Source organism: Varanus komodoensis, unplaced genomic scaffold (genome assembly GCF_004798865.1).
Source record: "Varanus komodoensis strain SLA01 unplaced genomic scaffold, ASM479886v1 scaffold37, whole genome shotgun sequence".
NCBI lineage: Eukaryota > Metazoa > Chordata > Lepidosauria > Squamata > Varanidae > Varanus > Varanus komodoensis.
In genome coordinates this window covers 4,819,528-4,950,623 of record NW_025335889.1, presented here as the reverse complement: position 1 = coordinate 4,950,623, position 131,096 = coordinate 4,819,528, and the positions used below count along the sequence as shown (strand labels likewise).

The window sequence follows — 131,096 nt, the reverse complement described above, 5'->3', positions numbered from 1 at the left end:
AAGGGCATTTACTTTTAAATACAGTATAAAAGAAATCTCAGCAAAGGCAACATTTCATACACTGCATAAAATTAAATCCACCAAAGTTTCCTGCTAAGAATGACATATCCCACTGGAGCAGACCAAAGATCCCTCTAATCCAGCATTCTCTTGGTGCTTGTCATCTGAATAGCCATAAGAAAGCACTGGAATGGGTCTGGTGCCTACACTTTGACCTACAACTTTCCCCATTTTTCCTCTTAAAGATAGAACTACTTCCCATCAACACAGCATCATCTCCATCTTGTCTTCCTCCTGCCTTTCTCTTCTACTTCCCTCAAAATGCAGCTGCCCAGAAGAACCAAACGCTTTCCCAAGTGCAAGTGACCATTGGTAAAGTGGGAGATGCCCCTCTGCTTCAGTTTTATCCATGCTTAGGTCAGCAATTGATCATTATGCCGTTGTCTTGTCAACAGTGGGCAATGGCTAGAGCAGGTCAGTTCACCTTTTCATACCTCAACACGGAGCCCTGGTGCTGCAGAAACAATTATATTTCCATATTGTAAATTAAAGTCTTTGCAATATATGAGAAAGACTTGATTTGGTGTCCTGCAACAGCACCTGATGGCCTTCATGGCCCCATCCAACTCTAGTATTCTATGATTTTAGGACTACTGAACACTCTGAGATCACAGGCAGCTCCTTCTCCAACCACAGCTCAAGCACAGTGACTGCTCCTCTGGGGTGGCCCATTCCTTTCTTCTCTGTTTCTCCCATCCAGAAACCCTCTCATATGGCCCCGCCCCCCTGGGCCCTCCTTCCTTCTTGGCCCTTCCTGAGCCTCGGGGGTTGGGGGGACTGAGCAGCAAGAGGGCTGCAGAACAAGGCCTCAGGGAGCCGTGTGTTGGACCACCCCAAGCTAGGTGGCAACCATAATGATCAAGGGCTCGGGTGATCGGTGCCTTGGATTGCACTCTACGTCTGGGGACCCTGTTTTGTACCATACCTTGTTTGTTTGTTTGTTTATTTATTTCAAACATTTATATTCCATCTTTACCTGAACAGGTCTCAAGATGGCTCACAAGTGCTCAATAAATAGTTGCTACAAGTGCTCAATAAATAATAAACAGAATTGGGATGTGGCTATATTACAAGCACCTGAAACAGATGGAGAACTGAATAAATGACACGCTAAACTGATGAGTCCAAGGATACAGAGCTTTTCTAAGCATTTATTGTGCACTCATTATTTCTTCCTGTCATTTTATGGGCTCTTTTGATGTTGTCACGATTCCTCTGGATTCATTTCTTTTTCAGAGCTCTTTTTTTAAAAAGAAAATTGAATATTTAATTGGAACAGGATAATAATGATATTTTTTCTTGTTCGAGCTATTGTGCAGTAGCACTGCACCACCTACAGGTTATGTCTTTATTAATGATTTAGATGAGGAAGTAAAGGAAAGATAATCAGATTTACAGATGATACAAAACTGGGTGGAATAGCAAACACCCTGGAAGACAGAATGATGATCAAGGGTGATCTTAATAAACTTGAAAGCGGGGCTTAAAGCAACAGAATGAGATTCAACAGGGACAAGTGCCAAGCTCTCCACCTAGGGAAAAGAACCCAAATGCATTGATACAATATGAGGAATACATGGCTCAACGGAATTGAAAAAGAGCTTGAAGTTACTGTGGACAACAGGTTAAATACGGCCCAACAATGTGATGCAGCTGCAAAAAGGGCAAATGCTATTTTGGGAGGCATTCCTAGAAGTATTACTTCCAAATCATGAGAAGTAATAGTTCCCCTACACACCTCACTAGTCAGCCCTCATCTGGAATATTGTATCCAGTTGTGGGCACTAGGATTTAAGAAAGATGCAGAAAAACTGGAAAGGATCCAGAGGACAACAATGATCCAGGCTTTGGAAACACCGCCTTATGAAGAGAGATTGAGAGATATTCAGCCTTGAGAAGACTAAGGAGTGTGGGGGACTGATACCACCTCAGAAGTACCTCAACGGCTATCACAAAGAGGACGGTCAAGATCTCTTCTCACTGATACCAGAGTGTAGGACATGGAATAATCAGCTCAAGTTGTGACAACCCAGGTTCAGGCTAGATATTGGGAAAAGCTCCCTCACTGTCTGAGCAATACGACAGTGGCCCCAGCTGCCCAGTGAGGTGGAGGGCTCTCCCACACTAGAGACATTTGGAGAGATACTGGACAGCCATCTGAGTGGGATGGTGTAAATTGGTGACCTACAACAGCAGGGGTTGGACCCGATGGCCTTTGTGCCCCCCTACAATTCTACTATTCTATGATTCTGTGTAGTGGGAAAGCAGAAAAATTGCTCCTTGTGTAGAGCTTGCATTTCAGTGCTGCAACAGGACTGAAAGCAGATACGGCCGTTTAAAGCCCGCTGGCAGAGATACACTTTCCAGAACTGTGGCGGTGGCACTGTGGAGCCACTGCTGCCTGTCTTGACTTCTGGTTCTATCCATTTTGCAGGTTGCAATTCTTACTGCTATCCTGGAAGATCCAGAACATGCTCCCGGGGGTTGCCAGAGTTTCACCAGGAAAGTATCCCTATGTTTCAGCTGAGCTACGCAAGGCTGTAATGTACTTAGGTGACAGGAGGCTGCACAATCATGCATGCCTCCGTGCAGCTCTTTACAAAGTAAAAACATGACAAGATGCTGTCCCAGGCTCGCTTACTCTGAGTCAGATCCACCCATTCCAGACCATGTTCATTCTTTCTTTCGCTGTTTCCCCTTAGAAGTGAAACTGGCCAGACCGGGAAGTTCTTATAAACCTGGCCTAGTCAATTTCACAATCTATTGACTTACATGTGCCATATTTGTATATCAAGCTACCACAGCTGTGCCACAGTAGTGGGAAGCCACTTCTCTTGCACCTCCCACACTATTTCTGAGTCACATTTCTAAAAAAACATCAGGTTGAGAAAAAGCTGTACTTGCTCACTTTGCGATCCTTGATTTCTTCACTGCAGCCCACTAGGCTCTTATTTATTTATTTATTTATTTATTAAAATATTTCTATGCCGCCCCATTCGCCGAAGCCTCGGGGCGGCTCACAACATAAAATTAAAATACAAGAAATAACAATATAAAATAAGTTGCCCTGGCCAGATAAAATAAGCAAATAATATTAACAATTAAAATGATGCTTAAATAAAAAGGTCTTCGCCTGGCGCCGAAAAACAAATAACGACGGTGCCAGGCGGACCTCTCTGGGGAGCACATTCCATAGATTGGGCGCCACCGCAGAGAAAGCCCTCCTCCGAGTACCTACCCTCCTAATTTCTTTCACGGAGGGTTCCCGGAGAAGGGCCTCTCCCGCAGATCTCAGGGGGCAGGCGGGTGTATATGGATGTAAGCGCTCCTTCAGGTAACCTTTCTGGCTCCTCTTATCTACCAGGCTGGAACAGGAACCACACTCATCTTTTCAGCGCTTAGTTTTGCACCACGCACCCCTCTTTAAAGCAGCACCAGCTCCCCTGCAACTCTCTGCCATGTGGGCTGCTCGCTGAATTGGTACATCCATCTCTACTGCAGAAAAGGGACAGAGTATTTCTGGCAGCAGTTACTCCCTTGAATTTTAAAAATCACTGAGACAGCATGATGCCAGCAACAAAGTGGGGCACAAAGCTTAGCACAACTGTTTCTTAGTAGAAATGGCATAAAGGGGGCTTTCCTTGCGGATCATGGCACTGTTGCCAAATCACAGGACTGTTCCAAGGCTCGCTCTGCATTCTCGGTCTTTGCAAAAAATATGCATGTGCAAGCATTCAGCTTCTTGGTCCAAGCATCCCCCTGCTGTGCAACCTCTGTGCTAGCAGGACTCACCCAGGCACCCAGCACAGGATCCTTTTAAAGCAAAGGCTCAAAGAGCATCGCCTTCCCCACATGCCTCTCCGCCACTTGAGGAACCATGTTAAGATTCAGTCTTCATTATTGGCATTTCCGTGGTGGCTGTGTAATTGCAGTCCTGGCGCTGAACGGGCGGGGGCTACTCAATTCTCATTTTAACTCACTGGGGGCTTTTTTGGCGATCATTTGGGAAGGCCTTATTTGCAGGGTTCTGGCATTTCACCCTGCGAATGGGCCCAGTCTAATGCCACACCCTCATTCAATTTCTCCTTGTGCATATGGGTGCTCCACAGCAAGGGCAACATGGCTCCAAGAGCTGCCTCCTTCATTCAAATGGGAAAGGAAATCTGCTGCCCTGAGAGGGAATGCCTGTGCATGCACCCACTCACATACACCGGGTTTGAATCCAGGTATGTGCATACACTGGATTTCATATCCAAATGTTCATCACAAGTCTCCCAGGATGGAGTTTTGTTTCTGAAATCTGAACAGAACTCTGGTTAGATAATTTGGAACACATTCTTTCAAGAACTGATAAAATGGGTTCAATAGGATTGCTTTCCAATAACAAAACCTTACTTGCAGAACTTATATTCTAATGCATATTTTAAGTGCACCCCACTCAAATCCTACTGTCAAGATAAAATGAGCCAGAGCTCTGCCATAATATGGCTGCTAACAGCCTGACACTGTAAGAACAGCTTCAGACCTAAGGTGGGATTCCTGATATGATCAGAAATCCAGGAAGTCTTCCTCCCCACTTACACCTTGGAGATGCTAATGCGCCTGCCCTGAAGGTTTTTCTTTTTGCATTGTGTGTCTTGATCACATTCAACCCTAGGCAGCTTTTACCTATTGGGCCTCTAGCAAACTGCCTACATGATCCCCCCCCCCCCCCGCCCCTTCCTCCAAACTGTTTATGTAAGGGATAGGCTATGAAAGAGTCTTCTACAGATTCCATCTTTTGGGGGCTACCTACATGCTGCATGTATTTCCTGTATGTCTGAATAAACAGTAGATATTCTTTTGATTGTACGGCCTCAGCAGATGTGTTTTTTTGCTTGTCGATCTGGTTTTTCTTGTCTCTTCACATTACCATGGCCCTGTAATTTACCAGGCATAGGTGAGGCGATTGCCTCAATTATCTATAATTGAGCTGGTCAATGAAGGTTTGTTGGGGGTTCTGTTACTTTGCTCCTAAAGGAATTAATCTTGCTCTTTGAAACTGCTTCCTTTGCAGCCTTGAGATGGGATTTCATGATTGTGCCAGTCCTGCTTCATGATGGCAACTCCCCTCAGTGGGTAGCAAAATGTCTAGGTTAAGTTATGTCGGGCTCATGGGCAATACCATCAAAGCATCATTTAGAAAAAAGAAGGGGGAGGATGTTAGAAGGTTAGTTAATATTTGCCTTCAGTTGCATGAAAAGGAAACCATGTTTGCCCTAAAATAAAGCTGAAACTTAGCAATGCAAACTCATCCACCTTCTGCCCCCTCCTTTCCTTCCACTTCTTCATCATGGGCAAATGGCGAGCCACTGAAGCATTCAGTTGTGGAAACAAAATCCCCTGAGCCACTCAGCAAGCACAGTCACGCTTCCTTCCAGCTCACCAAAGAAAAATAGTTCTTGTCTAATAGATATGCCTGCTTCCTTTAACAGGAGCAAAAGGTGCATTGAACCAATCTGGCCTGTATGATTCTTGCATCAGGTTGTTTGCATCAAAGAATGGGAACGTCTTTCCTCCTGTTAGGCATAAAGAACGGCTGTCAAAGAAGTGACTTTCCCTTAAATGTTGCACAATCCAAAAGTTTACAGTGAGAGAGAATTAAAAGAGGCCAGAGAACAAGATGGTTTAAAAATATACCCTTTCTGAAAACACAGGGAGAGATCGTGATGGCCTGGTAAAGTAGCCCATCCTTCAAAGCAATTGGTGGTGATCCTACAGAAGGTCACTTAAGAGTTTGGCAAACGGGGGGCCCTCAGTATATGTAGCATTAAACTGTTAACATTTCTCTTTGGGGGTGTCAGTGCAGTGCTCTGGCCCTGGCTGAGTGTGTGTGTGTTTTAAAGTAGTAAAACTCTTGGAGTCTCTGAGTGTTTTGGGCACATTTGGAATTTATAAAGGGGGTTATGTGCCTACCCACAAAATGCCTACTTTGGGTAGGCCTGGTAGAAAATGGCTGCTACGGGGAAATAGCTCTCACTCCCTGTGTGTTTGCATGCCTAACCCGTTTATTTAACTTGTTATCCCAAATTCGAGAGAAAGCAATTCCCACCCATCCACTCTATTGACCTAAGACAAATGATGTCAGTGTGAGAAGTATTGCTTTAAAGGAGATTTATTTTCTTATTGAAACTCAGTCTGGTAGCTGACCTGTGATAAGTGTTGAATGGTCCATTGAACTGTCCAGCTAAGAGCACAGCAAGAGAAGAAGGCTTTGTGATGAGAAATTGAACACAAGCTCTTAGTAGGCAAGTGAGACACAGCAACAGAGAGAAAAGGGCAAAGGGAAGTTCAGATAGATTGATGGAAGAAGTCACAGTGGGAGTTGCATGCTTCTTGGTTTGCTGTGGATGGAAGATTTTGCAGTGCAAAAGGCCAGTGCCCACACGTGTCTGTCTTCCAGCACACCTGCCTCCCTGCAGCCTGGTTACTCTGCCTCCCCAAAGTGCAGACTTTTAAAATAGGTGAGTACAACTGTCAAGCCCTCCTGACCCGGCTACTCCAATACAATGAACTTTCAGCCCACAAGACCAAAACAGCAGGCAAGCAAGATCAAAGAGTACAAAGGTGTTTTGAAATAAAATTGTAGGACTGCTTCCTAGCCTCAATGTGCTCTCTCATTTCAAAGAACCAAGAAGGGTAGTTCCTTTGGTCTTTGACATGGTTGCTGCTTTGGGCATCATCAGAAAGGGGGAAATGCCCATAGCTTTTACAGCCTCTCCTTTCCTTTCCAGAAATGGTAGCAAAGGGACCAAGAGCATCCTTCTGTCTGAGAACTGAACCCCATTTCAAAGCTCTTGGGGCAGGTGGCTACATCCCAGTGGTGGGAGGGGCTATATGCAAAGGGGACAGGGACCCAAATGCCAACTAATATCAGCCATTTTAGCCTAAAGAAATTTGTGTCAGAAACTCAGCCTTAGGAGAGGCATTTCAACTTTTCAAAAGAGAGGAAACAGCAGAAAAGTCAGGGATCCATTACATAAATTGGGGCAGGAGGCATGGGGGGGACCCCAAAGAGGTAGACTGGAGATTTTGCAGATCCAGATTGGGCCCCCTCACCTGGGTTCCTGAAGTCCCACTGCAGCACCAAATCTGCCTCACACAATTCCTTAAAATGGCAAGCGATGTGCCACCAAGCCTCCTGAACAAAAGAGGAGCTGCAGCTACTGATCTGAGCACAGGAAGCCTTTTGAGAATCTGCCTGGTGCAAGGCTGGGCTTTGTCACCTGCTGCCAAGGTTCTAGGGCATCATGTCCTAGCACTCCACCAGGATGTGGTACCAGCTGACTTCACGGCACAGCTGCCTCCCTGCTTCACTGGATCACAAGATACTGTTGAGGAGCTGGCTAAGAAAGGCCAAGGTTGTGCGCAGAAGTATGACAAGGAAATATTGGTTGCAAGATGCTGTATGGAGGGTGGGGTGGAGGAATGAAGGACAGCTCAAGCCCAATAGGCTACTGCATGCTAATCAGAAGGAAAATGTACTCTAACCTCCTGTTGCGATAAGGGCTCATCTCCATTCTTGATTAGAGCACACTTGATTGGAGGACCTTGATAGACCACAGTTGACACCAGCCACTAGGAAGCCTGGCCTCTTTTTTCCCCAGTGAGAAGATCATGCCGTCGTTATTTGTTTTTCGGCGCCAGGCGAAGACCTTTTTATTTAAGCAGTATTTTAAATGTTAATATTATTGAATTTTATCTGGCCAGGGCGGCTTGTTTTATATTGTATGTTTTACATCATATATTTGTATTTTAATGTATATATTTTAAAATGTTATTTTAATTTATTGTTGTAAGCCGCCCTGAGGCTTCGGCGAATGGGGCGGCATAGCAATGTTTTAATAAATAAATAAATAAATAAATAAATAAATAAATAAATAAATAAATAAAGTAAGTTACATCTGGGCTGTACCATTTTGGGCTCATATTGAAGACTCCTCCATGCGGCAGGATCTTCCATACAGACAAGGGTTCCTCATTCCCTGCTGTAGGTGCAAGGGAATTTTGTATGGTTTATCAAAAAAAATTACCATTTTTATATGGTCTATCAAGTATTAAATAACATGGTATTAGTTCTCGGGCCCACAGTCTAAATCTGCCCCCCTAGCGGTGCCTGGGCTCAGTCCCTTTTGCCAACCTGGAGCTTTTCCCGGATTGCACATTCTTCTCCAATTCTAAAAAATGGAAATGCCTCTTTCAAGTCTTCGTTACTGGCCAATAAAGGCTAAAATATGCTGGTATCTGAGGATCTGGGGGAATAGTTTGGCTTTTATCTTTGGCCCCTAGCGGCACTGAATGCACCCACCTCTCCACCCAAGCTTTTGTGAAGTAGAATTCAGCCCTCAGGCTAAAATTGCTTCCCCACCACTGTTCTAGAGCCCAGAAGCCCTTTTTCTGTAAGAATGGAAAGCAAATTGCCAAGTAATCATACGTATGATAGCACAACACGGGCTTCACAATTACAGGCAGAACGGCTGTGACCCATAAACTGTCTACCCCAATCTAATTACATGAACTTGCAATTACATCCTTTTTCATACTAATTTACAGCAGCAAGTTACACTCAAGTTTCATTAACTGACCAATTTACAGGTTTGCAAGTCAAAAGACATTTGAATTTGTTGTCCCCCCCACACAAAACTCATGTCCACCTTTCAGTTTGATGAATCATTCTTCATCATAATCAAGTCAGGCAGCAGCAGCGGTAGCTGCATTAATGAGGCAATAAACCAAGACACAGACCGCCAACTTGCCAATTAGTGGAATGCTTAAGCTGGCTAAGAGATACCACCAAAAGGCAATCATCTGTATTACGGTGGGTGCAAAGGCTGCAAAATCTTTTAAATGTGCAATGACTTCTGAGCATTTAGATGTCTGCTTTATTTACCCTCACAGAGGGTTGCATTATATTCCACAGCACAATAAGAACAGATATGAGAGCAAACTAAGCAGTCAAGTACCCAGCTCCCTGGAAGCTGTGCTATCCTATCCACTAGGACCGGATTTGCCTTAGCATCAGGAGAATGTTGGGGAGAGATCATGCAGGTGAGTGTGGGGTTCGATTACCTGGTAACAGTGGCAATGGTTGAAAAAGGTAAGACTGTTAAAGCAGAAATACTCTTTGCCATAGAGCACATAGGCCATTTGAGCACACACCAGACACTTCTGGTACTGAAGCAAAGCAGGTCTGGCCCTGTGGTTGGTTGGCTGAGGGAAGGGGCAGGAACCTGATGCTGAAGCACTTGCTTTCCATGCAGAATGACCCAAGTGAAGTCCTCAGCATCTCCAGGCAGGGGACTTTGCCTGAAACCCTGGAGAGCCACTGCCTGTCACTATCAGCTAATAGACCAATGGTCTGGCTTACTGTAAGCCAGCTCCCTGTCTTGATGATGCACAAATAAACCGCTCTGGCTTCTTAGAAGAAAAACGGGCCTTCAGCAACAGGGAGGATGCTTTCTCTCCCTTTTCCTTGCTTGACATAGTAACAGCATTCTGCCACCAGGCTTCCCAAACCCAATTTCCTTAGGCAATTGTGCATCCACAAATAAAGAGTGCCAGAGGCCAATCACAGGAGTGCATACAGACCCAGGTATATGCATGTTGCATTGCCAGACATCATTTGCTTCCCGCAGCAAGTGCAAAGTGCACTACAGAAGCATTTGCAGACTGCAACACAAGCAAATATATTCTACCAGGCCAGACAATTTGCCCTGTTATGCCTGCTCCCTGCTCTTTTTGCAGGTGGAGATACTAGGAAGTGAAACTGGAACCTTGCATACATCAAACATGCACTCCAAACCACATAACCAGTGACACATGCACTGGTGACTTCCCGTCTTGACTTTTGTAACGCGCTCTACGTGGGGCTACCCTTGAAGACGGTCCGGATACTTCAGTTGGTTCAAAACAGAGCTGCCAGGCTGCTGACGGGGACTGGGCGTTATGGTCACATGACTCCAGTTCTCCGTCAGCTTCACTGGCTTCCCATTGAAGTCCGGGCCCAATTCAAGATGTTGGTAATGACCTATAAAGCCCTAAACGGCTTGGGTCCTGGTTACCTGAAGGAGCGCTTACGTCCATATATGCCCAGCCGCCCCTTGAGATCAGCGGGAGAGGCCCTTCTCCGGGAACCCTCCGGGAAGGAAATTAGGAGGGTGGCTACTCGGAGGAGGGCTTTCTCTGCGGTGGCGCCCAACTTATGGAACACGCTCCCCAGAGAGGTCCGCCTGGCGCCGTCGTTATTTGCTTTTCGGCGCCAGGCGAAAACCTTTTTATTTAAGCGGTATTTTAACTGTTAGTATTAACTGATTTTATCTGGCCAGGGCGGCTTATTTTATATTGTATTTTTTGGATTTTTAATGTTTATATTAATTTATTGTTGTAAGCCGCCCTGAGGCTTCGGCGAATGGGGCGGCATAAAAATGTTTTAATAAAATAAATAAATAAATAAATAAAAATAAAAAGCAGGCTTTCCCAGTCTGGCACTCCCAGGATGCTTTGACCTTCACCTCCCAGTTAGCATGGTCAACGGTCAGGAATGCTGGAAGCCATAAACATCTGGAGGGTACTAGGATGGGGAAGGTTGAGCTAAAACAATAAAAAAGTAGAAAGTGTCACTTCATTAATGAACAATAAATCTAAACTACCTTTTCCGGTTCTGTCAGCCCAGAAAGCACTCATTTTGCGCACACACATGCAGAAGGCAAGAAACAACTATATGAGTGGGAAAGGAACTACTTGGAAAGTTGGTCTGACATATGTTAAACCACATGAATTTAAAACAGCAGTGCTCAAGACACACATGGAATACAGAGCCAGTATGCAGGCCCTTGTGGCTCTCTGACCTTGCAGACTCACCTCGCCTTTTAAAAACAGTACTATATTTTACAGTTCCAGAGAAGATGCTGCAAATGTGATTGCACAATGCAGCTTATGCAATCATTTCCAAATGCAGTCCTTTGTCTGCCAATGACTAGCCGAAGGCATACATCTAGCAACAACACAACGGCGTTCTGCAGCAAACCTCTCCCGCCCTCTCTCTCAGCCTGTCCTAAGAAGGCACAGAAGTACTTTGCATGCAGAAGAAAGAAAGAGGCACATGACCTGAGCTGCTAACCAGAAAGATTTGGAACTACCAGAATAGGAGATGTATTGGAGTAACCTACAGAGCTCCCCTGAGAAACCTGGCCTTTGAAGTTTGCTTGTTTTCTCAGGAAGGCTTTTGCACCTACATTGTTCAGCAGCAAGTCATCCAGGGTGCAGAAAGGAAAAATGGTTTTAGAATAGTTTACAAAGTCCTTTCCGGCCATATTAAACAACTAGATTATTAAACAACTAGAGGATCCCAGAAATCAAGCATGTGTAGAAGATAAATTCAGACAAACATGTTTTTCCAAAACATATGATCTGGCCAGGGCAACTTCTTCTTCCTTCTCTTTCTCCTCCTATATTTTTATTTTATACTGATAATTTTAATTTTATATCTGTAAAGCAATGTATTTTTTGTATTTTTGTATTTAATGGTAATTTATTATGTACTATTGTATTTCAATGTATTTTATCATGTTGTAAGCCGCCCCGAGGTTTCGGCAAGGGGCGGCATAGAAATGTTATAATAATAATAATAATAATAATAATAATAATAATAATAATAATAATAATAATAATAGTTACAAAAAGGTGGAGTGACAGGAGAAATAGCAGCATGCATCACGCTGTTGTAGACAATTAGGTCCACTTCATTCCTAATACTTGGCGACTGCAAATATATTTGAACATGGAAGTAGTTTCCTGAATCTACCTCCTAGAGATTCCCTTTGAGATCTCCAGAAGGGAATATAGAAGGATGGGGACCTGTAGCCCTCCAGACATTGTTAGATTCCAGTTCCTATCGGATTCAGCCAGCTTGACAGTCAGGTAGGATTGTGTTTGACCTCTACCTGGAGATGCTAGGGATCGGACCTGGGACCTTGTGCCTGCAAAAGGTGTGCTCTGTCATGGAGTCACAGTCCCCCAACATCAGCTATGCAGATGGAATTAATGGGCCAACATATCTGGAGGGCCATACACAGTTCACAAAAACCACAGTCCGATTATTCCTTGCAAAGGTTAGGGGGTCTGAATCAGTGGCAACATGTACCAGGATCCAGTGGAGAAGTATTAAGGTTCACAGAAGGAGCTTGTGTTAGCCTTGTTCATTACATTGAACTTAGTTCTCCATGAACAGCCAACTCCCACTCCATCTTCCAAGTGCTTTTGAACAAGAGCAGTCCAAAAGCACTTAGCCACAGGCAATGGACAGCTGCTACTGGAGAAAAGCAAGTCGAGTAGGCCCTGGAACACTATGGGTACCACTCTTTCGATTCTAGCCAGTGTCTATTAATGGTTTTCCTGGGCGTCATTGAATTTCTGCAGTTTAACAGAACAGTGCAAGAAAACAAACTAGATCAGAGCAGCAGAATCTGTGGCGTGTGTTGTTTTCTCCCTGCCATAGTAAAAGCTATTGCAGCTTTAGCTTGAAGTGTCTGATGTGCTTTTGGCTGCAAGTCAGTGTGGCTGCCTGCCTTCCCCATGGGAGTCCTCTGCAGACAGAGTCAAAGGGCACATTAGCCTGTCAACATAATTGCATAGCAGGCAAACTCAAGCCACTGAGTGGAGTGTTTCCCAAAGCAAAGTGGAAGTGACAGGCGGGAAAAAAAAGCCAGCGAGAGAAATCGAAGAAGAGCAAGATGGTGCAGGAGGCAACATTCCATTGTCCCACACGATTAGATTAATATCCTGAGAAATGGGTATTTAGTGGCATATTCCCTCTGAACAATGAGGCAGAACCTCAGGCTCATGGATCCAAATACAGTCAGCATGCAGGGAAAGGGAAACACAGCAGCACAGGCGCTTCCAGTGGCCACCCCCACTGTCCCCCGTCACCAGACGTTTGCTAGTTTCCGAGTCTCTGTGTTCGTCTCCATTTTAGCCTGAAGTGCCTCTCCTAAGCATTAATTGCTAATGGTAAAATCTGCAAATTTAAATATGCTGGTAATTTTGGGATTTTGATCTGATGAACAAAGTCCCTCAAAATCTTCTTTGGGCTGAATGAGGGTTGCTCCCCTAATTCTGAACCTGAAGATTCCACATAGACAAATCCTGCATTAATTTGCCTAATCCTCCTTAATACCATTTAAACTAGTGGCTACCATCATATTTTACAGCAATACATTCCCTTAATTAATTGCGCACTGTGTGAAAAATTGCTTCTTTTTGTTTTCCTGGATTTACTACTGGCCTATTTCATTTTGTGAGCTTGAGTTGTAACACAACAAAGAGAGAAAAATCTCTCTACCCAGCTTCTCTGCACCACATATCCTTTTATGTTGAGCTTCCCTGAAGTAATCTTTTAATTTAAAAAACTAAGAGCTGAAGATAGTCAATTAACAAATTTGTACATGTATATGCAAAGTGCAACATTTTTAAAGGTGTTTGCAATTTTTAAAAAATCTGGATTAATCAAAATCAATATAGCTGCTGCTGTAGTCTAATCACAATGTTAGAGTTGGCAGACCATCTGCTTAGCACAGCATTGTTAGTTACAGGGACCTATTGAAAAGCTTATAGAAAAACAGAACTCCAGAAAAGTGCCTGAACTAATTTAATGAGACACCAGAAATGGTTTCATTACCTGGATGCCAAACTCAGTTCATAATTACAAGTCAGAGATTTTCTTGCTCATGATGTGGTCAGTGCAGCAGTGAAATGCTCTGATTCAGAGCCTCCGCCAAGGAAGGAATACACAACATGGATGAAAATTGAACACTCAGTCCAAAGAGCACTGTATATATATGAATATCAGGGTTACAAACAGGACTTAGTCACTTCTAGAATATAGGCCTGCACTTGCCAAGAAAACTGTGTGTGAGTGCAGGGAATCAAGTGTAGTAGAAGTACCTTAAAACTCCCTAATATAAATTAACATGGCAAAAGAAGCAGAATTCACTTTAGGGTTTAAGGACTTCACTTTAAGGACTTCTTGAACTCTTCTCTAAAAATCATAAAATTCCTTATGATTTCTGTTGGGTAAATTAGCATCAATGTAATTTAATGAGTGCAAAATAGAAGATATGAGTGCAAACAAGGTATTTCAGATTATGATGCCCCATCCAGAGAAAGCTCATATGTTAATAGAACTTTAGCCATAACTTTAATAGGATTTAGGCATAACAAATTTGCCTGCATTTTTAACCTAAAAAATTTAAAGCCAAAGGGCTTTAAAAATTCTGCATGTTGCCTCCCTTCTGTCCAAATCAATATAGCCAATAGTTAGGGAAGACAGGAGTTGTAGTTAAACATCTAGCGGGGCTCACCGAAAATAATCCCCACATCCAAATTTAACCAAACACCTAAAACGGTGAAGCATGAATAGTTAATAAGGTTGGCTGTCCATTCACAAGCCACTGTGGTGTAGTTGTTAGTTGTGGGACTGGGACTCAGACCATCTAGATTCAAGTCCCTGCTCAGCGATGGAGCCAACTGGGTGACTTTGCGCCAGCCATACTCAGCTCAACCTACCTTATAGGGTTGTTGTAGGAATAAGATTGAGAAGAGGAAATTATGTAAGCCCCTTTGAGTTCTTCATTAGAAAGGCAGGATATAAATCTAAATAAGTAAATATTCTGTTTCTTATTCCATAAGCAGGGGTCGGCAACCTTAAACACTCAAAGAGCCATTTGGATCCGTTTCCCACAGAAAACACCAGGAGCCACAAAACCCTTTTGACATCTGAAATGAAGAAAACACTGCATATATCGTTTTTTACCTTTATGCTATGTATAAAAAAACTATAGTGTGTTGCATTTATGACATCAATGAACTGCTACAGAGAAAACAAATGTTTATTTCTGCATGGAACAAAAACATATAAAGCATACTGGTAAACCAGTCTCGTCAGTGGTGAAAGCAAATGAATCCGCCCACGTACCATTTAATGTTCTGTTTTCTTCTGAATCTTTTTTCTTGGATTTATCCATGGTTGGCCTACTGGGGGTCGAAAAGCTCAATAAATCGCGTGCCGGCGGGCGTCGCACATTGGCGGTTCTGACGCATATTTTGAGCAACAGGGAGCCGCAGCAGAGGGATGAAAGAGCCACGTGTGGCTCCGGAGCAGTGGGTTGCTGACCCCTGCCCATGAGCGTTACTGTGGACTCGCCTTGAGGCTGAGAGGTAGAAAAGAGATTAAAAGCCTGCACTGATAGCAATAAAAGCCTTTATTCAGACAACAGAACTCATAAAAGAGCATGATACAACTGAAATCTCATTCTGAAACAAACAGAAGTACAGTTCTTTCACCTCACACCTAAGAAGACTGCCTAGTGCATTGATGCCAGAAGCAAATGCCAGTTTTGTGAAATTTGCTCTGTGCACCTAGTGGAGCATGTAGCTATCTTTTCAGAGAAGGGGTGTGTGTGCATATGCGCTTGCATGCACACACACTTAAAATAAGAAATCCTTCATAAGCAGGAAGTTTGCAGGTGCTATGATGTGAAGATTCATAACCCACAACCTGTAACAAAGCAAAGCAGATCTTTCAGCACCAGAGACAAGATTTCAGCATCTATTCTCTTATCTTAACCCCTTCATATGCTTTAAGAGAAATTATTGCCTCTCCCCATTCCCTGCCTACTTCCACTTTAAACTATTCTCTATTTCTAGCTGCCACCTGAGTTTTTTACAAATAAGTTACATACACATAAACTTACTCTTCCCTCCACCTAAACCTTTGCAAAGAGACATGCAAATTATTTGAAAATCTGGATTGTGGTATTTGCAGTAAAAGAACTTTCACCACCATCTGTAACAGGGGATGCGTATGTTCACACGACAGCATTCAAGGCCATGAAAATTAAGCACGTGAAAATTGGCATGCAATCTAAAGGGACTCTAGGAGTGCATACCTCAGGGTTATTTTGTTATAACCCTCTTGCTTCCTGCTGCTGTAGGCCAGCCCCCACTCAGAATAGATTGGACAGTCTTCCCTGAGGGGACTATAGAAGTACACTGTTTGAAGCATCATGGCTAGGGATGTAAGCCGACATGTGGCTTCGCTCAGATGGGGCAAATAGAATCTGTCCAATAGGTGTTAAGTGTATGGTATGACACACAGAGTGCTTTGAAGCAGGACCATTTGCCAGTAAAAAAAATAAAGCAAATTACCCTGTTAATTCCAGACACAGACATTTTATGTTTGGTTCTGTGTACATGGTTTTGTGCAAATGTATGCAAAAACAGCTGAAAGGAAAAGAGGCCACTTTGGTGAGTGACTGCAGTCAAGCCCCAGGCATAAGAATGCATCCACTGATGCTCTGCAAGGTAATGTCACAGATTACTATCTGGTTAAACTTGTAAGCGTGAAGTCCTCTATTAAGAGAAAAAGTCCAAGAAAAGAAGTTTGGCAACAAAAATCCAGCTGGAGCATGCTGGGAGTGGAACTTTTTCTTCTGTTTCGACCTGCATATGACTGCATCCCAGGGGCTATGTCTGAGCTCTGCTGCCTCCATTTGTACAAGCATCTCTTGCACTCGGCTGAGAATGGCACTTCAACAATAGCTTTCAAGGACAAAGTCCCTTTGCACTACTAGTGCTGCACATGCACACAGGCTTAAAGCAGAAAACTACACCCAAATCACAGTATCATTTGTAGGGGGCTCAGAAAGGTAACAGGCATATTCCAAAACAGAACTTGATCAGGCATGTAAATTCCAAAGGCTTCATGTCGTTCTACGCAGTGCAAAAGTGTGTGAACAAGTCTGCCAACCCCTTGGCTTCTCTTTGGGCAGCCCCTGGGAGCCCTGCTCACTTTCCCCCACTCTTTCCTCTTGGAGAAACAAGTGTTCCAGCACTGCTATCAGCAGGAGCAGGGCAGCCATCATGATTGGGGTCAGTGGGCTTTAGCCTCTCAGTCAGCCGGAGTAGATGCTTCTGTGCCACTAAATGGTTGCACAGCGGCAGCGTAGGATAAAAAGCACTTCAAAGACTTTTTGTCCTATGCACTGAAAGCAGCTCCATCCATGCCATGAACTATCCCACCACCACAGAAGGCAAGAGGGAGCAGCTTTATAATTTTAGCATGGTCAGCTAACTGAAACTCTCCTTCCCTGCAGTGCTTTGCACACACCCTGCAATTTTCTGCAGGCAGGCATTTGCTATAATAAAAGGCAAAACTTATGCATGCTTAGACAGAAGTACTACAACTCCTTCAATGCTGAGTTGAAGTTTGTTTTCCTGTTTCAATATGCATAGGATTGCACTCTTAAACGCCTAAAAAATCCAAAAATTAATGCTTCAGAAGAAAGGTCTTTCGGGTAGGTTGTGCATTATTGCCCAGGAAACTATAGTGCTGTCTGAATTTAGGGAAATGATAATCAGGGCACTTTGTGATAATGGTCGGGAGGTCAGTGTCTGGACTGCCACATCCAAGTCCCTGTTTTATTCACGTTCAACTCAGTTCTTTGCAAATCATTCCAAAAGAGTAAGATGTGGGGGAGGGAAACAGTGAGATCTAATGCTGCAAATCCAAAGGCCTTATTAGTCTAGTTACAGAGACTGCATCATAAATGGCACATCAACAGACCAAAGTTTATAAAGCTTTATTAAACCTGTTCAACAGCTGTGCAATGAACAAACAAAAAATAAAAATTCTCTGTGGAGGTTTCTCATTTCCAATTCCCATGGGACTTTTCAGCAATGCTCCTCCATGGGCAGTCAAACACATGTTATGGAACCAAGCACATGGTGAACAAGAACATAATCTTGAAAAAAAATCAATAAAAAGTGTATGCCTGTTATCCCCAAAGCCTAGCTTGTGTTTCTTACAAGCTAACATTTCCTATGGAAGAAAGGATATTCTCTGGAAACTGATGTGCAAATGTAAAGTGTATGTTTGTCTGTGTTTTGGGGGGTGGGAAATAAAGGTATGGCCCTGATACTTTCAGAAAACAGCTTCCCAGTATCACAGGAGGAATTACAATTCAACCGTGTGTTTCTCCTTGCCTCCCATGCATGTGAATACTGGCTCATTTGCTTGAGAAGACAGAATAATACTCTTTGCATCAAAAAGAAAAAAAATAGCAACACATCACTCCAACCCAGTATTGAGAAGCAGCCCATCCTTTCCACATAAGCCTCAACTCCTTCAAGACCCTGTTCCTGTACTCTGCTGCCTTTTTCAAGCTAGAAACACTGAGAGTTTACATTCAAAAGCAAAGCCAATGAAAGGTATCCCCCAAACATTATAGCAGCCCATGCTTTCTTCCCAAGGACCTTGGAAATCATGGATATTTGGCATGGTAGGGTAGAGAATGAAATAAGCTCAGCCCCTGTGCTGCAAAAGTGATGTCAAAGCTCTGGGATCTCTGGATGATGATCTAGGCAGATAAAAATTTTGGAAAGCACTTGGACAGCATACACATTCCAGTTTGGCTTGCTGAGATGAATCAGCAGCCTCTGGCTCCTTCAGCTTTCAAACTTTAATAGTAAAGTTCCCCTTCAGATATTCAGAGTAATAAAGTTTAGGAAGATGGAGAGACTTTTCAACCTCTCAGCAATGTAAGAGGATGCAAGTTCTGGAAGGATGAAAGAGGATGGAGGGCTGCATTTTGATCTGTGCAAGGGATCAGACAAATGCAACTCCAGCACCAGGCAATTCGCAACAGGTTCCTTCACCACTAAGTCAGAAATGGAAGGACCAATCTCAAATAAAGAAGGCAGCGGCGGGGAGACCACCCACAAACAGCTCTGCTTCAAACCCCATAACAAATAGCAATGCCAGTTATCACTATAAACAGGTTTTGTCAAATTTTACAAGCAGATTTGGAAGTGCCAGTGATCATGAGTGAAACACTTTAATCCAGACATACAAACAGGTTGCTTGTACTCCAATCACATGCCTTATAATCCCTCCTTCCCATAAAACTGTCCCTTTAAAAGAAAGAGAGCTTGCAACGAAGTGGAAAATCTTAGGTGCCAACTATGTTGGGATCATGAGCAGAGTCAGGCAGTTGGGAGCCAGAGCAGTGATACAAGAAACAATTCCCCCAGCAGCTGTAGCAGATGAGAAACAGAGCCGCCAAGAAGACCAAGGCACATATTGTGCAAGGTTTCCGCTCCAACAGAAAACTCAGAAGGTAGAAGCCCATGAACATTGAGTGACTGAACCACAAAGCTGGGTTGAGGGGTTTTGGGATGAGGAGAACAGGCAGTAACCACTGGAGGCAGTACATGATGTCAAGTGATCAAGGAGGCACAGTGATGGCAGCAATCCAAAGTGGCAGTGTGAAGCTTCTCCTCTGCACACTCAACTCTTCAGAAATCAGATCAGCCGCTTCATAAAACCGTGTAGAAATATATCAGCAGATCTTGACATAAAGGGCAGAGGGGGAAAAATGACAGGTCAGCAACTGGATTCTCAAGAATTTCACATCTGTACTCCCTACATAAATACATTTGCACAATCCCCAGCCCCATATGCATTGCATATATTTTAATTTTGAGGAAGTAAAAATCCTAATTTTCTCAGCTGTCATTTAAATAGCTTCAGTGTCTAGGTTATTGCCATAGATTATTCTCCCTGTGTACTTACTGTTCTGTTGCTTGAGAACTGTTAGTTTAGTATAAACATTAAAAAGGTCAAGACAGTTCTATATTGTGCCCATACTCTAGACAGCTTGTCTATGCAGTAGAAATGAGAGCTGCATTCTCTCATACACATGCTTCAATTCTTCAATAAAGTTATGGAAACTGAAAATAACAGCAAAATTTACAGTGCATTCGTCCTTTTCTTCAAATGTGGAGGCATGCTGTAGAACGCTAGCCAAGTGTGAGAATCAGAAATCACTGGTTTCAAATTTTACCTCAGCAATGAACTAACTGGGTGGGTTGCTGAAAGTAATTACTTTGCAGATCCCTCTCTGCAATTTGGAAAAGATGTGGGTTTACCATACAATATTGAGGAGAGACTGCTAAGAATGTATATATGAACCACATTAAGCATTTCAAATGCACTATACAAATTATGATTCTTCAACTGAGATTGTAAAGGAAACATAGCAATGTCATGCATGAGAAAGGAGGAAGCTATAAAATAAAGACTGGGGGCCAGTTGGGATGGAAAGAAGTTGCCACCACAAACAGAGCTGTGTCTTTAGCTTCTGAGCTTCTCATAAAATTGCCCAAAGATACAGGACTGCTACCCCTTCCACAACAATTTCTAATGTGAAATACTAGGAAAGGAATGGCCTAAAATATGAGCTCAGTATTTAGGGAATAATCCTGCTTCAGCAGAGAAAAAGGATGAAACAATTACATTTTCAAATTCTTTCCCATTGGAAATACGGGGCTTTATTTAAAGTAAAATGTGTGCAAATACACTGAACCTAAAAAACAGACATACAAGTTTATAGTCTTGACTAAGTGAAACAATCCTGGAGAAAAAGACTTCCATTAAATCTGGACAGCACAACTTGTGACTCACCAAGCTCAACAAGGCCCACCAGACAAATATTGTAGCCTGCCATTGTTGTTATTTATTTCTTTTCTTTACCACCCCATTGCAGAAACTCTCTGGGGGTTTATACAATATATAAAAACAAAACAATAAAATACAATATAAATATCATAGAATAAAAACAACGTAAAATAAATTTAAAATAGCTAAAACACAGTAAAAATCACCATGTATAAGGGCAGTGAAACTAGAAGGTGTATTGAGCCATATGGTGCCAGTGGGCTGTGCTTGGCTTGGTAGGTAGGTCACAAGCTGTACAGTATCTTTATGATGTTAGAAAGTGGCACATCAAACATGAATTCACAGCTATACTAAGCAAGTCCAAAGAAAGAAACAGGAGATGCAAGGGCATTCTACTTCCAAAAGGGGTTCTACCTGCTTTGTAGACACACTGGGAATACTATACAAAGGCCAGCTGCATGTGTGCCATGCAAATGTATTGACTGATAAATATAAACTTACATTTAAAGTAAAGAGGGATTGGGGAAAAGCTCTTTTTTACCCCAGGTTGTTAAGCAGAAGTGGGAGAATCCTGCAGAGATCACTCCGTTGAAATTCTATGTACTACTCTGTTGAGGATTTAAGCAAAGTCAATAATTTAAACAATGATTCACAACAAAAGTATCCATTTCCGTACATATACTAATAGTATCCAGGACTGAGGCAGATGGGTGCCCAAAGGAACAAAAGTCCTGCTCAGCCAGTTTTCTGCCTTCTGGGATAGCTAAAAACTAGATACACATGTAACCTTTTAATAAAGGTACCAGATAAAAAATACTGAAAACAGAAACAAGAATTCTTCTGCAAATAGTACAATTCAAATGTTTATCTTGGGTCCTTTTTGCCATCTGGAAACCCCAGTCGAATCACATTCTTGTATCCCAGTGCCATTTTAATGACAAAGCCTCTACAAGTCCACCCTGAAGAATTTACAGTCTGCTTCACACAGGCACAAGACACAATCAAACAGTGCTGGAGAAACACCCATTCACCCAGGCACCTAGAGATTAAAGGAACCAGTTACACACAGCACCAGCACCTAAATATTTGATACTGTCACCTAAGCGATTGAAACATGTTTGCATCTGGGCTGTTAAATCAAGCAAGACTATTTAAAAATAGACATAACCCAGAAGCCTCATAAATGACAGAAACGCTGACATTCTGTTAGCTTGCTAAAAACATGTCAGAAGATGGAGAACACTTCTATCACCCTTTAAGGGGGCTTCTCTTAATATACACTTCTCTTCAAACAATGACGACAGTAAGCAGCATGGCATCCAGTAAGCCAATCATTTTAAGAGTCAAATCCAAGCCAGCAGACAAAAGCAGCAGTGATTATATCTAACAGAACATCATTCAGACTCTTTTTCCAGACAGATGATCTTCCTGATTTCACATTTCATGCCACTATTAATTCCCTCTCGAAGACTCCCCTGCTTATGCTTCCTCAGATTTTGGGGCTCATGTTGGTGAAGAGACAATTTTGCCTCTTCAGGTAAAAAAATTCAGTTAGCAGAATGGAAGACAAATCTGAAACAGAAGTTTAATCTCATCAACTTTATTCTTCTGATATATCAACCATTCATTTTTGTTGAGTCACCAACAGAGGAAATATTTTAATAGCCCAGAAGACAAGTCCAGGATGTCTGCCAAGACAGGGCAAAGTATCTTTACCTTGCACTATTCATAGAAGCATAGAAGAAAAGCGTAGAAGAAAATTCCTTTCATGGTGATTATTTAGAAACCAGCCAATATTTCCCAGTCACACTTCAGTACGTCCCACTGGTAAGGTACAGAGGGGTAATATTATTATTACAGGCTCTATAAATACTCAAAGAAATATTCTACTCCTATCAGAGAGTGGCACCACCCTTCACACTCTGGCCTTCCAGAAATGCTTCAGCTTCCCATTCTCATTGCTCAACCCACTACAGAGACAAATACATTAAGAAAGACTAGAATTTCAAGCTTCAGTCACCTGAGAGGAAGTGGCAAGACAAAACAACCACTTCCCTGCACTATGAATCGGAATGACTGAGAACAGTTGCTGTGGTCCACCTTCCAGCAAACATAAGAATGGTAAAGGCTGGCATTCAGCTGGAAAGCATTTCTTTCCTAGAGGTCGGACCTAAGAAAGTGGCGATCTGGACATACCAGGTTCAGACAAGGTAGTTTGTACCAAAGCTCCACTGAAAAAATGATCAGCTCCCATTTGTTTTGCCACGACTTGCACAGCAGAGGATAATGAGGAACTGAGTCCACAATAACTCACTCTGAAGAAAGAGGGTATACAACTTAAATGGTGATTAATTATGCCTTTTAATGGTACACAAAGAACACTGCGAAGCATGCTTTTGGTGGGTCATTTCACACTATGATGCATCCGCTGCTGCACCTATACTAGTGTTAGTCTATCTAAAGATTCCTGCACCAAAACTGTAAGGTGTGTGAAAGGCAAACATTTAACCCTAAAAAAGATGTGTCTTTGGTAATACAAAGTAGTAAGCAAGGTGCATCAGTGAATGTGTAGGACCAAAGCACTTCAGAGTAGCAGAGAATGAGGTAGAAAGAAAATTAGCAAGTGTAGGCATAAAGTGAAAGAATAAAGCATGTGAGAGTGCGACTGAAGAACATAAGTAAGCACAACTGACAGCTAGACAGCAGTTTGTTCACTGTGAATAGGTAAAAATAATTACAAAGCAAAATAAGCGTATTTTGCTGGAGCAGCTAAGGAAAATGTAAATTTAATCAGCCAGTCTCAATTTGACAGAAATGTTAAATGTGAAAGAAAATTTCACTATTGTGACCTAACCTGAATCATTAGTACCTGCCACAGGTATCAAAACTACAGTCTTATGACAGATGATTGGCCACCTCTTGGTTACATGTATTCTTGCTTTGTAGCTGAAGAAGCCATCTTGCCATGTGCGTGAGCTCAAAGTGTTAAGTGAGATGGCCCCAATAATTTCCCATTTGATGTCAATATCAAGTCACAACTCTTTATAAGAGAGCTTTGGACAACATCTGGATCACCAGAAAGACTCTCCTTTGGTGTATGTCCATGCTCAATGCTGTAGTTCCCCTCCCATAAACGTATTCATGGTATCTTCCGGGTTTGCCACTATGAATGCAAGGGTGCAAAATGACAAAATATTGTAGTGCCCCTTGATTATGCTTTCTTAATGGTAATAATAGAGCATAAGGAGCTATGTAAGGTTTTGCAGCTGCCTTCAAAGTGTTATCTGTGAACAGAAATTTCTCCTCTGTGGCAGCAAAGCAAGCATCTCAGGAGCAGAGAAAGAAATAACAAAGAACTAGGCAAGGACATGTACTGTTTTACACCACTCTCCAGCAAAAAGCTATCAGACATGGCTCCCTTGAGCTGTGCAGTACTATGCATATTGCCATGGAAACATCAAATAAGGGATCATCCAAGGATCTTGTAGAATCCTGCTCTGTTGATTATATCAAATGCCTCTCTGAGATCAAAAGAAGTGAGGTAGATTGGTTTATATTGTTCTCTGTACTTCTCTTGTAGCTGAAGCTAGAAGACAAAGAAAATTGTATCTGCTATTGTTCTACTTGCGCTGAAGCTGCACTGTGCTGGAGAGGACACGCAATCAAAACATTACTGAGCACCTCCTAACAAATACTTTCCCCAGGAAGCTGATGAGAAAGATTCCAAGATGTTTGCAGTTGCCTTTGCACTTAATAGAGCTTTCTAATGGCTTGGATTCTGACTAGAGTTCTGCCAACAGGAGGGCTCCTTCCATTCATGGGCAGTACCAAGATCCAGCAGGCAATTCCACAGGGGAGGGGGAATAGTAACGAATTTCCTCTCTTCCTGCAGCCCACCCACTAACAGTGTTTTAAAATTCCTCAGAGCAGATTTTCAGTCGGGCACAAGGGGCTGCAGAAAGAAAGCAGAAATTCATCTCCCTTGCTTCTGCTGACAGGAGCATCACATCCCCGCAAGATACCAGCCAATGTTAGCACACATTTCTGTAGAATGTCAAGAGTGCTGTTGGAAGAGTAGGGATTGAAATACACAGAAAGCTCACATCTCCTGGTAATTATAACAATTTGACATTAGAGCCCAGATTTTTAAAGGCCTTTAAAGACTTGCTTGAACACTCAGGAACCTAATTACTCATCTCAGGTGTTTTATAGAGTAATTTTTTTGCTATTGCTTGTTTTAAACAGTTTAATGCCTTTTCTGATTTTACTATATTTTACTGCATTTTATTGCCTGTTTTGTGGATTGTTGTAAACAACCCAGTGACCTCTGGCTATGGAGCAGTAAAGAAAGAAATAAATTTAGATGAAACCTAGATCTTAGGTTAAATCTAGATCCCATGAAATCTTCTAGTCATCCTATGTTGCCAGTGCCATCACAGCCAATGCATATTGGCCATAACTTTACTCTGGATAGATGTTCGTGTTCTGAGAAGCATTTTAATTTCAAGATATAAGAAACTATGAAGGTTAACTTCAAGTTTTGCCTTATAACTTCCTTTCTTACAGGCTTAATCCCCATTTCCTTTACTATTTAGAAGCACCTACAGGTCAGTAGTTATGAGATCAGCATATGGGAGTGGCATGAAATAGGCCTTAGTCACTTCTCTTTTTGACACATACACTGGTGAAATCTTACTCACTAACCATGAACAGGCAGGGAGGATTGGAAAACTGCTTTCATACAACTGTACAACAAACCGATCTGAAGAATCCAGTGTTTGTTTGATTACGTTTTTTCTGGTCTAGTGACAGAAATTAGCATTTTCACACATAACACTCCACAGTACTAATACTATATTATTGACAGGAAACAGTTTTGGCCCATCCATCCATCCATCCATCCATCCATCGGGTTGTGGCCATAGAATACAAGGCAGACCTCCACAGTGGGAAAGTCACTCTTTTACACGAAAAATCGTCATCTGTACAAATATGGGTTTCACTTCAGGAACTGTAGAGAGAGGCTGTGTCAGGAAACATCTTTTAACCATCTTTCTAAAAGTAGGATTACTTCAGTAAAGTTCCTCCCTAGGACCAATTTCTGAGACGAAGGTGAAGAAAAATCTAAATCCTACAAGCTCTGTTCTAAGATTGACACCCATATTTTACAGAAACAATTTGATTTTTTATTTTATTTTCTTTCTCTTTTTGATACCTTATTATACCCATTTATATGACAGCAAATTAATGCAGTATAATGCATGAGTGCTTTACCTTTGCCAAGGACAAATGAAGCCAAGATAAATATCTCACTATAGAGCATATCGTTCCACCAAGATAATTCTTTTATTCTTATTGCAACTTTGGTGTCCTGGGAAACTGAAGAGATTCTCTTCCTTCAAGAATACTAGCCAGACAACTTTCTACTTGAAATCATCAAGAACAGTTTTGCATTGCCTACGTGCATAAGAATCAAAGTTATGTATGAAATAAGAATTTCAAAAAGTGGGGGAAGAGAATGCAATACAAACTATCCTGCTCATTAGTCTGCTGTAATTAAAACACACCCATTTCTATAGCCAAATTCACAGGGTGAGAAGAAACAAGCCCAACAAGCTTTCTATAGTAAGCTGTCAGTAAAATTACTATGCTGTCAAGATATCGGAGAACTCTTTGGATTTGTCAAGTCCATTCATAGTTCAGTGGAAGGATCAATAAATGATACTCCAGCAAGACAGTCTTGCAGTGGTTCAGTTCAGATTAGTGCCCAAGAAAGAGATACATGCATGCAAATAAACTTCTATGTCACAGGGGTTAATCAAGAGATAACAAAGGAATCAAGGGAAGTTGAAAAAGAGAATATATGGAGATTAAGTAAATAAGTAATCAAAATGGACTAGGAATTAAACAATGAGAAATTCCAGATTAAGTAATATAATGTCTTTTTAGCAGTCATGTAGTCATACAGCCTTTTTATTTAGTGCATGGCAATCTTTGCTTTATTCATTCTTTACAAGTGAAGGGATGAGCACTTTTTTATTTAACAAAAGCAAGTTTAAAAGGCCATCAAGTGAGTCAACTTGTGTCCAGCTCTTTAAGGTTCAAGTCCAGTGTCACCTTTAATCCAAGGTACCAAATTTCTACAAGGTCTTAGCATTTGCCTCTAATGTGAAGAGTAAACTGTATATATGCACTTTCTATCAATTGGCCAGCTTCCAATCCTCTCTGTGCATGTAAAAGGAGCAAACTCAAAACACAGATATTACAAAACTAGGCAACATGGAGCAAGAAATGAGACAATAGAGGTAATTCCACCTCTCCTTTGCTTCCAAAAAAGATACATCACCTGAGTTGCAGGAAGCTGTGCTCTTTTCTATTATTTTGCTGCTAACACCCTCTTTTTCTAGATCTGCAGAATTTTGTTTTAACTAGGGATAGATTCAGGCAGTAAAATCTATCTCCATTCTGAACCTGCTATACACTAACTTAACTGCATCCACATCCTGTTATACACTAGTCAGGGACAGCAGTAATGTGCCAGAAAGGAGGAGATAAAGTACCACTGAGTGGGGTTGTTACATATCTACTACAGCAAAGACCATTAAAGTCCTGACTACAGGCAAGCTAGGAAGATTTTACCAAATGGATCCTGCCACTTCTACATTTAGATTTTAAGTATTGGCACTCATATTGTTTAATATTAGGTGCCAACAGGGGTATTGTACAAAAAGGCAGCCAGTGGCCAGAAAGGGGCTTACTCTGATACCAATTATCATATAAGAAGGTAATAAGATTGAAAGTGAAGAGTTGGGAGTCAAAGTTTCAGCTGAAAATAGAGATGAATACAAGAGCTAAATTTCAGAATCAGAGCATGGTGCATTTAGTCCATTATTCTATTTCCAACAATAGCCAACCTTGGGGAAGCTCCCAAGCAGGCCAATGTAAGAGTTCTCCTATACTGTCATTCTCCAGCAACAGGTACATCACTGTCAATAGCTGCTGATAATCTATTCCTTTTAAAAAGTCATCTACACAAGTGCCCCCTCATGCTTCGTCAAATGTCACGACTTATATTTTTAATCAGCTTGGTGTATTTCTGAAGCTAGTATCTGTCTGCCATATTGTTATGCTGTTTTGTCAATCGCTCTAAGCGGCTTTAGGCATTATTTTAAATGGAAAAGCAACCCGCATCGTCATCATACAAAACCTCGTAGCACAGGATCTCACAAGCTAATCATAATTTGCAGCCTGGGCCTACACAAATCAACCAGGCGACCTTAAGCTTTGCCATTACATAAAGGCAACTCGGGTGGGGAGCGGGGGGAGGTGGAGGTGGCGAGTGGGAGCTCTGCCCAGCTGGGAGGGAGGCCCAGACTTAAGGGCGCTTCGCTCTCCAGCAGGCCCAGGGGCGACCAGCGTCCCTCACCCTGCCCAAGGCGAGGCCCCCTCCCTGCTCGTTGCCCTGCCCTGCCCTACCCACAGCGCCAGAGAAGCGGGCGGTGCCTCCCTCGCAGCTGCCGAGGGGCAGGGGCACGAGATCCTGAACATCGGCCCAGGGGGAGCCGCTGCCTCGGCCTGCAGACACGCCCCCGCTTCCCCCCAACTCCCCATTACCTGCGCTCCTCGCCATCGCGCAGTCTCGCCTCCCAGCCGTGCTCGCCCGCCCGCTGCGTCTTTCGCTCTCCGTAGGACCCTTCAACTGCGCACTCAGGATGCAAGGCGGGCTGTCCACGGTGTTGCCTGCTTTTTCAGGCTCTGCCGGCGCTACCTTGCCCAACACGGTAGGCAAACCCTCGCCATCCACACTCACTTCATCCCTTTCCCTCCTCGTCCCCTTCAAAAATGCTAGGCCGGCTTTCAACGGCCGGATTGTGTTTTGATCAGGCACTACCAAACGCTGCCGGTGGGAAGGGCCTACCTGCTAGCTGCGAACGGTTCAGGATTCCAGACTTATGAATATGCAACAGATGGGAAAGAGAGGGCGGCATTCTGGGGCTGGCAGCCTGCGTTTGCAGAGAGAGGGAATGGGTTTATAGTGAACCGGCTTTTCGCCACGCCACGTGCTCTAGGCGGTGCCCGGTGCTGACGCAACCTGAATAAAAAAGAATTTTTGCAACCATCTGCTTCTCCAAAATGAATTTGGCACCACCCTGAGCGCGGATGGCTCTACACCTGCAGAAGCACGAAGCAGGAATACAGTAGTCCAAAAGACCGTGACACTTCAGAGTACAGGGTTGAATATAGCACTCCTGAATGCTCCCCATGTCCAAAAAAATAATTTAAAAATGCCTGCAACTAGAAAGCTAGCAAATCAGTGCGAAAGATGTCACGTCAGGCCTTTGCCTCGAACGTCTATTTTCTTTTTGCCAATGAGTTTTTGTGTAACTTTGTAAGTAGTCTATTGTGAAGTATGATCCATGCAGGCAAGTCCAGTGACAGCACATATGCCAAGGCCCTGACAGCCCATCAGAACCTGCCATTGCATTTCTCCTTATAATGTAGCTGATGTAACTTAGCTGAGTCACAGACAGCATGGAGGGATGGCCTTGGGGTCCACTGTAATTTACTGCAGCTATCATCTGAATGATACGTCCATAAAGGTAGGCATTATTATGCTCATATCTTGGGAGGAAGAAAACTGGGGTGCAAAGATTATAGTTTCTCTCAGGAGACTTAGTGCAGGGATGAGCAGAAGAAAAATTTGGATCTGTTGGTAGCTATTTGGGTGAATTTCAATAGATTAAGGATATTTATTTCTCAGTCATTTAATGACAACAAAGTAGTTCCCCAGTTTGTTCTCTTCTGTCTCACTAGCTTGAACCCCACCCTTCATTCAAAGATTGTATTACCAGGATTAAACATTATCCTGTAGGCATGATAAAGCATTAATATTGCCAAAGTAGAGCATCTTATTTTGTCAGAGCAAATGCTTTCCCACATGTTCTGTGCAAACTTGATATACACATAGAGTACTACAAAGGATGCTCCCATTTGATCAAAGTATTGGCTAGGAAAGCAAGCTTTGTGATTAAAAGTTGTATGGCTTGTCCATTATTTAAACTTTTCCTCCTACCCCAGAAAGATTTAGAGCAAAATATATTGTCCTTCCTAATGACTTTGAATATTCATTCAAAGTGACCTTCTTCAGTACATTCTTCCTAACTGGCTAAGTAGACATACCAAAGTCACATGTGCTTGGACAACAGGGAATAAAAAAACCAGATTCCTTTCTGATGGTGATGACAACCCTTCTTTGAGGCCTGTTAAGGTCAGGCAGTTGGTTAAAGTTTGCCTTCTTGCTCCTAATTGAGCAGTTTGGAAATTAATGGTAGCATGGTTAACATGAAATCAGATAGAATATATAGGCAAAATAAACATTTGCAAGCCTTAATAGATTTTATGGTTTAAATGAGAAAAGGGGATTTTGGAATTTGCACATCTGATCACACTGTGCCTTGCTGGACTTGTGTATATATTGCTGTCTCTGCTAAAAGAGAAAGCTAAAGCCAGAAACTTTTAGATAACCCACATCAACTTGGGAAATGAGGCCATGTTGACATAACTCAACAAATCTTCAAACAAAAATTTAGAGAAATCTCAAACATCCCAGTTCACCATATCAGAAATTCTGTCAGGTGGCATCTGCTGAATTTCCCAAACATCAGCAAATGGTCCATCTTTGGAGGTGGTACAATAACCTCCCTTCTGAAATACATAACAACACACCTTTCTTTCAGTGCTGGTGCAAGACAAGGAGCATACATGCATACTTGTTTCCTTATCTGAAAGGCTGCTGGATCTTCATTTTGGCAGACACAGAATCTTACAACATTTTAACACACATTCTAAACTGTAAGCACACACTTTCCAAGAACCGGTTCCAGTAAATTCAGTGGTATACACATATCTGATTGGCTTGTACAATCTGGATCTTAAAATACATGTTACATACCACTTAAAACATAATGCCTTTATTGTGGGAACAGTGGGGAAGCTTTCTGGTAGGAATCCCAATACTCCAGGTATTTCTAGGAAAGCCGCTTGTCTGAAATTCTGGAGAACTACAGTAGTTCAGTGTAGACAATACTGAGAAAGATGGACCAATGCTCTCACTGAGAGTAAGGCAGCTTCCCAAGTTCCCTAAATGCCACTACTTATGATTGCATTTGAGGAACACCTGGTGATTGGAAGAAGACACAGCACAGAACTAGAATGGGAATCAGATAATTCTAGCACCATTTCTGAAAAGCAACAATGAGAAATTACTAAACATTACAGGGTGGGATAATTTCTTGATACTCAGGCATGATACAATTAGCTCCTGCCCTTCTTCGTAAGTGTGGTAAGTTCTGCCCAACTAAACAGATCATAGCCCTTCCACCTCATTTTTTTATTGTGACATGTGAGAGCTGGGAACTCTGGCTGACTCCTTCCCAGACAAGTTGGAGCCATAACTTAAGAACAAATCATGGCTTATATGTCTGTCTGGTGAAACACACGTTAAAAGACCCAATTTGCACATGGCAGGAAACAAACCATGTATAGAACACGGGAGTGAGCTGCTCCCTGCAGGAGCCATGAATGAGTGATCAAGCAGTGTGTACCAATGGATGCATTGAAGAGTGCTGTGTCCGAGAGGTCATGGGTGGATTCAGTCACAGTAAGTCAGAAGTCACGAGCAGAGGAAAATGGAAACAGGCTGGGCAATGAGTTAGAATGGCCCCAATTTAGCAAGCCCAATGGAGAAGAAATAAAAGTTCAGTCACAGGTCACGTTTATTTCCAGTGTTTTTCTGTAGAAACTAATGTGGCTAATGTTACCCCTTAAAAGAGCACACATTTCCCCCTGGGTATTTTGCACATACAGTCCCAAGATCAGCAACTGTTCACGCCTGCCACCAACATGGAAAACATCAACGGCTCTTTTGCCAAGGATGAAATGCTGAGCACATCTGCAGGTCACAGGATTGCTTCTTTAAGTTCTGGATTTAGAGTTTCTCAAGTACCATGACGTGTCTGACCAATCCCTCAAAGAAGAGGGACACCTCTCATTTTGCGGATTATGTTTGCCAGTCGCTTGGCTAGGCCTCCCTTCTTGGCTTCTTCTACATGGAAGGTTCTGGTCAGCAGGTTGTAGAAGGAGCCATAGCACACAGCTACCACCGTGCAGGTCAGACAGATGACATTATATGGCATGCTGAAGTCTGGAGTTGGCAGGTTCACCAGCAGTGGTTCTGTGTAGAGGCGCACAAAGTAGCTGGAGCCATCTGAGGAAGGAAACCTACAAGGGAGAAGAAGAAGGAAAAAGCCTCAGATTCAGAGACTGATGTGGTTCAAATGCCTTATATGCAACAGTAACATTTCAGATTACACATCTGGAGACAAACCAGAGTGTCACTTTTTTTTTTTTTTTTTTTGGGACAAGCAGTTTCAAAAACTCACAAAGAGAATTTTTGTATGGACAGTTTCAGTGCATAAGTGCTTAAAGGTCATACATGCCATTAATATGTATGCTCAAAAGCTAGGATTTTAGATTCATAAGAAAACTTCTTATACCTTATAACATCCTTCTTCAGCTAGGTGCCCTCCAGATGGGTTGCGCTACACATCTGGAAGGCATCCAGTTGGGGAAAGCTGCTCAATAAAACCAGCAACAGCAACTTAGGCTGAGGGCCTCATTCTTCAGTTGGATGTTGTCATCTGTTGCAAGTGCTCCTGAATCTCACAACCATGGGAGCAGTTCATTCCATGCACAACCACAGCATTTTCTATCTATGTAAAGACACTCCATTGTGAATCAGGCTGAGAGGTATAAGAGACTGTAGGTCGAGCAGTAGAGAGCATACACTTTGCATGTAGAAGGTCCCTAAAGAAAGGTGCAATGCCTGACCCCTCTAGTTAAAAGCATCAGGTAGCACATGATGGAGAAAGGACCCTGAGACCCTGCTGAGCTGCTGCCTGTCAGAGCAGACAACACCAAGTGAGATGATGAAATACTCCAACCTGGTTTAAGGGAACTTTGTCTTCAGTAAAAGTGTACTAGTCAGCTGTACCAATTCCACACAGGTTATTCACACCAGCAGAACTTCAATGTAGGGAGGGGAAACCTGCAGCCCACAGGCCACATTTTGCCCTCTTAGGGTTCCCCAGAAGGCCCCACGCTCTTCTTCTGGCCCCACTGCTGTCCCCATAGTTGCCCATCATTTTGTGTTTTGCACAGCTTTCTCCCCAGATTCTGAGAAAGTGAAATGCCTTTCCCAAGGCTTAATTACTGTCAGTAGGAGCCATTAGCAATAGGTTTGTATTTTGGACCCATCTCTTTTGGCCTTGGAATGGCCATCACTGGAATGCAACCCTGAGCACATTTCTAAAACTGTACTGAATGTAATCTCCGAGCTGACTTACAGTGATGCAAAGAGGGGGCTTAGATCATCTTCCTCCTTTTTCATTGCAATGACGCTTGGCACCAGGGCACTCAGGACAGATGAGCTACAGAACAAAAAAAGATGAGTACGTGAAAAGAGAGAGAGGTTGATTATATAAGCTTTAGTCCCTCTAGGGAAAGAAGCAAGCAGTCACAAGGCAGGACAGTCAGTCCCAAGGCAGACAAATCCAGATGCTGAATTTGGCCTCCTGAAACCTCTTACCTCACATAAAAGCCATGGTTGGGGTCAGGAGTGTATTCTGTCCACTTCAGCAAGGCTCTCTCAAACTGGATGGTGATCTTTGTGACAGAGTTTGCTGGCAGCTGAATAAGCATCTCCAAGAGATGGGGCCGTTGTCGGTCTTGAGCAGGCTGATAGTGGATATAACCTAGCACCAGAGACATGCTATCATCACACAACACTTTGCCAAATAAAATAAGCAAAAAGCCTTCCTTGATGTTTGCATTATGCCTGAAGGAACGCTGTTTACTTTGGCCTAACTGACCTCCCCAGCACCCCTGCAGTGGCATTGAGGGCAGAGAAGCAACATGGATCACAAGCTATTTATCTGATAGCTTCTGTTTCTCCCCATCTGGAATGCAAACTCTTGTGGGTACAGATCATGGACTCATGGGTGGGAGGGTGCTGCTGAATGCATGTCTCGCTTGTGGATTTGCCATGGGTCAGCTACTGTGTGAACAAAAGGCTGGACTTGATGTGATCCAACATGGCTATTATATGTTATTAAGCAGAGTCAATATTTAGGAAACAAACAAATGTAGGCTGAAGTTCTAGACAGACAGAACTGGGAGCAACCTAATTGAACTCAATGGGACTTCTTAATAGGTATTTACAGGATCCCAGAACATGGCTGCAATGTATATGCAGCTACTTAGAAATACTTCCTATTGATAAGGTCAGGCTTTCTCCTGAATAAAGTATGTAGCATGCAGGCTTTCAGAAGACATTATACTGTAGCAGACAAAAGGTTGGATCCAGATTTCATCATGCATTGAGTGGACACACTGAAATCAATGTGAGTTTAGCTAATCACAACTGATTTGTCCCACTGATTTCAATGGGTATACTCTAAATATGACCAAGTATGAATCCAGTGCATAGTGTCAGGCTTGGTTTCAAATCTATGTTCACGCAAGGACATGCTGAGCTTTCTTGAGCAAAGCCAACAGTCCCTAGCTTGCATTCTCATTCTTTGGTCAGGGAAAAACCAAAAGCTTCCTGTGTGACAAGTTGCAAGGGCTAATTAGAAAGACTTGAAACATGTGGGAATAACAAACAAACAAAAAAGTTGGTAGTATGTTCCTAAAGCATTTTCCAGTGTGCTGAGTCATTTACAGCTTATTATTGAGCCCTCAAGATCCTCCACTGTAGCAGAATGTGGCAGTTATAGAATTCCTCTGTCATGACTGTACTGAAAGATGGTGCCAAATACTAGGATCTGCTGTTCTCCTTCTGCCAGTATCTCTCGAGGTTAGGCCCATCCTGTCCTCCTGAAAGAGGAAGACTAACAGAGGGATAGCTGCAGCACTTCTGGAAGATTGTCTGTCTTACAGCACCTCTCCAGGCCACTCTCTATCAAAGCAAACAGAGTATCTGCTGCTGGAGCGATCTATATGGCAGCAGCCTTGTTTCGGTCATAAGTAATCTGTCACAGGTTACATGTCAGCAGTAAACAGGGCGAAGCCAGCATTGGATAGTAGCAGAGCCAAAAGTGAGTTAGGGCCACCCCTTTTCCTGCCACTACCATTCCCCTTTCTCTCACTTCCCACATAGTAGGCTGCCATAGAAGGGGTCAGAAGTCTGAACTGATCATGTGCAGAGGTTTTTAGGTTGAGGACTGCAGGTTACCCAACCCTATGCAGACTTGCATAATCCCCATTACTGCTACAACAGTCTGGTTTCCATGTCTTTCTTAGAGAAACCTGAAGTTTCTGTCAGCACTTTACCAATGGTTTCAAAGACCCTTTGAGTACAGGCCTCCCTATCTGAATCTACTGTTTTCAGAATGCTTCAACAGGGAGCAAGAACACACTTGCAGCTCTGGATAAGCACTGCAACTCCTTGCCACTCTTTCTTTTCCGTCTGCTGCCACCTGGGCACCTCCAGGAACTGCTCAGAATGCAGGAAAGCAGCTTCCAAAGCAGTCCCCCAACAGGTAGGACCTATTTGCCCTGTTGTGTTCACCTGTGAGGACAGAGAAAAGGCAACTGCATGGCAGTGGAAGCAGAAATAGTGGGAAACTTGGAATAAATGGGAGTGTTCTGTCCTCACCCTGCCGCCACCCTGCTAGAAATGGTGGCCTGCCCACAGGTAGCCGCACAGTTGAACAAAACCAGGCGATGCTTTGTACGTATGTCATTTAATAACCTCATGCCATTTTCCTTCTCCTGTCTCATGGACATTCCACCCACCTGGTTTCTGCACCAACTACACTTCTTGTTTATGTTGAAAAAAGTCTTTTCTTAATGTGAAATAAATTACAAAGTGCCTGGCTCTGTATTTTATAGATCTCAAGAACATAAGAAGAGCTATGCTGGATTACACCAACAGTCCACATGAGCTCACAATTCTGTTTACACAGCAGCTGGCCATCTGCGTGCAAGACACTCACAAGTAGGACATGACTGCAAAAACAACCTGCTCATGTTGCACAGCAAACGGTATGCAGATGCACACTGCCTCTGATAATGGAGGTCACAGACAGCCACCAGGACTAATACTCACTGAGAGATTTATCCTCCAAGACTTGATCTAATCCCCTGTTAAAGCTGTTCAGCTCAGTGGCCATCACCACGTCCTGTGCTAATGAATTCCATAGTTTAACTGTATGCTGTGCAGAGAAGTACTTCCTTTCATCTCCTTCAATCTCCCACCCACCACCACTGTACCACATTTATATTCCACCTTTTCTCTCTTGTGGAAAACCCAGGACATCTCACATAGCTCCATTTTATCCCCACAACAACCCTGTGAGTTAGGTTTCCAATCAGCTTCATGAGATGTTCAAGGCTTTTAGAATTAGTGGGGAGGAGAAAAATGTGTCCCATGCATAATTTTAGACACCCCTCTCATGTCTCATCTTACCCTTTATCTAAGCTGAACAATTCCAAGTCTAGTATCCTTCCCTTACAGGGGGATTACTCCTGCCCCTTGACTAGTTGAGCTGCCCCCTTCTGCACCTTTTCCAGCTCTACAATATCCTTTTTTTAGTGGCAGTGATCAGAACTGTACACAATATTTCAGGTGAAATCATGTTATATTACTAACTGGTTAATTCTGGATCAAAAAAGAAGAAAATTCTTACATGTAGATAAGAACAAATGCATATTGTTCCAATGAATGTATAACATTTTCAGATTCATAAAAGTTGGTTTATGAAGCCTACAACATCAGGCCTACATGCACCTCCCTCACCTGTCCGTCTCATATGCCAGCTTTGGTACATAGATCCAAGTCTGTATAAAGTAGACTTACTTGTTTCAGATGAAGCAGAGAATTCAAATTAAACAATCCAAAATCTTGAATTGTCAGGGTGCAACATAAGGGAACATGCTGGCCTGACACTTGTCCACAGGCATATAAGACATGGTATATATCAGCCCTTGACAACCAGCTGCATTCCAGATGTGTTGAACTGTATCTCCCACTTTCCGCAGCCAGTATGGCCATGGGAGTTACAGTCAAACACATCTCAAGGCCCAACTCTGGGCTAGTATACCATGACACACTATTTATGCCACTCTCTTCCACAAGTCAAGGTACTTTTCCAGACAGCAAGGTATGGGGCAGTAGGCATTACAGAAAAGCTATGTCTTACTTGGCTTGTTTTCTTTTCCCTTTGTGATAATGGTCAGCGTGTGAATGTAGAGCCGCAGATACCAGGGTACTGTCTCCAGCAGTAGCACAGGGAAGGCCCGGTAAGGGTGTGTGTTATAGACCAGGGTACTGATTTCTCCTGTCTGAAGGCCATAGCCACTCACGTAGCGCTGGGCATGGAGCACAGGCACTGTCTGATCCACTGCAGAATGGAAATTAAGCCAAAGGTTAGGAATCAAACTTCAGTAGCAGCACCACTACTAAATGCAATGAGTGTGTAGACAGAGGAACATTTTCAGCCACCTCTCCCCAAATTAGAATTGTAGGCTGAGGTTCCAGTCGTTATTCTCAATAACACCGAGGTTCCACAGTGTTACTGTGTTGCACCTCGGGCCAGGCCGTTCTTCAGATAGCCCCACTCCCCTCCCTAGCTTCACCCATCTCCCTCTGGCTCTCAGTCATTCCATGTCCCTCTATCCCACCACGGCAAATGCTGAAATGCCTTTCCTATGGCTTTGTTACTGGCAGCAAAAGCCTTAAACTAAAATATGCTAGTGGTTTTGGCTCTGACCCTTCTTCCCTCAGTCCCCTGGAAACCCCCAAGCATTTCTCTGAAAATAAGTGTGACTTCCTTGCTGAGTAAGAAAATGAAAGTCCCTCTGTACTCCCAAGCTGCACTGAATCCTCCCCCTCCCCCCCCCCCAAATAGCTATTGTTCCATCCTCCCTTGTAGCAACTAAGCAGGGCATGTGGGGATAACAGCTTTTGGCTAGGAAAGGGGGCTAGAATGTCCACATCTTGAGGTCTGGGACTACATCTCTGACGTCCCAGGTTCACTTGCCATGCTGGATGGAGCTGATGGAAGTTGCATGGGAGGGCGTCAGGTTGACTATTGCCTAATATGGGCACTCTAGCCAACTTTTCTAGCCAAAACCTGCTGTCCTCTTACAGCCAGCAAGCATATGGTATCCAGTCGAGACAGTCTAGTCAACTTTTCTGTTGGGGAGGACAGCAACAGCAATCCTGACACTGCTCATCTTGCTTCTTCAGTGCAGCTAAGTACACGTACTTACCAAATTCAAAATGCACAACTCAGTCTACCCCATTCAGTTGGCGCCCATTTGCCACTGCTAGAAGAGAGGACATGGGCATTAGATGTAGGAAAGCCACTGATCACTCACAGCTATCCTGAGGCCGTTTCCATTTTAATTGCACATTGAGGCTGCGAGAGGTATTGAAGAGTGCTGGGTTCAAGAGGTCATAGACAGCATAAATTCTTCTGTCTCCTTGGACAGATGCTTCGTGCACTGACAAGGGAGCTGGGGAAATGTCAAGTAACTCTTTCTCCTGAAAACGCAAACAAAATCATCATTAACCTCAAGAAAGATAGTCAGATCACCCATACCACAACCATGAATATCTAAGGCAGAGGTGGACAGTCCGGTGCTCTCCAGATGTTTTGGACTGCAATTCCCATCAGTCCCAGACAGCACAGCCAATGACCAGGAAACATGGGTTGCTGTCCAAAACAAATGGAAAACACCAGGTTAATTACATTTCCCTCCATGTGTGTATATAATGTATTCATTCATTCATTTCTTTAATGTCTATACTGCCCAACAGCCAAAGCTCTCTGGGCCGTTCACAAAGCATATTAAAAGGACAATAAAAAGCATCATATTAAAGACATATTAAAACATCATCATTTAACAATACAAAATTTAAAACCAAAGTTTAAACAAAACCCACGGGCTCACAGTTCGGATGCCTATGGCTTGCACATCACGCATCAAAGGGGAACTAATGTGTCTACGGGTTCCCTGTGCAATCAGGAGGCCCGACCGCTGGAGAGCCTGCTTGCATTGAACTGTAAGCATGAAGATTCTCCATGTAAACACTGCACTGAATGAAGCACTGACACTGGTGGGAAATGGAGAGGCTGGTTCAGCAGGGCATGGTCCACTTCTCCTTCACCATGTAATGGATATACACACTGAGGGGGTCATTTGAACTCCCTTCGATCCTCAAGGATTTGTGTGTTGCAATAGTCACGGGGACATGGAGCACCTGAATGCCTGTAGATCTTTGACTAAATACCCTTTAGTACTTTCAGCCATGTCAACTCAGAGCAAATCTGGTTTCATCAGAGAGCAACACTATGGAGTCAATGTTGGAGAACACAACCATTTTAAGTAAGTGTAGCCATTTGGAATTATGAGAGGGTATCATGAGTCCTCTTACAAAATTGCTGCCATCAGGATGCAGCTGCCCATTCATAAAATGGCTACCATGGTGGTCATGGCGGCCCACAACACATTTTCCAGAAGGCAAATGAGAGAGAGTGAAAGAAAAGCAACTTACTCAACAACTTAAGTATAAGGCAGAGGCAGGAAGTGATCTCCAAAACACAAAAACACAATTTTCAATCCAATGCAGATGGTGCTGGGACGCAGCACTTTGTTTGCAGCTTCTCAGTCTCCCCCTTGTCTGTGTGTTTTTAATTAATTAAAAATATTTATAAAACAAAAAATCAGGCAGAATAGGCAGAGGTGTCTGCCGGTATACCGGTACAAACTGGCACCAGGCTGGAGACTCCAGTAATACATAAAGCTCAAATGAAGCTGCGTCTGGGCACCCTCTTATGGCATGGGTGCTTTAGCTTATTGAGAAAAAGTGAAAAGGAAAAGGTTACCTGGCCTTTATTGGATATGTCAACATAGACTTTGCTCTGAGATGCCAAAGGACATGCTTCAGTAAGAGTGCGAGAAAAAATCTTAAAGAGGGACCAGTCTGTTGAGAGAGCAACACAACAGTCATGTCAAGAGATGTGTAAGGAAAGGTAACCATACAGAGTAGTCTTACACTGCAGGGTAGTTTGAGATACCTTTCTTACCTTTCTTTCCATGGCCATTGGCAAAACTGTCGAAGACAACCGTGAGAGTCTGTCGCAGTTCCCATGACACACTCAAGCAAGAGGCATCCTAAGAGAGATGGCCAAAAGGAGAGAAAGAAATCATGCATCTGAAATTGCAATAGTCTAAAAATATTACAATGGTAGCAATCTCAACATTAGAACACTACCTTCCCAAAGAGAATAGCCCCTTTTCTTTTAAAATCCATTTTAAAAGACAGTATGATGGAGAAATAAAACATATGCATACAGAGTTTCTAACCTACTTTTAACAAGTAAGAGTCAAAGAACATTCTAAAAGAAAAGCAAAGCATCAGGTAGGCAGGCAGACGCACGTTCATGGCAGCTGGGCCAGTTTGTGCCACACATGGGTCTTGAAAGAAATGCAGGAGAATTCTTGGTCAGCAGCTTGCTCCCAAAAAAGGTAAACAATTTTAAAAAAGGGAGAGCCAGCCAACAGAGCTGACAAACTTGAACAAAACTTGCAGATCAACACTGTCACCCAGAGCCAAAGCTATATTTGGAGGAGGAAAGCTCTGCTGTATCCTTCAGAACTGTGGACGTGCCAGCAAGATATGTTTTTAATTGCAAAGGGGACTGCTAAACCATGTGCACAAAATGGGGTTTCTCACCTCAACAGATTGTGATACACAGGGACCAATCCATTCCTTAACCAGTACAGGACAGCTTCCTTGCTACAGATTTTAAGAGATCACACTCAGGTAACTGGATTCAGATCAAGTAAATCCTGCTCCTGGCCCTTCCATCAGAACTTCAGAGCTGGAAGTAATGCCACTTTTTGCATGCTGAAAAGTAGCGTGGATTGCCATCATGGCAGTTCATCACCCACAATGTTTATGTGTTCCGGGAACCAACAAAATGCGGTAAGACAGTTGAGTCAAAGCTGTGAAGCAGCAGCTTCAAAGCAGTAACGGCAACAGCTAGATAGTGAGATGAATTTTTAAGTCTTGGGGAAGGTTTTGACATCTCTTCTGATGCAGCACAGCCAGACTCACCCTGCAAATGGGACGGATATGCACAGCCTGGGAGTGGTAACTACTGTAGAACAAGTGTTCAGCCTTTAGCAGAACAGCCAGCCCAGCCTGCAGAGATGAAAGGAAACAAAGAACATGGCTGAGCATCTACTCCATAGAATAACTAGAAATATGCCATTCAGAAAAACTTCCTCACTGTTAACAGTAATATGACAATGGACCCACTTATCGAAGGAGTTGTGGGCTCTCCCACACCGGAGGCTTTCAAGGTGCAATTGGACAGTTATCTGTTAGGGATGCTTCAATCCTGCATGGAGCAGGGGTTAAACCCAATGGCCATACTGGCTCCTTCCAACTCTTACTTTTTTATATAATTAGTCTGGTAAGTAAGAAACCACGTATAACTGCTTCCTATAATCTCACCCCAATTATTGCTACCCACTTGAAAAGGCAGAACTTCCACACAAAAGCTGCAGATATCCAAATGTATGTTTCACTAGGCTGAAGGAGTCCAGAGGCACAGCACCTGTTGCTTCAAGACTGCGTCTCTGTGACCGCAGCCACATGCTCACCTTTGAACTGCATGGCAGCAGCTTCTTCCAGGGCGTGAGGTTCTCGGTGCAGACAACTTCCCGAGGCAGGACAGCATATCGTAGGAAACGATGATCCGTAACTAAGCCATGGGATAGAAAGGTTAGAAATTGTTATTATTTTATTTTTATTCTATTTCTTGGCCACCTTTCAGGACAGGATCCCTCCCAAGTCAGTGTCTGACAAAATACATAATAAAAGGCATGATAAAACAGCAACCAAAACAAGTATAATTGGGAAGGCCAGAGTAAAATATGTTTGCAGAACTTTCTTAAATGCCTGCAATGATGGGGCTGACAGAATCCCAATGGCAATGTATATCAGAGGAGTGGAGGCACTCTGGGAAAGGCACTCTCTCTTGTGGAAGCCCAGTAAAAGAGCTGGGCTTCCACAAAAAAAAATTCCACTGTCCTTACAGGTGGAAAATTCAGGAACTCTCCTGCAGGTTATCAGATATGAAATTCTCTCACCAGAGAATTATGTGCTGTGCAGCAACTCCTATCTTATTGTGTTGGTATATTTCTAAGCAGGGTTGTTGTTGTTAGTCGCGAAGTCATGTCTGACCCATCGCAACATTCTTCCAGGCCTTCCGGTCTTCCATCATCCCCTGGAGTCCACTTATGCTCACACTAACTGCCTCAGTGACTCTATCTAGCCACCTCATTCTCTGCTGTCCGGACCCTTCTTCTTTTGCCCTCAATTGTTGCCAGCATCAGGCTCTTCTCCAGTGAGTTCTTCCTTCTCATTAGGTGGCCAAAGTATTTGAGTTTCATCTTCAGTATCTGGCCTTCTAAAGAGCAGTCAGGGTTGATCTCCTCTAGGACTGACCGGTTTGATCGCCTTGCTGTCCAAGGGACTCGCAGGAGTCTTCTCCAGCACCACAATTCAAAGGCCTCAATTCTTCAGCGCTCAGCCTTCCTTATGGTCCAGCTTTCACAGCCATACATTGCAACTGGGAAAACCACAGCCTTGACTATACGCACTTTTGTCGGCAGGGTGATGTCTCTGCTTTTTAGTATGCTGTCTAGATTTGCCATTGCTTTCCTCCCAAGGAACAAGCATCTTTTAATTTCTTGGCTGCAGTTCCCGACTGCGGTGATCTTGGAGCCCAGGAAAAGAAAATCTGTTACTACCTCCATTTCTTCCCCATCTATTTGCCAGGAGGTAAGAGGACCGGATGCCATGATCTTAGTTTTCTTAATGTTGAGTTTCAAGCCAACTTTCAAGAGGCTCTTTAGTTCCTCTTCACTTTCTGCCATTAAAGTGGTATCATCTGCATATCTGAGGTTGTTGATATTTCTACAGGCAATTTTAATTCCAACTGGTGATTCATCTAGCCCTGCCTTTCTCATGATGTGCTCTGCATATAAGTTAAATAAGCAGAGTGACAGTATACAGCCTTGCCAAACTCCTTTCTCAATTTTGAACCACTGATTTGAACCAATCAGTGGTTCCATGTCCAGTTCTCACTGTTGCTTCTTGACCCACATATAGGTTTCTCAAGAGACAAATAAGATGGTCTGGTACTCCCATCTCTTTAAGAACTTGCCACAATTTGTTGTGATCCCCAGGGTTGTGTGCAGGGTTAGATTTTTAAAATTTGTGTTTGGATTTCATTAATGTACTACTATTACAATTCAATGGATTTTGCACAATGCCTAGAGAGCTTGTTTGATTAAAAAGTAATAATACGTGCACACAGACATTGAATCTCTTACCATTTGCCAATCCTAGAGGTTTGAAGGATGCTGTTGGAATTACTGTGTTGGTGGAATCAATGAAGTTCAGAGAGGCACAGAATATCCCAGAGAGTATGTTGCTAAGATCATTCCAAGCTTTGTCAACACTGGATGAGGGAAAACATAACAGACAATGTCCTATGAGTCACCTGAAATTTTCATGATGGTACTTTAGAAACTGTTTTCAAACTGCATTCTTTAAGTGCTAAGCTGTGTTTCGGGTTTTAACACCACTTTGGGGGCAATTTGGCCAGCAGAGAATGCACCGTATAAAAGCTGCAAACAAATAAATGAGAAGTGAAGGCTTCATTCCAATTTTAGAACCACAGAACAAGCCTATGGAATAAAGTTTCTAGCACTAATGGATAGGCAGTCTTCCCTAACTCAGTGACCTACAGATATGTGGGACTGCAGCTCCCATCATGCCTAGTCAGCACGGCTAATGGCTGAGTTGAAGTCCAACACATCTAGAGGTGCCAGGTAGGGGAAGGCAGATATACAAGAACTAGCTCAGCTTTCCCAATCTGGCAATATTCCTATGGATACCAGTCACTGGGAAACAGGAGCAGGAGGGTGCTATCATACTCATGTCCTACTTGTGGGTTTCCCATGGGCAACTGGTTGTCCAGTTTGTGAACAGAGCACTGGACTAAATGGACTTTGGCCCAACCCAGCATGGCTTTTCTTATATTCTTACTGGTACTGTCCAGGCATCTGGCTACTTGAGAAACAATTGTTTGCTGAAAGTCAGTGCTTACTCTGCAGATGCCCTCAGCCAGGTCATCTGTATTGCAATGCAGCATTAATTGATCTGGCTTACCATTAATAGACATTGCAGTTGAATGCAGAAAGGAAGCTTCTGTCTCTAGGACCTGGGTAAGATGGAACCAGTATTCTCTGCCTGAGTGGGTCACTTCAGGCTAACCATAACAAAAGTACAACTTCCACTGTCCTAAGTAATCAGCAAATCTGGCTGGGCATGATGGGATTTGTAAACTAAAACATCTGGAGAACACCAATGTGGGGAAGAATAATCCACTCTTCTGAAAAAGTACGCTGTGATATAGGAGGGACAATGGCATTCCCCGCAAACCCCTTTTGATATCTAAAATGAAGATAACACTGCATATATCATTTTTTACCTTAATGCTATGTATATCTTCATTATGATTTAGCTGCAGCTCTTGTTCAGTCACTAAAAACTGTTATTTTTAATCTTACATTATAAACTAGTAGGACTCCTTTCATATATTTTGAATAGGAGAACAGCTTCCTGAAGAGTCAAAGTCAGTGCTAAAGGGCTGCATGCATTAAACAGAATCTACCCATGTACCATTAATCCATGGTTGGCCTATACGGGGTGGGGGGGGCAGATAGGGGCTGTGCCGAGATATAGGTGTGTTTAGTGACTGATTAGCAGATAAACAGTCAAGTGCTGTGAATTGTGACAGGTCCCAAGCACAGCTTTTAACATTCAGATGAAGGAGATTACATTGGGACAAAGAGAATCTTTTCTGTAACATGAGAGCCTGCAGGAAGCTTGTTTAGCAGAGGAATGTAGCGATGTACTTAACTAGCTGATTTAATTAACTAGCTAGTGCTTCATTCCTGAGTGGAGCTTCCAGCAGATCAGCAGCTGTGTTGGCCCATGTTTTGAGCAATGGAGCCGCAGCAGAGGGGTTCAAGAGCCACGTGCGACTCCGGAGCCGTGGGTTGCCAACCCCTGTCCTGGGGGTGATGTGGGTCAAGATAACCATGTACAAAATGTGACTGAATGTTTCTTGCTGATTATGTTAACCCTTTTTGATAGATGTGTCCTGCTTTTATTGAGTAATGTTTCTTGCTATGACTTTTTCTGCTCCTAATCATTATAAAAAGCTAAACATATCAATTGAGTGTGCTTGGTAACTGTGGCAGCCAATCCCAATTGGAGGAGGGCTGATTCTATCTTACTGGTGTGTACCTACAATAAAGGGGGTGGAGTTAATATAAAATGACTTACTGGTGTTGTCTGTCTCTCACGGTCTGACAAGAAACAATGGGGACTTTTTTAGTCCTCAACAGCTGTAAGTCTTGGCCATCTTCAGTCAAACAGCTGAGTACCAAAATAGGACCTAGGCAACATTAGAATTTCTAAGCGAAACTAACACTTTCTACTAATTTACACCATATAATGGCCACCTTCATGTCTTGGACTTGCATCACTAGTGGGGAAGGGAAGGCAGACCAGCCTTTGCACACTTGCCCAGGAGTGTAAGAGTCACAGTCAGCTCATGCACTTACTCAGTGACAGAGTCTTGAAACCAGACCCAGAGCTCAGCTCCAGCAGGAGCTTGCAAATAAGGCTGGCCCCAGCTCCGTGTTCTCCAGAAACCTTGTGTGAGGGACAGGTGCAACTCACGCACAGAAAACTTGGAAATGAGCTGCCCCAGGGCTTTGGGGAAGAGCCGGTAATGAGAAACTGGAGGGAACAGGAAAAGAGAAATGCTTAGGCACAGTTAGAAGACCATCCCTTCTCTTCCACCCACTTTCCCGTTGCAGCCATATTCCATGCACTCATGCTAGTCAGTCAGTATCCTTCTTTCATAGCTGACTAGGTTGTCTCCCTCTCCTGCAACTCTGCACTTGCTTCTTTGGCAGTAGCACTGGCTTTGCTCTCTTTTTTCCTACCTCATGTCTTCATTGCTTCCCAACAGCTCCTAGCACTACCAATCCAAAGTCACTGTACAGCTAGACCATCTTTTACGAGAGGATCTTCTATGTTAAGAAGGCAGAAGTAGTGAGAAAACATGGAAGTGTTCCTGGTAGAAGTCAATTTTTGGATCCTTGTGAAATGCCACCAACAAAGCAAAACAATGGCATAATAACAGCCTAATCTGGAAGCAGTACCAGCAAGATTGGCTCATACCCAAGATTTTCAGGGAGACGCATTTGCCCTGGAACTCATTCATACAACAGTGGGCTCATGTCACTCTTCTCACATAGTCCAGTTTCATTTCCCCAAAGCTTTGTTTTACTTTTAAAGGATCCTTGGATCCCAATTTGAAACAAATCTTGGTTAGTATAATATGCCAACTTCATAAATTATGGTTTACTTGTTGTGAAACTGACCAGAGCTTGTTTCAAACCAGAAACACGAATTCAAACCAGCACCAAGCCAGGATTCATTCAAAGTGAAATCAAACTATCAAAATTGTTGTCCTCCTCCTCCTCTTGGCTATGTAGAAAAGGGAAGGGAGAGTGTGTGGGTCCCAATGCTTTGCCAGTCATTCAGGCTGATCTCATGAAGTGCTAAATTGCTTTCCCCAACCTGGTGCCCCACAGATGTTTTGAATGACCAGTCCCATCCAAGCAGCATAGTCAATAGTCAAGGACCAAGGCATTTGTCGTTCCGAACATCTAGAATGCATCACCTCACTCCTGTAAACCTGCACTTAATGTGCATTCCCTCTGCCCAAGCAGGGGAGACCATTTATTTATTTATATCTCTTTTTTCTTACAATGAACTCAAAGCTGCTTACATCATTCTCTTCCTGCTGCTCTCAATCTTATCCCCACAACAACAACTCTGTGAGGTATGTTGGGTTGAGAGTCTGTTACTGACCTAAAGTCAGTTGGCTCCATGGCTGAGTGGGGACTAGAACTCAGATTGCCAGAGTCCCAGACTCACGCTCTTAATCATTGGCTCTCTGACACCAAACTGGATCATTTACTATCATTCAGCACAGGGAGCAAAATGGATTGCAGAGGAGAGGAGGAGGAGCAGGAGCTGCTCACAGGAGACATAGAGCAGCTCAGTAGGGGATTTTGTTTGTGTATTCCTGCAATAACACTGTAGAGGGGTCAGCTGTTTGTCCAAGAATCCGCAATCCTTACGTGAATCAATGAGATTTAGGACGGTAGCAGCACTTAATTAGAAAAGAGATATTCCCCAAGTTCAATTAAACTTTTACTTCCAAGTAGAAAAGCCTTATACAGCAAACCTACATGTACTTACTTGAATACAACAGCCTGTACTTACGATCAAGGCTGTTGCATCCAACCGAACCGCCTCGAATTGCCGTTATTACCCCATACCGGGCATGTTTACTTGGAAGCAAATCCTTTTGAGTTTAAATAAATACACCCAAGATTGCATTCTTTGCCTTCTAATTACACTACATTTTTGTCTTGCAAGGAGTCGAAGCCCCATGTGACCGTGCGGGCCGAGGACGGGGCAGCCTGCGGGACAACACATCTGCAGAGTACCAGGCTGAGGAAATACCAATATACTGGAGGAATATCCAGTGCAAAGCTCCGCGCACAGACGCGCTCCCACTCTCCTCTGGGCAGCAACGTCCCGTGCTCGCACCAAGCCTGCCGCCCGGAGGCCATTCAGCCCCAGGGGCCGTGACAGGCTCCGCCCCCTTACCGCCCTCCCGCTGCAGGTCGGAGTCCCAGCGGGTCCGAAACTGGAAGGTGGCCGCGATGTCCCCGGAAGGGAGCGGGCTGAGCAAGAGCTCCTCTCGCAAGGAATCCCGCGGGGCCTCGGCCGCGCTCTCCACAAGCCCTGCCGCCAGCAGCAGGAGCCCGAACAGCGCCTTGGCCACCTCCATTTTCGTCGCGCCCCGGGAAGAGAAGCTCCGCCCATTCTCCGGCTCGCACTACCGAGCCAATGGAAAACAGAAGGGCCGCTGCAAGCCCGCCTTTCGTATCCTTGTAGCCAATGCAGGCGCTCGCCGAGATTCAGAAAGCAGAGCTACAAATGATAGAGTTATTATCTCAGTTAGGTATTCCGGGGTCACTGCAGCCGTTTTTAAATCCCCCCCGGGTCCTAAAAGTATGAAAAGAGCCCTGGTGGGTCACACGGCACACAGTGCCAAACCAGCAGTAGTACCCGACGCCCGTACGTTAAGGGGCTGCAGATAGAGATATATAGGTAGGCTCCTCTCATTTCCTCCCCGATGAAGGTGGTGGTGAGAGGGAGGGCAGAATGGTCTGTTGAAAACGAAAGTTCCGGCTGCCTATCATTCTAATTTTCTATGCGTATGCAGGCAGTGACTCAGGATTAGGTGATGTTAAGGCCAGCGCTATAGTGGAGGCAGAGCATATAAAAACTGTGAACCCACACTTCTTGTTGTTGATATTGTCAGCAAGGGCACTGGCGTCATCTGCCACCCCCTTCAGAATTCCCTGCTCCCTGTGAGCTGAGTTAGTCTGCAAGCTCCACTAAATCAGGGGATGGAACAAATGACTTCTCCAACAGCAATATATCCTTCCGTGATGTAATGCAAAGCATTTTGGTATTGGGCCATTAACCGTACAAGAAAAATTTCCGTAACTCCCAATGCCCCAGGCAGAACGCTGAGGGCTGTAGGGCTTTTTTCTTGTCTAAGTAAATATAGGATTGCATCCTAAGATCCATTAGCTTTATGGCAGACCTGCTCCCCTAACAGATGAAGATACACCTGCCCAAACTATTGGGCTCTCCTTAGGGATGTTGCTGAAAGAATTCCGCTTCACACTTTAGCACTACAGAACCTTTAAGCCATATGGATAGTTGCACAGTGCTCTCATCAACAGGCTTACAGGTGTGGATTTCTGGCTACATTTTTATTCCCCAGTCTGGTGCCCCCAGATGTGTTGCATTTCAGCTCCTGCCCAGCCATGCCTTAGTGGTATCTATCAGAAAGCAAGCAGCAGCACTTCAGAGCCAGGGTGGTGTGGTGCTAGAGTATTGGACCAGGAACCTGGAAGATCCTGATTCTAGTCCCCACTTGGCCCTGAAGCTTACTGGTGTAGCCAATTTATTTATTTGTTTAGGATTGGACACTGTATTTGGGGTTTTAATGTTTGTAAACCACCCAGAGAGCCCTCTGGGCTATTGGGGTGGTATATAAGTGCAATCAATCAATAGGCTAGACACTCACTCTCAGCATAACCTATCTTGCAGGGTTGTTTTCAGGATAAAATGGAACTATGCAAGCTTCTCTGGGTTCCTTACAAGAGAAAAAAAAAGTAGAATGCAATGTAATGTAAAAAAAATGTATTTCCTTCTTTCCTTTCCTGCTGATGATCTGTTAAGGAAAAGACAAACCTCTTATATTTAGCTAGAACCCAAACCAACCACGACCAGATGATCAAATTAAAAGGGACATTAACATGTAATTGCCCCTGATGGAAAGTTGAGAGTCTCACAGGATCAGCTTTACCACTAGAGAAATAAAGTCTGTACCTCAAGGGCAAACGCCAGGGAATAGCAGGGTGTTGGGGGATCAAGCCATGTGCCCATTGCATACCTTGAATCCTCTAAACTAGCCTGCTGTCTTCAGTGAAGTACAGGATGCTGTCTCATTCCCAGTATTAAAATAAGATTCAACTACCCGTCCCACTGGCTTTTGTATAAACCAGAGTTCTGAAATGAGCCGGCACAGTTCTTGTAGTACAGCCACTAGTATATTTGCTATTCAGGATGGGGATAAAGTACATCTCAGGCTTCCCACCGGCATTCTTGCCACATTTGTGGGATTTGAGATTAGCTGGTGTTCTCATGGTGATGTCAGCAACATGGAGGAGAACAGGCTGGAGCATTTCACTTTGCACTTAGCAGCTATTGCTCTGAAGCAGAACTTGACCCTGGCAAACATTTCTTGGCTTCAAGAGAAGGCTTTCCATATCTTGGCAACTCTTTAGATTCCTGTGGAGGGCCAAACTGGAAGCACTTTTTATCAGCACTTAAAAAAAAATCTGATCTGCTTGTCTGTGGCATTTCTCTGCCATAAATTAGTGTCTCAACAGACCTGGAGAGAGTATGCATTTAATGGAGAGCTTGAAGGCCACCTTGAGTGAAACAGGTGCTTTTAAGGCAGTTCAAATAATACTGCTGCCCAGACTTGACAAATGTCTCCAGGCTCCAAATGACAGAGCAGTTAAGAGTTCTGCATCCATTTTCTATGATAGGGGAAACGGTTCTTTAAAAATTATTATTATTATTATTATTATTATTATTATTATTATTATTATTACATTTCTATGCCACCCCTTGCCGAAGCCTCGGGGCAGTTTACAACACAATAAAATACATTGAAATACAATAGAACATAATAAATTACCATTAAATACAAAAATACAAAAAATACACTGAGTTACAAACACAATAATATAAAATTAAAATTATCAGTATAAAATAAGTAAATAAATAATATAGGAGGAGGAAAGAGAAGGAAGAAGAAGTTGCCCTGGCCAGATCATATGTTTTAACAATTAAAATGATGTTTAAATAAAAAAAATGGGCCTAGGCCAATAAGTCTTTGTCAGAAAGCAGTGTGGTGAAAACATAAGATAGGTAGGGGATCCAGCTTTATTGGAGGAATAAAAAGATCAAAAGTTAGGTACCCATACTAATACAGTAGAGAAATAAAGAGTGCACGGTTATGGAAATAATAGCTTGTATTGCAGCCAATTAATGCTCAAACTGCAGTGTGCAAGCTTTTGAGTAATGCAAGAGAACCTCCTTGGCTGAATGATTAAAACTAAATTTAGAAAGAAAGAAAAATATATAGACATGTGTTAAACTCAGTTTCTTCTTTTCTGAAGCTTCCCTCCCCTCCACCTATTTTAACTGGAAGAGGGACAAGACTTGCATCCCAATTCTAAATGTATTTATCTAGCATCCCATTGGCTTCAGTGGGATTTCAGGGTCAGGATCAAAGGTTGGCATGTTTGCACAAATATCAAGGGCTCACACCCCGGCAGAGGCCTACTAATAGGAGCCTGCTAGATCCACAGCTGGCAACAGTGCTGGTAGGATGGCAGGCTTTTTGAGAGCAGGGGACAGTTGGGGGATGGCTTACCCTTCTGGTTAGCATAGTAAGTCTTTCTTAGGCTTTTGGCCTTAATGAGGTTATAGCTAGGCCATTTGCTAAGGCTTGGTCCTTGGGCAGTAAATCCATTCTCTTGGAGAGCCTACCGTTGTACCAGCATGGTTGCCAGCCACAGCAGCTACTCCTCCTGTTCCTCATTGCTACCATCTGGCTTGCTTGCCTCGCAAGAGACAAGGCGCAAACAGGCAGTGGTGCCCACTGTTCCTCCTTCCTGCCCACAGCCACCAGTGGCTATAGGAAGAAGCAGGTGAACAAGCTGATTGCAATGATGATGAAGAGAAGCAAGCTTAGGCTCTCTTACAGGGGGCCTTGCTGGAGTGTGGGTGCCCAACAATGCCTACCCTTAAGCATCAGCCCGGCTGTAAGCATGCTTCCCAGTTCGCCAGAATTCATGTTTCTCCACTAGAGGGTAGGCATGGTCTTTGCTTAGACCTCAGTCACCCTCTCTTAGAGCCTGAAGCTGGAGTGTATTGAGTACTTCATCAAATCACGCTTATATCAAGCTATTTAAACACAGCCTTCATTTGAAGCAGACAAGCAGGCCCACTGGTTTTTAGTTGTGATGTAGTAAGATAATTTTAGAATCTGAAATTAATGATTTATTGGGAAGAGGAAGTGCTCTTCAGATGCCAATGTGTATTATCTCAGACACTGCAAATTGTGAGAAGCCATTCTTGCTGCATTTGGAGGCCTACTTGCCCCCCCGCCCCCCGCACGAGTCGTACCCTGCACATCTGCCCTGATAGTGCTGCTGGGATTTGATATTGACTACTACTTGCAGAATTGGAAATGTGCTCTAGAGACTCAATGGACTGTTACCAGAAGAGTTCAGAGTGGGTCTTCATAAGAGAACTTACAGGATTGTGCAATGATAACACTCGGGTGATCTGGACACATAGCTCATTTTTGGAGATCCTTGCCCAAACTATGCAGTTGTTTGCAAAGTAAGTCCAAGAACACAGTCCTATCAATTGCACCTTTGATTTTCAGAAGTCTTCACAGTTGGAGGCTTCTCATTACCCAATCAGGATAAGAAAACTGGTGAAGGCCGTCTTCTGCTTTGTGTTTTTCATGGGTGGTGGGTTTGCCTATGTAGCAATATCACTTTGGAAAGGGAGGAAAGGAGGCTGGAAGAGACGCAAGAGAATTTCCAGTTTCCTTCCTGTCTTGCCCACTATTCTTCCTCTCTGAGATTGATTTTATGAACTCAAAAGGTAGCCAGTGAAGTTGTTTCCATGCTGATTGTTAGGATGATGGGGATCAGATCCTTCTTTTCCTTCTGAGGCCAGAGTGTTGTCTCTGGTCTCAGATGGGTTAATCCCCAGAGTACTATGGCCCCTCAGACAATGTCTAGGGGCCATAGGATTGCTCCCTAAAAGCTGAAAAATATCTGACACAGTTTAGATCTGAAAGAACATAGTACAGACCTCCACTGTAAATGTTATTTGAATATGTTATACAGTACTACTTTTCTTTGGCGGTAATTCAAGGAATTTGGGTGTCTCTGGCCATCCTACTTATGTAAGATTATACACAAATCCAGCATTGATAAGATGAAACAGTTCTTATGAATACATTCATTTCATTTAAAAATTGGATATTGTATCTCCTGATTCAAATAAGATTATAAATGCTTTTCTCACTTCTTCCTATGCAGTTTAACAGTTACTGTTCAATATTTGCCCCTTGCTGCCCCGGCAAATGCAAATCATGTGTTATATCCCTGCTATCAGGAATATATGTATGGGCTGTTCTAGATGGTGCTGTAAATGGACAGCTATCACCAAAAAACAGCCACCACTCTTCCAGGCTGGTAGATGTGAATGTCTAATAGAACTTACCTATGTCCTCATGGTGCAGCATTCTACGTGTCTCACCTCCACGGTCTTGATTTCAGGTGGTGGGTGGTAGGGAAACATAGAACATACTGATATCAGGACACACAGGTACCTTCTATTAGATGTTGTGTTGGTGGGGAGGAGGAACTAGATGAATAGTTGCCTTTTCTTTCTCTGCAAGAATCATATGTTTAAGATAATATCTGGGTTGGCTTTTTATATTGCTATGTCAACTTATTTTTTTTCTCCAGTGTGATCTCCCAGCATTGTGTGCAATGGTGTCATTCCACTAGAACAGTCTTCTCCAACATGGTCCCTCCAAATGTTTTAGAATACAACTAGGATTCCTGACCATTGGCTATGCTGCTTGGGGAAGGCTGCACTAGTGCAAAGCCTGAGAGCTCCTATTCATCCTCAGGCAAATGTCAAATGCAGTACTTCAGTTCTGCTTGCACAAGCTGTTCTATGGGCATTTCCCAAGCCATTCTATAAGCTATCTCAACATTCATGATGACTTCTTTAGACCAGGTGTTGCTTGAACGAGTTGTTCTGCTGGCAATTGCAGAAGTGCTAACAGAATAACACCAACTCTTATATTTTTCCCACTAGTGTAGAGCCAGCTCATTCCATACATAGATTCATCACCTCTCCAGTCTGGTTTTATGCGAGTCAGAAAAGTTGGAACCTACAAAGCCTTATATCAAGTCAGATCATTAGTTTATGTGACTGTCCAGGGGTTCAAGTGTTAGCAAGCTGGTGCCCTCCAGAAGTTTATAATTGATGATCGCTGGTCAAGTTGGCTGAAGCTGATGGGAGTTGTAGTTCCCAACATTTAGAGAGCACACAATTGCCTATCCATGGTCTACCCCAACTGCCAGCGGCTCTCCAGAATTTCAGACAGGATCCTTTTCCATCCATACCTGGAGATGGCAGGGATTGGTCTTGGCGCCTTTTCTGTGGAACCCTTGTCCTTGGTCACTGAGCTATGCCTCTTCTGCAAGAGCAAGTGCTCTTCCTTCCCCACTCCTGATTTCTTTCTTTGTAGCATCTTGCGGAAAATCTGTCCTCTGCACTTTGTGCTGGCACCAATGGAGGATTTCTTTCACGAAGAAACTCATGTTTGGCGGAGGGATTTTTCTCAGTACAGCAGCAGAGGTAGAAAACATTAACCCCTCACCACACGCACACTGCTGCCAGCATTAAACAACAACCTCTCCTCTTGCAAAAAAAAACACTGCAAGTTAAATGCAGAAGACGTCTTCTGTCCAAAAGAGGGCAGTGCTCCTTTCTCTGTAGCAGTTGTGTAACTTTCGCGGCAGTAACTACATCTGCTCAAATTCCCTCTTCTGCACAGCTTACAGCACCCTAATTTAATGTTAAGCCTAGTTTATCTTCACTTGTAAATTGAATTGTCCTTCGCTGCATTTCATTGCTACTTGAATCCAGTGTTTACATGTCCTCCCCCTCCCCCTCGTGGCTGCCTTTGCCAATATCGTGCTTTCTAGATGTTTTAGACTACAGTGGTCAGAATTGGCCATGCTGGTTGGGGCTGATGGGGATTGTAGCACAAAACATCCGGAGGGTGCTACCTTGGAGAGGGCGGGCACACAACTACAGACGCATCTGGTGAAGAGGACATGAACTCACAAAGGCTTATGCCATGATATTTTTGTTAGTCTTTAAGACGGTGCAAGACTGCTCCTTTTCTGCACCAGTGCGCTCAGCTCTCCCACAAGGTTCCTGTCTGGAGTTTTCCGGCAAAGTAGTTACATTTTGTGTTCTGCCTTTGTAGTTCACCCTTTTAGTGCTTGTATTTTTCCACTGGTTTTCTCATTGCTTAGGGTGGGTTCTCTCTGTGGCTACCAGATCTCTAGCATTGGATTCCCTCCCCACCCACCTGTTCCCTGAGTCACTTCCTCCTTTTAGTCCTCCCCTCTGTATTCAGCCTCCTTCTGAAAAGCAATTGCCAGAGCTGGGTTTGCAAGTACAGCATGACTCATTTGCACCTGGATGAATGCTGCAGTACTGGATTTTGTAGCTGAGACCTAAGAGGGTTGAGTTAGTGCCAATGCCAGGCAGCTTCTGGGAGCTCCCCAGAAACTGGGCTGGCCCAAGGTTATTTATAAATCAGGCTCTTTTCCACTCTCATAGTCAGTGCAATTTTGTTTTTCCACTGAAACAGGGTTGCTACCTGTGTGCTTGATTGTAGACAGAGGCTTTCACATGACCTGACAGCTGCTTCTGATGTTAGTAATTTCCCACGTCTGTTTTCAGTGTGGGAAATACATGCAGACTACATGACTATCATGTGTGAAGACTGAATAAATATCTTTTTTCAGTGTGCACACATACAGGTAAACTGTAATCAGCCACGGCTCCTTGACACATGTCAACTTGGCAAGATTGGTGTGCCGCTTCATTTTCTGTGTTGCAGATTTGCAGTGTCTGAAATGACCCTCAGTGATAGACAATTTTCAATTTGCAAAGGTTGCAGAGAAGGTTGCATTTAACTCAGGCTTGGGACCTCAGCTGGGAATAATAATAGGTAACTCAGAAGCTTGGTTCACACAAAATGCAAAGCCATGGGAAGATTAGTTGAAACATGGATTGTTGTGTCTGAACCCATCTCCAGAAACAAACCATGGTTAACCACCTGCAAATCACAGAAACCACTATTTGCTGTTAGCTTATGAAATCTGATTTAAATCATGGCATGTTGTGGTGCTTAAACCCAGAACCATGACTTGGCCCTGGCTTATTTATGCTGCTTTCTACCTGTGAGACAGAGGTAGAAAGCAAAAGCAGTCTGGAAATGAAACTTATTCCACTTAGTCTTTGAACTAGTATAGTGGTGGAATACAAGTTGAATAAATAAAAAATAACAAACTGTTCTGAAGTGAGTGAAATGAGTAGGAGAGAAACAAAGCAGAAATAAGGAAAACATTCTGCAGTTTGTTTGCTTACCTGCAAGTCAATTCATGGTAAAAGCAACAAACCATAGCTAGCTTAAATTATGGCTTAATATTATGTGCAGTCACTGTTTCTCAGCACAATTACCCATCTGTAAACTGACAAAATTACCTGTCTTAAAGTTGACTTGGGGATAAGATAGATTTTGTTAAGTGCTCCATTAAAAGAGTTATACAGAAATCATTCAGTGTTCTGATACAATATTGCACATACGGTTTTTCTATCCATATTACACACATATAACAGATAGCTTATGATCATGAAGTGATGCCATTCATTGACTTTTTCATCTTTCAATGCAATAAAAATTTGAGTTAGTCAAAATGTTTTAATCGATTAATCTAACCAATTAATTGACTAAATGCTATAGCCACAGGTAAAAGACAATGTTCCATCCAGGAATGCAGTAACTTCCCATAGTGAAGCTATCAAGAGATAAAAGCCACTGGGTGTATTATCTAAAGAGTTATGAATATTCAGACTTCAGGTACTTCAAGGTGAGGTTTTTATGATGCAATCACCTTGCTTCATCATTCACCCGATTTTATGAGGGTTCAGACATACTGTATTTGTAGCCCTGCTGTGTTTCCCTACTACTTCCATCTTTTTTTACCAGAATAAAATTAGTTAAGGAAGGAAAGAGAGTGTTGCTATACAAAGCCTTTTGATGAGTGCTATCAGGCACTATCTATTTGGAAGCAACCCTCCTATATTCATTTGGTCCTGGGGGACTTTTCCTTCATTCAGTATAAGGCTGGGGAAACCTGTGCCTACCCCCCACCCCCCACCCCCAGTGTTGCTGGAATTATAACTCCCATCATTCTTGACTATGCTGACTGGATCTGATGAGAGTTGGGAGTCCAATTATATCTTGAGAGTCATACATTCCCCATCTCTAGAGTAATAGATTCCATTTCCTATGCAGGTTTCCTTCTTGGTTCTTTTTTTTTTTTTTTTTTGTCACTGTACAGAGTGTTCACTGTTAATGTTACACAAGGGTAACTAAGAAATATATATAGGTATGAATAGCTGTGTCTGAATATGTCACAGCAAATTCCGAACAAGAAGAAAAGACCATAGAACTTGCTCTGACTGGCAGTGGATCTGTCAAGTCACAGGAGTCTTCTGTCGACCCTCTTGTGAGTTCCTTGGCTTCGGTGTGCAGCTCATGTGTTTTATGGAAGAGCTTCAGGCCCTCCAGAAAACACTAGTTTAACTCTGTCTCAATTAATTTCTTTACACATTTTTATTTTATTTCTGTGTTATTTAATAGCCAAAGCTCTTCGGGTGGTTTACAACATCACCCTTATGCCTATCAGTCATTCTCCATGGATTGGTGTTCAAGATGACTGTTCATGAAAAAGACTTTGCATTTGGAGTTCCACATGTTTAGAGCTGAAACCATCTGCAAGTTGCTGTAAGGGTGTGTGTGTGTGTGTGTGCCTGTTTGTCCCTCAAGTACCGAAGAAAAGGCTGAGGAAGAGATGGCAGCTCGCCTGTATCCATCTTGTGCATTCCTGCTGGGAGTCACACTTGAAGCAAAGACTTTAATCCCTAGATTGCTCTCACACATCCCTTGCTCTTAGCCACCACCCCAAGGAAGGGAACTCTTTTGGGTCACTCCAAAACTAGCCAGACAGCATTTCATGACTACTCTGCTAACAGGGCGTGCTTCACCTAAGTCCGGCCTGTACAGGTTGTGGGACCTATTACACTGCCTTCCTATTCACCTAGCTAGCTGGGATTCAGGGGAGTTACTATCCAGCACATCTGGAAGGTGCCAAGTTGGGAAGGCAGCATTAAGGTAAATGCAACCCACCAGCCACGTATTACAACAGAGGTAGGCCTAGACCTGCAGGCTCTCCAGACCGGATTTTATCTCCTATATTCCATGGCCATCCACCACACTGGCAGGGGCAAATGGGAGTTGTAACTGAAAGCACCTGGTCGTTATCACCTTGTCTTCTCCTGTACTATACCCTATCATCATGTACAGGCAAGGGTCCCATCTGTTTCATAACCTCATGCAATCAGCAATGTGGTTTTATCAAGTGCCTGCTGGGTTAGCAGACATGGCTGGTGCGAGGTTGCATTCAGCTGTGAGGGTCAGAAATTATCCAGGTCTTATTATAAGTAGGCATCACTTCCCTGGAGTCTGTTTTCCTTCTTGTGAGCCATTTGTTCCTAAGCTTCTTAACTTCCCAATCTAGGCCGTACATTTACAGTCTGATAATGCAGAGTGGGATGTAAGAAAAACAAACAAAAACAAGAGCCAGCTCCACCCCAGTCCCAGTGGCTTTTTCCTGCTTAGATTCCTTTTAATAGTTCAGCTCTCTTCTTACTCTACCTATCCAGAAAGCCTCACTGGTCCTTTCCCAATAACACACAGCACCCCAGTTGCTCGTCTGAAAGGAATAGAACTCCCCCATATGTCCCAGTTGAATATATGTGGATGCATATGTTTGCGCTCTGGATTGGGGAAGACTGGAAGTTAGAACGAAGGCCAGTAATAGTTACCGGGGCCATAGCTAACTGGGTAGTCAGGGTGGGTGAAGCAGGAGCATTAGCTGTAAAAGCCAGAAGAGTTAGATTTTAAAGTTACCAGCATCATCATTGTTGTTGTTATTCTGGTGTTCCCCCTCGCCTCACCCCATTCTCCCTCTGCTTCTTGCCTTCTCCATGCATGGGCCGTCTTGCAGTGGGAAGGCTTATTGCAAACCCTCTCAGGTTTACTCAGAGGGGGTCGAAGCGCCAGCCAGCCACACTCTTTCACCACCTCTTGCTGGCAAGGTCCATATGGTGGGGGGGATGCAAAGCCCCACAGTCTTCCCCTCCACGCTAGCTCTTGGTCTCTTGCTCGTCAGGGCCGTCTTGCTGCAGCTCCTCCTCATCTGACTGCACCACGGGGGTCTCGGCCCCTTCCTCGCTGGTGTCCAGGCTGTTCAGGTCCGTAGAGGCAGAGGATGTGGATGAGATCCGCGATTTGATCTCAGCTGTGTTGGGCACTTGCAGAGAAATTTCATCCTGGTAGAGGTTGGAATCTGAGCAAGGGAAGAGGTAAAAAGGGAACACACAGCTGATGAACCCTCTAGTGCTTTCTTGCCCCCCCTCCCCTTCATCTAATTGCTTCTGGCCTGCTAAACTAGGCTGTCCCATCTGCTGCAGCCTCACTTCAGGTGAAGAAACAAACGGAGCGTTTGCTACAATTTCTCAGAGGAGCACAGGCACTGTATGGCCCGACACAGAATAACACACTATACATGGAAAATGCAATTGTGTACTGGAACACCAAGAAGTAGTATGATGCTATTTGCATACTATCCCCGCTTCATTCTCAAACTCACTGCATGCAACTTACTTGCAAAGGTATAGGCACAGCAACAATTTCAAAATAATTTCTATGCTCACATTTCAGGTCAGAGGAGTTCAAATGTCATTCTGTAAGAAAACTCTTTCCACACATTTGATTGACCTGCCACAAAACCTTTGACAGTTGCAAAGAGATCCACATAAAACTCCTGGCTAGTCTGCCCCAACTTGGTATTCTCTAAATGTTTTGGATGAGAACTTCCAGCATACCTGACCATTGGCCACTCTGGCTCAGGCTGATGGGGATTGAAGTCCAAAGCATGGGGAATTATATTCTAGGGTGAGAGCCCACATAGTTGCACATTAAAGTTCACACAAAATATTTTACGAACACAGAGACACAACCCAAATATTAGAGTTGCTCCTTGCAGCCACCTACAAAGTCTGAAGGGTATGTCTGTGCTTCCTCTAGCTGTCTCGATAAGCCTTTGTAGTGTCAGAGGATCCAAGCACATGTGGATCCCTTTTATGCATCTCACTGCGCCTGACCTAATTTACCTTATTCTAAACAATCCTAACTCTGGACATTTTCCAGCCGATGCACTGTGCAGCTTTTTAGAATGTAAACAGCAAAAAGTGACTGCAGAAGCATCCCTGACAGTGCCTCTCTGCCATTGTCTTTCCCCTTAAAATGTCTCCGTTGCTGAGAACTTGGTGGCTTTTCCAGTGCCATATGTCAAGGTGACAATGAGTGCCCACATTCCGAGTTGGTAGGACTTGCCAAATTAACACTAGTATCTTGTTCAGCAGGAAGACTGTACTCTGCATCGTAGAGATGTGAGATAGTTTGTGCAGATTTCACGTATGGAATTGGGAGAAACAGTCAAAGGCTATTTATAGGATAGTGTTTATATATTTGCAGGCACAGAAGAAAGCGTACTGAGGGCACCACTGTTTTGTATTCCTGCCTGTGGGACAGTAGCACCAAGTACCCCATCCCATCCCTGTTGTGGGGGTGGGAGAGGAAACAATTCCTAGAGCTTAAGACTGTGGTTGAGAAATTGTAAATGTGGTGGGAAGCATCTAGATAAACGTTTGGGTGACAGAGTAGCCACTGAGCTAGAAGGGAGTTTATGATAGTTTTCATAGCGGCTTGCTGTGTTGCGTATTTTTAAAAATTACTCTTCTATCCTACTTTTTTTCCCTCTTGCAAAGAACCCAAGTGCCTGGCTGAGGTAATGGGCTGGATGAGGGTCAATAAACTGAAACGCAATCCAGATAAGATGGGGGTCCTCTTGGTAGGTGGGTCAGGTTTTCAGGCAAGTGATTCTGGCCCTGCCCTGGGTGGGGTTGCACTCCCTCTAAAGGACAGGGTCCGCAGCTTGGGAGTGCTCCTCGACCCAGAGCTGTCCCTGGAGGCCCAGTTGGCAGCCGTGGTGAGGACCGTTTTCCTTCAGCTTCAGCTGATCCATCAGCTGTGTCCTTACCTGCACAAGCACTGCCTAGCAACGGTGACACATGCTCTGGTAACTTCCTGGTTGAATTACTGTAATGTGCTCTATGTGGGGCTGCCCTTAAAGATGGTCCGGATACTTCAATTGGTTCAGAACAGAGCTGCCAGGTTGCTGTTGGGGGCCGGTCACTATTCTCATATAATGCTGGTCCTTTATCAGCTTCACTGGTTTCCAATTGAAGCCCGGGTCCAATTTAAGGTGCTGGTATTGATGTATACGGCCCTAAATGGCTTGGGACCAGGATACCTAAAGGAACACCTTTTTCCCCATGCCCACCCACCCCTTAAGATCTGCAGCAGAAGCCCTGCTCCAGGAACCCTCCTTGAAGGAGGTTAGGAGAGAACATACTCAGAGGAGGGCCTTCTCTGCGGTGGTGCCCCGGCTATGGAATGCGCTCCTCAGAGAGGTCTGCCTGGCACCAACGTTATATGCTTTTTGGCACCTTTTTATTCTTCTGTACTTTTAATGTTTAATTTTAACTGTTCTTTTATGCTCAGTTTGTGGATCATTTATATTGTATTATTTGGGTATCTATGCATTTATGGAATTTGAACTGTAAGCCATCCTGAGACCCACTGGGTATTGGATGGGGTAAAAATTACCCAAATAAAATGAATAAAATAAACCCAGGGCAGCCTACGTGGGCCTCTCCTCTCTGTTGTATGCTTATAAGAGCTCCAGGGATGGTAGGTCAGACTGAGAGTCTGCCACTGGCCCACAGTCCTCAGTGAGCTTCATGGCTAAGGAGGCATTACAGCCCAGATCTCATGATCCCCAGGCCAACACTCTAACTGCCACAACAGGTTGGCTTACCGTTAATTATGATCATGTTCCAAGTTCACACAGTCTACTCTACTCACCGCACCTTCCTTTGGTTCCTTCCCTCATTGCCAAAATAATCAAAATTATTTGAAAAATTGTGTTTTGAGAAGCAGAATGAATTGTGCAATGTAACAGATGGAATTTTGTTTAATTTACATATTCTTTCTCTGGGTTGCTGAATTGGTGTTGTCTTGGAACAGAACATGGCACCCTAGGGTGCCATATGGTTCAGACAGCTCAAAATAATGTTTTACAACAGTTTTTTCCCACTCCGCACTGGTTCTGTGCAGTTGCGATAATCCCATCTGTTAATCAATCATTCACAAAAGGCATCACTGAATATACAACACAGTGACCCACCGAGAATGAGGGCAAGCTGAACCAATGACCCCATAACCCCCCTATTAAGAGCGGGTCTGCTTGTCTGCCCAGATCTCCTCTAGCAATCCTAAGCCTTGTCATTAGGCAAAGCACATGCCTTACATTCCTTCTCCATGTTTGGCAACGGGAGCTTTTGTGCATGGCTCATAAATAACGCAACTTGGAAACCTCATCAGTGAGGCTGTTTAACTGGAACGCCAGAGGCTTTGCTAGTAAAGTGTTTGAATCACTTTACTCAGTGTGACTCACTGTAAAAGGACAGGCTTTGTTGCCTTCCTGTTGACCTCCTCCTGTACAGAACAGAGTCTCCAAGCATGAGGATAATTATGCCTGGGATGAAAGTAGTGAGAGCTTCAAGCCCATGCAGTCTGTACCAGCTTTCCGCAACCTGCTGTTCTCCAGATGTGTTGCACTGCATTTTGCATCATAGTGGAGAACACCAAGTTAGGTAAGGTTATCTATATAACTGTAAACTGCTCAGAAGACAAGTAATGCTGCTGGCTATCCAGAATAATAAAGATTGATTAGATCCTGAGGTGCTTGGATGGTTTATTTATTTTTTTCTTCCTTGCATTGTTCAAATCATCTTCCTGTTTTCATTCTGTGCAGTCAAACATACTTTTACTGCTAGTAGTGCTTCTGTGGAAAAGGAAATTATCTTTAATGTTGATAAGTAGCATTTCTATGGGTCAGGGAACATGGCAGCATTTTGTGTTCTCCACAAGACATTTAGCCCAGCTTTTATGTTCTTACAGCCTTACTCCATGCACTAAGATTTTTAATTTGTATTCCACCCAGAGAATTTTGGCTGTTGGGTGGTTTAAAAGCAAAATGAAAATAAAGACAGCTGAGGTCACAGAGTGGTGGGATGAAAGGGGTGATGTGGTTTATTCTTCATTGTGGAATAAACATGACTTGAGGTTACCAGAGCTTGATGCATAAACGATAAATTCAGCAAGGGAAGGCCAAATAAGTACCTTGCTAAACGGGTTGCCAGGTGAACAGAATCCCACACATGTACATGCACATACCCCCTGCACTTAAGCAGGCCTTGCCTGGAACCACCGCATCAGGCCACAAAGACGTTCACATCACAGACACTGAATGTTATCCCTTGTTAGTTACTGTTGTCAGTGATGCAGAAGCAGGAGAGGGGAAAACAATGACAACCCTGTTTGCTGTCAGCATCAATTACCAGGGAAGCGAGGCCTGACCACCAAGAAGAGGATGGGAAGAGCACCCAAGGGCCACACGGAGGCTTTCCTTTTCCTTGGAAGAGCTGCTGCTTCTTTTCTGAAAGCCCCAGACAGAGCTATTCATACAAAGTAAGAAGGGGTGGGCAGGGGGGTGGGGTGAACAAAGCTCTACTGCCTAGCAAGAAGTATACGATTTCCAGGCAACAGCCTTCATGGGTGTTCCATTATCCACTTCCCAGAACAGGCAACATGGCTGCATTTAAGGAAAATGCAAGGGGGTGAGAAGGAAGGGAAAAGAAGAGGCACTACCAGGTTGAAGGTGAAGTGGGAAGTTCCCAGCAATTGGGGCTTTTATAGAACTTTCCCCATGCCTCAGATACAGAATTTTACAGAGGTTCCAGACAATGCCTTCCATCTGTAACCCTCCCATGTTTTCTTACCAGGAAAAAAAGACATGGAAGAAGAGACAAAAGCTAAATGATTACTTTTAATTAGTAGCCCTAGGACCCCCACCATCTGTAAGCACCCATGTCTTAAAAATAGGCATAAGAAAGGGGAGGACATGCCTGTCAACAGTCAGCATCTGGACACCGAAAGATGCATTCCCATAAGCCACCTCCATAGTGAGATGCCTTAAATTTAGCCATTGAAATAGAAGAGCATCTCCCTATGTATACATCAGTTCATGAAAAATTATGGAACTCTTGCTTGGCTGTGCAGAAATGGCCACCCCACTGCCTGAGGCCCTAAAGAACATAAAGTTAAGGCCACAAGTAGGTTTCCGGGTACCCAGTACGTGCAGGACTCGGAAGACATCCCAGTACATAGGGGATGTCAGCCTAAGCTTATTTTTCAAGCAGTGCACAGCCTAACTGCAAAAGCCCTCCGCAAGCAATGACTGCAGACATCTGGCAAGAGTGTTCCGACCCTCCCTTCCTGGTAGCCTGCTGGGCTGGGAGAGAGCAGACGAGAGCAGGCCCAGCTCCACACTGGACGGGGCCCTGAGGAGGCATCTTCACTTCTTACTCCAAGTGGGTTTAGCAGACACTGGGGACGGGGGGCCGAGTGCGGAGCCTATGCATTGGCACTACTTGGGCTCCACCACGGCGCCTTTAAAATAAGTATTTCCTGGTGCTGCACTGCGCACTGGGATATTTTTTTAAATCTGGGGTGGGCAGCCTTCAGGTTCACAGGAACCTTGAGATCCACCATTAAGACTCAGGAACAAAAAGACCATACAATTAGAATTCTTTAATTAGAATTTAAATGGAATTAAAGAAATCTTTAGAATTAAGCTCTAAGCCCAGGAGTTTGTATAAAGTATTGGAACTCATAGTTCTTCCAGTGAAATATCCCACTCCAAGCTTCCTTAAGCTATTTTGTTGCTTCTGCTCTTAAACTATTAGAAGTCAGAAATCCTTGAAAACATACAGCATGCCACCCAGAGATCTACTTTCTGTACACTCCTGTGTGCAGGGACACATACAGCTGCGTTACACTGAGTCAGTCCATCTAGCCCAGTATTGTCAACACTGGCTGGCAGCAGCTGTTCAGGATTTCAGGCAGGGTTCTACCCCAACCTTCCTATCCTGAACCGAGACATTCTGCATAGTCTTTATGCAGAAGTTCCCATTGCTCAGGCACAAAAGAGCATATTGATTTTCAAAACACTCTAAGTGGGACCGATGCAGCAAGCCCCTAATCCATCCGTTGCTGTACCAAGTTTGACCACATCCATTGGCCCAGAGTTGTTCCATCGCATTCCACTTTTATTCCATCATCACTTTTTTATTTGGATATGTTCACATGGGTTGAAAATGAAAGGCATGTGCTTTTCAATGACACAGAGTAGGATGGTTTTGAAAAAAAAGCAGAAAGCCATGGAGTGGTCTAGATGGTATAAAGCAATGCCTGGTGATGTGTGTTTGAATTTTAAAAAATAGGAAGAAGAAAGGATTGAGAGAGCAGTTTATGCAAGCTGAAAATGCGATCATTTTTGAGCTAACACAGTGATGTGCGATGTCTTCTGGGTTTAAACTAATTGATTTCAAGGGCATTTGGACTCTCAGCTAGAGGTGGGAAGCTATGACTCAAATGCCAATGAATTTTTCGACACCCAACTCTTAAAAGCTTCTGTCTTCTCCTTTGGCCGTTTAATAATTTGCCTTGGATTTTATCTCATAAATTCACAACAATGTCTCTCCAAATGGGCATGCCTAGACATGGAACATGTTCATTTGGTCCAGGTCTGTATTCAGAAGTTTTGATAAATCATAAAAAGAGAGGTTTCATTCTCTACTTTTGTTTTGGTAAATTGTGTACTTTCTGCAAACAAATGCAGAAAGGATGACACCCCAGATAGTTAAGTTGGAAGAGTTAATTAATTAATTTCTAACCTGCCCTATTAGCCATAGGGCTTTCTGTGCATAGATTTTATTTTTATTTTATTTGTGAGTCTGCCTCATGTAATACATCCATTGATCTTAAATCACATAGATTTTTTTTCAGCCTGTGATTTAAAAAAAAAATCTATTGCAGTTACAGAAAAAAGTTTGGATGCAAGTGGGGTCTGCTAAAGGTTTAAAAATTCATGGTGGCGTCACGCCATACTTCTAGTAGCCAGGAAACAAACTTTGTACCTCAAAATCTCAAACTTATGCTGTTTTTTTGCCTTGTTCGTCTGTTCATTCCAGTCCCCCCTCTCATTCAAGCAGCTGAGGGCAGTGTACATTGTCCACCTTCTCCTCTTCACTGTATCCTCACAACAACCCTGTGAGGTAGTTTAAGCTATGAGTGAGTGGCCCAAAGTTAGCAACTGAGCCTCAGGTATGAGTGGAGACTAGAACCTGGATCTCTCACCTTGAAGTCCATCACTCTGACCTATGCCCCACACCGGCTCTCTTTAGTACTGTCCTATACCACAACATGCTGTAACACAACAAGGGGACTGCAGGTGGCGCAGTGGTTTAAACTGCTGTGCTGGTAGATCAAAAGGTTGCCGGTTCGAATCTGCACAACGGGGCGAGTTCCCGTTGCTCCATCCCAGCTCCTGCCAACCTTGCAGTTTGAAAGCATGCAAATGCAAGTAGATAAAAAGGTGCCACTTTGCTGGGCAGGTAACAGCGTTCCGCGCACCTCGGTGTTTAGTCATGCCGGCCACATGACCACGGAGACTGTCTGTGGACAAACGCTGGCTCCCTTGGCTAGGAAACGGAGATGAGCACCGCCCCCTAGAGCCAGGCATGACTGGACGTAACGTCAAGGGGAAACCTTGACCTTGACCTTGACACCACAACAAGCCATAAAACAGAGTTGGATGAGGTAGGAAACTGACGGGCATAGCTATGGGAGTTCTCCATACCTGGCAGCAGAGGAGTGACGTTGTTGTTGTCCTCTGTCCCACAGCTGAGGAACACATCCACAGTGTCTTGGTCAGAGAGATCCATCATGTCCATTTGTTCCAGCATGTCCACATTCACCTCCATGGAAGAAATGCTGCCTAAGGGAGCTTACAAAGACACGGCAGCCCTCATTGGTGTTGCACTGGTGCATACGCATAACCGAACATGTAACACCAGAAGCCAGATTGATAAATGCTTACACCTGCCACCACGGATATGGTTTCTTGTGTCTATTTCCTAACAAAAACTTGGTCATGAGCAAACAATGCAAAGTTGCTGACTTTTCTCATGCAGGTGGCAGGCCCAAGCCATTTTGCTGACTGAGGCAAGTGCCGGGTTAGGGTTACCTTTCCCATTGCATGCCCAAAGCTAACTGCACCAGCAGTGAATCCTGTTTGAGCCCTGCCAACAGTGCAGAATCTTCTGCCTGCACCTCAGGGAACAGGGGTGCTTAGGGGTCCTGGACTAGCCCCAGCTCACCCATACCCAGCTCTAGCCAGTAAGAGAAGGGAGAGCAATGAGGAGCTTAGGGGAGCTGCCGCCTCCTTCCAGCCTCTACTACCTGAAGTAATTGCTCCCCCCTGCCGAAAGGTAGAGCTGGCTCTAGCAAGCCATACAATCGTTTTTATAGCCTCTGGCAGGAGCTTTGGACCTTAGTCCCACAGGCAAAATCCAGCCCACCAAGAATCCCAGCCAGGCCTTTTGGGTTTCTCCAGACACTTCCCCCTTCATGCTGTCCCCACCCTCTCTCCCCCCAGCTGCTGAGGGTTTTTTTGGCAGTTTTGTATCTCTTGGGCTTGGGATCCTCATTCTAAAAGACTGAATTGCCTCTGCTAAGGCTGAGCTGCTAGCAGGAAGAGCTTAAAGCTACAATATACTAGTATGTGGTTGGTCGGTCCAGTTGCCTTTGGCATTCAGCCCCACATACCATTGGAGCACAACCTCTGAGAGCTTCTTCAAAGTGGAATTTGGCCCTTGCCTGAAAGAGGACACCCCTGGTCTACAGTTTCATGCCTCCAGTCCCAAGTGGCACTTACGTCTCCTGTGCTCTATCTGCAGATGTGACACTGGAAAAAAGAAATCGACATCATGCTGGAAAACCTCCTCAAAGAATCTCTGCCTCTCACGTAGTTTGAGCTGCTGTTGCTGCATCTGCTCTGCATCTAATCCCCGCTGCCCATTTTCCATGTCGGCTGCAAAGGAACCAGAGAGAGGAGAGGTTGAGGCAAGAGAATAACAGAGAATCAGAGCTAATCTCCTCCCTACTCCATTTCTAAAGAGTAACTCCTCAGAACGTAAACAAGCTAGAGGCAGACAGTATTTTAAGGAGAGACTTTGCCTCTCTTCCTCCAATTTTCCAAGCTCTGAAATAATTTGTAAGCCTTTCTGTCTTTCTCCAATCTGTGAATTTGGATTGTCATCCCATTACCCTTTAAAAGCCACTGACAGCTTGTCCAGGCAGCAGCTTTCTGTACAGTGTTCATAACCAGTGCAAGACAACACAGCTAGTTGCACAGACTTGCAGGAATCCCCCACCACCCACCTCTCTGCTGTTAACTCTGGCCTGAGATTGGAGATACTGGGGATTCCATTGCATGCTATTTTCCCTGTTCAGCTGGGAAGGAAAGTGGTCCACAGGGGAGTCCTCATTGTTAGTACCAATCTGGGATCAAAGATAGCAGTGGGGATTCCTCCAGCAGGTGCTGGGAAAACCCAACAAGGCTCCTCAGGCCTGGTGCAGAATATCCATGAACCAGAAGTTGCACAGCCCAGTGCTACCATGATAACTTCCACCCATAATGAAGAGGAAAGCAAGCATTCAGCTTAGGGAAGCATTAGATCAGGGCTGGACAGAAAGTAGATCTACAAATGCTCTAAACTGCAACTCCCAGAAGCCTCTGAAAACATGGTCAACGGTCAGGAATGCTGCAAATTTAGGTTCAAAAACACCTGGAGATCTACATTCTGTCCATCCTTGCTCTGGACAAAGCCATCATGTGAATTAGCAGACTAACAGCTACATAGAGCTTTGTCCTCTCCTGTCCACACTATCTTCACATTTTGTTATCTGGTGATCCTCAAACATACCAAATGGTGATAGTAAAAACAAACAATGGTGGACATTTAAGGATTGAATATTTACATTAAAGTATTTGTATATGTGTGCTAAAAGCAAAAACAACTCAGTAAAAGGTTTAATCATGTCATAGCTGAATAAAAGGTTTACATGTTAAGATCTGTTTTCAAGTTCTTAAAACTCAGCTCAGAATTGGAAATGTTTCTCTTCATTAATTTGCAAGGCTGCACTTGCAGATATCTTAGAAAGTGGCCTGCTTGGAGTTGAAAACTCAGGCTTTATTTGTTTTATGGAGCTGCAAGAAATACCTAGATCAAAGCAAAGAGTCACCTTCCTTGTAAACTCATTAGAATTTTACCAGAATTGGAATTGCACTTTGCTGTTACAAAATGCTTCTGATCCAACAAGGGACAACTGAAATCACGGACAACATGGGTTAGACAAACTAACTAGAATAAAAACCAAGGTATGGCTTTCAATTTTGGGGGGAAGGGAGATGAGCTTTTGGTTACTTTCTGCCTGAAGCAGAAAGGATGGTTACCAAGTCTGCTTGGTCCCAGCATTTTTAATACATCTGCCCACAAGTTTCTTCACTTCTCTAATCCATCTGTACACTTCTCAAAGTACATACAAAGATTTGCTCTTGAACAGATAACCCAGTTCCTGCTCTCTCTCTCTCTCTCTCACACACACACACCTCATTCTGTTAATTTTTTCCATGATGCAAACCACAAGGGAGGCAAAGAGGAGAAAATACCAAATTCCATCAAGAAGCATAAATAATCCCAGTTTGGTATGAAGCTGTTCTGGAGGTCTTTCTTCCCATCTTTTTGGGAATTCCAGAGAAGAAAGGATCAAAGCAAAGGAGGAGGAGGAGGAGGAGAGGAGGAGGAGGAGGAGGAGGAGGAACATGGATCAGTCTCTAGACCTTGTGTATGAATTGTTCCATAGCTTATCTCAGATGGCTCCAGGCATCAAGAACATCTCAGCTCCTCCATTCAAAAACAACTGAGGCAGGGACCAGCCTGACTGGTATAAGGAAAATGTGATTACTGAGCCGGGCAGCACCATAACCAAGGAAACCAAACAAACAGTGCAAATTCTAATTGTTTCTGTCTGAGTAGTCATGTCTGTTGCTTCAGGGAAAATTTCAGCCAAACAGCGACAACTGCTGAACTTTGTGGCTGCTGAGGGGAAAAGAGGTAGGAGGATAGAAAAGGCAGTGCTTCTCTCCTGGGGCCAAGCTCGAAGTTTCAAGTAGTAATTCAGCAGTTCTTGTAGCAGGTTGCAGAAATGCAGTCTCTGCTCAGGGCTTGCATGGGCTTTTTTAATGCACATTCACCAGCTAACATACATGCCTCTCTTAACTCAGTAGTCATGTGAAGGGCAGGCATGCATGAAAACACTAGGGGCAGGGGCAGCCGTAGCCTATGAGGAGGCGGAGGTGCAATTATATTCCAAAATGCATTTATTATTCTTGATTACAATTATTTGCATGCCACCTTTCAGGAGACATTTCCTAGCATGGACCCAGCTGGAGCAAGTTCTGTGTTCCCCTGCACCTGCCTCATCTCCTCTGCTGGAATTTTTCTCACCAGACACTTGTTGCTAAAAAGCCCTGCCAAATTCAACATGGAAAAAGAAGAATGGCCTAAACAAGGAGGAGAAGTATCCCTACATCCCTTTTGGCAGCTTCCTCAGAGACTAGCAGTAGTAACAGTATGCTTCATGCAGTGCATCCAACATATTCCAGATGAATAACTTATGGGAATTGTTAATACGGAGGGACTATAACTCAGTAGTAGAGCACATCATTTGCATGCAGGAAAAAAAAAAAAGGTTAGATAGATCAAAAGATCAAGATCTCTTCCTGGAGACTTGGTGGCAGTCAGAACAGATCAGGGTGGGCAGATCTGGATCTACTAATACATCAGGATACGCTGATGATGGGGAAGCCTGGTTCATTTGAGCATGACAGTCTTTCCACCTGCTTCCAATCTGATGACTGGAAGTGAGCCAAGCCAGGCCTTTTCTCTTCAGATTTCTATTTCTAAGATGAGCTACAGTTTGTGTATTTTTACACACTAAGGGGATTTCCAGAAATGTCTGCAACTTCATTCAAATCAAGCATTTTGCACAAATTGGAGGCTGGAAACTATGTAGTTTTAGCATGATCTATGCAAATTGCTCTAGAACAGCATATTTTGCATCTTTCATCTTGCTTAAATAGCACAAATAGTGTGATTTGCACAATTTTTTTCAGTGTGCTGTTACCCATCACAGAGAATCGCACAGCAATGACCTGGAGCCAGCTCAGAGCTAATAGACAAGAATTTGGAGAGGGGGTGTGCAAATCATGACAATCCATTGGATTTTTACCCTGCTATTGGATTCCATTTGAATCGGTAATTTCTGGGTGACTTGCCATAGATCTGCAAGGATTTCTGACTCCCAGTTGTTTCATGATAGCAGCAAAGTGACCTTGCATACAGTTCAAGTTATTTTGCTGACATGACTAAAGCCTGGAATAACCTCAAGCAGATTTTGTGTGGTAGGACTGTGAGCTTCATGTTCCTAGTTCCAAGTATGTGTGCGCACAGGACGGAAGCCATAGGGCACTGAGCTAGTGCTACTCCATGTCTCTTTAGCTAGGGCTGTTTCCCTTTGTTCCAGCCAAGCCCAGCTGTGTCACGACTGGAATCCATTACAAACTGGCTAGACAAGTCAGCTGCTTAGCCTGGTTTTCCCACAGAAAGTGATCAGCAATTATAAGAGCAAAGGAGTGATAAAAAGGACTGGTGAAGGGGGCGGGGAGAGATTGCTCCAGCAACAGTCCCTCCAAGGCTAAACGCCAGAGGTGGAGGTTGTTTCGTTTCACAACCATACTGGGAGCATCAAGGAGTTGTCTCTGTGGCTTTCGTTCCAGAACTACACCCTAAAGAAGCCCTTTACTTCCCACCAAGATGCAGTCTGTTTGAACCAACACAGTAAGAAATCAACAGGGAGGAGTTCTGCTTATGAGCTTGTCTGGATGTGCTCTCCTTTCCAAAAAAGGATAAAAATCCTGAGCGGAGCTAACCTAAATTCTACACCAAGAAGAGCTAAATCATGCACTGTATAAGACACGTTTTGCATAATTTGCTGTCTTCCTTCTAGCTGTGGGGATAGACATGGAGTGATCTGGGGTTCAGAAGATGCAGCCCAAAGCCAACTGAAATGCTAATTTAGCCCCTTCCCATGGCTTCAAGAGAATCACTGTCCTCCACATTTTAAACTCTGGAAACCTGCCTAACAGCAGCAACGTGAAACCCCGATTCCCAGGAAGCTCATTCTGTGTTTCAGTAGCAACATTTGTGCAGGATTGCCAAAGGTACATATAATAATCCCGCGTACGTGAGAGCCATGAGCAGGTCGGGTGGCTGGATGGTGTGCCTTATAGGTTGGCAGCGCTGGGTGCAAGCTGAGACCCAACGCCCTGGTAAGGGGCCCACTGCTAACCTGGAAACACACAGGCGTTGCTTCTTGTCCTTTACGCTGCTGCTTCCTGCTCATTTAAACTCCCCCAGCAAGTGAGCAGCGAAAGGAGGGAGAAAAAGCACAATCTCTGCTCACCTTGTCATCTTCTTCTGGGAGGCTGCACAGTTGGGACCAAAGAAGGGCCACAGCACATGGGCAGCAACAGTAATGTGTCTTGTCCAGCAGCAGCACAAGCCACCTTTCCTGATGCACGTGCACACGCACACACACTCTGCCTAGGCTATAAATATTGGGTGTTCTGGTGCCTCTCTGTATTGGGCCATGGTCACATTGCTCTCATCAGTGCTGCAGGTTTGGCTTTGTATTCTCTGCTGTACTCCAGGCAAGGAATGTTCAATCCATTTGAATTCTGGCTGAGAATATCAATAAAATCATCTTTTGGAAACTGTGATGATACAGCCGGTATTAGAATTTCCCTCTTTGATTGGGAAACAGTGAAAATGGTGCCTGTAGCCAGCGTGGAGAACCAATACTGAGTAGTGGTTGGAAGGTCAGCGTACAATTGGAGAGGCATGCATTTAAATCCCCACTCAGTCGTGATGCTTGACTGGATGTTCTTAATGTGGCACAGTGGTTAGAGTGGCTAGACTGGGATGTGGGCGATTTGGGATCTAGTCCTCACTCAGCTATGAGACTCATTCGGTAGGTTGTGGCCATTCACTGCCTCTCAGCCTAACCCACCACACAGGGCTATTGTACAGATAAGAGAGGAGGATGAGGATCTTGGGTGCCTTGCAAGAGGGAGAAAAGCAGGATGTCAATGTAATGTAGCAAGAATAACAACAGGAACAACTTGGCCAACTTCACTGGGTTATTTTGATGATATAATGGTGGGAAGAAAAGAACCACATGCACATCCTGGAGGAGTCTGGAGGAAAGGTGGGAATATAAGAGCCATGAGGGATCAGTCCAAAGGCTGATCTAGTCCAGCATTCTGTGGCCATAATGGCTAACCAGCTGTTTGTGGGAAACCTACAAGTGGGAGAGAATGCAACAGGACATCTCCGCTTATTTCCCCCATCAAGTGGCATGCAGAGGGACACGGTCTCTGACACTGGACTTAGCACAGACTGCAACCATTGCTAGCCTTCTCTTCCCTGAATCTCCATTTAAAATCATCTAAAATTGGGCAAAAGCACCACATCTTGTGACAACCAGTTCCATAGTTTAATTATGTGCTGTGTCGACATAAGTATAAATAATTCATCCCTGCATATTCTATTATGAAATTAACAGTTCCTAAGTTTTTTTGCCAATTGAACATGCTAAGGTAGTTTCCTTTTTCCTTTTTTCAGGATCTTCTCAGCAGCCCTGCAGTGTCTCAACTCTCCCACAGCTGCTACTGTTAGGGTGGCCACATGACCTGCTGCACAGTCCTCTTTGAAGGCATTCTCTGTCTGAAGGGCTGCCCGGTCCAAGTTCAGTCTAGAGAAAAAAGAACCGTAAGAAGGAAGCGCAGGGGCCTTGAGGTTGCCCATCAACAGGTAACACCTGCTGGACAGCTCACTAGAGGGACATGCTCAAGCCATCACAGCCCACCCTACTGCAGCAAGATGTTGCATTCCTATTTAAATGATAATTACATGTGCATGTATATGCATAAGGTACCACATGCACAATATATAAAATCTGTATCTTTTGTGGGGCTCCCACAAACACTGTTCGCTCAATGGGAAGCTCATCTAAGTTACACTCGAACCTGGGCTGTGGTTCAGTGGAGGAGCACCTGCCTTGCATGCAGAAGGTCCCACGTTCAAATCCCAACATCCTCAGGTAGGTCTGAAAAAATTCCTACCTGCAATCCTGCAGAGCTGCTGCCAATCCGTGTTGACTATACTGGGTTAGATGAACCAGTGGCCTGACTCAATATGCAGCAGCTTCCTAGTTCCTTGCCTAAATGCTGGGCCTCAGTCCTAGAACAAGTGAAGTAATAAGGGCGAGTGCCTCAGCATGTGAAGAGTGCATGTCCTTCTCAGCTGAATAACCACAGCCAATCGGACTCCCCACCTGTGAATCTGGAGCTACAGGGTTGGATTTCAGCCTAGAAGGCATCTAGGTTCCAGGCACACCTACGTTCTAGTTCTGGCAAGCAAAAGGAATCCCTGCTCAGATTTCATGAGCAGGCAATTCTGCATCAGCATGTGTGATCTGGGCTCTTGTATGGAGCCCCTCCTTTGCTCTGTCCCTCCCAGGGCACTTCTAACGAGTGAGGAAGTACACTGGGAAGCCAGGCTGTAGAAAGGGGCAGGCACCCAGACAAAGAGAGATGGGACCAATTGGTACTGTGTATGAGTCAATACACGCCATGGCTCACACAAAACGGCTTATGTTAACGAGCCTGAATTGGAAAGGCATGTCAGGATTTATTCCCCAGATAAATTAACAAACCTGCTGATAAATTCCCTGATGAGATTTCATTAGCCATCTGGGCAGCCAGCCACAAGGACTGAATAGCCATTATGTAACTTGTGTAGATAGCCAGAGGGTTAGATGAGCAGCTGGCGATGGGCTCCAATTGCCCCATGACTGCAGTGAGGGTCAGAGACAGTGTCTCTGGCTAATAACTCCTACACCCTCCCTTCTCCTTTTTGCCTCATTTACTATGCTTTCCATTTATCTTGGAAAGCATAAGGAAGGGGTCTGGATGCATGCTTTCTCTTCTTCTTCTTCATCACAACATTAGCAGAGAAGAGAGCGTACCATTTCCCTTCTCCATGTGACTGATGGTCTCTCACACACGGACTGCCGGGTGCTACAATTGCCTCACTGGGATGGCATGTTCCGCACAACCGTTAAGTCTTCGTGCACAATGCTGCCCCTTGTGTGCTACAGCCTCTCTCTAAGGCGAGGAGGGAAAATAATACCTGCTACTGCTGGGTTTTCTTTCCCATGGCATCTAACCAATGGGGCCCTGCCGACATTCACAGCCGGGGGAAATGCAGCCCTGCTTCCCCCTGAAGGCTGACATCCCAAGGCCCCTGCTGCCTGGGTTCCAAGAGCATCAAATGGGCAACCCCACTGCCTCCTAATCCTTCCGGCTCCTACCGCTCACTCATTATGCAACGAAGGCTGGGCCTGAATGCAAGTGTGGGGACCAGAAGGGAGGAACGAAGCTAGAAGAATGAGACTGGGGATTTTCGTCTTGTGCCTCCATCACGCACACATAAGATCTTTCTTTCAAGCAGGAAGAAACTGGAAGCGGGGGGACTGGTCTGTTCTCAAAGGAAGAAAACAAAGGATCAGACTGTCTTAAATATCTAAAGAGGAAAATGTGGATTATAATGACTTTAGAAAATAAAATTAAGGCTCAAGGCTATATATTTTCTTAATATTTCTTTACCTTGGATAAGACACATTCTCTGTTTAGTAACAGTAGTAGCCTAGTAGGGAGGGATGAACTCAGGTAGGCCAGGGCAGCCTTCCCCATCCTGGTGGCCTTCAGAGGCATTTGGACCACAACTCCCAGAATTCCCATCCAGCAGGGCCACTGACTGGGGATTCTGGGTGCTGCAGTCCAAATGTGTCTGGAAGGTGCAAGGTTGGGGAAGCCTGGGCTAGGGGATAGTGACTGGCCCAGAGAGTTTTATGGCTGAGAGAGAATTCAAGCCCAGGTCTCTTTGATCCTAAAACTATCTTCCCCAGACTGCAACACCCATCATTCCAAGCCAGTCCAGGCATGGGTGTACAGGTCACACACCCACAGGGCACCAGCTTGGGAAAGGCTGCCCTATATTGGCAGACTAACCCCGGCAAAGCAGTGGCCTCCTTTTGAGGCCTCCTCCCAGTTCCAGTCTTTTGTGACTGAGCTTCACAACAGTTCATGTTCTGTAAGCCCATATATCTCTTTCAGTGACCTCAGTCGGGTGCTGTTGAACTGCTCTTGGGACCAGCCCCAAGTCCTTGAAAGCTGCTTTGCCTATTACTAATGAGATATCCAAAAGGCCTCTTTCCCCCTGAAACTTCCTTCCCAGTTTGAAATGCCCTGGCAGATGGGATAACTGGCTATTTTGAATTAACAAATTGTATTGCACAGGACACTCCTCTCTTGGCCTTTCATCTGTCAAGAATAACAGCATCTTGCCAGGACTTCTACAAAGATATGTAAGATCCAGATGGTAAGAGGGAGCTGAGATGCCACAGGTGAAGAGCATGAACTAGGAGTTCAACGTGCTGCTCAGCCATGAGCAACAGTTACTATGGATTTTCAGAATGCTTGAGATTGTTCATACAAGTAAGGCACCTTAAATGTACACAAATCTCTGGATAAATGCTGCTCAATACTGAAAAGCATTCTGCATTTTAAAAGCCAGAAATCTGACCTCCCCAAAGTCGGCTATGCAAAAACTATGCTATATATCTGTTTAATGAGATGAGCCTTGCTGGATCAGACCAAAGGTTCATCTAAGTGTCTCTTTTCATGCCCAATCATCTGCCGGTAGATTTTCCCAAGGCAGGACATGAAAAGCACTTGCCTGCTGATGCCAAAGCAGCTGATATTCAGTGGCATGTTGCTCCTGACCAAGGAGGTTCTATTTAGCTCCCATGATTAAATAAGCACCGAGTGAGGAGGACCTTACAATATTCTCTCCATCTTCTCCCGGAAAGAAAAGGTTGCCAGGAATGGTGTTTGACATTGTGAAGAGAATCTGAGCAGAAGGGCTGAGGACAAAGGATAAGCCTAACCTAAGAATTCTAATGGATGCTTAAATTCGTTGGCCTGTAGTGAGACTAGTAAGCAATGCCCTGTTTTTGCCAGGAGCTGACAGCATTGTCTAGTTGTATTTCCGCTGGGGAGTGGTGACATTTGCCATTATTCCTTGTCCTGTTGGACCCTGAATACAAACGTCCTCTGTGAACTAGGCTGCATGAAAGGAAGAATGAGCTGGAGGGGGAGGTTGTCAGTATAGGCATCAATCCAAGAGAAGATGGAGGAAGTTTTTTCTTAATTTCAAGCTTTTTCAAGTCCTTGAAAGCTCCCAACTGCTTAATGGGCAAATAATTCTAATGAGGCTGCTGAGGTTGTCACAATCATATTTGCAAGATTTGATGCTGGTACTGTTCCGCTTGGTTTCCATGTCACAACTACCCATGGGTAGTTCAAGCCATGGGTTGTCAGGGCCACAGGTAAGGGAACGGGTGTAGTGCCTTCTGTGTGCTTGTCACTTCCACTTTCGAACAAGACCTCAGGAATGTTCTCTTCCACGTTTGTTATTGTGAAGCCTGAACCCAAAACATGTGGGCTGCCTGGGAGTTAAAGAAGCCAGAATTAACTAAACAAACTATGGGCAACCGGAAGCAGATGCAGTCGTTGCCCATGAGGCAGCATGTTCATTTACAACTGCCTGCCTCCAGCAATTCCTGGATTAAGCAACCCAGGAATTGTTTTGTCTTGAAAACAGGTTCAGTGCCACTAGGACTGCAGACTCTGGGAGTGGGATAGGAAAAAAGACAGGCTATGTTTGGGTCTGTAACTCAGTTTTATGGGCTGCTACTCTGCTCAATATAGAACAAACTGTGTATAATGCATGCTAAACCATGTGATGCAAAATTTGACTTCCTGCTCTTTCAGAATGTTTTTAGCTCTTTCAGTTGATAAACTGGAGAAAAGACGTAGAAAGGGTTCAGAAAGCAAGGTGCAGAAATTGAAAGGGCCTAGTGTAGGTCTCCTTTATTTTGCACATGAGGTTAAATCTTAATCAGGGTTGATCCTGGACTCTGATTTCAATAGGAACACACATATCAACCCTTCATTTAGCTAGGGTATTTTCTTTGTTGCATTTAATGACACACATTCTATATATATGCTCAGACACTACATTAATCATTGAATAGCCCAAACTAGTTTCTGGTTAAAGGATGTCAGTATTTCTAAATCAAAGAAAATAACTTCTGGGTGTCTTGGAGGCCCACCTCTTACTTTACAAAAAAGCAATTAGCTATATTCCTAAATCTTCCCTCCTCAATGCCCCAGAGGAGCTATAAATTTAACCTGATCAGAAGATAGGCCATTTATAAACAGAGCTTTGCAAAGATTCCCTGCTGCTGACAGATCCCCCTAAACTGACATTTTAAAACTAGGTTAGGGCCACTAACACTGCATTGACTTTGCGCTTAACTTTTTACACTTTTATTGTATTTGCATCCTATCCAAGGTGTCCAGTCCTGTGAGATATGTTACTCTGAGAGTCACTCAGCAAGTTTCATACCTGGGGACTAGAATCTGGTTCTCTGGAGTCCCAGGTTGAACATACCACACTGGCTCTTAATGCAGATTAAAAAAAATAGAGAGACTGTCACCTGGGGTGAGGGATAGATTAATTATGGGATTCTTATAAGGGCATTCAACCCTTTCTTCTCCTGCAGCAGTCAGGAATTAAAATCTGTCCTCTGATGCTAGTATTTGCTTTAGAGAGGGGGAATCTTCCATTGCCTGCAGTGTGAACAGCAGCACCAGGAAGCAACATTGCCAGGTTGGACCTTCTGAGCTGTGTATCCAAGAACACAGCAGAGTTTTTCAAGCGTTCAAAGAACTTCACGAAAGTTTAATTTGGCAGTCTTTATGACCAAACTACGAGCAGTTTGTTTATTTATTTCCCACCAAATAGCTGAAACTCTTGAGTGGTTCACATAAAGATTATTATCGCTATTTTGCAAGCAGCAATGGATTCAGGGATGGTGGCTTAATCAAGGTCTGTCTTCCAGGTTCAGGCCTAAGAACTGGGCACTTCAGGCCCCACTCGGATCACCTTGGCACATTGCTTAGACCTCTGACTTCCTAGAATGTGAACGTTATCTTTCCATAGCACTTTACAAGCAACTAGTCTCAATAGGCAGTTCTGCAAGAAAAGGTGAATTCTGTATCATATCAATGGTATACATTTGTACATGGCCTCATATTATTCTGCTTCTGTTGTTCATGGAGTGGTGCAAAGAGCTAGTGGGGCACTGAAGATGTACAATGCAACTACTGGAAATTTTGTACAGACCCACCTTAGGCTTCTGAGATTGCTAAATGCACTGTGTAAGCACTTTCAAGTTTATTTTTGAAATGTTAGGGGCTAGAAACTTGCTTAAAAAAACAAAAGGAAGCTGAGCTTCTTGGAATCTTGAAAGCACTACACCCACTACTAAATTCCACAGTTATGAGCTTTAAGTATAGAACTAAATTACCGAACACACATTGCCATGCATGTGTCTTGGGCTGAAGGCGAATGAAGCAGCCACTTTGCTGAAGCTAAACAGTGTTTCAGTGCTTAGCAGGAAGACCACTTAGGAACCACATGTAGCTACCTTGAGTTCCATAATAGAAGAAAGGTGGGCTATAGATATAATACATTAAAAGAGAGCTCCAATTTCCCAATCTTTCCTTTTATTCTGTGTCCTTTGCTAGAATTCCTTTTATTCTGTGTCCTTTGCTTTCCTGCTATTCTGCGTCCTTTGCTAGAATGCCAAGATTTACACAGTATGAAGATTATTCATCACCTACAGAAGCATCTCATAATGCACCTGCTGGGCTTATTTAGTCCATTCAACCCCAGTAGTTAATTTCCCCAAGAGAGTCTGCATTGCATCAAGCCAGTTTTATTCTGTATATGCAGAGTAGCTGGAGGTGACAGTTCCTCTGACTAGATGCAGAGCGCTTCACCCGCATGATGTATAGTGCATTCGAGATTAAGCAGCAGGGCTTTCCTCATTCAAGGCTGTGGCTTCCATCCAAGGTTGAGCTCACACACCCTCTTTTCTTTAAGTACTGTATTTGGGCCACTAGTTTAATCCACATTAAGGCTGGCCTGTGCGAGACCTTTAAGATGGCAGCAAAACAGAGGAAATAACACCCAAAGCGGAATCGTTCATTCTAGAACCTGCCCAGAACAGTCCTTAGAAATTCTGGGGAGGAGGAAAATGCCCCAAGAAGCTCCTGCTAGACAGCAGGGACGATGGCATTTCTCAGGGTGGAAACAGCCTAACACAGAAGCTGCCACATGTGGTTGTCCTTGGTGCTTCGACAGCCTCTTGTCCTCCCATCATCCTCTCTAATGCGCTCATGGTTTTATCCTACTCGTTATTCTATATAAAGCAACTCCTGGCCCTGGAAATAGCAGGGTCTCATGATGAAGTCTCTGCTGGGGAGAGAGCTGTGAACTGCGGGGATATTTTTAGCTCTGAGACGCTAGGGATTTGGGGATTGGCTTGTCTAGTTTTTATTATGAATTTGTGACAGAGAGAAGGGTCACGGGGTACCACCTCTTCACCCTGTTCACCTTCTCTTGGCTCTCTGTCTCCCTGCCAAAACCACTGCCTCTCTTGAGTTCACTCCCTCCTCCTGCACTTCCTCTCTCAGTGGTTTGTATTATTTTATGCTTCTGCTGCAGTATTGTATCCCAAAGGAAGGATGCACGGAGTGTTTGCATAGGAGGCTGTGATAGATTCTAGGCCTCCAGTTTTAAGCTAGATTATCACTGGAAGCTTCTATTTTGATTGTTCCCAAGATCTCCAGCATCTTCATGGAAGAGAAGAGTGTTATTTGCTTGCTTGGTTTAGGAAGTCTATAATTTCTTTTGCTCAACCATTTTCCTCCGGGAAACAACATAGGAACATTCAAAGATGGGCTTTAACTTGGAGAGAAAGAGAACATCTGCTATCTTCTTAGAACCTAACCCACTTCGAGTTAGTGAATGATGGCTGCTAAGCATCCAAATTTCTCTAACAAAAAAGAGTTCAACAGCCAAACTAGATGAGATGTTAAATTACGGGGTTTTAAGCATACTGCAAACATATATATGGTCTAATTACCTGAGATATATATAGTATCAGGTTAGATGGATATAGGGCAATGGATTAAGGCAGAGTGGGATGAAGTTCAGCATGGCTTCATGTTAAGAGATGCAAATAGGGGCTCCTTTCTGGCAAAAGGAAGTTAACCACATGCCAAGTGTAATATGTGGTGTGCATGTGAGTCATGTGGATTTATCACAGCTGTTGAGGGGGCTGCATACTGAGGAATGGTGACTGCAGGTGAAGAATTTCACAAGAAAGAGTATCTCTGGGGCATGTGGGTGCATCATGCCTGGGATCTCTCTTTGGGGCTAGCAAATATCTTCTCATCTTGATGATTATGACCCTCCAAATCAGACCTTGGCTCATCGCTCCTAGAATGCATTGCCTATAGCGAAAGACTTCACTAAAGCATAGGGTCAAGAACTTGTAGGGCTGGGAGAGAACAGAACAGCTAGGGCTGTGCTCAAATTACAGGTGGGTGAGCCAGAACAAGCCTAGACCCTTAATGCTGCTGTGGGTGAGCCACAACAAGCTAGACCCTTAGACAGCTACAGGGTACCATGATTTGATTAAAATTGGGATGAGGGAGAGGAGTTTCTGTGTTTCATTAAGGACTTCCCCTTCCTTTCCCTACAGTCCTGCTTGCAAATCCTAATTCCTCCCACCCCCAAACACACACACACAACCCCCTTTGTCCACGGTGTCCCCCTTCCTGGAACCAAACCCTTTCAACCAGTGCTTTCCTAATGGCAAGAAAAAGTGAGAGCCAGAGCAAAGGCCATGGAGAAATGGATGGTGTCCCTGTTTGCCAAGAAATGGTCAAATGCACTCAGTTTATCCATAAACTCTCTGCATCAAATACAGGGTGAGGCCTTTTTAAGACTTCACAGATATGTGCAGTTGAAGAGAAGTCACTCAGACCTGTGTGTCAATTTACACAATGCTAAAAGGAAGGGCAGGATGGAGATGTGAAGTGCAAAGGCTGAGCAGTGTGTGTTTGCAAGGCAAAGCGGTCGGAAACAGATTGTGCATGGCTAAAGGGACAAGACAGGCATGTGAGTCAGCACAGCTTGAGAAAGGAATGCTGTGGGCTGCTGTTTGCTTGACATGCAATACTAATGGGTGACTGCAATTACCAGACAATGGCTGGGATGGTTCCCAGCTGTTGATCATTACCAAGAGGTGTGAATCCTCTGAGCTCTGCCCAGAGCAGCTCCGCAAGGCTGACCTGATCCTTAGTCAGGCGGGTTCAGCCAGTGGTCCCCATAGCAGTATGTGGGGAGAAGATGATGCCCCAGCTCTGGACAGTATTCTAATCTGCCATTAAAACACTACTTCTGTCTGTGTATCTGGACAGAGCTGACCATGAATTCTAGCAGAGTGCAGGAACTGATCTCAAGAAAGTGTCCCCATGGGGTGGGGACTCTGAACACTTGGGTTCTGTTCAGTCTTGCAAAAAATCCAATCCAATCCAGTCTAGAGCTAGGGTAGGACCATTTATCCCCTGCTTCAGTCTTCTCCAGGCTGGTGCATTTCAGATGTTTTGGACTACAACTCTCAGCATTTTTTAAATTATTGGCTATGATGTCTGGGATTGATGGGGGCTGAAGTCCAAAGCATCTGGTCTGCATCCAGAGGGGGGAAGGCTTCCCTACCTCGTTTGCCCCCAAACAGACCTGATATTTCTCTCTCTCTCTCTCTCTCTCTCTCTCTCTCTCTCTCTCTCTCTCTCTCCATGAAAGAGCAATGCTAAAACGCTCTGCCCATTTCACAGAGATACGTGACGAAAGTTTTGGACAGGAAAAAAGAGGGAGCTCCTGGCCTGCCCGCTCCACTCCCCTCAAAGACCCTCCCGCACGAGTTCTTGCGCTTCTCGGCAAGAAGGACAGACTTACAGGGCAGCCTCTTGTTGTGACTGGGTGCTTCGGGTCCTGACATCGCCTTCAGTCGACAGCCAAAGGGGTGGTCTGCCTCTTCTCCACGCACGGCCCGGAGGCGCCCTCACAGCAGGTCAGAGGCGAGTCCTTCCGCAGCGCCCTGCGAGCTTCTCATCTTTCCAGGGAGTGGTCCAGCTGAGGGGCTCCTCCGTCTGTCTCTCCGTCTGATTCTCTCCCAGCTATCGCTCGGGAAGGGCTGGCTGGGACTCCAGGCTAGCAGAACGTACCAAGTAGTCTATCAGCAAAGGGGGTAGGAGGTGCAGCTCGTACCCGGGGCTGGTTGTACCATTGCCAAGATCGGAAGCGGAGGAGCGCGGGGGGTGGATCTGTGGTTTTGGTTTCACTGCGCTGGAAACTGAGCGTACCGCAGAAAGCCCGTAACAAACCAGAGCACCCACTCACAGGTTCTTAAAAAGAGGAGGGCGGAATTTCGCGGCACTAGGGCAGGTGTGAAAACCACACTGAGATTAACGCGAAAGAGGAGCTGGCGGCGCAAATGGCGAGGGGAGAACGAAGGGCTGAGGGCCATCGGAGAGCTCGGCGCGGCGCGGCGCGGCGCGGCGGTTACAGCATTGCACTGGGAGCCTGGGATCGCGGGTCTCGGTCCCCGCGCAGCCATGAGGATTGTGGGGCGCCTTGGGCAAGGCACTGACTCTCAGCCTGCCTAGCCTAACATTAAAAAAAGGAGGATTGTGCAAGCTGCTTTGGGTCCTTTGCAAAAGGGAAAATAAAAAGTGAGGTATATTCTTTTGCCCGCTGTTTATTTACGATTTCATTTTATTCTATTTTTATGTCTGGCTGCTGCATACATGTACACACACACACACACACACGTGTGCACACATTTCCTCCCCATCCAGTTCTGAGGTGAAAGAGGTGGACAGCTCCCTCGTTCCACTGCCATGGCCACGCATGGGGCTGCTGCTCCTTGGCTGCCAGCGGTAGGGAATCCCAGCCCGGGCCGCAGTGTGTGTGCGCGGCCGGGGAGCGGCAGGGCCGCGCTGGGGCCACGTGGGGGACGGCCAAGGATCGCATGTGCTGCCTAAATAGCACTGGGAGAGCGAGCTCAGGAGGCAGACGCTGGGAAGGCAGGGGGGCAACCCTCCGGAGTTCTTCCCTGTGCCCAGGACACACCTGAGGGATGGTGGAGGATGCTCTTCCGATGCCGGTGCTGAAGTAAACTTCAACGGCCAGTCCAGTCAGCTTCTGTACTTGGAAAGGGTAGGGAGCTTCCTCTTGCTCTTTGCCAAAGACAGCAAAATGTAATGGACAGGGAAGGTGCTTCACCCTTGCCCTGGGGGCCCTGTCTTGCTCCATACTGCCCTGCGCCAGAGCGCCTTGCAAGCACTCTGTTTCAGGGGGTCTGTCAATGGCAAATGGTGAAAAGTAGCCTGAGCTGTACAATGTGCATGGATGCAGGGCAGAGGGAGGAGGGTGGGGAGAGGTCTTCAGGTTTTACCTTCACACCTCATTGCAGAGGAGTTCAGGCATATAGGGCAGATAGGTGGATATCCAAGGTCTCCTTGACTGCCTGTCCAATATCAGTGATGAATGCTTCGGGCGTCTCAAATCACACGGGACATAGGATGCGGCCACTATAAACAAGATTCTAAGCAGTTCAGAGCCCTTGGAGTCTATCGTTATATAACCCACTAGCAGCATCTAATTTGCCTCTCCCGAGGACAGATTTCCCATTCTAGACATCCTTTTCTTGCTGTGCATTTATGATGAACTGGTTTGATCTGCTTTGACCCATTATTAACTGATTCTGCACAAGATGTATAATTAATTCATGGAATTCTACGCCACACAAGATGTGGTTATAGCCACTAGCTTAAATGGGTTTCAGAGCGGATTAGACAAATGAATGGAGCATAAACCTATCAATAAGTATTACTCATGATGACTGTATGGCGGGGTGCAGAACCATTTTATTTTCAGGTAAACGCTCAGAGGTTGCATTCCAATGACAGGTTGGGCTAATAACCAAAATGTTACAGCTCTAAATCTCAAAATGCCAGCATATGTTAACTTGCAGCTAAGCGGGCCAAGGGGTGGGGGTGAAAGTGGGGGAAATGCATATTATCATGGTAGGAATAAGGGGATCTAGAGGTGGGGCCAGGGGAAGGAGGTGTGGCCTTCTGAGCATCCCTGGAGCCCAGGTGTAGTCCCCAGCCTTAGGTTCTGCACCCCTGCTACATGGAATCTCCCTGTTCAAAGGCATTGTGCCACCAAACGCCCATGGCTGGTTGGATGCGGGGAGGAAACTGAGGCAGGGCTCCTGTCAGTGGTGCCCATGATGATGACTGTATTATTTCCAGAATCAGGGAACACCAGCCCCTGGACACTGATTGCTAGGGGAGAACTGGAAAGGGCTGTTGCTCCCGTGCCCTGCTGCTTCTGGTTGTGGTTGGCCACGGCTTGAACAGAATGCTGGACTGCAGCGGACCCTTGGTACGATACAGCAAGGCTCTTCTTTATAGTCTTATGCTTTCTATTGCACTCCCATTGAGCACAGAGATGTAAGTATTTTTTGCATTCTGGCTGTTCCTGACATGCGTAGACAGGCATTGTTGTTGTCCTGGCAGCATCAGGGGATGGCAGTAGGTGTTACCCAGTAGCATGTCTTCACTGTTTTTTAACTGGGGGCAGGGGTAGCTGTTCAGTCTGGATGGCCCTTTGAAATAAGTAACAGACTCCTGGCCTGCAAATGCAGCAAAATGAGGTGGCAGGTGGCACCGTAACACTTCAAGCTGTAGGCTGGGCCTTTTAAAATGGCCCCTTTATTTTAAAACTGCTTTTAAATTAAACAAAAATTTTAGACATCAAATAAAGATTATAGCCCAGTCAGTCCTGTACTGTGTTATTTTCCTACTTGGAAACAGTTTTGTTTATTAAAAAATGTCAAACTGGGATTCTTCCATTTCACAGAGCTAATGTGAGGATAAAGTGGGTTGGGTGGGAGAAAGGAACATGCAGCCTGCCTGGGGTTCCCTGAAGCAAGCATGAGATATGTAGTGGAATAATGTTACTGCTGCTTCTAATAAGAAAGCCACCAAAATTGCACATCAACTTGGATTGCTGTGGATCAGATGAGACGGAACATCAGAATGAAGTTTGGGAAGGACGGCACTGAGCACGGATGTTGCGAATTGAGACAGAAGCTCATTACGAGCAGCCAAAGAGTTCGGTTGTCCCACGCAAAGCTCTGTACGGAGCAATGATCCCCTGCCACTTTCCCATTAACTCCACGTCGTCATTTCCAGATCAGTTTTTCAGATTAGTTTGTGGCTGTTCACTGGGAAAGAGAGCAGAAGGATAAATATGACAGTTGCCAAGAAACCGCTGCTGATGTTCTCTGCACTTTCTGTCCCCAGATCAAAGCTAGACTGCCTGGAGGAACTGGAAAAGTGGGAGTGGATATGGGAGGGGAAAGCGAAAGTGGGAGGAGGGTGCCCCAGTCCTCACTGTGTCCATAGAAGTACTTCGGCTCCTTCCTTCTCCCCTGATGGGATGAAGGCTCTGTACTTGCCACTGAGTAGACAAAGACTGATTGAGAAGCTGGCTTGCATATTTAGCTGCTTGTTTATTCACAGCACATATTATATACACACATGTGCATGCATACACAGTTGCACATGCAAGATAAAAACATCCCATATTCATTTTAGCACTAGCTGTGACTGAAAGGGTTTGGGAGGCTTTTCATGCGTCACCCTGTGCCTTACCAGCACCACCAACCTAAGACTGAATAGCTTTGTTTACACAGCACAAGAATGTTTAATAAGCCACGGTGGTTTGTTGGCTGGCTAGAATGGTTAACAAACCACCCTGCGAGCCAAGAACAGACCACGCGTCCTGGCTACTGTGTGAATCAGCCCAACCACCTACCTGTGTTGAGTTCACATGTAATGCCAAGCTGAACCTGGCAAGGGTAATTAAGGAAATTAGGTGGCATGTGCATGGAGGTGGTTGATAAGCCACAGCTGCTTACAAAATACCCATGCACATCCAAACTCAGTGAATTGCTATAGAAATAGCTATAGAAAAGAGTGGAGATGACTTTGTGTTCCACCTCTCTGGGTCTGGAAGAGGGTCATTGCATCCACCCATGACCATCATATTTCTGACCCTGCTTTCAGCATCTTCTGCCTCCTCATGATTATCCCTTTTAATGTTTGACATAGGGCTGGCCCAAGATGTTTTGTTGCCTGAAGCAAAGAACAGAATGGTTTCCCTCTACCCAGTTCTACATACAGAAGGTGAGACTAGCAGCTGAATACTACTTCAGCACTAGCCACAGGACATGGTCCTCCGCCATTCCTGCGTGCCTTAGGCCAGTTTAGGGGCTACAGGGCAGACCGAGTAGTTAATAGAGCTCTGTTCTCTAGTACCCCATTGCCATTCTCCACTTCTCAGCATCTGACACCTGAAATGGTCACTTCATTCTGCCTAATGGTAGGACCAACCTTGGGCTGGCATAGATATATACTCCACCGTCACAGCGTGGGTCTGCAGCCAGGAATCAAGTGCTGGTCTCTCTTCCTTATGTTGCTGGAAGAGCTAACCAGAGCATGAGGGCTATTGGCAATTGTTGTTGTAGTTAGTTGCGAAGCCACGTCCGACCCATCGTGACCCCATGGACAACATTCCTCCAGGCCTTCCTGTCCTCCACCATCTCCCATACAAGCCAACTAAGGAAATTGGGTGGCATGTGCCTTAAGACCATGGAAGGCCAATGGAACTCCATGGCTTACTATATAACTTCCAGGCTCTGCTGTAATTCCTCTAGAAGTGCAACAAGTCATTGCTAAAATAAATTGCTGATGGTGCTAAGGGTCTTATGGCAGAGAAAGCAAGCAAGCTGCAATGAAAAGAGCAGGAGAAGGAGCATGTCATGGGACTCTGAGGGGTCAGATACTGTTGTTTTTGTTATGTGTCATCAAGTTATCTCTAGCATTTTCCGTATTTTGTTATGTGCTGTCAAGTTACCCCTGACTTACAGCAACCCAAAGAATGAAAGTCCTCCAGAAGGGCCTGCCCATGACAGCCCTGCTCAGTTCTTCTAGGTTCAAGGCTGTGGCTTCCTCTATGGATTCCATCCATCCCATATTTGTTCTCCTTTTTCTTCTTTTGCTTTTGAATTTTCCTAGCAGGTTGTCTTCTCCAGTGAATCCTGCCTTCTCGTGGTGTGTATGAAGTATGACAGCCTCAGTTTCGGCATTTTCACTTCTAAGGAAAGCTCTGGGGCTTGAGGGAATGAGATGCAGATCACAAAAAGGGAGACCAATCTGAAATGTGGGGAAAAGCTCCAGAAACTTTAAAGATCTATCACTTGTCCTTCAAGCCATTTTAAAGAAGCATTACTGTATTTCCTTTGATGAAAGTTTCCTTGAACTGCACTGTGAACTATCTGCTTTTTTAATTTTCAAGTTGTGCTCTTCAACAGGTTGCTGATCATGTCAGACCCTAATGCTGGCTGCAGTCATGGCTGCTCTCCTTTCTTGACTGGGATCAGGTTTGCTGAGCTGCCCAGCTTGTTTCCTTGTGATCAGGTGACTGTGTGCCTTGTTCAAGGGGCTGCGTAGGGACAGTTAATGGGCTACTTCAAGGTCTAGCACTTATGGCTTCTTATTTTTACAACAGACTTGGAATGGATAGCTGTTCAAATTGAGGGCACCTGCAGAATAGGTGATAGTCCTCTGACAACGCTCCAAACAGAAAATTTTCCTTTATAAAGGAAAACTTAGAGGTAAAGGCAGACTTATGGCCACCCTAGTGTTGGGCCCAAGATATTTTGCTGCCTGAAGCAAAAGGCAAGATGACACCCACTCCCTCTTTTATTTACTTATTAGATTTATATCCCACCTTTTTTCTTATTTATTTATATATTTAAAACATTTGTATGCCACCCAGTTGGGCCACAGCACCTCTGGGCAGCTCGCAACACGAGATAAAAACACAATAAAACATAATAAAAACCATAATATATTATGCATTAAAAACAACAATAAAATACAGTGAAACATACAAAACAAAGGTCTATGGCAATTAGTTACTAACATGTTTTTTAAAAGGACTCTGGGTAGCTTGCATCAGTCTCCTGCTTCTCCTCTCAATCTTATGCCCACATCAACAACCCTGTGAGGTAGGTTGGGCTGAGAGTCTTTATGACTGGCTCAAAGTCACCCTGCTGGTTCCATGATGGAGCTGGGACTAGAACCCAGACTGCCTGAGTTCCAGTGCTGTGCTCTTAACCACTATACCACACTGCATGTTGACTGGTAGTTGAATCTTACTTGAACACCAGTGACATGATTGCTCCCAAGGAAGGAAAATAATTTACAGGGCACAGGACAGGTGGTGTGGCATATACAACTGTGTTCTCCAACAGAGTAGAAGACCAGGCCTTCCAGAATCTGCCGCCTGAGGCAGCTCCTTCACTTTGCCTAATGGTAGGGCCAGCCGGCTGGCCAGCCTGCTCCTGATTTTGGATTTGCCTCTACCTGACTCTGTCACCAAAATGTAGAGATCGTGCTTTTGAGTGACACTCACACAAACACAAAGACACACATGGTTGGTGTTAGAAAAATGACTGCAGTTGCAATCAAAATGAAGTTGCCAGGAACTCACAATCATGTTCATGTTACAGGGTAAAGAAAGGGATGCGCAGGGGCTGTGAAAGGAGGAGAATTCCCCACCCCCAGTTTGGGACTATTCAGATTTTACTGAATCTGTGTGCGCAGCAATTGCTGCTAAAAGCAACTGCCTTTGAAATCCTGTTTACGTATAAGAGAAGGCATGCCAAGAATCTGCCTCTTAACAAAAAGCCCTTTTTACAAAGGTGTAGAAGCAGTAATCATTGGCAATGAACTGATTCACCACAGGTTTAAAAGGTGGAATTACGATTGAATTTTAACTAGAGCTTTCCTTTGTAAAAGAAAGTTCAGTGCTGATGTAAATGGTTTTTGTAAAGTCATTTATTTGCATCTTTCTCTTTCTGCTTTTGATATCATTTGTTTAACACAAAATGGATTTTGTTCGGTTTGTGGGTTTGCTGCAAGGTGGGGCAGGAAGTGGCTCTGGCTGGCTGCCCCAGCTGAATCTTCTGAGCCCTCCCTAAATTCCTGTAGATTCAGAAAACTTCTGTTCTTTTCTGTATGTGCTCAGAACACAAGCCCTGTTTAGGTGTTTCTGAGGGTACAGATACAGCAAGATCCCCCATCACACCAAGAGTTGCGCTTGTGTTCAAAGGAATGCAAGGGGACCTCCTTTTCGGCTCTCACTGCCCTCACTTGGGGGTGTTGAGTCAGCATCTGCAACCCTGTTTCCCTTGTCCCCCATCAGGGCTGTTGAACCTTTTTTGGCCCAAGGACCAGATGCCATTTGGAAGAAGCCCTCAGGGCCACAATCAAGTGGTGGTGGAGCCAAAAACAAGAGGTGCAAAGCCCCAAATTGCCAGTATGTTTTAGCTCAAAGTTCTTACTATCAGGAACTAGTCCTTCCGAGAGACATTTTGACATTTAACGATGGGGAAAAACTGCACAGCAGTAGGAAACCTCTAAATGATGGTTGATTGGAGAAGAAGCAGTGTGGCCACCAGGGATCCTGGAAGGCTGGATCAAGACCCCAGGTAGGCCAGATCTGGCCCTTGGGCCTGAATTTCTGTACCTCTATTGCTACATACTTTTTGCCCTCAGGAATTCTGGTGAATGTCTGCAGGTGCTCATTCGAAGCATGACGTGATGTTTCTGCACAATAATCCAGTGAAAGAGAGGGCATATACACACCAAGTTGTCCTGTCTGCCTTTATGCAGTCTCTTCTTAGGCACGAGTGACTATTATCCTCATTAAATCCCAGTGACATAAATAAGCACTGATGAGATCTGAACTGATTGAGAGTATTTGAAAAACTCTTGGGACCATCATGGAAAAGGATTGAAAAATAAAAATAACCGAACTTGCCATTATATAAACCTACAGTGAGGCCACATTTGGAATGCTGTGTACGCACATCTGGACATCCCATCTTAAAAAGGTTATTTTAGAGCTGGGAAAAGCAGCAGAAAAATGCAGCCAAAAACAATGGAGGGATTGGCATGCCTATCCTGCAGAGAAAAGGTTTTTCTTTTTGTTTAAAAAATTATAGCTAAGGAACAACACAATCAGAGCTTACAATATGATAAAGATTCTCCCTCAGAGCACCAGGACTGGAGGTCAGCTAATGGAATTGACTGACAGTAGATTCAGCAGAGGCAAAAGAAAGTCTTCTTGCAACATAGCATTGACCTAGAATTCAGTGCCACAAGGATTGAAAGGGCTCCCTGACTTTGGTGCTTTTAAAAAGGGGTAAAAAAAAATCACAGAGGGCAGGTCCATGATTGGCACTGAGTCACAGTGACTATATGGGACGATGTGCTTACAGGCTGCATATTTTTGAACAGTCCTTGCTGAGGAGGAAACAACTGGAACAAGGCTGTTTACCTTTATCCTCTGCTTTGGAGCACCCTGGTACCACATGTCCATTAGTGGAACTAGTGATGGGTTCACTGACTCCACAGTGCTCTGTAAGTTGCTCACTGAGTGACAAGGTGGATGAATGTTCTGTTATATGATTTTGATGAACCATTGCATTTTAGAATGCAGGATTTACCAAAATGGATCTTGGGATGTGTTTTCTGCTTCATGCGCCAGCCCTGTAGCCAGCCTAAATGTTGCGGGGGCGGGGGGGGGGGGGCACAAAAAATGTATGTGTGGGTGGTTCATCTGGTTTGCAGCCCTTCAAGGGAAAACTGTTATTGGTGCACACCAAAACATTAAGGGGGCAAATAAAATTAGACAGAGCAACCTCCTCCTGGCCCTCCCGGACTCACGCCTGCTGTGAGCGCTGATGTCTTGCATCACAACACAGTCTTCTGTGGATCAGCTGTTATCACATGTGCTTTGTTTGCAGCTGGGCTAGATTAACATGGAGTCACCACAAGTGGAGATAGTGGAACTGAGCTTTGCAAAGCAGAACTAAAGAGTGCAATTGCAGTAATCCCCCCACCCACTCACACATACTGTGGGATACAAATAGGACTTTTTCATTTCATCTGGAAACTGAAGCGTTACAGCAGCAAACCACTGGGCATGTTCCAAGATGATGGAGTTTGGCTTCTTTATCAAACAGACCACACAGAAGCAAAATTTGTTGGTTGGATCAATGTTGAGGCTCCTTACACATTTGAGCAGTACGAGCATGCTACATTTGACATCCAAAATTATTTAAGTTCTGGCAACATCACTACTGAAATATGGAGCTAGACTAGATGGCCCTTGCAGACCTTTTCTTATGTTCTCAAGTCTGCAATCCTGTACACAATTATCCAGGAATAAATCCCCTTGAATTCCATGGGACATGGAATTGCATAGAATTGCACGCATAGAATTGTACGTGTTGTTTGGGCATCAGCTGAAGTGAGCTAATGCAATGTTTATGTTACCTGATTAATGAATCATTTACAATCCAGACACTTTATGGACTAAGCATCTTTTTCAGTTGGTTGACAGCTCAGTTAATAACAACAACAACAAACACGTAGCCCTCCTTTACTTTCCCTGCTAGTCATGCACGGATGTTTCCATGGAGATTTTAGTTGAGATTTAGACCTAAGCAACATTGCCCCCTGCTGATACAACTCAGAGAGACATCCTGCGGTTTTTAACAGAAGGCTTCAGCCGGCCGCTTAACACTGTGTTCAATCACATAATTCATTTATGTAACAAAGTCCTGCTACCTGTTTGAGCATCTCGTCTCTTTTCACTCTCACATGCAAGAGCCTCCCTCTCTTCTCCAGATCGTATTTCTAAATCGGTTGTGACATAAATGGAATATATGGCACTCTGGCCTGGTTGGCACACCCAAGATTGTGCTGCAAATCTGCAGAAAGCATTGTTTAGCAACACAGCACAAGCTTGAAACACAAATAACCCCGGTGTGGTTGGCTGTGTCCTCCTCCAGTCTGGAGAATAAAATGTGCTCTGGATTACTTGGTCTGGCCTTGCTGTCCCTTTTGTTTGCTTATTTCTCATCTCCTCTTGGAATGCTGAAATTGGGAAGAAGAGTCCTAGAGAAGAGCTTGAAACCAGGGTGTTGCAGAGTTAAATGCAAACAAAGCTCCGTCAACCACTGAAGCCTAAAACCACCACCATTTAAAATAATGTTTTTCCTTCTTAGAGAATAACTTGTGGCTTGGCTTGGGAGAGATTAAAGAACCCTCAGCCCAAGGCCAGCCCAAGGGCATGTGGGTAAAATGCAGTCCTTGTAGGCACTCAGATTTATTTTGCAAGACAATTTCCAGATGTATCTATAAGCAAAAGAACAGGCACTATACTGTTTTAGATCAGGAAACTAAAATTAATGCATAAATTGCCATGCACATGCCATGTTCTGCAGCCTTTTTGAATCCCTGATCAAGAATTGCTACCTGACATCAGAACCTAGATACTATTGGTTAATTGTGAGTTAGACAACCCACTGATAACCTAAGGTTAACCCAAGGTTAACCTATAGTATCTGAGTTTGGACTTCACTTTATAACCCCATGATGCTGCCAGGACATGTGACTGGATCAATAGGGCTAACTACTGAATGAATGAACAAATGAAACAGGTAGAGCAGATCACCCAAATTGGTTTGGAAGGTGGAGCACCCAGTGTAAGAGGTGGGTCTTTCCACACCCCCTTTGTCCTTTCAAGCAGATCAAGGCTTCTGACTAAAGACTTAATTATGTTAAAGTGGGCTAGCCAAGCTGACTTTGATACAAAAGGAATATTACAGAGACTGTTGGCAAAAGACATCAGTGAAGTTAGAAAAACAGCTAATTAGGGAGATTACTTCTCCTGCTAAGAAGTTGGATCCAGATTTAATCCCCCTCATCCCTTTCCCAAAGAAAAACAGAATCAGCTCCACCCTCAGGGATGTTTCCACTATTTGTGGGCCAGACAGCAGGAACACTGGATGCTATTCATGTGGCCTGATTCTCAGCAGCCACTTGGCTTATCTCAGGGCTTGCTGGCCTTGATACTTCAACTAAGAATTCTGACCAGCCTTTTCTTCCAGTTCAGATTCAGACTCTGAGATATTCTGGGAGAAGCAGCCCCAGTCCCTCCATCTAGGCAGTGATCCTGAGTATGTTAGTAGAGGTGTTGTAAGCAGCTCCTAATTTAAGCTGTAAAATGTTGGAGGGTGCAAATCGCCCGAATCAAGAGCCCCCTGCAGTCTCCTCATCATGGCCACTGGTGCTAGCAGTAGCTGCTTCGTTGCTCCTTCTTATGCCACCAGACCTAACAAGAAAGTTGGTGCTACGAAGAGCCCAAAAGAAACCAGAGAAACATCACACTGTTGCGCCCTCTGGTGCCCTTCCCCCAGGAAATGGAAGATCAAGTCAACATGTCTGTGATGATTGTATCTTGATTCCAGCGTGAAATGGGTGTTTTCCCCAGGATCTCTAGCTAGCAATGGTCCCATTTATTTTATACACACTCACCAATGAGCCAACTGCAGATCTTGTCTTCCGTACCAGAACTCAATCCTGGGGAAAAAATACATTATGTGGCTGAGCACATGCAGAATATTTCTCACACTGGTGAGTAACTGCATATAACTGCACATAACCTTGAATACAGGGAAGGGCTACTGAGACTGGTACAAGGACTGCTGTTGCAAGGGGTTGGCCATGCTGGCTGTCGCTTGCTACTGAGCTTTTAAAAGCATTTTCAGAAAATCTGAGATAACATCGAGCAACCTTAGCTCCATCTCATCTTACACCACTCCTCTCCTTGGATGGGAGTAAGAGGACTGCAGAACCCCTCCACCTGAAAAACCACCGAGGGTTTCCCACACAACTTTTCAACAACCAGACATCTTATATCCAAAGGACCTGGAGAAGTGCTTTCCAACAGTGTCTCTGTACAATGATTTGGACCAGCACAGGGCATGATTTAAAGAGTTCCGCTGTCTTCTATACAAAGAAAGCTGCTCTAGACCTTGGACCAATCCCAGGAATGCTTTCAAATGACTCCCAGCTTCATATCTCTTCTTCATTCCTTGGCACCAAGTGTACCATCAGCTAATTGTCAGCCCTATGAACTGTGGTATTAACATAGTAAAAGCACCACGTAAAAGCCAGCCCAGTAATCTTCCCTCTGGGGCACCTGCCAGTGGCAACACGCCTTGTTATGGTGCTGCTGGCATCAGAGCAGCAAATGCACCATTGGGGTGCCGAGTGCAATCATGGAGCCAGGCTCACAGGATCAAAGCATTTTTGCTTAGCAACATGAGGTTAGCTTCAGTCCTCCCATCAGCTAGAGTGCGGGGATATTTTCCCAACGACAATGTATCCTGCCCTGCTGTTAGGCAATGCATTTTGGTGTGGTCTGGTACTGAATGGGAAACTAAGACCCATTCACTTGGCAGGATGCTTGTGTGGTCTGCAATGATGAGCACCTCACTGCACCACTGATGGTGCCACACCATTTCCCTTAAAGAGGTGCAGTTCCTCTTTAAGGAGACTTCATATGATGCTTCTTCCTTTGTGGTCCAAGTGCACTCCTGATACGCCATGTGGGACTGGCAACATGAATGCTTTTCTCACCATGGTTACAAATACTGACCAGTTGGTACTACTGGCCATAGGGAAAGAGCCTGCAAACATCTCCCCAAGGCCACCAAGACCCGATGTGCTGATATTCTGAAGCACGTAAATTCCACAGTAACCCACAATATGGCTGCTTTATGATACTCTACCCATACTAGCTCTACAAGGACAGAGTGCTCATCCAATCAGCTTAGAAATTCTTTAGTAAATCAGATTGTTGAACTGTTGTCCTTAGTTTAACATTACCTTGGTTTGTACATGGGGATCATGAAAAAAGGTACCAAGGCATCATGGTTGAGCTTTCACAATCTGCTGTATTCAAATTAAGGCTGCAAATCTACCCCTTGATTCTAAAATATGCTCATTATGTCAGCATGTCCTGAACTGGAAGATGAAACATAAAATAAGAAAACAATTAACAACCAATATTATTTTTTTCTCTTGCAAACTAATCTATGTATTCAGCTTGCTCCAAAATTTGGATGGATGTTGGAACAAGAGAGGATAGAAACAAGTAGTGAGTGTGGCTTCAGAATCAAGGTTCCAAAAGAAACCATTGGGGGAATATTGCAGTAATTGGGTTTCCATGGCTGCACTCACAAGTAACTAAACCATGGTTTAACATTATGAGGATAGGCCACAGTGAGCCTTGGTTCATACATTCTCTCACTACCACAGTTCTCTGATGCAGGTGCAAGGAGGTGCTTGGAAGGGTTTCCTTTTGTTTTAGATTAGCTGCAGTTTATTTTGATATTGAAACTCAGACAGATCATGGTTAATCCTAACTATGGTTAGTGGAAACAAGTTACTTTCAAACATGTTTTATGTAACTAGATTGTTTAAAATCACAGTTATTGCAATGTTAACTACAGTTCAGGGGTTTGATGATACCTTAAATCTAAAATGGAAATAGAAGGTTCCAATCTTATGCTTGCACTTTGCTGGAGAAAGATAGGTCAAGAGACAGTGTGCCAAGGACTCATTGCAGCTTATTTTCATAATACTACAGCATTGTTTAGCAGTTCATATGACATAACCATTATCTGTTTGCCCCCATCCCTTTTTTAAAATGTAGTGTCCACAACAATATACAGATGAATTGGGGTTGGAGCCATCTCTGTACATTTGCTATCAGAGCAGAAAACACTACAGGAATGGATTTCTTCTCCCATGAGTCCCCCAGATTGATTCGGAAGGGTTGGAGCATCCTACAGACCAGATATATGGGGCTATGTGGGAACAGGGGATGGGGAGGTCCTACTGGGCAAATAGAAGTTTGCTTTCATCATGTTGGATCCAGCCCTGATTTGTATTATGGAGGCTTTGACAACATAGATATTTGGATTTTGATAATTTGCTTATACCATGAGAATGCTTTCCGATACCATACAACAGAGCTTTTATAACATTATTTGGGTCATAAATCCAGTTCTATGCATTGGAGTGGACTTTTTTTGCCAATTCCTTTGTGAACCCTTTGCTTTCTCATTAATTCCCACACACAGTTTGGGGTCAGAACTGTTAGATTTATATTTGTACGGCAGATTTGCTTGGTAGAGTTATATTTGTTTGCATAGTTTCAGTGTGTAACTGGTGCAAAGCAAATGCTAGGGAAGAAGTAGACACACACTGCTACTTCAGAAGCAAACATCAGTCTATTGGTGGCTTGTAGCTCCTGGGAAATCAAATAGTTTCAAAAGAAAAGGTTGAATACATCCATTATGGTTGCAATGTTCAGGCAAAAGAACACTAACCATTAATGAATTAGGAGGGAAGAAGGAAGAAAAGCCTGGCAGTTGCAATCTGCATTGCAAGAAGAAACTAGCAAGGAAGAAAACAAGTTTCCTTTGGTCCGTACCACCTTCTCATTCAGATGACCGATCACAGCCATTACTGTTCTATTCCAACAAGTGTTGTGTTCTGGTTTCTTCTCTTGTTCGTTCTGGTCATCAAACTCAAGACAATTTTTGAAGTGCAGTGATTTTACTGAAATTTCAGAACAGTATGAACTCTAAATATCCTTCTGCCTAAGCTGAGGGAGAAGTTTCTGCCCATGTAAAGATCTGAATCCAAAATGGAAACTTCCTCTCTGTTCTTTTCAGTAAAGCTTCTGACTCCATCCTCAGGGTGGCTCTTGCTGCTTGAGGTGGGAAAATGTTGGGCAAGATGGCAGGAACACCAGAGATCCTCCAACTGGGCAGTTCATTTCTCATGTTGCCCTTCCTATGCTGTTTTACCAGAGAGGTATTTAGGTTCTGGCAATCTAAAGTCCACCCTAATATATCCTGCTTGAGGCAGAGAGATTCCACTCCCCTAATTTAATATGAAGTAAGAGGGGCGTATTTGCTTCTGATGCAGGCTGCCTTCCACAGGAGCTTGCCTCTGCCCCTCAGTGTGCAGACTTGCTCATGTTTTCCACAATATCCCCCATTACTCTCTCTTAACTAACTCCCCTGACATTTCTGACTCCTGGTTTCTGATGTCACAAAGAACTGATGTCATAGCAGCTGGGCATCTTAACATCCTTCATGGCTCCCCAAACGCTAAAGGGGCCAGTAGCCTCTCAGAGCCAGAGGGAACAGTCACCTTTCTCTCAGCTGTCGTGCCTGTATGCTACAGACCCTACTACTTAGGCTCTTGTGGAACCACCTGAAGGAAAATGAAGGCCTCAGAGAAGAAGACAGAATGCATCAAGGCAGATGACCTTCTTCTCACTTTTTAAATATAACCTTTAAGCTTTATTTTAAAACAAATATTATTACTTTATCCCAAGAGTCGCCACTTGTGGCTCTCCCCAACTGGTGTGCCCTACAACTCTCGTTATTTCTTACCATGATCTATGTTGGCTGGGGCTGATGGGAGTTGCAGGCTAAAACATCTGGAGGGTCACAAGTTGCTCAGTTTTGGATGCTACTCTGACCATGCTTGATCACTGTTTTGGTTGGTATGGGATTATCGTAACTCTTCCTATGTATTTTTCTTTCTTTTGTGTTGACATATTCTGCTTTAATATATTATTGCATATTTGGATGTTATTTTTTATTGATTGCTATAGGTCACCTAGAGCCTGTGCAGAAGGCTTCTCCTGCCCTGCCCATCTTTCCTCTGACCAATTGCTGCTTGGTGGTTGCCTTATATGCAGCTTTACCCCATGTTAAAAGGTTAAAATGCCTTTCCTAATGTTTAGTTACTGGTAGTAAAAACTTCAAGCTAAAACATGCAAATATATTTGCTATATTGAGGGGGGATTGGCTTATCCCTACTTTGTCTTTGGTTCCATCTACTTCTGCAATGGAATTCTGCCCTTGGCATGATGGAACTTCTGTCCATCTGATCTGCCCTTAGCACAACTTGATCTGGATCTGGATTAAACCCACTGTATTTTAACTTATGATGTATACTGCTTTGAGAACCTTGTATTGGAAGGCACTGTAACAATATTTTAATGAAAAGCTAAATTAAAATGAATGTACAGTCCAATCCAACATGAATTCAATGGGATTTGACTCCTAAATGAGTGCGCATAGGATTGTGTAGCCTTTGGGCTCCCAATAGTCTTGCCTTTGTGTTATAAAGCTGAGCTACCCATCTTTGTTTTGTCAGGCAGTTTTTTAAAAAAAATTATAACCTATCACTGCCACTGAAAATATTTCTCAGGACTGGTTTTTAATAAATACGTGTTTAGAGTCCTGAAGAACTCATCTAATCTAAATGATACTTATGTGTTGGGGAGGTTCTTCATGGAAAAGTTATGAAGTGATGTTGCTCTAACACCAGGCTCCTGTTAGAGCGTATGATGATGTGTTGACTCACTGAATCACAAACTTCTGTGAGAAAACCCCATCTGACTTATTTACCTAGACACAGAACTCTCCACCACATTTCAATGCATTTTCTAACATTCAACTCAACCAGTTTTCAGATTAGTTGGACTTTATTCTAAGGCTGGATTCCAGAACAGCTTTTATTTTACTCTCCTTGGGCAGCTGGTGTAGGGGCATCCACCACCACATGGAGAGGGAAACCTAATTTGGCAGATGAGGTTATTATATGGATAAGTAGCACTGCTATAAATGAAATACATTAATCATTCGTGGTCCTTTGTTGCCCCCCCATAACTGTTCTCTTGACTTTCCATTTCCAAGATCAATGATGTGGAGAGTGGAGCATCTCAGACAAACAATGTGGTACAAGTAAGGAGCCACCTGAAGAGGGTAAGATACTGTGCCATTCTCTCACTTCAAGGTTTATATGATCTGACAAATCCTAAATTAGTTAGGATTTATGGGGGAGATGCAACTTCATTGCTAACAGTTGGAACACTTTAGCTGCAAAGAAGGGAATTCCATCAGGAAGGCTGAGCCCTTTTATAAACCAGTGGAAGGGCTTTGTGAATGTCTTCTATCTCTCATTCTCCTCTTTGACAGATAATCAAGCAGCTGGTTCTTCTCAAAATGCTAAAGAGCCAGAATCGAAGAATCAAGGGGCTCTCTGAATTAGCCCACAAATACCAGAAGATGCTGTCACTTGGAGGTCCTTTGGATTTCTCCATTTCTCCTGCAGGGTGAGTGACCTTAGGCGAGAATCTCTGTGTGAGTATTTTGCTAGAATGCCATAAGTTGCAAGTTCTCACAGTGTGCATATCTGTATGTAGGGTTGGCTCCAGGTTTCTGGGCAAGCCAATCTCAGTTGGTTCTTCTCCTTTCATATATCTACCTTCACACAATTCCTGTCACCAGGTGCTATTGCTCTTTATCCTTTGTCTCATCATTGCTACTACTTGCTTTCTTGACAGGCAGAGAGCTGGTGAGAAAGTAGGCAGAGGCATCTACTGCTTCTCCATCTCACCAACATAATTGTCTGGGGAACAGTGAAATACAGGTGAACAAACAACCTGCAATAATGAGGAGGAAGAGCAATTCCAAAGGGCTCTTGAGACTAGGCCCCTGCTGGATTGTGGGCCCTCAGCAGGTAGTTGACCATGCCTTCATGTGTGTGTGTACAGGCATGCTTGTAGGCAAATCACTATTTAGTAGGAAAAGTTGGAACTGCTGCTCAATATGTTAGAAGGAATAGTAGCAGTCATTTCACCTAACTCTTCACTGGGAGAATTAGAAAGCTGCAGAGGATGGGAATGTAACAAATAAGTTTGGTATCTTTGTCTTTTGAACTGAGAAAGGACCCCACGTGAGTTAAGGCCTATTCATTTCAGCATATCTCCTCTAAGTAGGACAAACATTGGATCGAACCCAAAGCCCCTCCTGCTAGGAAGCGCAGTAAAGCAAAAGGTCTCCTCAGTTCAGAGTTAACAGCTGTTGTCACGTCAATACTAGGAAGGCAAATCCTCTCCATCTGCCCTCTCCCCTGTTGCCACGTTTGACATTTGTAGCCTCATAATGGCAAGGCAGACCATGCTGTAAATTTCAAACATTTCCACCTTTCAACAGCCATCTCACTAGTGGGAATGGCATGCTATTCTGTTACCTTACCTGTTGGATGGGAAGAAACTATGGCGCTTCCAGATGGAAGGCTCCTGGCCAGGGCCATCCCTGCTGTCATACAGAACTCAGTGGTGTCTTAGGGGCAGATGCTGGGAGGTGACTGCACCATCTTGGAGGAGTGCCCTGGGTGCCAAGCAGCCTGTTCTGTGCCCCTCTCGTAGTGGTCTGCTGCTTTCAGATGCAGTAGAGGATGCTGTCCCACCATCAGTGGTGAAGGCAGACTAATCGCCAGCCCAGATTACTTTTGTAGAAGGAAAAGGAGGAGGCAGGTACCATCTTGTTCTTTGCCTCAGGCAAATGTCCTGCTCTTGGGGCTAGCCATTAGAAAGTGTTGGACAGCATTTCCATCTTTTTCTTAACCAATTTTCTGCAATAATAGAAAAATGGCAAAAGCAGTGGAAAAGCACCGGAGTGTTATAAGCAGAAGACAACATTGCCAAGCCCCCATAAAATTCTGTGAATGAAACAGGGCCCTTGCACTGTAAAAGCTTCACATGGAAACACCCCAAGTGCCCCACGTGTCTGGTATTAACAGTACACCGACTTCCCTCCCAGGCTGGGTAGCATTTTAGTGTAAAGCTTCAGAGCCCTCATCAGAGCTTCTCCTCAACATACTTTACACACAGTGAGTCCCCATCACCTCCTCCTCTGACTCTTTCTCTGCTCCACCATCACACAAAACTGCAATATTATCAAAGCCAAGAGCTGTTTCTGTGGCTGGATCAGCAAGTGAGAGAGCCTTCTTTTCCCATGTCCATGGCAGAAAGACTGCGTAAAAATAATGTAGATTTGTAAGAACACTCCCATTCTGCTCATGTGATAGGACAAGTGCCACCTCTGAGGATCCTCCAAGGTCAACAGAAAGCGTGGCTGCTGAGCCTATCTTGGTCATTGAGGAGGTTGCTATAGACAAGGAGGCTGTAGTCTATCCTTCCGCTGGAGCATCCCTAGAGTCTTCATCTTCAGATCTGGATGAAGCCCTTAGCCTGAAAGGCCTGCCCCGGCGGTTTCAGATGCCTGCCCCCAAGACGCTATGTAGACCATCAGCTTTGAGATGGATCAAACCCTGCTGCACCCGATCCTGTAATGAGACACTGGAGCATGTCATCACCATCCATTACTCAGAATGCCAGAAATCATATTCTGTAAGCAATCCAATTTGAATTGTTTTTGTCAAGTGTAGAAATAAAGTATATAGGATTTTGGCTCTGGCAAAAGTCTATTCTGCCGGATCTCCCCTAAACACCAGGTCTGAGTGTCTTCATAGAGTTTTGTCAGTGGCCAAAGTAAATGTTTCCCAGTTACCCCAATGTCCCTGTAATAGTTCCAGGCCTGCCTGAACTGAACAAAAATACAGATCTAGAAGCTGTTGGCAGCAGCTCAAGTGCCTATAGAAGATAACTTGGTTTACTTCAGCACGGGTCAACCAGAGTTAGGTTAATGTGTAAGCAGGAAGAATAGGCAACAACAGCAAGGGGTCTTTCCTTGAACTGTGTGTTGTTCTTAGTCTCAACAGAGTTGCTGAACCAAATCGGCAAAGGAAATAGGGATCTTCTTCATGTCTTAACTCAAGGATGCCTGAACTGCTTTTCAGACTTTGCACGATATTCCTGAAAGTCCATTGACATTGAGTTAATGGAAGGGGCTGGGTAGATGGCCTTGCCGCAGCATTGTAACTGGGCAGATGTTTAATAGGCTCATTGGGGTGGAAGACCACCAGAGCCATAATGGGAATAGCTATCAGTCCTAATTTATTAAGTGGTCAAAGCAGCAATAAGAAATAATAATAACAGTAACAAACATACATACATGCTCAAGCACACACATGTACACATATATACATAGTTATTTTGGAATAATATTTTGGAAATGTTTACATGTGAGAATTGTTGTATCTTCTCTTTTAAGATACTGAACTGACTGGACTGACACAGATTCCAGATGTTCTGAAGATAATGAAAGAAGCTTTGAAGACATAGATCTATTGAGTGTCCTATTGAGTCATATTCCTGCAATAAAGGGGATATTGAGCATCAGTCAGAAAAAAAAACTTGTCTCTGGCTGGAATAAAGCATGTGGAGGATGGGAATGCAGGGGATGGAAAGGAAACAAGTACATTTGGTTGCAAACATGAACAGCGTTCCCATACTTGCATGGCAATATTGCAATGGAGTTGTTGTGGACCTGTTTGGAACAATAATTGCTTGTGGTTATTAGGGTGGAGACTTATACAGGAGGTATTGCCTTTAGTGCCCATTAAGTCTCTATCCACTGGAGGGCGCTCTGAACCCAAGCAAGTTAAAACTGAACTGTGGCTCAAAGTACCTACAACTTTAATGATAATCCAAAGGAGGTTCCTGGGTTTAATGTACTTTAAATGTACATTGGATCTGAATTTAGAAGCAACCCTTGTTCTGCAAATCCCAAGAAAGGCTATCCATAAATTGCAAGTTCTCCTGCCTGCAAAGTTTTCATTACTGTCTGCAGTCCTAAGATTAAAGAAGAAACAGGCATCAGGGGGGAGGGGGGGAATTTGGCCAAATCATAGCAGACAAATAAATTTTTAGATCACTTCTACACAACGTAATAAAATTTCTAAGAATGCAGACCTGTGGAGGTGCCTATAACCCTCTGTACGCTGGATTGCAAGCGTCCTATGTGTAGAAAGGGGATCCATCTCTCTCTCTCATCATTTGTATACTTTGTTGTAAAGTGCCCAGAGAGCTTCAGCTATGGGTGGTATAGAAATAAGTAAATAAGTAATCTCCTGCATGTTTCAGTACTCTCAAATGGGTTTGCCTGATTCTGAGGAATAGGAATAGGAGCAAGCGGGGAGGAGGGGGGACTGGTGAAAGAGTTGACAGTTTCAAGGTTACCTAGTGAAGTTTCTCAAGCAGTGCATGAGAATCTGCCCACCTTGGAAAGGGTGGAAGGTTTTTAGGGTGCAAGGGGGAGAAGATGCACAAAGGGCTCCTTGACCCAGTTGGGCAATGGCAGGTGAAGTGAGCAGACCGCTTATGAAGTTTCTGGCATTCTTCCATCAACAGCACAAGTAGCAAGAGAAGAACTTTTCTGAATGGGAGGGAAGGAGATGAGATTTCAGTTTGGATTCAGCTCTTTGCATGGGCAGATGTTTCTCCAGCATCTCAAGGAGAACTCTACTTTGATTCATACCATTCTGTTGCTAGTTCAGTTTCAATAAAAGAACTGTGTTTCTAGCATTTCGTTTCGGTTTTAATGAAAAAAGGTTGTGAAATAAGGAAGTGACTAGCTCACAACACTACACAGGGCAGGAAGAGTGCAGAACTGATTTCTAGCCGCTGCGCTTTGCGGGAGGAGGGAAGGAGGCTGAGACAACACCAGAACGCATCCTTTATTGGCAGCATGTGCTTCTTCCCTCCCCATCTCCAGAATCCCCCCCAAAACCTTTCACTGAGGTCAGTTTTGTAGCTTTGGAGAAGCTGCCAGTTCTCTCCGTGCCAGACTGGGCTGGGTGTGGAGGTGCTGTGAGTGTGGAGTCCGAGGCCTGACACTGAAGTGAGGACCCCGAAAAATCTGTGATCTTGATGCTGTCTTGGAGCCATTGGAATGCTCTGCAAGCAGTTTACATATAAAATTAGTAAAAGTCACTGTTAAATGCACTGGTAATAAGCCATTACAAGTATAAAAATAAATGAAAAGAATCCATGCAAAGAAACAATAAAACAGAGCAGCATCATGATGATCAATTCCAAGCCAGAAAAGATTGTGTCAAACTCCCTTTTCAGGAGGCATTTAAAACCCTCACATTTTTGTCTCTGGAATTGTGTAGATTCCAGAGCGTGGGTACCACTACTGCCAAGGGCCACTCTTGAGATATTCTGTTCTATGGTGACATTCCATTTGCCACAGGATGGCCTGCTGTGAAGATCTTAATGGTTAGCTGGATATTAATGGGGAGAGGCAGCTTCCACTGCCCCCACCTATTTCAGTGCTCTAGATGCCCCAGGTGGATGGGTTTAACCAGGACTTAAGTCCACAGTGCCCTGGAGTGATGTCATACTGGGACATTGTGGGAAAACATCAATGTCAGCTGGATCCAGCTGTGAAGTTTCACAGCAGCCACTGCCGGTCACCACCTGCCAGGGTCCACTGGCAGAGCAAAGGGCCCACTGGAGGGGCAGATATTCCCCTTGGCATGAGGGGATGGAAAATTTGCTGCTGAGTGATTCAGATAGTGGGAGTTTTATTTTATTTACTTACTGCATTTCTGCATGGATCAACAACATATGCAAGGGAACTGCAGCGCATGTGAATGCAGCTGAGAAGGTAAAATTGGGCTCAGTAACTGAAGACCAGGATAAATAGGACATTCCTTTTTTCAGGCTTGTTCCCACTCACATGCCAAAGAGCACATCTGAAAGGAAAAAGATCTAGGATTATAGGTCTAGCAATTCATATTTATTTTGTAAGGAACCTGAAGTACACAGGATTAGCTTGATTCAGAGCCAAAGCTAAATTCCCTTTGCTTTTAGGAAAGAGAATTACGTCACCTGGAATGTGATGCATTTTCTCAGGAAGTCTTTTCTGAAGAAGGCACAGCCTGCCCTTTAAATCCCGACTTCTGCATGTAGAGTGATTCCTCCCCCACCCAATTTTCAACTTTGGGATATATATTTTTAGCATGGGATTCTACACCTCCATGTCCTTGTGAATGTTACATTTTGTGCTACCTTCAAAGTGCAGAAGTATTCATAGGACTAATTCTAAGGATATTGTATAACTGCTATTCTAATCATTTTTGAAAAGTGTAACTGGATTTCTTCCTAGATTGCAAGGAAAGCCAGCAGATGGTGCTACACTTTTACTATACCAGTACAATCTAAAACTGTGCCCAGAAAAGAGATGGCAGACCTTTTGTTTTTCATGTGCTTGCTAAGGAACATTTATTTATTTACATTTACATTTCAGTCATGCCTGACCTCACAATTGTGCCCAGGATGGCTAACAAATCAGATAAAATGCAACAGAAAGCAATCATATAAAATATTGTGTGTTTGTATCTTTATGTATGCCAATTTAAAAATGAATAAAACATGCAGGTTAAGGGAGAAAGAAAGGAGTAAATTAAAAGCAGCAGCAGAAGATAAAATAGATCAGGTTTCAAGGCTAAAGGTATGATAAATGTTTCTCCCACCTTTGGAAAATCACCATGGAAAAGGGAGTTTCAGAGCTTGAACCCAGACACTCAAAAGGCTTTCTTCACTCATTGACAAATGCATTGCAGTCACAGGTAGGACCAGGATAATCACCATTCCCAGTGATCTTAAAAACCAGGTGAGTTTGTCTGAGACAATGTGGTGTTTCAGGTAACTTCATCTCAAGCTGTTGATGGTTAGTTGATATTTCTAGTGTTAACTCAATGGCATCCATGGCTATAAGATCCCACTACTCTAAACTATAATCATATCCAGAGTAGACCCAATGAGACCCAGGTAGATTCAATGAGACAATTTAGTCATGCCTAACATAAGTCTACCCGACTTCAGTCCATCTAATCTACCCATGACTAAAAGCAGGCTGGATCCAACCCCTTTCCTTGAATGAACTTTGATGGCTGTTGGCTGCTGAGTGAGAGCACCCCCAACTTACTTGAGTGAGGCCTGGAGAAGCCATTGCAACTGGAAATGAGGATATGTCTGAATTTTGCAACTAACTTTCAAGAAGAAGCCAAGGCATCGTGGAACTCAGTCCTTTCTATTTGTCTGCTATTCAATTCAATTTATTTTTAGTCACCAATAAAGAGACATTATAAAAATGTCCAAGGTCTCCAGTGTTGTCTCTTCACAAGGAAACTACATTGTAGTTCCAAAACCATCTAGTAGTTTAGGGTGTTTACACATGGGAAACTCAAGTGCTTTATTGGTTCAACTACCTTTTGCAGCATGATAATAAAATCTGCATTGTCTAGAATGTACAGTTGATTTCTTTCCTACATCAGTAACATTTGCATGTGACAAAAATAGCACTGGAGAGGCTCAAGTGAGATTTTAAGCACCTCATGCAAAAACACCCTCAGAATAGGGGTGCCAGCTGGCAAGGAGAAAACAATAACACAAGAACCTAGCATGCTCTTGTGCCTTTAACACAGCTTGATTGTCAGCAATCAATGGGGCGATTTTTTTCCAGCGGGCTAACAATTGTTAGAGCACAAAGACTCAGAGAGAAGGCGATGAAACATGTGCTAGCTCAGAGGTGGGCAGAAAGCAGATCTCCAGATATTTTGGATTTCAGCTCCCAGCATTCGTGATCATTGGCTATGCTGGCATTGACTTCTGGAAGTTGAAGTCCAAAATGTCCAGAGGTATTCCTATTGTTTCACAGGCTAAGCAGAAAAGAGGATATGTTTTGCTGCCCCCAGAGCATATTCATCTAGCCAGCTAGATGAGTTATTTCATGTGGTTTGAAGTTTGGTAACATCTATCACAGTAAAAGGGTGTTAAAACCCACACAGTGTCATTGTGACTGGTTGTCATGACACTTAAAAGGTAAAAACACTTGTCTCCACAAAGATCTTGAACCCATTTTTGTAGTGTATCTGATTTTGGTATCTGGTGCACCATTTGGAATAGCTGTGTAGAATCGGTGTCCAGTTTTCAGGACCAAGGACACGGACAAGCACATGCCCTCCTGATCTTGGCTTTTTTGAGCAAGCTGGAGGAGTGGTGCAAGGCCAGACCTATCATTAGGTGAGTGAGGAAGCCACCTGAGGCATTAGATAGGTGGGAGATTTAAGACAGATACAAGGAAGTACCTCTTCACACAACGCATAGTTAAGCTATAGAAATCATTTCTACAAGATGTAGTGATGGTGAGCACTTTGGAAGGCTTTAAAAAGAGATTGGATAAATTCATGGAGGAGAAAGCTCTCAGTGGGTAAGGCTGGGATGAAACTCAACGGAATCCATCCCTCTAGCGTGGGCAGACTTCCTCTCATGCAGAGCTCAGTTGGAGAAAGTGAGCTGAGCTGAGAAGTCTGCAGACACTCACGGAATGAAGTTTGCACAAGAGCACCATGTTTTGAAAGCCTCCATTTTCTTTCTGTCAACTTTCTTCACTGTCTATCTTTCACACTCATACATAGAGATTAAGAATACAACATTGTGGAAAATCCTAGCCTTAGTCTCCGGTGAAATATCCTTACACTTGATCTTTTGCAGCTCCTTCATTGCTGCCCAAGTTTCAGTCTGTCTTGACTGCAGTCTCGCCTGAACTGGTGACTGGGCCAAGGAATGCAAACTTTCATGATGTCAATTTCGTCATTGTTGACATCAAAGCTGTGCAAATCTTGTGTAGTCATGATTTTCGTTTTCTTAATGTTTAGCTGCAGTCCAACTTTTGCACCTTCTTCTTTCACTTTTATTAGGAGTTGCTTCAGTTCATTGCTGCTTTCTGCCAGTAATATGGTACTATTTGCATAATTTAAATTATCGATGCATCTACCACCAATTTTCATTCCTCTTTCCTTTGATCATAATCAAGATTTCCTTATGGCATGTTCTATGTACAGATTGAAAGATAAATACACCCTTATCTGATGTCTTTGCCTACAGAAAACCATTCTTTGATGCACTCCAGATACCACTGTATATTTGCATCATGATTTTGAGTGTCTCTTCTTTTTTTTGTATACTGCTTGAACATCTGGCTTTTCTTACACCATACAGAGTAAAATTCTTGTTTGAGCATCAATTTGCTTGTGTGAGGAATTCATGCAATAGTCGCTGCAAGTATAAAATTCAGCATAACTGGAACACTTGCAAATCCATCTTTTAAATGAGAGGGTTAAACAGGTTGCCTAAATAAAGTTCTCTCACTTTTAAAGTTCCTTCTATTTCTGTCCCTGAAAAGGAAGGAAAGAAGTGCCTTAATTAATTAATTTGATAATGCCCAGAGAGCATGAAAATAGAACTGGTCCAGATCTTCAGTCTTTATACAGATCTGAAAACCAGAGTGGCATGCTGGCTGGAGTGCTGACCCTGGCTTCAGGAGTTTCAGGTTTTAGTCCCCACAAGGTGGGATAGAAAGGTCATACTAAATAAAAACTTTTTAAAAATCTATTTCCCCCTTAAACCTTCCAGGATGCAACCGGGCACATGAAGGTAAGCCCCACTAGTTTCAGTGGGTTTACTCTGGAGTAAACTTGCATAGGATTTGTACTGCACCTGTCCACACTAAGAGACACCCGCACACGCCCTGCGCGCCATCCCACGCTCCGTAATCATCACGGTCTGTGGGTGGTTGTGCTTCTTTGCCTCTGATTTCTCCCCCTCCTCATGTCCCACTTCGCCAGAGCGTGGCTACTCCTTCCCGGACTGAACACCGCTCCCGAGGGGGGGGGGCAGCTCTCTAGGGAGCTGGGCTGACGACCAGCGCAAGCAGCAGCCAGCTTTCCAGGTGGGCTGAGCTAACCCTGCCTAGGAGGCGACGGGAAGAAGGGAGCCGTCCTCTTCCACACTTCGTGGGCTGGGCGCGCCCGCTGAGCTGCCTGCCCAAGTTCTCTCCTGCGCTGATCTACCACCAGGAGCACCGAGAAGTCCGTGGAGAGCGGGCTGAACGGGCGCCGGTGCCTCCTCCAGGTGGACACACGCGCTCTCCTGCGGATGGCACGCTCTGGATGGTCGGGGATGGAGTCCAGCCGGAGCCCCTGAACAGGCAGCTGCAGGAGGCGGCGATGGGACGCCGGTCGGCGGCGACGGGGCTGTTCCTGCTGCTGGCGCTGGGTAAGCCCGAGCGCCGAGAGAGGCGCTGGCCGCGGTGGGGACGGGGCGTGCTCTGGGAGGCTCGCTCTGGAGAGCGGGACAGCAGCCTGCCTCCCCAAGCCGGCGCCTGCTAGACCGGCTAGCTACAGCGCCCATCATCCTCAGTCCGATGGGATCTGTGGCCCAGTCTCTCCGGCGAGCGCCGGCTTACTGGAGCCTATTTAAAACGTACGAAGCCCCAGCTTGCGTTCTCCCAGGGACGCGCGATCCTCTCCGGGCTGCGCGATTTGCTTTACTCCCCGCATAGAGTTTGGTTTCAGTTACAACAGAAAGGTCGTGCGGATCTGTACCGGGTGACCAACTTCGACTTGGAACAGCAGCGTGCGCGTGTGGCCGTGTGGGCATCACCAGGGGGCTGGCAACCGCGTCTCCGGGCTGTGCCTCTTGCCATTCATTGCCCGCATGTTAGCAGGCGCCGTTTTATTATGTAAAAATCTCCATCCCCGCAAGGGGGTAAAATGGAAGGGGAGAGCTTTGCCTGCCACAGTTCTGCAGTTGTCAAAAAACCAAACCAAACCAAACCAGGATCCCAGGTTGTTGCAAGTGGTGCGGGAGCTGACAGCCTCAAGCTGAATTAGTTTCAGCATCCCCAGAGAAAATATGATAAAGAACATCTCATGTGTTAAATCTATATTAGCCAGGCTCTCTGCAAACACAGCAATGCATCTCGGAATGAATCAGACACACCTTTATAGTTTATATGTTTGTTAACTACATTTTGACTATCTCTTTCTCCAAAGACCTTTGCAATGTGTGTGGTTTTGCTCCCCTCGCCCATTTTACCTTCTCAACAACTTTGTGGGATAGGCTAGGCCCCAGGTGACAGTACGGGCCCAAGGCTGCCCAGTCAGCTTTACAGCTGAGTTCCAGGCCCTCAGCTTGAATGTAGGTCTCCTCGATCTGAGTACCACCGAGTGTGTCTTCTGCTTCATGCTGGCTCTCATATTATGACCAGGAAATATGGTAGGGGAGGTGGGTTTCTGCTTCAAAGCACTGGATCTCGGCTGCCTAGATATTATTTGTACTGGGAAAGTTAAATGCATCTCTTTTTCCATGGCAGGGTACCTGCTCAAATCCCTGACTGCAGAAGCTCAGTGTGAAAACATTTACCAAGATTTCTCTGACTGCATCCTAAAGCTAGGAGAAAACATGGCCAGCTATGAACAGGAAGAGGAGCCTGAAGAGGGAAAGAGACCAGTGCAAGGACTGCATGCTGTCTGCGGGTGAGCAGCAAACCCTCTAATCTCTTCAGTGCCTGCACATAGCACCCCGATGCTCCTCCATCACTGACACACCCTGCTTCTAATGAAAAATTAATTCCGAGTCCCCATCCCACCTAAGATTCCCCTCTTGCACATCCCCTAACTATTTTTTGAAATACTGCCATGGAATTTTCTCTTCTGGTTAAGGGGCTGGTCCTGTGTGGACCTGGGGCTCCTCCTGAAATATAGGAGCATCTTGCTGTCTCTCCAGGGACACCCCAGGTAGTCAGAAAATACTTTTTAAAAGAGTCAAATGGAGGACAAATCCAAAATGCAAAGATGGAAGGTAGCACATGTGTGCAGGCAGTATTAGGGCTAAACCATGTGCATGCATGCAAGCTGAAAACGCGTTTGCCAGCTTGACTATAAAGCAGGAGCGGGGAGCCCTTTAAAGGGAAGCCAGGATGTGTGTGTGGTGGGGAATAGAGAGACACTCTGCCCTGCCTTCCCTTTACTATTCCAGCACACTGTGCCAGGTTCCAGAAAGAGAGGTGTGGAGGGAGAAGTATTGAAAAAAGCAGGGTGTGGGGAGGTAATGCAGGTAAATGATGGGTTTCATTCTCCTTATGCTCCAGAGAAACCCCACTAGCTTTTCGGCAAAACTGTTGTAATGTGTGTGAATAATCAGGTCACTTTTTGGTTTAGCCTGGAGAGCAGAGCACAGGAATGAGGCATCTGTCTGCTGGGTGGCTGGTATGTTGGAGGGAAGCCATTTCTTTGCCTTTGGCCTCAAGCTTCTTGGAGGAAGGAAACTGGGGTCAATGAGGTTTGCACCAACCTCAATTTCATTCTTTCAAGGATCCTTTAATCCAAGGACCCGTGAAACCAGGGATGGGGAACCACAGGTCTAGCCCCCCCCCCCCCCGCAGCCCTCCTGAGGTTCCTCAGAAAACTGCCCCCTTTCCCCCAGTCAGTTATCATTTCCTGACTTTTGTGCAGCTTTTCACTATTCTGAGAGGTTGAAATGCCTCCAGGGCTTAGTTACTAGCAATAACTGCTTCAACCTAAATGTGTTGCTATTTTATTTTTGTATTTCTACCCTATCCCCTCTGCTTTTGGATCTGCCCATTACTGGAATGTAGCTCCTGGGAGCCTTTTCAGTCTTTGGGCTGAAAAAGGCTTCCTATCCTGGTCCTGCACCATCTCTATCAAACATGGCTTGTTTCTCAGTTCCTGTCCATGCTAGAAGCTGCTTATCTTGTGTGGCTGGGATGCTGCAGAGAAAGTGTATCGAGTGCCTTTGATATAGTGGACAGTGATGATCAGTGAGATGCACTGATTATAAGCCTAAATGCAAACCAGCCTGAGATAGCCTCAAACTCACCTGCGCTGAAGCTCTTTGGAAGGATCTGTGGTCTGGCCATATCATAGGTTGCTTCACAAAGAGAAGCTTGAGGTTATGACAGACATGGCCATTTGTTTCCTCGTAATCTAATCAGGACCATGGGGAAAGCAATAAAGCAGCAAAACGTCAAGGCTATTGAAGTTCAGCCTGCAGCATGTCTGGGAAGAGGGCCTGATTAAAAGTGAGCAAGAGAGAAGGAAGATATAAAGAGTTTTTCTGAGATAAATGGGTGTCATTGAAAGTTCCAGGTGTGAATATGCTGGATTGAGAAGGCCAAAGGAGAAATTAGAAATGTGGAAAGCAATCAGAGAAAAGCTAGAAACTGTGGGGAGGCATAGCCAGGCTTTTGTGGGAAGGGCTGCTGAGATCAGAAAGGCAGAAACAGCAATAAATAAGACTAGGACCTGGAGAAAGGACAGGACAGGATAGATTTGGGTGTGACAATGTATTCTATTCATCAGGGCTAACGAAGAAGAAGAAAAGGTCTTAGAGGAGGGAAGATAACCTGTCAAAAACATCACTGGAACTGGAATTCTAGCTTTAGGAGCAATACCACTATGCCTTTCTCTACTGCTAAGCATTTGTGTAGTGCAATCTTCTCCAGCTTGGTGCCCTCCTGACGTTTTGAACTACAGATCCTAGAATTCTCGGCCAATGCCACCTGGCAGAAACCGGAGGGGATTTAAGTCCAAAACATCTGGAGGACCCCATGGTGGGGAAAGCCGGCACAGTGTCCTGAACTGTCCCATGCATTATTTAATTGCAATCCTTGCAACAAACCTGGCAGGTGAATTGACATTATTATCCCTTATACTGTAAATGGGGATGGGAAGCAGGAGGCTGAGACTTAAAGGGAGTGGTTTGCTTAAAGCCAGCTTGGTGAGACTTGAATCAGGGACTTTCCAATCTGTAGCTCAGTTTCTTAACTACTGCACTGCACTGGCAATGGAAGGAAATGGCAAAGACAATTCTGCTGAGCTCACTGCTCCAGCTTGAGTGGAATATCCAGAGCCGACTGAGCTCCTGTTCCGCTGTTTCACCTTCTTTCTCTAGTCTCTGTTTTCACTTCTAATCTGCTTTGTAAAAGAGTGGAACTTTCTGACATTTACTACAGGATTTTTTTTTAAAAAGGAGGAAATCAATGGAAAAAAGATATATATGATATCACCAATCATACCAATTAAAAGTGCAGAGCTCCAACATAAGGTCACATTTAGAGATTCAAAAGGAAAGGAATACAGAACTGAATACTTTCTTGCTGCAATGACCAGCACATTAGCGATGTACCGGTATTACCATGATGCAAAAAGAGGTAGCAGAAGGAATTAACTCTCTCCTTCTTTCAAGAGCCAACCATGTTGGAAGTTTTAGGGACAGACCTGGATCAGAGCTACCAATATACTGCATTGGCAAAAGTCATCATTAAAACATTATTTATTTTATTAAATATCAAGAGCCTGGCTAGTGAATGCTGGGAGTTATAGGACTTTTTTCTATATAAACACATATAGGATTGCACCCTTAGATGCTTTTCTCAAAAAAAGACTCAAGGCAATTTACAACAGATTTTTTTTTTAAATGCATTTGAAAACAGCTGAAACCAGTTATCTGCTAAAATACCTCCCCAACACACACAGAAAACAACAAAATCTAAAAAATTAGTGATAGTCATAAACAATCCAACTTATACTTAAAGAGCTCATCATATGCCATAAAATGGCTGGGAATAAAGGAAAGTTTCTACTTGGCACCACAGAGATCTTTTTGGGGATAGCATTACAGAATTGGGGGCGACCACCAAAAAGTCCTCTCATTTCTTGCCATCCTCTGAATGTCTCCTGGAAGTTGGCCTCAAATGTTGTTTGTAGTGGGCAGTTTTGTACTAAGACAGGCAATGTCAGAGACTTTGTGTAGTCACTCTGTGCATATGTTGCATCCAACATCTGATTAAAAAAACAGTAAGAAGCTTCTAGTCCATAAGCTGGATCAAATATAAAAAGGTAATGGGGAGACAAGTTTTATGTAGTCAGTACCCTGCCCAGTTATTTGCCACTTTGCTTGAATAGGAGAAGAGAAATATGCAAGCATGTGACTATCCGCTTAATTGGCATAATTTATATAGACCACTGAATTCACCTTGTATTGCTACACAGCAATGGGTTGCATTTACTTACACACAGATTATATACATCCCCTATCACGGCAAAGCAAGATTTACAAACTTTCCAATCAGAAAAATAAATAAATTAAATGCAGAATATTCCCTAACCTGCCTCCCTTCTTCTCTTCTTTCTTTCCTGCATGCTATAATGTAAATGAAATGAGCCCCCCCCCCCCCGGAAGTTTCTGGTCTATGTTTTTCTTTCTTTCTACTAGTGAGAAAAGGCTGGTCAGTGACAGATTTGGAGATCAGAATAATGGATGCCTCCAAAAGCAACCTATTATGGAATTAGTTTTATTTGTTAGGTGTGGGGTGTGAGTGCGTTTATTTGTACAACATTCCCCCAGCGTCTGACGCTGATGGGTCACATGATCATGGCCTGTCTTGCTGAACAGATGGCGGCTGTAAAAATGGAGGCATTCTGGGAATTGCAATCACCCAGTGGGAAGGGGCAGCAGGAAAGCAAAAAACAAACAAGCTGCTTTCAGTGGCGGTTAGCGATTCAGCTTCCATTTTTTGCTCTGCCTCTGTTTGTCTCAATCTGATAATTCTGAACCGCCCCGTGTTGGAATGGCTGCGCCAATCCCCCACTGCAACAATTACATTCCTGAAGGTTACAGGAGAAAAGCCCTGCTGTAGACCAGAGTTTACCTTGTTTGGCACCAGCCTTTCTTGTTATTATCTCAGGACATTTATTCTGCCACAATAGTTCTATTTAATGAGCTCTTTACAGCTGGCATGTGGATAGATACTCAAATATATATATATATATGAGAGAGAGAGAGAGAGAGAGAGAGAGAGAGAGAGAGAGAGAGAGAGAGAGAGAAACCAGCGCTGCTCCATGATTGCATAGGACAGCCTTTGCAGACCTGGTGTCATCTAGATGTTTTGGACCACAACTACCATTATCCCCGGCCACTGGCCAAGCTGGCTGGGGCTGATAGGAAATATAGCCCAAAACATTTGGAAGGCACCAGGTGGGAGAAGGCTGCCATAGGCGCCGCCACGGAGTCCAGCCTCTGGAGGTTTTAAGTGCTCGTAGCCGGGTGCCTCAGTGCGCCCCCTAGCGGCTGCATTATGCATTCTGCACAAGGCACAGCCCCTGAGCCCGGCGCAGGGGCAGCTCCACAGAGAGCACATCACAGCAGTCCCGTCGTGAACTTACCAGTGCATGGATTTCTGTGACTGTTGCTATCCAGGAGCAGGCATAGTTGGCGTACCAACTATGTATGTCATGGGAAGCTGGGAATGGGTGCACTGTTGTCCGTCACTGTTGTCATCAGGGCCTCCAGTGATGGAGAAGGATCCAGGAGCATCCCCTGATTATGTGTACAACCCCATCCAGAACAGGCAAAGGGCCCAATTCCCGGACTGGAAGCACTCTTATCAGGATTTAGCTTCAGGTTCCTGGTCTTCATCCAAGCAATGACTCCTTCCAGGCACAGGTTCGGAATGTGCACAGCCTGTTTTGACTCAGATGCCATAGAGAAATAGAGCAGGGTGTGACCAGAATACTGGTGACACCTTGACCCAAATCTCTGGATGGCCACTCCCAATGGCTTCAGATAGACGTTAAATACCATCGGGGACAAGGCGGCCTACTGTGGCACCCCGCAGCTGAGGCCCAGGCACTCTGGAACTGCCCCTGCCAATATGAGTTGAGCCACTGTAGAACAGTGCCTCCAACTCTCATCTCCTGCAAGCAAGTCTAGGAGGATACTGTGGTCAGTGGTATCAAAAGCCACTAAGAGATCAAGAAGCAGCAAAGTTGAACTCCTGTCCTTCTCCTGAAGAAGGTCATTCAGCAGAGCGGCCAAGGCCAATTCTGTCCCAAAACTGTGCCTCAGCACAGACTAGAGTTGATCTTGATAACTGGTTTCATTCAAGAGTGCCTGCAGCTGAGACACCATCACCCTCTTGAGCATTTTACTCAGAATTGGGGCTGTTTGTTGGCACAGATCTATGGATCCAGGGATGGTTTTCCAGGAGTAGTAACACCACTGTAGGTAATCCCCAGGTTAGGAGCAAGTTCCATTCTGGAGAAAATGGAAATTCATCTTTAAGTCAAATTGGTATGTAAGTCAGATCACATACTGTCAGTCCTTCACATTTGGGTGGGTTAGGGGTGCAGGACTGCTGTGAAAGTAAAAACCATGAATATCTCCAGCCCTACCCACCAATGCTCACCAGTGTCTCCTCTTTGCAGCAAGGAAATGCTGGAGAGATTCTGGGTGAGTGGGACAGGAAGGCATGCTTTGGAGGTGGCCTCCTTCTCCCCCCTTTCACTTCCTCTTCCTCAATGTGATGACGATTTTCCACAGGAATTTTTAAAAAATCAATAGGTTTTATGGCAGTTGGCTCATGAGTACAGGCTTTTTGTAACTCAGATTTTTTAACTTGGGGACTGCATGTACTACTTTCAAGGCAGTATGGACCACACAATCACACCTTGATATGGTCAGCACTACCTTGATCCATCTGGTCAGTTCCTTGTGGTTAGCTCAAAAAGCCATGGGGTGAGAGAGCATGTGGTGGGTCAGATGGATACAAGCATCTTGCTACTTCCTTAGGCTCCAGACAGTGAAATTGATCCCACAAGACAGGATACAACAATGAATTGGACAGCTCAACAGACACTGCATTGAAAGCAGTGCTCAAGTCCGTGTGAAGGTGAGCAATTTTATCCCTGATGCACAACTCATCACAGTGGGCCTCCAAGGGTTCCAGTACTGGGATCACTGAATTTGATGAAAGCAACCCTCAGCTGAGAAAAAATTCAGCAGGACTGTTACTTGAGGATGTGAAGCAGGTGTTAAGTAGGCTTTCTTTGCTGCCTTTGCTGCCATGCAGTACGTGTGATTCTGTGTGCTTAAATGAGCCCTTGATCACCTTCATGATGAATCATATACACCACTCATACTCCTGTATCAGATCAGTTATCTTCTGATCTGTTTCAGTTTTCCGCACTTGCTAGTAAGCCAAGCAGCCTTCCTTGTTCTGTAATGTCAAAGAGAACACTCGGGAGCGATTGTGTCAATGGCCTGTCACAACTCAACATTTCATGGTGTGACAAGGGACTCAGAGAGTTGCCAGCTCTGGCTCCTGCAAAAGCCCTCAGAGCATTCAGGAATCCTTTGGATTTCATCAGTCTCTGCTGGTGGAACAACTTAAGTTGTTAACATCTTAACAATTCTTCCGCATGCCACTAAGTCTAGTGCCACCTCGTGACTAAACTGTAAAATAACAGCTTTTGCTCTTGAATAGGCCACAGATTGGCTGTCACAGAGCATGTTATTTGGCTTGGCAGCACTCTTTTGCCCTTAGCAAAGAGGCAAATAGAGGAGGGAGAAACAGAGGTGGTTTCTTTCCCTCCTCTAATGGTTTAAAGAGTTTGGAAATAGATAAGGAAGCTTGTTTGCAGGGCTCCAACTTTATCAATTAAAGTGGTTTTTGTACCCTGGTTGCTGGATTGATTTGTGGCTGGTAATGTCAGGCTGGAACTCTGGGCAAATACAAATCTACCCTGGAATGCTCAGGCAGAAGCTGCACCTAGCTGGATAAAACTCCCTAAATTACCCCATCTTGGAGGTCAAGGCATTCATTTAAGAAGCCCTGGTAGGAACTAGGTTCCTTCGACATCCACCTAACATTTTTTCATTTAGGCTACAGTATATTCATATGAACAAAAGCCAAGTGTTAGGTACGCTCCCCCAACCTAGCATCTTCCAGATGTTTTATATTACAATTCCAGTGAGCCCCAGCTGGCATGGTCAATAGTCAGGCATGAAGGCGGCTGTAATACAAATGGTCTGGAAGGCTCCATGTTGGGGAAAGAAGCTGCCAGACAGGTTGTTCACATACCTTAAATCTACAGTAATGTGGTCTACAGAAGGAGCATCCTATTCATTGTAGTGAATGCACAGAAGTTCCTCTGCTTTCCAGAAAGGAAGTGCTTCTATTTGAGTTGTCTCACTTGCCCTTTAGGAAGGATGGACTCACCACTGAAAAGTCTAAGGCAGATCTCATATAGGTCAAAATCACCAGTTAGGGTACAGAAACATTCTCCAATCTGTACTCAGAAGATATGGTGGACTACAGTTCCCAGTATCCCCCAGCCAGCTGTACTGAGTTTTGTATTCTTCTCAAGAGCTAGACCACGTCTACCTGTGACTTCTTAACATTGAATTGACCATTTCCTTTTTCCTCCCCTGCTGTAGATACTGGGATGAATTTCACACTTGTGCCATGACTGCCCTCTGGGAGTGCCACAGGGAGGCAGTGACAATCTGGGAGACGTTGAGAAAAGAATCTAGGAAAATCACATTTCAAGGCAGCCTTTTTGACCTCTGCGCCTCCAGCAACTCCCGGAATTTCAGCTCAGCACAGATCCCTACAATTTCACTATTAAGCATTACTCTGATGGTCACTTGGCTTAATTTATAAAGGGACCATTGCTGCATTTCAGTACAAATGTACATATACATCTTTCCAAGCTAAGTATTGTTAGGGGCATTGTTTGGTTTGTTTGTCTAGTGGATGCTTGGTGATGTTATTAACATGGAAACAAGTCACAACTTTTCTTACCTGTTAGTTTTCCGATGGTTATTAATGGTAAATTTGGCAAATGCTCCAGTTTGCACACATATATCAGAACTGCTGCAGTGTGGTTGCAAGGGCACATGGCAACCCAAGCACAGTGACCGCACGGCCTGGTCTGCTGATTTGGATGTACTCTGATAAACAGACTAGTCAAGCTGCTCTGCTGGCCTTCTCCAACATCCACCGCCCCTTCAGAAAGCATCCTTTTGTGTAAAGTTTGTAATCCTTGGATGACATCTTAGCATAGAAAAGACTGGGGAGATTCAAGAGAGCAGCCTGGATTCTTAGAAGCCATCCCCACTGGATTTTCTCAGAGAAACTAATTCATGTGGATTAAAGTCATCCCTGGAAAAGAATCTACTAAATATCTCACATTACTGAACGACTGTCTGCCATGGATCTGGTCTGACAGACAGAATTTGGGCAAACTAATGAGCACATAAGAAAGGTTTAAATCAACCATGCTACATTGTGTTGGATTGTGGCAACAGACCGTTACCACCAAGACTCTGATGGTTGATGGCAGTCTCAGGCCTACCTGCAAGATGGAACTTCTGTGCTCTTTTATGTGCATCTCTGAAGGAACGATCCGTACTGTCTGGTTCTTCTGATAACAATTTTTCTCTCTTTCCTTCTTTCCCCAGAGGTGATGTGTGACTTAAAGTAAGAATTGCTGATGGTTCTGAAACTGAGACAAATGTTCAAAGAGATGAAGGATTCCTTGTACTCCTTGGTTTGCAGGTGGAGCCCTTCCCATTTTGGGGTGAGCGTGGCAGGATGGAGTGCTTCCTGTGGCCCAGGTGTGTGCAACATATGCCCTGCTCTAAGACCAGTGGGAGTTCTTGCACAATTCTGAGGTGTGGTGCAATTCAAGTGGGCCTGCCCACCTGTCATGGTTTGCCTCTGTCCTAGTGGCTTGTAGCTTCTGCAGTTCTCCAGCTTGAACTTGTTTGCAATGGACATACAAAACTGCTTTTTGCTGTGCAGACTATCCAGTTATTTCCCAGTATAGTTTGCTGTGACAAGCAGTGGCCCTTTGGGGTTCAGGCCAAAATACTTCCCACCACTGTTGCTTTAGATAAGCTTTCCCAACCTAGTGCCCTCCACATATAGAAACAGAAACAAAGTGAGTCAGAGGGGGCCTCCTGGGCCATCTAGTCTGACTCCCAGCTCCAGCCGGCTCCACTCATGACATGTTCAACATGTGCATGTCCAGCCTATCCTTGAACACCCTCACCAATGGGGCTTCCACCACCTCCCATGGAAGCCGGTTCCATACCGTAGGGGTCCTGACTGTCAGGAAGTACTTCCCGACATCCACCTTGAACCTGGTTCCCTGGACTTTGCTCTATTGGAATGCATCCTACTCTCATCCACAAGGGAAAAAAGGCCACAACCTAGCTCTGCGTGACATCCCCTCGTGTATCTATATGTCTCTAACAGGTCCCTCGAGTCTCCTCCTCTCAAGGCTGAAAAGACCCAGTTCCCTCAGGCTCGCCTCATAGGGCTTACCCTGCAAACCAGCCACCATCCTTGTGGACCTTCGCTGCACCAGTTCCAGCCTTGCTACATCCCTCTTGTAATGAGGGGCCCAGAATTGAGCCCAATACTCCAGTTGTGGGTGCACCAGAGTCATACAGAGTGGCAGTAATCCCTCTCTCGGTCTTGAAGCCATGCTTCTGGCTTTGCATCTTAGGGTGGCGTCCACCCTCTTGCCCACTCTGGCACACTGCTCACTCAGTTTAGCCTGCAGTTGACCAGCACCCCAAGATCCTTTTCAGAAATGCTGCTCTCCAACCACTTGTCCCCTAACCTATACTATGACTCCCATTCCTATATCTTGGGCTAAAGTTGTAGTCCAACTCATTTGGATGGCAGCAGTGTGGGAAAAGCAGCCTTTGGATCCTTTGACATGTCAGCAATTGAACTTGGACCATCTGCATGTAAACCATGTGCACTAAACTTGCACTGGCTTACATCTTACATCCAATGATTGGCAGCTGGAGGCAAGTGGGGATAGCCATCTGGGAACCTGAGATTCTCCATTCTTACCCTAAGCTAACCTGCTACACTCAGGAACAGTGAAGGGCACTCTCCTTTCATCACAGTTGAAGAACGATCCAACTGCCAGGGTGAGTGGGTGGGGGAATCACATAGTTTTAGCCAAGTCTGCTCTCCAAGATCAGAGAGAGCATTTGTAATATTTTGAAGTACTACTTCATAGTGTGCTTCTCCCATCTCATCTACTTTAACTAAAACATCTTGGTACCTCTACCAGGGATGGACAGGAAGTAGATCTCCATGCTTTTGGACTTCAACTGCCAGCATTCCTGACTGCCAGCCATGCTGGAAGGGTCTTCTGGGAGTCAAAGTCCAAAACAGCTGGTGATCTGCCCACTCCTGACTTACACTGCAGAATGCCAGATTTGCTATTAATTAAATCAAACTGCAAGCCACTTGGCTGTAACAAAGCTACGGCTCCCCAGTTTCTTCATTCAACCAAATTTAGCAGTGTTGAATGAAATCTTTGAGTTTGTCTTTGTCTCTTGTTCTCTGCAAGAGAAGCAGCTGTTACAGAAAGACTCTGAGAGCAGCTCCTCAAGTGCTTACCCCAAACCCAGGTTCATTAAGAAAAGGCAGCCATCTGTTACCTGCTCTGAGGCATTGCAAATGCAGAGGGCAGCTGTTCAGAACACTAGGAAAACCAAGTTGCACAGGGTGATGTTTGTGAAAACAGGCAACACAATCCAGTACACATCTACTCAGAAGTAAGCTGTGCTTAGATCATCCAAGCAAGGCCTTCTCAGGGCATAAGCTTACAGCCTGTCTGTAGAGTTCAGAATAACAGGTAAGTGACCCAGGCGGCCCCCTCCCGCAGCTTTGCTGCATGAATTAGCAAGAAAAAGCATAAACTCTTGATAGTCACATGACCCAATAGAAATGGTAGCATCCCACCCCACCCCAGAATGCTTTTCTGCAGAAGCAAATCAAGGACTACTCAGCAAGGAGGGAAAGCAGTCTGGGCATGCCCAGAAGTACTTTATTCACACCAGTTTCTTGAAAGAAAATCTATGACCAAGAAGGGATGACTAAAGAAGAGATGAAGGTACAAGCCCCCAAATCACCACCAGATATGTATCTGCTTGCGCCACTGATTACCAGCATTGCTCATCAGGCTGCCTACTTCTATTGATTTTTCTTTTTCTTTTTGTGGGGAGGGCACGCTGCAAAGTGAAATGATGTCCTCCAGCACTATCCGTACGTGGGATGAAGAGAGTGGTTTTGTGTGATGGAGCTCAGAACAGTGCCCCCCACACTCCCATCCACACCTCTGCCTTATTCTTGGGCAAGTCATTTGTGTCTCACCATTGGCCTTCTGAGAAATGATTGTTTTGTGACCTGTGATGTCCACTGTGGCAAACTTTTATGAACCTGGATCAACCATCTTTTGACACTCTTGCAAAATTCCAAATATGTCCCAATTCAAAAGGTTTGGGGATTACAGATAGATTAGAACAGGACCTGCAGTGTTTCTGATAGCATTAGAGTTGATTCAAATGAAAACAGCACCATCTGCTGGAAAAATATGAAATGTTCAAAGATGTATACACCATGTTAACACTGGAAGAAAGGATTTGGGCTCAGATATATCACCCAAACAATAATGGGGTGAGTGAAGAGATCAGGAAAAGCCTGAAAAGTTCAGGCTAGATATCAGGAAAAGTTTCCTCACTGTCAGAGCAATATGACGATGGAACCAATTGTCTAAAGAGGTTGTGGACTCTCTCACACTAGAGATATTTAGAAAGAAACTGGACACCAGCAGGGGGTTGGACTCGAAGGCCACCTTGGTCCCTTCCAACTCTACTATTCTATGATCTGCCTTGTGCCAATACAGTACCTGAGATGCTGAACCAAGTGGTATCACAGCTAGAAACTTTACAAAATCTGACAACTGCAATTCAGCAATGTCATTCATGGAATCCAACTGGAACATTTAGAAAGTTTATCAAGTTCTATTTGCAAAATTATCCCTCTAATCTGTACAAACCAAGCATTAAATTACCAATATACAAATTCACAAATATTTATGTACAAAGGAAACTTCAGTGACATGGCAGAAAGGAAGTTCATTGTTAAAATAACACCTAGGAGTAGCTGTTACAGATTCTTTCTTGTAACCCCTTTTTGAAAAAAAGAAGGCAGCTTTAACTGCATGAGACACCGTTCATTAAGTAGTTACTCAGGTCTCAGTTCATATAGAACAACTGAAGTTAGTATGCACATCAAGTTTCACTTGAAATTGGTGGTCATTTAGTTAAGAGACCAGTTCATAGTCTTCATGTCCAACCCACCATCCTGTAATGGGGAAAGAGACCTGGTTCACATGTAATAACAACCTAATATGGATCGCTACTTAATTGTGGGGTGTTATTACATGTGAGCTTATTAAATGTAGGTTAATTATGAGTTGTTAACCATGAATAATTCAAAGAGTTTACAACTGAACAGGAAACTGGTTTTTCTTCTTGAGTTGTTTCTAGTTAACAACCCATACTTAAGCCACAATTCAGGGTTCACATGTAACAACCACTCACAATTCAACAACAAGCCAATGACAATCCATACTCATGGCTGTTATGTGAGAAGCAGGTAACCTACGTTACAAATAGCAGAACATGATGATCAGAGAAAGGCCTGAAGCTTCATGGTAATACATTCATGGTAATACAAAATAAAAAGGCTCAGCTGAAGCAGCATTGTGATCAGGGACAGCTGGCCCTCCAAGCAGGACATTGAGAACAACGCCAGCTAGCTGGTTCATTTGCTTTGTGTGCTGTTCACTTTCTTTGAGCTGGTACATTTACAGTTTCTATGCGGAGGCTTCCTGAATTATATTGCTATTTTACTACCCCCCCGCCCCGCTGCCATGTAAACAATAAAATTCTGTTTGATCAGTAAGCTGTAACACTCCAACGAAAAGTTGCAGTCTTTATTTTTTTTTAAATAGTTCTTTTCAATCCAATAAATATGGTCACTTTCCTCTTCATCTTTAGTCGAGCCTCCTGGAATCACAGCAGCTGAGGGAGAAACAGTATCTTGTCCACTTCTATTTCCTTGATTTTGTTCAAAATATTTCTCAGAAGTAAAACAAATGTCACATTTCTCTGGGGAGGGGGGCAATATAAAGTTTACATTGTGTGCTACTTGAAGTCCATTATCCTGGCAATACAGGACAGCTCTGATCACCACAATCCAGGGCAAAGCTCACAAATTCACAGAAGTAGTCCCTTTTCTGTTTACAGTTTTACATTTTGTTATTCCAATGCTGAATTTGGTATGTGCCACTTGAGCAAAATGGACATGTCTGCATGAGTGATAAGAGTTGCTGTATCAGATTCTCGTTCATCTTGTGCCAACATTTTTATCTCAAACCTTAGACTTGTAGCCAATGTTTTCAGAAGTTAGAACAGACCTGTTGAGTTTCTTTAATTGCATCCTCATGTACTACATGTTAGCACCAAGATGCTGAAGATTATGGGGAGAGACAGTTCCTCTAGCAGTCTACACATTGGATTTGGGGGCTGAATTTAATGGTATTTCCTTCAGTTCCGTTCGCATACAGAGGTATTCTCCAATCACAGCCATGAGAGCTGTGCACACAGTATGTACAAGCCACCATGTTAAAGCAGTAGGGAAGTGCGCATTGTAAATCCAGCAGCCCAGCAGGTGGAAAAAGTGAACCGTGACTGTGAAATCCAAGCACTGCTTTCCTCGCCGAATGAAATACAGCAAGCCTACAGCACTACAAAGGGGGAAAAATTCTATCTGAAACATCATTCAGGGATGAAGATACTCAGTAACAAAACAGTTATAAAAATATTATATTTATCCTCTCTCAATATTCTGTATTCCATATAAGTGATGCCAGGCTAATCTTACTGCAGGTCTTTTGAATTAAGTTTTTAATGCAGCCAGAGGTGCAAAAAAAACAAGCTAAAGCTAGAGCTAGACCTGTTTTCTTCATGTTATTTTAGGCTCTTTGCAAAATAAAGGACTGAGTATTTTTGGAGTTTGAAATTTTGATTTGGAAACATCACATACTTTCCTAGCTATCTCCTGAAGGCATGACTTCTCTATATATTCATGAGGGGGAAGAATAATAAAAATGATCTTGCTCATTGCTCGTAAACATCAGGAGCTAAGTATTTTGCTAGAGAGTTAAAAATTAGTGTAAGATCAAATACCTGTATTATCACTGCAACTCTTGACCACATTTCCCCCACATATCATGCCCTTCTGAGAAGCTCTCATCTCAGTTCTTTGCCTCCTTCGTTTGACAGCCCCTTATATCCCCACTTCCTTTGCTTGTTGCCTTCTCAGGCTCCTACTTCCTCTTTCCCTCAACAGCATAGCCAATAGTGAGGGCGGATGGGAATTGTGGCCTTCCAGAAATGGTTGGATAACATGTTCCATATCTGTGTCCTACACCCTATTCGTGTCTGGTAGCACTAGAAGATCTTAAGGAACTTCATCACAATGCTCTGTAGCTTAGCGCATTTTAACAACCCTGATTATTTGAATGCATCTTTTGTTAGCAAAGGGCAGCTCCACACTAGCACTGTCTGTTATTCAAGCCCTGTGAAAAGTATTTGTGTCAAAGACTAATACAGTCCAAATGTTGACTTACCAGGTGAGTGCATTCAGGATAAAAGCCATCATGGCAAGTCTTCCAAGTGAGGTGGAGAATCCCAAAACCTAGAGGTTACAAAGATAAGCAGCTACTGAGATAAACTTGAAAGTGGTTTAAAATCCCCTTTATAAAGCTCATTTGAAATAAAGTTGATGCAGCTCCAGGGCAGCAAAGCAGGTTCTTTCATTAAGAGTACAGATTTGTATGTACATATTTAAGCAAACTAACAAAATCAACCAGGACTAAGACCAATAAATTCATGACAAATACTATACATTTCTTTAAAAAATGCACTGTGGTTGCATTTGGATTGAAGTATCTAAATAGGACCTGAAATCTAATTTTCACATAATCTTTCTGTTTTGATGTGGCTGCCTTCTCATCTGAAACTGCACAATATTATACACAGACAGAATTCCTGCAATTAACACCTAAAATGAATAATCTAAAGTACAGCCCAGTTGTTTAAGTTCTCCACATATTGATTCTAGCTGAGATCAAGGACTTTCATATGAATCCTAAAAATCAATTATATTGATAATTGAACGAACTGAAGGCATTAATAGACTGCTGACTGTTCGCCAGGTCACATTATCTGTGGTCTTGCAAAACTCAACATGACAATACTCTAGAAGAGAAACTCTGATTGTCATGGAGTCTCACACAAGGATGAATCACTTCCCCATTCAGTACACTGAGGTCAGCAGGCAGTCAGAAAGCTCCTTCCACTGACCCCCTAAGCTGGTCATTTCTGCTTGTTGAACCTGGAATCAGTGGAATCAAAGGTTGCATATGGACATTCCTTGCTATTTAAGGGAGGCAAGCAGAGTCAAAAATTCCAGGGAACAGGGCTCCTGGGATCAGAACAGGCTGAACCTCACCACAATGCACATTCGCTTCAGTGGACTGACTTATAGCCCTGCCTCCTGTCATAGGCATGGCAGGAGCAGGGTCCCCACCTCTCCATTTTTTCAATCAGAAAGCACAGCAATTGCAGATCTGTGTATACGGTCTGGATGCTCAGAAGCCTGGGCTGGCTGAAGAAAAAAAGAGGACTGGCTGAAGCAGGGCTCTTCCAACTCCATGTAGCCCTTTCTGTGTTAACACTCAATTCACCACAGGTATGACTTGTGTTCCAGCTGCTCATCTGCACTTCCTAACTTCAAAGGAAGGAGTGAAAGGGCTGGGGTAGAAATGAGCAGATCCGTTCTTCCCTCTCCAAACACCTTATACCCTCATTGTGTCCATCCAGGGCTTGTGTTCACTCTTCTGCTCTTCAGAACCTGTGTAGGGAGTGAGCAACTATACACCAATACACCAGCTTCTGGGGAACTTGGGGAAAGAGTGCTGCTGTACTTATGCCCTGCAAACAGAATGCTGGACTAGATGGACCCTTCATCCAATTAATCATGGCTCTTCTTATATTCTTAACTGGTTGCCCCTCTGCATGTTGTGCCCACTATTTCTACCAGTCCTGGTTAGCACAGTTAATGAGGAAGGATGATGGCAGTTGTAGAACCTATCAGGAGGCCTCAAGTGCCCCAACTTTGGTCTAGGATGTGATCTTTCTCTCTCCAACCTCCCTCCTGTATCATCTGGATCACCCATAGCTTGTACTCACTCTTCTCTACCTCTGAGCCTGGGGTTAAAGAGAGAGAAAAATGGAACACACTCACACAAAGCCTGGTGAGTCAAGAGACAGCAGGGAAGGGCATGGGTGAAAGAGAAAGCAGGGTCCAAGGCAATCTGCTCCCTCTTCCTCCCTCAGAACCATTCCTCCTCCAGAGCTGGTTGCATGCCAAGAATATAAGAACAGCTTTGCTGGATCTGGCCAAGCAGCAATCTAGTTCAAATTCTGTTTGCAAGAGTCAGTCTGATGCCTCTGGGAAGCTTCTGTCCCTAGCATAAAGTACTCTGATGTATATTCCCTTCACAGCTCTATTTTGCTATGATGGTTAATAGTTATCGACATTACAAATCTATCTTCTATGGATCCATTATCCTTTGAAAAGCCACCCTAACCTTGGTTTTTATAAGCCCCTAGACATATAATCAGGCTCAAGTCTCCTTGCTCCCCTGAACATCTCCTCTGGCAAAGAACAAAGGCCAGCAGCCCTGCTCCCTACAGCTGATCCACATTGTAAAAATGCCTCTGCTTAAACACTTGCCTTGGAATCCATGATATCATATCACTAGTAACTTTTGACAGTGATGAGACTGAATAAAAGGGCTACAGGGGAAAAGAAAGCAATGATTGTGATAGTTAAAACCAAACATTCACAGGGCAGACAGGAAGAGAAAGCTACTTCTCATGGGAAAAAAATCAAGCAGCTGACTCCATATCAACCCTCTGTGAGGTTGTATGGTTCATATTATCAGTCCAACTTAGCAACAACAATACAATCCTATAAATGTTTAGACCAAAAATAATCCTACAACTCCAAGCATTCTTATAGTCAACCATACTTGTGTCGTTAAGGATTCCTTTCATGTTGATATCATAAAGGTAGTAAGTTATGGCAATGCAGATTAAATGGCTCCACTCATCTACTGTTCTACATACCCGATCTCAGGTAAAGAGAAAGTTACCTCTGTGAGCCAATTTTTTTCCTGTCCAGCATTTTCCTTCCATTTCCAGTTGTATTTTTAATTCTGCTGCCTTCCCTCTCTGGGCGGAGGAGGGAAGGTATCTGGATTGTGGCCATCTTTTTAAAAAACCTGGCTCCAGGATTTTCCTGGGTATCAAAGGTAGCAACCCCAGAAAGCAATGATATTAGCCTGCAATGTTTGTTCTCAAATCTTCCAAATTCCCCTTTAGCTCTAAAGATTTTTTGCTCCTCGTGCCTTACCAAAGAAGAATTTCCTACCTCATAACTGAAAATCTGGTCAAGGGAAGGGCTGTTTTGCACCAAACTGTCCACCAGGGCCAACCACAGGCCCAGTGAGCTGTAGTAAACTGCCTGCATGAGCATGATCTGGGAGAGGATAAGGGCAGGATCCCAGACATAACTGCGGAACTGTGGAGCCATTTCAGGAGGAGGTGCCCGCTAGCTGGTTTTGCACAGACAGCAATGTCTTACAGCATCAAGTGCACTTGGCAGTGTCTAGAGGCCAAACAGAGCAAGTCCATCAGCACCTGAAAGAAAACAACAACAACAACATGTCACACCTGCCAGAGCTTATGGAAAAGATTTCCAAGCTACCCATCTTCCAAACTGAAGAGTGCATTGGTATCCTTGGTATTCACAATACTGTCACTCCTTTTGTGTGATTTTCCTACTGGCCTTGTGAGGTTTCTGGCCTTGAAAGGAAAGTTAGCAGAGACACAGACTGGTGAGAACAAGTGAAGGCATCCCAGACCTGCCTGAATGCTGCATAAATGGCACTTGCAGTGGTTAGGAGAGAAAAGGTGGGAGGAAATACATGCTGATTCTGGCTGCATGGTCATTGCAGAATTTAAGATTTTTAACCCATCCAACCTTAGGGATTTAGGGCATGTTAATATTCAAGTAGAACAGATGTGTTAAAAATCAGGAACAGAAATATTTCAATGAGATTCCATCTGCATTCAAAGAACAGAAGAATTACCTTTCTGGATTATAGCAAAGGTCCATAAGATATAGCTTTCTGTATCCATCCACAGCCACACATTTTTTTTCTCAAAGGACACAAATAGGCTGTGAAAGAAATAAGTTAACCTAACACCTGGTAATCCAAGGTATATTGCTTCTGCACAGGAAGGTTCTTCCATTAAACTATCATTGCTACTGGCTGCCAATAGACATATTGTCCACCAATTCAGGGTGCATAGATAGTAAATATACCAACTGACATTATTAAAACCATGTTTTACAAGTAGAGAGACTCAGGATACAGTCCTGTACACACTGGGATTTATTTCTACATGGACACACATAGGATTGCACTGAAAAGCCTAACTTGCTTATACAGAGCAAACTTAAGTATGTTCACTCATTGCTGTGTTCAGTAAGGCTTGCTCTCATGTTATTGTGCGCATGACTGCCTGGAGGCATTTAAGAAATACAATAAAACAACCAACTACTAAATAAAAAACTAGATAGCTACATAATAGAAAGCTCTACACATATGTAATTGCATTCAAAGGTTTACTCGCTTATTCTTCCAGGAGATTCCCATAGCTTTAAACACCATCAGATGGAAATCAAGAAGGTAAGGCTTTCCCCCATCACTGCATCACCGTACTGTAAGGAATTTGAAGGCAGTTCCATTTTGAGGGCAGAAGGGTGGGATACAAATTAATTAGGGGACCAAACCCTCGCATGCTTAGGTTTTTTTTTTTTTTTTTTTGAGCCCTGGAGAATTCTGGGAACTGTAGGCCTTTTTTCTGCCTAAACAAGCACAGGATTGTGCCCTAAAGGAACAACCCTATCCATGTCTGCTCTCAAGTAAGTGCCACTAAGTTAAATGGCGCTTACTCCCAGGGCTCAAGACTGAAGGCTAAACAAATTATACCTGCCGATTTTCACTCTTAAGATTTTAAGAAGGGAACGGGGAAAATGCCAAGTTGGGGGAAAAAACGAAAATAAGTGACAACCCCAGACACACACGATCCCAGCAACAGGATAGCCACAAAACAGGCTGCCAAAGCCACCCCCGAACATTTGCCCTCCTAACTTTCGTGCCGTTTTACCTTTCTGCCCCGTCCCCAAGGAGCCTCGGCTCCCCCTTCCCCATCCGCCGCTCCGAGCAACTGCCAAACTCCCCTTACGCAGGAACAGGCTCGTCGTCGCAGCTGACCCGCTCGCCCAACCACAGAGCCAACCGGCCTCCAGCCGCCTAGAAAGGACAGCGCCTGGCTTAACATTGCTGAGCAGCCACAGAGAAACCTCCATGAGGCTAGAACGGCATACCAGGCGCAGGAAGTGACGTTAGCCTAGCGACCTCTCTAGCGTGTAAGCGTTAGAGACGAAATCATCTCAGAGTTTAGACTTGTACGTCAGCAATGCCCAACCTGATTTTTTTCCAGGTACGCTGGACTGCAACTCCCAGATTCCCCAGTCAGCTAGGAAACGGTTGCTATGCGCACTTACGATATAATAATGATAATAATAATAGTAGTCGTAGTAATATAAATAATAAATAAGTTTTACTGCTACCAAAAGGATTTTCTTCGGAGTAACACTGTATTAGAAATCTATGCAGCTGTGAGTCAGTATTTGCAGTTCCTCTTCTTTCTCCATAGAGAGAGGAAACCTGTAGAATCACGTCACTGTAATCCCTCTTGACCTTTCCCGATTAACATAGAACCGTTTTCCCCCGCTCTAGTTTTCAGTGCCAAGAAGATGTGGGGTTTTCAGTGAGACCACTTTGTGCCTATGAA

The 131,096-nt window shown here is 44.2% G+C and overlaps 6 protein-coding genes across 10 annotated transcripts; 2 read left to right on the top strand and 4 right to left on the bottom strand.

The window, feature by feature from the left end:
* Nucleotides 1-17,719: 17,719 nt before the first annotated feature.
* On the bottom strand, nt 17,720-28,612 carry LOC123028468 (BLCAP apoptosis inducing factor). 3 transcript variants are annotated; one of them, XM_044440280.1, is made up of 3 exons: nt 28,226-28,381; nt 21,113-21,219; nt 17,720-19,502 (listed from the first exon to the last, which is right to left on the bottom strand). In XM_044440280.1, exon 3 carries the CDS (start codon nt 19,365-19,367, stop codon nt 19,104-19,106), a length of 264 nt encoding a protein of 87 aa, XP_044296215.1. In that variant the 5' UTR covers nt 19,368-19,502; nt 21,113-21,219; nt 28,226-28,381; the 3' UTR covers nt 17,720-19,103. The 3 variants fall into 3 exon arrangements, with proteins under 3 accessions (XP_044296215.1, XP_044296217.1, XP_044296216.1); XM_044440282.1 differs by lacking the exons at nt 21,113-21,219; nt 28,226-28,381 and adding an exon at nt 28,530-28,612; XM_044440281.1 differs by lacking the exon at nt 21,113-21,219.
* A 2,756-nt stretch (nt 28,613-31,368) lies between these two features.
* PIGT (phosphatidylinositol glycan anchor biosynthesis class T) lies at nt 31,369-47,727 on the bottom strand. Its single transcript, XM_044440318.1, has 12 exons — nt 47,520-47,727; nt 45,392-45,569; nt 43,088-43,215; nt 41,351-41,451; nt 40,800-40,886; nt 39,766-39,853; nt 39,565-39,662; nt 38,054-38,219; nt 36,874-37,074; nt 33,258-33,423; nt 33,016-33,099; nt 31,369-31,891 (listed from the first exon to the last, which is right to left on the bottom strand). The coding sequence occupies exons 1-12, from the start codon at nt 47,701-47,703 to the stop codon at nt 31,639-31,641; spliced, it is 1,734 nt and encodes a 577-aa protein (XP_044296253.1). The 5' UTR covers nt 47,704-47,727; the 3' UTR covers nt 31,369-31,638.
* A 2,684-nt stretch (nt 47,728-50,411) lies between these two features.
* On the bottom strand, nt 50,412-83,135 carry DBNDD2 (dysbindin domain containing 2). Its single transcript, XM_044440246.1, has 4 exons — nt 82,689-83,135; nt 67,439-67,594; nt 66,362-66,508; nt 50,412-58,819 (listed from the first exon to the last, which is right to left on the bottom strand). Exons 1-4 carry the CDS (start codon nt 82,729-82,731, stop codon nt 58,617-58,619), a joined length of 549 nt encoding a protein of 182 aa, XP_044296181.1. The 5' UTR covers nt 82,732-83,135; the 3' UTR covers nt 50,412-58,616.
* Nucleotides 83,136-99,333: 16,198 nt separating this feature from the next.
* Nucleotides 99,334-102,856, top strand: TP53TG5 (TP53 target 5). The gene is made up of 5 exons (XM_044440192.1): nt 99,334-99,413; nt 99,517-99,585; nt 99,799-99,935; nt 101,696-102,017; nt 102,781-102,856. Exons 3-5 carry the CDS (start codon nt 99,826-99,828, stop codon nt 102,790-102,792), a joined length of 444 nt encoding a protein of 147 aa, XP_044296127.1. The 5' UTR covers nt 99,334-99,413; nt 99,517-99,585; nt 99,799-99,825; the 3' UTR covers nt 102,793-102,856.
* Nucleotides 102,857-109,007: 6,151 nt separating this feature from the next.
* Nucleotides 109,008-118,884, top strand: LOC123028441 (neuritin-like). Its single transcript, XM_044440225.1, has 4 exons — nt 109,008-109,013; nt 109,436-109,634; nt 110,734-110,896; nt 118,659-118,884. The coding sequence occupies exons 1-4, from the start codon at nt 109,008-109,010 to the stop codon at nt 118,882-118,884; spliced, it is 594 nt and encodes a 197-aa protein (XP_044296160.1).
* Nucleotides 118,885-119,589: 705 nt separating this feature from the next.
* On the bottom strand, nt 119,590-130,518 carry SYS1 (SYS1 golgi trafficking protein). Of its 3 annotated transcripts, none has more exons than XM_044440312.1 (4): nt 130,407-130,518; nt 128,602-128,870; nt 125,732-125,799; nt 119,590-119,728 (listed from the first exon to the last, which is right to left on the bottom strand). In XM_044440312.1, the coding sequence occupies exons 2-4, from the start codon at nt 128,761-128,763 to the stop codon at nt 119,605-119,607; spliced, it is 354 nt and encodes a 117-aa protein (XP_044296247.1). In that variant the 5' UTR covers nt 128,764-128,870; nt 130,407-130,518; the 3' UTR covers nt 119,590-119,604. The 3 variants fall into 3 exon arrangements, with proteins under 3 accessions (XP_044296247.1, XP_044296246.1, XP_044296248.1); XM_044440311.1 differs by lacking the exon at nt 119,590-119,728 and adding an exon at nt 122,044-124,846 and having other exon boundaries at nt 130,407-130,517; XM_044440313.1 differs by lacking the exon at nt 119,590-119,728 and adding an exon at nt 122,044-124,121 and having other exon boundaries at nt 130,407-130,517.
* Between the last annotated feature and the right edge of the window lie 578 nt (nt 130,519-131,096).

What these genes read in the sequence shown, in the direction of transcription:
- SYS1 (XM_044440311.1), bottom strand. Translation starts at nt 128,763, where the DNA reads ATGGCTCCACAGTTCCGCAGTTATGTCTGGGATCCTGCCCTTATCCTC. An exon ending in ACCAGATTTTCAGTTATGAG is followed by an intron (nt 125,800 to 128,601) that starts GTAGGAAATTCT and finishes TGTAACCTCTAG; the next exon opens with GTTTTGGGATTCTCCACCTC. An exon ending in ATCCTGAATGCACTCACCTG is followed by an intron (nt 124,847 to 125,731) that starts GTAAGTCAACAT and finishes CCCCCTTTGTAG; the next exon opens with TGCTGTAGGCTTGCTGTATT.
- TP53TG5 (XM_044440192.1), top strand. Translation starts at nt 99,826, where the DNA reads ATGCTAAAGAGCCAGAATCGAAGAATCAAGGGGCTCTCTGAATTAGCC. An exon ending in TTCTCCATTTCTCCTGCAGG is followed by an intron (nt 99,936 to 101,695) that starts GTGAGTGACCTT and finishes CTCATGTGATAG; the next exon opens with GACAAGTGCCACCTCTGAGG.
- DBNDD2 (XM_044440246.1), bottom strand. Translation starts at nt 82,731, where the DNA reads ATGTCAGGACCCGAAGCACCCAGTCACAACAAGAGGCTGCCCT. An exon ending in GCAGATAGAGCACAGGAGAC is followed by an intron (nt 66,509 to 67,438) that starts GTAAGTGCCACT and finishes TGTCTTTGTAAG; the next exon opens with CTCCCTTAGGCAGCATTTCT. An exon ending in CGTCACTCCTCTGCTGCCAG is followed by an intron (nt 58,820 to 66,361) that starts GTATGGAGAACT and finishes TCCCTTGCTCAG; the next exon opens with ATTCCAACCTCTACCAGGAT.
- LOC123028441 (XM_044440225.1), top strand. An exon ending in GTTCCTGCTGCTGGCGCTGG is followed by an intron (nt 109,635 to 110,733) that starts GTAAGCCCGAGC and finishes TTTCCATGGCAG; the next exon opens with GGTACCTGCTCAAATCCCTG. An exon ending in GGACTGCATGCTGTCTGCGG is followed by an intron (nt 110,897 to 118,658) that starts GTGAGCAGCAAA and finishes CCCCTGCTGTAG; the next exon opens with ATACTGGGATGAATTTCACA.
- LOC123028468 (XM_044440282.1), bottom strand. Translation starts at nt 19,367, where the DNA reads ATGTACTGCCTCCAGTGGTTACTGCCTGTTCTCCTCATCCCAAAACCC.
- PIGT (XM_044440318.1), bottom strand. Translation starts at nt 47,703, where the DNA reads ATGGAGGTGGCCAAGGCGCTGTTCGGGCTCCTGCTGCTGGCGGCAGGG. An exon ending in TTTCAAGACTCTGTCACTGA is followed by an intron (nt 43,216 to 45,391) that starts GTAAGTGCATGA and finishes TCCCTCATCCAG; the next exon opens with TGTTGACAAAGCTTGGAATG. An exon ending in GGGAAAAGAAAACAAGCCAA is followed by an intron (nt 33,424 to 36,873) that starts GTAAGACATAGC and finishes CTCTGGTGCTAG; the next exon opens with GTTATATCCACTATCAGCCT.